A 144,179-nucleotide genomic window follows, 5' to 3' on the forward strand; every position below is an offset into this window, starting at 1 on the left:
GGATGATCAAAGACAATGTGTTTTCAGAACTAATGAGTTGATCTTGTCGATTTTCTACAGCTACTTAGAGCACAAGAAAAGAAATAGGAAACACAATTAGAATGGTAATGTGGTATTGTTGTTCGCTTGTGAAGCTTCTGAACCTAGACCAATTTTTGTGCGTGGAGGATGATCTTCAAAATTTTAAAGCTCCATTCTCTAAAAATTACTTTATAAGTAAAAAAATGACCAGTTTGGTAACTATTTTTTAAAACAATTCTGAAAAATAGTTTTTAAGAATAATTTTTGAAAAATATTGTTTAATATTTTATAAAATAAAGGTTTGTTTGAAAAACTAAAATATTTTTAATCTACTTTTAAATATGTTTTAAAGATAATTTTTATATCTGATGTTTTATTTATAACTATTCTATACGTTGGTATAACAGTCCTTAAAAAAACAAGTAAAAACAATATAAAATAATTAAAAAATGTTTTATTAAAATATCTTATTTCTATTATTAAAAGTAGAAAACAAAAAACAGTTTTTAATTACTAAACATGTTTTCTAGATTTTTTGTTCTAACAAATAAAAAACTGTTTTCTAAAGTAGTTACCAAACAAACCCTAAGCCATGGGAATGGTTTCAAAAATAGTTCTCCACACTAGGTTTTTTATAATGGTCTTAATTATGTTTTGGAAATTCAAATATAACAAATAATTTTTTTTCACTTGTTCTTCGAAAAAAAATTTAAAGTATTTTTCATATTTTGAATTGCTACTCAAAATATTATATAAAAAATAAATGAAAACACTTAAATTTATTTTAAAAAATCGCTTATTTTGAGAATAAATTCACAAAAAAAATGTTTTCAATCAAAATTTTGCTAACATGTTCATGGAGTAAGAAAACTATTTCTGTTCTAAAAAATGGAAAATCATTTTTAAGAACAATCTCTTGAATATCAGGAACATGATAACTACTTAATTTTGTATTGTTTAAAAACAAAAAATAAATTGTAAATTCATGAAGAAGAAACAGAATCACCAGAGAGACAGACTCGGCCGGTGCTTCAGCTTTAAAACTCTGGGTGTTGTGTTCCCTCCTAAGATGTTTCAAGGGTCTCTAAATGGGCCACCATTCCTGTATCTTTTTTCTATTCTATGACCATATTCTGACTTTTCAAAATTTCAAATATCTTAATGGTACTAAAAATGTTGAATTGCAGGCTTCACTTTCCTTCTCAATTTTACTCTTATAATAGGCTTTCCATTGGTTGTAAGGGGTCTATCAATTTATCCTTCTTCTGTTTGGTTACAATTTTCCTGTTAAGTTGTCAAAATTTTCCTGCAAAGTTGTCAATCCTATTAGGATTAAAAAGCTACTTGTTAAACTACCAAACTAGTTATACTTTTATTATAATGAGATCCATTTACTGAAACATCTAACATTTGATCTCATTCATCCCACTAAGTGCTCATACCGTTCAACAAATACTGGTTATGGGCTCATCTCACTCCTATATATATATAGCACTAATGTAACAACTATGTGCTGCAATGGACCAAATAACTTTGCTTTTGCCTTCTTGGTTATGAACAAATGATATTGGCTTGGAATGATCTGATGACTACAAACTTTAGTAAATCTCAATGCTATGCATCATGGCCATCTACAAAACTAAACCCTAGATATATTAGTATATTGCCTATGTTTTAAAGAGATACAATTTAATCTATTATGTATAATTAATATCATAATGTATTGGTTATCTTTTGAATGGCTTTTAGGCATATAATTTTAAGAGATGATGAAAGAGAATCAATGACTCATAAGAAAGCATTCAAAAACATGGAATAGAGGAAGGCCTTGATGGAACAAGAGATCCTGCCATGGAGCTAAAATCAAACTTGGGAATTAATTAGTGCTTCCACCCCAGATCATAAAGCCCATATTATGTGGATGGGTGTGTAAGGTGAAGATCCATCTAGATGGATTAGTAGTAGAAAAAGATACAAAGCTTGATTGGAGGCTTGAGGCTTTTCATTGCAATATGAATTAGTAGGTTATGATGAATTACACATCCGGTCTAATAGTGAGGCTCTTACAATAATAGAGTTATAATCACACTTGCATTTAGTGAGTTGTGGAAGATGATGTGAAGAATGTCTTCCTAAGTCGAGAGATATAGATAAAGATATCTACATGTAGTAGCCAAAGGGATTTGAGAGCAAAGCTGAATCAGGCTATCTTTTCAAGTTAAAGAAAGACTAAACCAAGCATTGAGAGTCTGGCATATTCTATCTATTGTAAAAGGAATGTGATGCTTGAATGCATGCTAGTTTCCGCAATTATGTATGGTAGCTAATTCTAATAAGTTGTAGCTAGGTAGCTTAATGTATATCCTAATATTGCATATATTGAAAAAGCTAAAGAAACCTTACCTTGAAGCAGGATGCATGGTGTCTAGTGCAGCAAGCAGGTCTATGCAAAAGTTGAAGAACCTCATCTTGCAGCAGTATGTTGGCTACTCTGAAATGTGAAACCTACAAGGGGTTTTAGTCTCCTATACAAGAAAAATAAGGCATGCATGGTTAGTGGTTACTATAAAGCTGATTATGATGGTACTGATCATGATACACAAAGGTCAACCATTGGTCATATGTTTCACTTTGATTCAACTACAATCTCAGGCAACATATATACATCATCTTTGTCATAAAAAATGACAGAGTATGGTGCATCAACAATGGTAGCTCATCAAGAAAGTGTGTGATCAGTACACTTACAATGAGGGATCTATACCAACCAGTAGATTGTTCTGCAATAAATTAAATAAATGGCCAGAAATCCCGCTTTGAAAACAAAGCATATTGAAGTGCACTATGACTTTTTAGGAGAAAAAGTTTCTTCATTGAGAGGTAAAGATGCTGACAGTAAAGATGGATGAATAATTAGCAAACTCATTCACGGAAGGCAAGGTAGTGCAAAGCTAAAAAATTCTAACAACTTAGGATGACTTACAAAGCTAGTTAAAAGAAAAGGAAAGTTTTGAGCGGGGGAAAATTGAGATATCAACAGTAACTTTTAGAATAGAGCACGGCTCGAAGATGGCCACTACCACAGCTATTGTCTGTATCGATCATCCCAATAACTGCAAATTAGCGGCCTCACCAACCAAGCCTTCACTGTTCTTCATCAATTGTCTTGAAGACCGAGCAGATGTGTTCGTCCACTGATATTCATCTCCAATATTAATAAAGAAGCTTGGAGCTCACAGAGGCGACAACCCCACTTCCCCTTCACATCTATAAAAAAGGAGCTTTCCTCCCATTCATATCCATCTCTCTCCGATTTCCATGTGAGCTGAAATAGAGGGGCCGATGAGAGGGGGGAGATCGTGAGGGAAGGGAGAAAGGTTTAGGGCTTGAATATCGAGGTCCTGTTTGGTTATGTGTTTTGAGTGGGCTTGTGCTTGTTGTAGCCTATCGGGGTTTTGGGCATGCTTTGTGTTTTATTTTTTGGTGCCTTTTTTACTGCCTTCTTGGTCGTGCATCTCTATCTCTCTCTCTCTCTCTCTCTCTCTCTCTCTCTCTCTCTCTCTCTCTCTTTCTCTCTCTCATTTGATGTATGTAGTTTTCTTGGTCATGGATCTCTGTCTGTCTCTCTCTCTCTTGTATTTGATATATGTGGTTTGCCTGTGGAAAATATTATTTCATTTTACCATTTCTGTGTGAATTGTGGTTGCCTTGATCATATTCTGAGAGTTTTGTTTACAATTTCTCTGTGACTTGTTGGAGTTAAATTGAAAGAATATTCACTACGCATACTGCCTTGTATGTTTGTTTCCAATTGTATAGAATTAGCCTAATTGCCAGCATGCTAAAACTTCCAATTTTAGCTCACTTTCCCTACCTTAATATATAAAGGAAAAAACATGCTTTCATGGTAGTATTCAGCAACCTGTAAATGCAGCAGGAGTTAGATTCTCGATTATACTACCAACTAAAGAAGACCATTTCAATAGAGATTGGTGATGGATCTTTCTTTTTGTTTTTACTGCAGTACTGTCCTCAGCAAAAAAACAAAACCAAAGGAGGTGGAATTGTGCAGGGTCAAGCCAATGAACAAGATTTTAATCAGCATCTTCAAGGGAAGAAGAAGAAGCAGTATTCAGTGACGTCAATAGAGACTTCAGGCTAAATATACCAGCATTGGCATAAAGGAGAAGACCACCACTGAATGGTAAAGAAGAAACCTAACTTTTCTTGTAAAGTAGAGAAGAGAAGGGTATTGAATCCTCATTTCAGGGGGAACAAACGCTCCCTGCGCAGGTAACAAACGCTCCCTGGCGCAGGTACCTTTCTCTCTCTCTCAGATATTATTGTTCTGCAGTCTTAGATATTATTATGCTGTAGAAGTAAATAGTTTCTTGGCAGGCTTGCTAAATTTTGAGGATATTTAGGGTTTACTTTCTATGATGAACATAACATATTTGCATTCTCAGTGCCTCATACATTTGGTGGAGGCAAGCAACATCTTAAGGAAAGTAAAGTGCCTTAAGAGTGCTGCTTTCACCTCTTCCATTTTATTATCTTCTATATTATACTTCCATAAAGCATGCATCTACTTCTTTAAGCTCTTTAACACACATATCAGATCAGATCTTATGATTTTTTCCAACACACAAGGGATGAAGAAAGACAACTAGATATTGAAGTATAAACGAGATCGATATCATTAAACTCTGGTTGATTGATTTTTTGCTGGCCCCACAAAAAGGTTCTTTAACTGCTTGCAGATCAGCTGTTGGCCAATAAAATCATCCTTAAGAAAACTCGGTTGCTTAGAAAATAACATATAGAGAGACTTCTTGTCAAGAGAATAAAAGGAAAAGAAGAGAAAGGAAAAGAAAGGAAAGGAAAGAAAAGCAAGAGATGCAGCCTGGGGGGGGCCATGCAAGAAAAGCAATGAACACTTGACCAGTCCATTGCCAAAATCCAAGTGGTGGGACGTTGAAGTATGATGGAGCTAGCCCAGTATATGTAGCATTATCCTTGAAGGCGTCCTTATCCTTGAAGGCTACCAACAATGGGCCAATCCTTATTATAGGTATGTTGAAACCAACCACATACTCAGACTTCATTGGTTGTATATATTATTTTCATTAACGACAAGTGTCCTATATTTTCAATTTCTTTTAGGTGCAGGACCATGTATAAATATATATATATATATCTTCTTCTTTTCAGATTGATAGCACCCAGCTAGAAAAAGGGCTTTCATGCTGCCAACAATGGGCCAATCCTTATTATAGGTTGAAACCAACTACATACTCAGACTTCATTGGTTGTATATATCTATTATTTTCATTGAGGACAAGTATCCTATATTTTCAATCTCTTTTAGGTACAGGACCATATATATATATATATATATATATATTGATAAAAGCAATTAAATTTAACTCTCTTTAGTTTCCTAATTTAGTTTGTGTCAGTTGTTTTTTTTTTCCTCCCTATTTTCTTTTCATTCTAGCTTGTCTCACATTTTTCCTACGACCCAAACAGAGATACAAGGTTTTTACCTTTTTGATCAATGCCAAAAATTTATACCTAAGGAAGGATAAGGAGTTGGCAGTTAAGTTACAGGGTGAAGCCAAAATAGTCATCATATGTTCTCTCTCCCTAGTAGGGTTATCTACCTTATGGTGAATTCACTGTACTCTAGTCAATTATATGATTATCATCTTATTATCCTTTTTTCCTCTGGTTAAGTGATGGACAGCCTCTAGAACAATTCATTGTTGTATAGCTTTCGGCATTTAATAGCGAAGTAGGATTCCAACCAAATTAATCATTGGATTTAGAGGTAAGAACTTAGTAATTTGATTAAGTACTAATGTGTTTCAAAGAGGGTACCTTGATATGACTCTGCCTCTACTTGACCTTGGTCAGTCTAAGTTAAAAGGAGCTCTGATTAAAGGTTCAAATAAGAAAAACTTTATTCTCAAAGCCCATAGGACAAATGCTATCATGAAAGTAATGATCATAACTCCACATTATGATGTCATTAGGGTAATCCTTAGACAAAAAGTTATTATGGAGGTCATGCATACCAACTATGCTCTCATCCCCAGTCTTCACAGTTATCTTTCTAATATTTGAACTCAATCTTTACAACCATTTGGACACAGGCAAAATTTGTTAGCTGTAAATCCTCTAAGAAATTTCAAGACTTTTAAGTGCTTGTAGAATGAATAGTGTCGAGAATTTATGCTTATAATAGATGAAGAAACATTTTTCTATGATAATTTGTAGATATATTTAGGCTTGCTATACCCGCCATTGGTAAATTTTGAAGCTTAAACTGTGATCCACGAACCTAGCTAGGTCCAGGGTGTAACAGAATGCTATTAGAGATAGGTTATGGCAATGAATCAAGCAGGAGTCCTCACTTGATCAAGCCAAAATTGCTTTATTTTCATTTCATCCAAAGAATGATCCTTGCGGCATAAGACAACTGTAGGGTTTCTTTAATAATAGAAACAAGATATGCTCTTTATTTTCAAAGAATGATCCGAGGAGCAAGTGTTTTAGATAATATTTTGTTGAATTCATAGCTAGTATTAGCTGCTATATCCACCAGTAATAAATGATAAAGCTTAAATCATAATCCATCTAGGGTGTGTTAGAATGGTATTAGAGTCAGGTTGATCAATCAAGTGAAAAGTCCTTATCCTCAATTCATCTAGACGATTATCGATGGGGCATAACACAAAGCAGGATTTCTCCATGATGCAATTTTCATTTTGATTCAGCAGATCAATCAGTGGCAGTGCAGGTTCTTTTTTTATTTTTTTATTTTATTTTATTTTTCAATAATACCAAAAAAATAGATTTTTTTATTCAATTGCAGGAAGAAAAAACATAGAAACAATGTCAAATAACATGGATTCAAAAACTATGAGTCAAGTTCAACCAAACCAAACATATCCTTTAATCTGATCATTTATGAAAATGAGAACACTTTTTAAAAATATAGTTTTATTTATGGCATATTGGTCAGGTATTTGAGCCCCAAGAATCCTGCAACATTTTCTAACATTTGAACTCAATCCTTGCAACCATTTGTACATGGGCAAATTCAATAGCTGCAAATCCTCTTCAAAATCCCTCAACACTGTGAGACAAAGATTTGTCTCCTCCCCTATTTGTGAAAATATAGTTGATAATTAAACTTTCATAAACATTTTTGTATGTTTATTTGCTGGGTTAATAGGTATAAGCTTGCCATATCCACCACTAATAAATGGTGAAGTTCAAATGCTGATCCATGAAACTGGGTCGAGGGTGTGACAGAATGGTATAAGGGTCAGCCTTTGGCAATCACTTAAGCAGGACTGCTCAACCAATCTTGCCAAAATTCCTTATTCTCATCCCAAGGATGATTCTTATGACACAATACAAACTTTAGGGTTCCTTTAATAGAATTAAGACTCTCGTTTTTCATTTTTAAAACTTCCTATTTTAGCTCAATTAATTCCGTACCACAATATATAGGGAAAAGATATGCTTTCACTGGACTACTCATCAATCTTCTTTTACTATGTTTTTTTTTTTTTTTCTTCTTCTGATTCATATTTAGTTAGCTTTGAATATCTAATCTTCCGATTCATCAACCATATATATGCTGAATTTTAGTGTTGGAGTTATTAGGCAGAATATACTTTGATCATCCGGAGAAGCTGTGCCCTTCTGTAAATGTAGCTGGAGTTAGATGCTGGATTTTACCTTTTATCGACCATTTCAATGGAGTTTGATGGTGGACCTTTGCTTTTGTCTTTTCATTTTTCCCTTCTTGAACTATTGGAGACTGCAGTGGGTCCAGCAAAGAAGAAAACCAAAGGAGTGGAGTTGTGCCCTCTGTCAAACCAGTGAACAAGGTTTTAACCAGAATCTTGAAGGGAAGGAGCAGAAGTCAATGACATCGATAGAGACGTGAGGCTTAACATGCCAGCATTGGCATAAAGGAGAGGACCGCCACTGAATGGGAAAGAAGAAACCGAACTTTCCTTGAAAAGTAAAGTGAAGGGTATTGATTAATCTTCCATTTCACCCAGGTACCTCTCTCTCTCTCTCTCTCTCTCTCTCTCTCTCTCTCTCTCTCTCTCTCTCTCTTTCTCTCTTTCTGTGCATCAAGCAAGTCTCAGATATTACTATTCTGCAGTCTTAGATACTATTCTTCTACAGAAGTAAATAGATTTTGGGCAAGCTTGCTATATTTTGAGAGTGTGTAGGGTTTGCTTTCATCAGTGATCATAAACCATTACTCATTTGCGTTCTCAGAGTGCCTCCATCACACATTTGGTGGGGGTAAGTAACATCTCAAGGAAAGTAAAGTGCCTTAAGAGTAGTACTGCAACTTTTCACCTCTTCCATTTCATTATCTTCTATATTATGCTTCCATAAAGCATCCACTTCTTTAAGCTCTTCAACACACATACCAGATCAGATCGTATAAAAGGTTCTTTAACTGCTTGGTTCTATAAAATCATCCTTAAGAAAACTTGGTTGCCTAGAAAATAAGATACAGAAAGAATTCTTGTAACAAAAAACTGAAGAGAATAAAAAGAAAAGAAAAGAAAGGAAAAGAGAGGAAAGAAAAGAAAAGCAAGAAATGCAGCAGCCTGGAGGGGCCATGCAAGAAAAGCATTGAACACTTGACCAGTCCATCGCCAAAATCCAAGTGGTGGGGTGGTAAACCATGATGGAGCTTGAGCAGTGTATGTAGCATTATCCTTGAAGGCGTGCTTACCCAGGTGCTTAAACTGTAAAGAAAGGAACTTTAGTGCTGCCACGAATGGGCCAAACCTGATCGTGGGTATCTTAAAGCCATCTACATGCTAGGACTTGATACTACTTCTATGTATTACATTAAAGTTATAGGGCCAAAGCCACAATAGTCAACAAATTAAATCATCTCTCCAAGGGTGATCCACACTGTGCAACTGACTTCACTCTATTTACTGGCCCTTTCTTGCACCACTATTTGCTATGACTTGACTCCAGTCACTTATGTATATAGTACCATCATCTTATTATGACTTCATTCTAGTCACCAGTAACCTTGTATCCTTTTCCTTTGATTAAGGTAACTAGAAGACGATCAATTTATAATTTGGTCATAACCGTACCTTTAGCCCAAAACCTTACAAAAGGAATTGCAAATTGTGTGGACAACAAGGGCACACGACAAAATGCTATCCAAGCTTTCGTTACATGCCTTAGAATACTCAATCCTCTTTCCAACCCCAATTTGGTCAACCCCCTTGACCAATGTCCAATGCTCCATGTGTTAATTTTGCTGCTCAACCTGATCATGCCTTTTCAAGCAGGCTTCTTAATTTAGGTGCTTCTCACCATGCTACTCCCCTTATGCAGGCTCAGATGTCACCATGATTGGCAATGGCATTGGTTTGTCTATTACCCATACTGGTTCTACTATTATTCCCAAGTCCTCTCAACCTTGTAAATTAACAAATGTTCTTTGTGTTCTTGCTATAAAAACAAATCTTATTTCCATCTCTAAATTCTGTTTATTTAATAATGTATCTATTGAATTTTTGCCTTTTCTTATTTGTTGTGAAGGATCTTCACATGGGCCACATCTTTTGCAAGGACCGATTAAAAATGGTGTCTATGAATGGGCAACTCAAGTCTCATCTTCTCCACCGCTGATTGCCTTTTCTAGTGTCAAAGCTTCCATTTTTGAATGACATAATTGCCTTGGCCATCCCTTTGTCAAAGTTCTTTGGCAGTTAATTTCATCTCGTGATGTGTCTGTGTCCTCCACAACTTCATCTACATTTTCTTATAATGCCTGCAAATGCAATAAAAACGCAAACTTCTTTTCACATAAACTTCTTTTCTCTATATTGGCTATTTCAAGTTCATCATCTCTTGAAGTTATCTATTATAATGTTTGCGGATTACCCATTAAGTTGTGTGATGGATATAAATATTACGTTATATTTGTTGATCATTTCACAAAAAATATTTGGTTATATCCATTAAAATGGAAATCTGAGGTTTATGATGTTTTCGGTTCATCGTAGAAAAATATTTTTATTCTTCTATCATCACATTGTACACTAATAATGATAGGGAATATTAAACCTTAACACTTTTTCTTTTTTATTTCAACATGGTATGTCTCATCGTACTACACCACCACACCCTTGAGCATAATAGATTTTTTAAACATCATCATCGCCATATTATTGAGAATGGTCTTGCACTCCTTAGCCATGCCTCCCTTCCTCTCACATTCTGGTCATATGTTTTTTGTAATGCGACTTGTCTCATAAATCACCTACCCACTCCAAGTCTATTTATGATATCCCCCTTTGAGAAAATATTTTGTTAACATCCCAATTATGCAAAATTACAGGTTTTTGGGTGTCTTTGTTATCCGTGGTTAAAACCCTACAATAAAAATCAATTAGAGCCACTATCAAGACCATGTATTTTTGTAGGGTATTCACTTTCTCAGAGTGCTTATTATTGTTTTGACCCATCCACTCAAACTTTTTGTTTCACGCCATATTGATTTTGTGGAATCCATTTTTCTGTTTGTATCTCTTTTGACCTTTCTTCCTAGACCATGTCCAGATACATTCAATACTTGGGTCCTTGACATGTAGTCACCTCTTCCCATTTATGTCCCCTTTTCCTCTAAACCCCGTGGAAGCTTCGCTCCACATGTCCTTCCCAAGCTCAAGACCCTTTGGTCATCCAAGGTAAGCAGATAATCCGTTTGGAATTAATCCGTTTGAACCAAGATGAGCTCCATCTAGTGCAAGAGGAAAGATAGATTTCCTTCTTCTCCAATGCTAGATAGAATGGACAGACCAAGGCGATTGAGACTTCTAAACCGAAAAACTAACCCAACCGGAAATTCCAAGCATTGGATAGATAATTAATCACACTCAATGCCTGAATGACAATCTAAATGACATTTACACCCAAAAATCAAAGTCAATCAGTTGTTACTCTCAATCAATGATATTGACAAACGTAAAGGCATAATCAACGACATGTCTGATATTCTTGCACTATAGCCAACAAATGGCACCAATTAGCAGCTCTTATTTGATATGATTGCCCAATCCGTGCTAAGATGATGGTGTTGACTACCTTATTAAGGCATAATATCTGCCACAACGACGATCATTAGTGCAAGAAAAACATGAATGCACAATCAAGGTTGTGATGATGATGCCATATGTCCTACAAAAACCCCTCCAAAATCATAAAAAAAGGTATGCGAACACATAGTCATTCAAAACAATTGGATTCATTCTTGTTAGATTCTGACTTAAGCTTTGGAGGGGTGTGCCTAGATCACCTATTCAGACATCCTTTTGTGTAGGGAAGAAGTCTGTGTAACTCCAATGAAGCTAGATGGACCTATATCCAGTTGGTAAGACACCAACATTGGCACTGTCTATGGGAATAACTAAGGATGTCAACACCCTCTATAAACTAATCTTCAATTATGGGTGACGAAGACTATTTTGTTTGCCATGAAAGGATGGAGAGACGTCGACAAGAAAATGAGCGGCGGATGCAGGCTTTGCTTCACCAAACGAAACGACTAAGAAAAGAGAATGAAGAGTTGTAGGCTCAAATGTCAACAGTGGGTCCCTCTCAAAGTTGGCACACTCAAAGCCGACAAACAGCCTCAAGACAAACTATTTAGGCATCTTTCCCCGAGGGCATAGAGTTCTCATTCGGTAGTTACTCAAGATGATCCGAGAAGGAGTCTTCACCAGCTTGTCAAACGTAGCCGAATGAATGCACTAACTCTACCCAAGCATCAAGAAAGATAAGGCATAATAGATGATGGCATTTGTTTGATGCAATACGAGCTCAATTGGGACCTCAAGCACCAAGCATGGAGGGACAACCACGCATGTTAAAGACCCTGAATAACTACATCCAGATGACCCTCTCAACCACCAAGGCAGGAGCAGGTAGAAACACCAGTGATGCGAGCCCCACCTAACTCTATCAGTCAATAGCTGGACGACATGCTCTTCACACTATTTGACCCCTATGTTATTAACTGGGAACTTCCTAAAGGGTTCGTAGTGCCCAATTTCACAATGTACGATGTATCGAGCGACCTGTTTGACCACATCATGCACTTTAGGCAACTCATGACCCTCGATATAGGGAATGATGCACTGATATGCAAGGTATTTTTGGCCATCTTACATGGTCAGGCTCTTTCCTGGTTCTATCGCCTCCTGTAGAATTCCGTGAACATTTTCCAGGATGTCTCAGAAGCCATTGTAGCCACTACCTATGTTCCGCTCACCAAAAATAAAACATAATCACCGTTCAAAACATCAAGTTACAGGAAAATGAGACGCTAAAGGACTCCATGAAGCGGTTCAGGCAAGTAGTGCTTCAAGTTGAATCCTACAATATAGACGTCATCCTACAAATCTTCAAGCGAAGCATCAGCTCGAGCGTGCCATTTTTTGAGTCCCTCGTGAAGAAGCCGCCTACAACGATGGATGACCTATTCAGGTGAGCGAACAAGTATTTAATGCTTGAAGATGATGTCTGAAAAACCTCTCAACAGGCTTGGTCACTAATCATTCGGCCAGAAAGGATAAAATGGGAAGTTCTAAGCTCTCGAACCAATCAAGGTAAAGTAACAAGAGGCGAGATGGTCGGTAGTAATATAAAGTGAGTCTCATCCCCCTAAGCATCTCCTATGAGAGACTCCTCCCACAGATCCGTGACCTCTTAGACTTTAGATGGCTAGAGCTAATCAAGACAAATCCGACTAGACGGAATTGGAATAGAAGGTGCTCCTACCATAAGGATCATAACCACACCACTGAACAATGCAAGAGTTTGCATTACTTGATGGAAAAACTTATCAAGGTTGGGCACCTTAAGTAGTACATTTGTATAACCAATGAACAAATAGAGATGACACTAGAAGCCATTATCCAAGCCCTTGTATCTCTAACAACTCCTAGAGTTGTCATTAACTATATACACAGAGGTCCAATAGATGATAAACACAATTCTAGGTGGCAAAGGCAAAGGTTGCTCCATGCGACTTTTGTAAAAGAACAGATTATTTTCGTTTAACGAACCTTTGCAGAAGAAAGTGTGCATCCAATTGATAACACAATCACCTTTCCTCCAATAAATGTCAATCAGGTGTTGCAACCACATGAAAACTCTCTAATCTTAACATTGAGGATAGGCAGATTTGACATGCGGAGAATCCTAGTGGATCCAGGCAGTTCAATTGACCTCTTCCAAATGTCGGCTTATAGGCAAATGGGCTACTCACCATTTACCCTAGAGAATCCAAGACATCTATTGTCCGAATTCAATGAAGCTACAACAACCTCCCTGGGCGATGTTGTGTTGCTCATCCAAGTCGACCCGATCACACTGAGTGTGTGGGTCTTGGTGGTCGATGATTTATCTCCATACAATGACATTATAGGACGTGTATGGCTTCACAAAATGAAAGTTATTCCTTTTACGTACCATCAAATAGTGAGTTACCTTATAGAAAATGGACAAGTCAATCTCCTTGGCAGCTAGCTAGCCACACGACAATGTTATTAGGTGGAGTTAGAGTCTAGACATCCAGCTAGTAAGGAGGTGCCTCCGGAGCCATCAAACACAAAGGAACAATAATAGTTACTAAGTCCAACGGAGAAAGATCCATCTGTGGTTGATCCGCTCCAACCATTGCCCTTCTCACACGACATGAATCAAATCACTTACACTAATTCCCTACTCGCACAAGACAAATGTGAATTGTTAGGGAGTATGCTTCAATGCAATAAGGACATCTTTGCCTGGACTAACTTGGACATGTCGAGAATTCATTCGGTCGTGGCCTCCCACAAGCTCAATGTCTCACCCACCTTGCAACCTGTTTGGCAAAAGATCCGATGTTTTCATCCTGACAACAAAAAAAATCATCTAAAAATAAATTGACAAACTATTAGCAATTGGATTCATCATAAAATTCAAATATCTAGATTGATTGGCGAACATGGTGGTAGTCCTGAAGAAATATGGAAAGTGGCGGGTCTACGTTGATTACACCAACTTGAATGATGCTTGTCCAAAGGATAGTTTTCCCTTGCCCCAAATAGATCAGATAGTCAATGCCACTATTGGGCATGAGATGCTCTCATTTATAGACATTTGTTCTAAATACCACCAGATCCCTATGTTCTAGCTAGACAAGGAGAAAACAACCTTCATCACACCGCAAGAGCTATACTGTTAAAGTCATGTCGTTTGGACTCAAGAATGCTGACGCTACCTACCAGAGACTCATGACAAAAATCTTCAAGCCCGGATCAGTTAGACTGTGGAAGTTTATATTGACGACATTGTTATAAAGAGTGAAACTCGAGTTGAGCACATCCAGTACTTGGAAGAAGCATTTTGTCTAATGCAGGAAACAACATGAAACTCAATCTGGTTAAGTGTGCCTTTAGCGTCAATGTAAGAATTAAAGTTAATCTGACTCAAGTGAAAGCCATCCTCAAAACACCTACTCTAAACAGCAAAAAGGAATTGCAACGCCTCACAAACCATTTTCTAGCTTTGGGTCATTTCATAGCTCGTTTCATAGATAAGTTAAAACCATTCTTCCTCACACTTAAAGGGGCAAACAGGTTCAACTAGATAGATGAGTGTAAACAGGCATTTGAAGTAGTCAAACGCTACCTCATTGAACCACCCATTCCAAGCAGCCCTAAATCCGACGAAGAACTCTAAATGTATTTGGTTGTATATGACTATGCTATCAGCACTATCCTATTTTGGCATATACGAGATAAGGAGCAAAAACTTATCTATTATGTGAGCAAAGCAATGGTGGATGCTGAGACTCGGTATTCTTTAGTAGAGCAAACTGCTTTAGCATTAAAGAGTGTCGCTCGAAAGCTCAGCCCATACTTCCAAGCTCAACAAGTGATTGTACTTACAGACCAGCCGCTTCGAGTCACCTTGTACTAGCTGAACCTATTCGGACGAATGTTGAAATGAGCAATCGAGTTGAGTGAGTATGGGATCAAGTATTAGCCACGGTTGTCCTTAAAGGGGCAGGTTATAATCGACTTTATAGCCGAACTCCCTTAAAAACATACACATCCATTTGATTGCTCTAGAGAGCAACGGTGGACACTTCATGTAAATAGAGCGTCCAGGGTGTTTGGATTCGGAGTAGGTCTGATCCTACAGTCACCAACTGGGGAACTAATAGAGCAAGTTATCTGTCTAAGCTTCTTTACCTCCAACAATGAGGTAGAATATGAAACTATCCTAGCTGGGCTAAATCTCACCCTAATGTTAGTCACAACTAAGTTGAAAATTAAGAGCGACTCTTAGCTAATTGTTGGGCGAATTCAACGAGAATACGAAGCAAAGGATAAATGTATGACCCGATACATCGTAATAGTGGAAGAACGCCTAAAAAAACTAAACAAGTGGATCATCAGATGGATGCCACAAAAGGAGAACGAAAGGGTCGATGCACTAGCCAGAATAGTTGCCACTCTCCCCATAAATGAGATGATAATGTTGCCCATCCACATCAAAGTTGTGCCTTCAATCACTCCCGAGCTAGTATGCAACACCAGTCAAGCAAACTCATGATGGATGCTCGACATCATAAAATACCTTCAGACAGGGGAAGTACCAGAAGACGGGAAACAAGCACACAAATTCTGCATACAAGCAGCATGTTTCACTTTAATTAATGATCAACTCTATAAATGATCATTTGGAGGCCCACATCTAAAGTGTTTGAGTAAGCCAGAGGCCAAGTATGTCCTAGTTGAACTCCATGAGGGCGTATGCAACAATCACCCAGACGAACGAACTTTAGCACACCACGCCTACACGCAAGGATACTATTAGCCCACCATGAAGTAGGACATAGAAAGTTATGTCAAAAAATGCAATCAATGTCAACAACACACTCCCATTCTCTGTGTACCTTCAAAAACCCTCAACCTGATCACAAGTCCTTGGTTATTTGCACAATAGGGGATGGACATAGTCGACTCCTTACCTATTGGAGTAGCACAAAAAAAAGTTTTTACTCATTGCAACTAACTACTTTAGCAAGTGGGTGGAGGTAGAAGCCTATGTCAATATTAGAGACAAAGATGTCTCCAAGTTCATCTGGAAAAATATCGTATGTTGATTTAGAATTCCATGAGCAATTATTACGGATAATGGGCCCTAATTTGACAACGCCATATTTTGAAATTTTTGCTTAGAGCTAAACATAAAAAATTTGTACTCAACACCCCACTATCCACAAAGCAATGGACAAACGAAGGCAACAAATAAAACCTTATTGAATGCATTAAAGAAAATGTTGGAATGAGCAAAAGGAAAATGGGAAGATGAGTTGCTCGGAGTCTTATGGGCCTATTGGACAAGGTCCAAACAGCTAATAGGAGCCACTCTCTTTGCCCTTGCTTATGGGATGGAAGCCATCATTCCAATTGAAATTGGCATGCCTACTTCCAAAGCAGTCGTGGAAGATCAAAAGGACAACGATGAAAAACTCATAAGACAATTGGATTAAGTAGATGAAAAGCAAGGATATGCAACTATCTAGATAGCAATTGGATCGGTCCCGAAGCAACAGTTATAGCAGAAGTCGACGGTGTTGGCTTGGACGAAGAATCCAGATCGAGTTCTAGACATGCTTTCTTTGAAGGAGAGGGATCAATAACACTGGATTCAAACTAGAGCTTATGATGCCTCTCGTGAAATCTTGCTGTCAAGTTGAGGTCATCTCCTTTTCTTCCCCCTCCTCACAAATAATAAGAGACACCAGCCAGGTCACCCCTGCTTCTACTTCGTCGATGGAAGATGAAGGAGACAAAGAAGATGAAGAGGACGAAGCAGACGATGAAGACGGGATGGCAGGGGGTGGAGTTCTCGCCTTTTGGATGAGACAAGCGACAAACTTCTTCTTCTTCTTCTAGGCAGGAGGATGGACAATGGAGTTGGAAGTCGAACGACTAGCAGTTGGAGCTTGCCTCAATGTTCCCTCCTAGCATTTCTTCTCATGTTCCTCCAAAAGAGCCTAACATGCTTTAGAATCCGCTAAACAAGCAACCTCGTAGAATGACAAATCCTTCAGCACAAAATATTCATCGAGTACTAGAGACGGAGGAACTAGTCGGGAAAATATCGAGATGATAAACGGCTTAGGATTTTCAGTCAGCACCTATAGGTTCTTGTCTGATAAGAGAACGTTGTGAACCCATTTAGTAGCATCTATTTTAAACAACTTATTAAGACGGGCGAATAAAGTCTTATTTTCCCACTTTACATGGCGTCCTCGCCTTTTCTTGACTGCATCAAATGAACATAAAGTTTGTGAGTAGATTAACAAGGAGGAAATAATAGCAAGACGAAATGAAAGTGATAAAAGCATAGTCTGTTCAGAATCTTCAATGAGAGTCGCGAAGAAAAAACTCCATCTGAACTCTTAGACGAACCGCTCCAAGGGTTGGACACCAAAATATGCCCCTTGGACCAACCTTTGCTCGAGTCTGAAAGATTGGTCACCAACTTGAGGGAAGGAATGTGGACAAACAAGCTAAACCTCTCCTTTTGGCTCATCTTGACAGTATAGATGAATAAGACTTCTAGCAAGGAAAGATCTAGTTGGAAGAGCATATCCAACACACCACACCCCATTAATATTAAGATGATGTTTAGTTGAAGAAAGGTTGAAGGGATTTGTGTGAAATGAAGAAATTGTTTAAAGAAAGAAGGAAGATGGAGACGAAGACCTATAGCAAACTACTCCTTAGTAAAGTATATCATATTATTCAGAAGGTCCACGAATGATAGAGCCTCGTTGCCTGTTAGCTGAATTGGGATGGTATCTGAAATACGAAAATGAGTCTGGAATTCTCGCTAGGACAGGATACCAACTGAACGATTCGGTCTAAGGCACCTGAATCTAGTATTTTTTTTTGGTCCACCTAGCTAAGTGGATTTGGGTCGTGTGGAAACCTGCGCTGATCAAAAGAATTATCAAAACCAATCACCCGACCCATCCATCATTCGACATTGCCTCAACAATATATAAATAAATCTAAACGGATTATAATCCAAGTCTAGACAGATTTGGCTGCAAAAACTTGCAGAACAATCTCTTTCACCAACTGCAGACAAAAAATTGTACACATTGCATCACTGTGATAGCAGCGAAAAGTAAGACAACGACACAAATACAATGACGACACATGAACAAGCAGGGAGACCAAAAAACCCTAAATTAGGACATCAATACATCCATCTCCTCCCCAAACAAACAACAAAAGTGAGCAAGGAGACTGAAAAACCCAATATCTAGACATCGATATGTTCATTTTCTCTCTAAACAAACAAGACCAACACAATTTGAGAAACGATAACAAGCACAACAAATGAACAAATGGGCGATGGAAAACTTACCAAAGTCAAGATTGAAACACTCTCTAACGGAGAAGAGATACTCCATTAACAAACCAATCGATGGCAGCGATGAAGGCAAAGGGGAGCAATCGATGGTAAACATAGTGATGGCGAAAAAGCAATGTAGGCAAGAGAATGCTAAGCAGGGAAAGCCAGAAGGTGAACCAAATGGGTGGAACCTAGTTATTTATAGAGAACAAAAACCTAGGTAGCCCAAGAGACACGCTGCCTAACAGCACTTACCAAGATTAGTGAATGGACATGCCACTTGACAGTCAATCTCGATCAATGTGACCCATCATTAAAGCACCAAATGACACACATCATTAGGCACACAAACACTTGAAAAAATTATTAATCCATCCAATCCCAGCCTGTCAACTACCCTACCAGGCAGAGGTAGACGGATTAGGGGGCATTGTGGGAAGCTTCGCTCCACGTATCCTTTCCAAGCTCAAGACCCTTTGGTCGTTCAAGGTAAGTAGATAATTCGTCTAGATCAAGATGAGCTCCGTCTGACGCAAAAGGAAAGTTAGATTTTCTTCTTCCCCAATGCCAAACAGAATGGACAAACCAAGGCGACTGAGACTTTTAGACTGACAAACCAACCATGCCAGAAATTTTAGGCATTGGACAGATGATTAATCACACCCAATGCCTAAGCGACAATCTAGACAACATTTACACCCAAAAATTAATGTCAATCAGTTGTCACTCGCAATCAACGATGTTGATAAACATAAATGCATAGTCAACAACATGGTCTAAGATTCTTGCACGACAACCAACAAATGGCCCCAATTAGCAGCTCTGGTTTGGTATGATTGCCCAATTTGCGCTAAAATGATGGCATTGACTACCTTATTAAGATAGAGTATCAGCCACGACGACAATCATCAGCGTAAGAAAGGCATGAATACACAATCAAGGTTGTGACGATGGCACCATATGTCCTATAAAAACCCCTCCAAAAGCATGAAAAAGGTAGCATGCACATAACTATTCACAACAGTTGGAGTCACTCTTACTAGATTTTGACTTAAGCTTCGAAGGGGCGTGGCAAGACCACCTGTCCGAACATCATTTTGTGTAGGAAAAAAGTCTATTTGACTCTAGTGAAACTAGATGGGCCTGTATGTAGTTAGCACAACACCAGCAAACCCCATTTACATACCGCTAATCAACCATTTTCCTTTCCTATAAAATCCGCTACTCACCTTCCTAATCTTGCATCTCCTCCACCTATCCCCTCTTATTCATCTTCCATTCTTTAATTTCCCACACAATCCTCCCACACCCAAGGCAATCAGTACCCCTAAAAATCCTACCCATGATGAGATTGTGCCTTCTATTTTAGACTCACCATATCAGTCTAATGTAAAAGACAACCAACATGTGCTAAATACCTCTCTTACAATGTCAAAGGCTTCAACCACACCTCCACCGACCTATTCAAATTCCCAATTCCCACTTGACATGTTTAGTCCAATTGTTAAACTAAAAACTATTCGTTTCATCTTAAGTCTTACTTTATCTAAAGAGTGGCCTCTCCAACAACTTGATGTAAACAATGTCTTCTTTCATAGGCATTTATTTGAGGATGTTTACATGGTCCAACCATTGGGGTTTATTGATCAAATTTTCCCAACCATATGTGTCATCTTCGTAAAGTTCTCTATGGTTTTAAGCAAGCTTCACGAGCATGGTACACTGAACTGCAACTCTTTCTTGTGGCTACAAGTTTTGCTAACTCCCACTTAGGCACCTCTTTGTTCGTCTACAATACTAAGGACCTTGTTCTCTATCTCCTTGTATGTGTCGATGATTTCATTCTCATAGGCAATGATTTGGGCTTCATTAACAAGTTTTTTTCTCAACTTGCCACACGATTCTCCATTAAGGACCTTAGCTCAGTGTCTTTCTTCCTTGGAGTTAAGGTGATCCCATCTGAAGATGGTGTTTCTTTCTCAACAGAAGTACATTACTAAGCTCCTCACTCCGACCAACATGATGAATGCTAAAGAAGTTTAAACGCCTCTCTCACCAACACATAATCTCACATTGTTCGATGGCACCTCATTAACTGATCCTATTGAATATCGACAAGTTGTTTGGTGGTCTTCAATATCTCACTTACACACCTGAACATCGCTTTTACAGTCAACAAACTCTATTAATTCATGCATCACCCTACCATTGTTCATTAGATGGTAGTAAAATGCTCACTTTGATATCTTCGTGACACCTTATACCATGGTCTTTTTTTACATCATGGTTTTTCACTTTCTTTGCATACCTTCTCAGATGATGATTGGGCTAGTAATACAAATGATAGAACAAAGTACCAGTGCTTATGTGGTCTTTCTAGGACACGATCCTATTTCTTAGAGCTCTCGCAAACAATGCTCTATGGCTCGCTCATTAACCAAGATTAAGCATCATCCTGTTGCATCTACGACGTCTGAAATTTTATGGTTTCGATCATTACTTCATGAACTTGGTGTTGCACTACCTGAACAATCAATTATTTGTTGTGATAATGTTAGGATTACTTATCTCTGTGTTGATCCAATTTTCCACTTTTGAATGAAACACATTGTTATTGACTTTCACTTTGTTCAGGATAAAGAAAAAAAATTGGTGAGTTAAGAGTATCCCATGTGTCCTCTTTTGATCATCTTGCTAACGCTCTAACTAAATCGTTATCTTGCCTTTGGTTTCATCATCTTTGCTCCAAGATTGATGTCTCCAATGAAACCACCATCTTGTGGGGGCATGTTGGAGACTCTTTAGGATAGTTTATTATTTTGGAATATTTATAAATATTTTGAATATTGTGTAAATATTTGATTTCATCTATTTAAGAATCAGTTTGTTCTTGTAAAGTAGCCACCATAATTATAAGAAGTGATATACCAGAAAGTCAATTATATCTTGTATATACACGTCTTCATATAATTGAAAATTAACAGAGAAATCATTTTCAAACCTTTCCTTCAACAACCCAATCTCCACACCCAAGACACAATATTTCAGTATTCCCATATTTTAAGCCTTGATTGCATTAGCTTTAACATTTGAGTTGGGATTTACCAAGAAATTAACAACTAAATTCACACTAAAAGAACTTACTCTTTACTTAATTTGACATAAATTTAACAATTGATAGAATATCAAAATCAACTTCCAAATCTAATTATGACTATATAAACAATATTCATTCCACTAAATCTTTTATCAAGCAATCTACATTTAACATAAAATAAAAAACTATAGATGACATCCAAGTATAATGTTTGCCATCAACTTCCAAATCAATAACACCTATTTGCCCAATCAACCCAACAACTATAATCATATTCTAAGACTACATAGCACAAAGCAAATGTTTCAAAGCAAAAAAAGGTAAAATAAAATAATATGTATATTGCTATTAAATAATATACAAGGTTGAGCTTCCAATTTTCCAATTCAAACCTGGCCAAATTCATCTAAGCTAAATACATTTTTTTGATCAAGTTGAACTTATGCTATAAATTAAATTCTCCAAACTTTTAAAAAGTTGGAATGAATTTGACTTGAAGTGAGCTGAACTCACTTAAGTTGTAGTGTTACCCTGTTATTAGTTTGAAATAGAAGAATAAGTTATTGGTAAGGTACAAGTGCTAATTTCTCATTTTAAAAATTTTTTTTTTTTTTTTTTTGAAAAATACAATTTTTATAATCCTAAATCTAGAATACTAATTTTGTTTTAATTAGAATGATGTTTGCCCATTTGCACTTATTTATTTATTATTTATTATTTTCAATATTTATTGTTCTTAATTATTATTTTTAGAATTTGATATGTTTTTATTTTATTTAAAAAATAAGTATGCAACAAATTGGGATAAGATGACAATAATGTTGGTTTTTTCATGTACTCACCATGTTTGACCCTTAATGGAAAAGGTTTGGGATAAAGGATAAGCAGATTTGTCCCACCTATCCCGCCCTGAATTATATATAATTTTAAATAAAAAATTATTTTAGTTAATTTTTTTATTCTTCAACTTTTTTTAACATAAATTAAATATTACTTTTCATAAAAATAAATTATAAATATTTATAATATTTTTTATTTATAAATCATATTTATTTATAATAAAATTTGAATTTTACAAATAATTTTTTAAAAAAAATAAAAAAGAATTAAATGAAGATATGAGAATTTTCTATACCCTCTCCATGTTGTTTTGCTTAGTTTAATTTTTTTTTTTTGAACGAAAATAGATATAAATAAATGGGATTGAGATCACTTCTCCCAAACCCGCCCGTTACCCTCTCTAAACTATGGCCTACAATTAATTTGTAACCTTTGTTGATATTTATTTTTGGTATCAGCTTTAGAAACAAGAAATAAACATGACTTTAAGAATTACTTTCAAACTTTTTTTTTTTTTAAATTTGAAATAGGGCAACCAAGCATGCTCTAAGATTCACCGCATAGTGTGAATTAAAAAGCGAACATTACCAAAAACAGAGCAAATTCAAAAAGTTTTCAAGTCTTGCCTTTAGTCAATTGATAATTAGAGTATAAAAAATTGAATATTGATTTTCTTTTAATAAACAAGGGTAGAGGGAGATTCAATGCCTCCAACCCTTCTCTCATTCATCATATTTGTGGATTACATGTCCATTTGTATACCAACTTGGATAGAGTTGGGTTGGTTTCTCTCTAGGAAAGTTGATTTTGTATTTGGGTTTTGTTATGCCAGCGAAAGCTTTGATGCCAACAATGTTAGTTCAAGAACATAAAGATAAAACAAACACACATACGGTACACGATGTTTTAACGTGGTTTGGCCAACCATACCTACGTCCACGGATGAGAGAGAATGATTCCACTATACAATAGAGAATATTACAGAGGACAGAACCAGATACAACTATTGGGTTCCTGAAACATCCCATGTTTCCCCACTCCTTGTATCCATACCTTACTACGAGCCCTCTCACTCCACCGGGTACCTCTCGTTCTTCCTCACATCTCTATCCACCTTTTATAGTCTCTACAGGCCCATCTCCATCTCATAACTTTTTCCCCTCATGACCTAGAATATTTATAGAGATATTTCCAACAACCTTCCTTATTTTATAAGGAAGTCTAATATTACAATAATATATCAACCTAAAAAGTATTCTATATAATATTCTTTACAAAAAAGGAATCTATCCTAATTAGGAATTTGGGACACTTCCTAACAATCTCCGCCTTGGACCAAATTCCATGAAGTTAATCTTCAATCTCTCCATGACATAAACCTTTTTGTATCATATCACCACGAAAGAGCAACCGACTCCACCTTCAGTGAAAATTCCTTTTGTTTTCATCTTTTGTGCTTTGTGATCTTTTACTCTTCCAGAAATCTTCAACCCAAGCTCTGATACCAGTTGTTATGCCAATGAAAGCTTTAATGTCAACAATGTTAGTTCAAGAACACAAAGATAAAACAATCACACATATGGTACACAAGGTTTTAACGTGGTTCGACCAACCATACCTACGTCCACGGATGAGAGAGAATGATTCCACTATACAATAGAGAATATTACAGAGGACAGAACTAGATACAACTATTGGGTTCCCGAAACATCCCATGTTTCCCCACTCCTTGTATCCATACCTTACTACGAGTCCTTTCGCTCCACCGGGTACCTCCCGTTCTTCCTCACATCTCTATCCACCTCGTATAGTCTCTACAGGTCCATCTCCATCTCATAACTTTTTCCCCTCATGACCTAAAATATTTATAAAGATATTTCCAACAACCTTCCTTATTTTATAAGGAAGTCTAATATTACAATAATATATCAACCTAGAAATATTCTATATAATATTCTTTACAAAAAAGAAATCTATACTAATTAGGAATTTGGGATACTTCCTAACAGGTTTATGTTATTATACCAAGTTGAATCGAGTCGAGTCGGTTTCTCTCCAAGAAAGTTGATTTTCTATGTGGGTTAATCTTTTTATACCGAGTTGAATCCAGTTGAGTTGGTTTCTCTCCGAGAAAATTGATTTTGTGTTTGGATTTATTCATTACAGTTGCACTTTGTTTAATCCTACGTTTCTGATTTCAGAAATATCTTCGATTTTCTGAAAAGCAATTCATTGTTTTTCTTCACTTGCGTTTCTTGGAGGAGGAGGAAAACTAGGGACCATATCATTTGTTTTTCCCTGTTTGGTTCTGGTGAAAAAAAATAAAAATGGGAAGAGTCAGAATGATGGAAGCAAGTGAGAATTTATGGAGCCTGAGAGAAAAAGTAGTCTTAATTTGAAGAGGTTCTAAGAATTATTTCTTCAGGCTGTAAATGTACTGGGTTTTGTAAATATTTACTAGTCATGCCAGTGTGAGCATGGAGAAGCAATTCTCCGATTTCTCCCTCTAAGAAAAGTAGAGAAATTTGAGTAAAGCGAAGAGAGAGAAAATTCTTAGGGTTTTGTTCTCTCCTTTAAATAAAATTAAAGAAAGTAGAGGAGAGTGGGAAGGGCAAAAACTTTTAGGGTTTAATTTTCCCTCTTTTTTTGGCCTTTTGGTTTCCTTTTCTTTTCATTTATTTAAGTCAATAAAAGAATGAAAATAAGATATTAATTTTGCCCAGTGAGCAAAAATAGAAAAGGAGCAATGCTTCTGTATACATAAATGGACTCACACACCATCAATTTAAATTAGTTTGGTTTCGGGTTTTGTTGATTTGGATCAGTTTTAGTCATTGTTGCCTATTGTCTATTATCTATAAATGAGTTTGTTTGGTAGGAGGCATGTACTTGGATTCAAGATATGGGTGTTTTACTGTTGTAGTATACAAATATTTCTTGTTCCATAATTCCATCAAACTAATGGTTTGATGGTCAGGGAAATCTTGTTTCTTTTCTTTGCCATTATCTTTCTAGTGATTTGTTAAACTTCTGCAGATTGAATTATTTTGTTCATGAAGCCCATCAGCTGTGGCTCGAAACTGCATTTCAGCTTCTGCAGTTTCTTAATGCAATTGAAAGATGAAACATGGAAAAATGATATCTGATAAATTTAAAGTCATTGGGTTTATGTGGTTGAATAACTTGGATCAGAGTTTATGTGTTCCAAACTACTTAGTAGGTGATGATTAAGCTTGCCTGAATCCATTAATGGTTACTGCAGATGGGTATTATTTATTTATCATCAAAAGTAATGAGTGAGAAAAATATGATATCCCAGTATAGGCATCACATAAGCAAGACCAAATGGCTTTTCTTTCTCTTTTTCTGTTTTAATTCCGGACCTAACATGCATTAAATCTCTTTGTTTCTCTCTGCAGCCTCAATGGATTCCAGGTTTTTGACAAACACTCAGAGCAGGATAACTTATTTTTCACCTTCATCAAGCAATCTATCCTACTTTCAACAGCAAGCATTGCAAGGTTAACCTTATTCTTCTTGTTTTGCTTGAAGAAAATGATTCTTGAAATAATTTGATGATTTTTGAGTTTGGGCTTTGTTTTCTTGATTCATTGTGCTCCAGCTGGAATGAATGGTGTTTATCTTACAAGGAGCGAGTATGTGAGAGGTGGTGTTGGTACAAGCGAAATGATTCAATGTGAGATTGAGAAAGAGCAAATTCGTGAGGAGATAATAGGAGCAGAGATTGCACGGTTGTGCATGTTGGAAGCTGAACGCAGAAGAGAAATACTAATGAATAGAGACTCTGCTCTACAAATGTCACTAGGATTTCTAACGACATATGATGGAACTTCTAATGAAAGGTTAACTTCTTTAGCTCCATCCACAGTTGGGGCCTTCAACAGGATGCATCAATCTAGTGAAAGGTTGTCTCCTTTGGCTCCATCTTCTGTTGGGGTCTTCAACAGGATGCATGAATTTAGTGAAAAGTTGTCTCCTTTGGCTCCATCTGCAGTTGGGGTCTTCAACAGGATGCATGAATTTAGTGAAAAGTTGTCTCCCTTGGCTCCATCTGCAGTTGGGGTTTTCAACAGGATGCATGAATTTGAATTTAGTGAAAAGTTGTCTCCCTTGGCTCCATCTGCAGTTGGGGCCTTCAACAGGATGCACGAATTTAGTGAAAAGTTGTCTCCCTTGGCTCCATCTGCAGTTGGGGTCTTCAACAGGATGCATCGATTTGGTGAAAGATTCTCCTTTGGCTCCATCTGCAGTTGGGGTCTCCAACAGGATGCATCACTTTGGTGGGACGTGTGACAATGAAAGGCTGTCTCCTTTGGCTCCATCTGCAGTTGAAGTCTTTAATAGAATGTCCCTTGAGGGTGACTCGTCATTTCAGGAGGAGCTGGATGGTAACAAAGACGTATTCTTTTTGGGAAACCCAAGATAAAATAAGTTTTGAAAAATATCTATTTTTTGAACAATGACACATTCTAAGGACACTGATTCCTGGGAAATTCAAGACACTTTTCTTGCGAGTCTGTTGACAAATTAAGGCTGGATTTAGATAGTTCAGGGAGGAATAATTACTAGTATAAGAGGATTTTGAGTAGAATTATGAGTTGGGAAATCGACTGTGACACTTCCTCAACAAATTTGTTACTCTGCTTCCTCAAATGAAGCTTAAACTAACATTTGAGTATAACCATAAAACTACTCTTTTAACTCACTTTTCTTTTGTATCAGAATACTTGTTGCAGGCTTGAAAAGGAAAATAACTTCTTCAACTATTGTTGAAACTTGTCATACGTTTATATGGTTTTAGTCAAACTACCAGCTTGGCAAAACTTTCCATTTTAGCTCGTTCTTTCCCCTGTACTCCTAAATGTTCACTTCCATGTTATTAGTACAATTCACCAACTTGTTAGGAAGTTAGTGGTTTGGCAAAGAAACTTGGTCTTCCTGCCATCTATACTTCATTTTTCATTGGCTAGGTTCCAATACTTACAAAAGATGAGTTGTTTCTTCATATTCAGTTGTATGGACTAAGAAATACGTACTGTGGATGTTTGGATTACCTTTTCTATGTGACCGACCAATGATTGTCTATGTAGCAATCCTGATAGTGGAGATATATCCTAAAGTTGTATTTGGTTTCAGTTTAGTCGTAATCTAGAGTTGATGTGCTTACCTTATACTGAATTTTGGAGTGGCTGTTGTCTGGCAGAATATATTTCAATAAAGTGTAATTTCCCAGACTAGAGCCAGGAGATTGTGTTGGTCTCCTCATAAATTTGGATGCAGTTAAACTGGTGGCCTTTTTCCATTACTAAGTTTAGTAACGAGTATTTCAACAGCGATCAATGATGGGATTGTTTTGATTATTGTCTTGCAGTCTACAAATGTTAACTCTAGTATTTACGAGAAAAAGCGGACAGAAGGACAGGCAGCAGAAGGAGATTGTGAGCATCCTGTGGCTATAGTAAACAAAAAATCTGAGTGGAGTTGTGCTCTATGTCAAGTTAGCACCACCAGTGAACAGAGTCTCAATGATCATCTTCAAGTGAAGAAACATAAGTCAAAGGCATCTAAACTCAAGGCTAAAAAGACCAGCATTGGAAGTTCGGTCTCAAAGTCAGGGAAAGGGAAGAAGGAGAAGGCTGCCAAACAAGGGAAGTTGTTGCTACTGCAATAGAGGCTAGTCTTGGACAGTGAAACACGGTGGAACCATAGAACTTGTACAGTGCGATGTGGGAGCGAAAATGACCCACTTCCTTCTAAGTAAATATTGTTGGTTCTTTGCCCAATGGGTCTTCACAGCTTTAAAAGTATCTACATAGTTAAAACAAGCTCAAACATATATATTGTCAGGGTATCACTATCACTCCTATGCAAATATAATATTCTTGTTATATTTCATGGGATTATGAAGTCAAATACATAAACATATATCCCTTGTGGGGCTCGATAGACAAAGATCCACAATGAGGTTGAAACTTTGGTGGTACCTTTCTACAATGACCTACACCTTCCTATATTATATTGTTTTCATCTGGATTTAATGAACCCTCATGACTTCAAAACCCATTTGTATAATTGAAAGAAACTCATATATATATTAGGAACTTCTGTCCCTATCCAATATGAGATATCACACCTTCAAACAGTGTCTTAAGCTGATTTAAGGTTTGATTATAGCAGCCATTGGAAGTTGTTTTCCTGAAAAGTTAATGGTTGGAACTAGATCAAATCTGGCAACATGGCTACTCATCTGCTAATTTGTTTTTGTTTTGGGAAAAGGGATGATCAAAGACAATGTGTTTTCAAAACTAATGAGTTGATCTTGTCGATTTTCTACAGCTTCTTAGAGCACAAGAAAAGAAATAGGAAACACAATTAGAATGGTAATGTGGTATTGTTGTCCACTTGTGAAGCTTCTACTAAACCTAGACCATTTTTTGTGCGTGGAGGATGATCTTCAAAATTTTAAAGCTCTATTCTCTAAAAATTGCTTTATAAGTAAAAAAAAAAAAATGATTAGTTTGGTAATTGTTTTTTAAAACAATTTTGAAAAAAAAAATTTAAGAATAGTTTTTGAAAAATGTTCCTTAATGTTTTATAAAATAAAAGTTTGTTTGAAAACCTAAAATATTTTTAATCTATTTTTAAATATATTTTAAAGATAATTTTTATATCATTCTATATGTTCTTATAACAGTTTTTAAAAAATAAGTAAAAATAATAGAAAATAATTAAAAAATATTTTATGAAAATATCCTATTTTTATTATTAAAAGTAGAAAACAAAAAATAGTTTTTAATTACTAAACATGTTTTCTGGATTTTTTGTTCTAGCAAATAGAAAACTGTTTTTTGAAGCAATTACCAAACAAACCCTAAGCCATTAGGAATGGTTTCAAAAATAGTTCTCCACACTAGGTTTTTGATAACGGTCTTAATTATGTTTTGGAAATTCAAATATAACAAATAATTTTTTTTCACTTGTTCTTAGAAAAAAATTTAAGGTATTTTTCATATTTTGAATTGCTACTCAAAATATTATATAAAAAACAAATGAAAATGCTTAAATTTATTTTAAAAAATCGCTTATTTTGAGAATAAATTCACAAAAAAAAAAAAAAAAATGTTTTCAATCAAAATTTTGCTAACATGTTCATGGGGTAAGAAAACTATTTCTATTCTAAAAAATGGAAAACCATTTTTAAGAACAATTTCTTGAATATCGGAAACATGATAACTACTTAATTTGTATTGTTTAAAAACAAAAAATAAATTGTAAATTCATGATGAAGGAACAGAATCACCAGAGAGACAGACTCGGCCAGTGCTTCAGCTTTAAAACTCTGGGTGTTGTGTTCCCTCCTAAGATGTTTCAAGGGTCTCTAAATGGGCCACCATTCCTGTATCTTTTCTCTGGTTTGTTTTTCCCTTTTTCTATTCTATGACTATATTCTGACTTTTCAAAATTTCAAATTTCTTAATGGTACTAAAAATGTTGAATTGCAGGCTTCACTTTCCTTCTCAATTTTACTCTTATAATAGGCTTTCCATTGGTTGTAAGGGGTCTATCAATTTATCCTTCTCTTTGGTTACAATTTTCCTGCAAAGTTGTCAATCCTATTAGGATTAAAAAGCTATTTGTTAAACTACCAAACTAGTTATACTTTTATTATAATGAGATCCATTTACTGAAACATCTAACATTTGATCTCATTCATCCCACTAAGTGCTCATACCGTTCAACAAATACTGGTTATGGGCTCATCTCACTCCTATATATATATAGCACTAATGTAACAACTATGTGCTGCAATGGACCAAATAACTTTGCTTTTGCCTTCTTGGTTATGAACAAATGATATTGGCTTGGAATGATCTGATGACCACAAACTTTAGTAAATCTCAATGCTATGCATCATGGCCATCTACAAAACTAAACCCTAGATATATTAGTATATTGCCTATGTTTTAAAGAGATACAATTTAATCTATTATGTATAATTAATATCATAATGTATTGGTTATCTTTTGAATGGCTTTTAGGCATATAATTTTAAGAGATGATGAAAGAGAATCAATGACTCATAAGAAAGCATTCAAAAACATGGAATAGAGGAAGGCCTTGATGGAACAAGAGATCCTGCCATGGAGCTAAAATCAAACTTGGGAATTAATTAGTGCTTCCACCCCAGATCATAAAGCCCATATTATGTGGATGGGTCTGTAAGGTGAAGATCCATCTAGATGGATTAGTAGTAGAAAAAGATACAAAGCTTGATTGGAGGCTTGAGGCTTTTCATTGCAATATGAATTAGTAGGTTGTGATGAATCACACATCCGGTCTAATAGTGAGGCTCTTACGCGATAATAGAGTTATAATCACACTTGCATTTGTCAGAATCTGTTTTTAAAAAAAAAAACTAGAACTTGCAGGGAAAAATAAATAATTTGAGAGTTAAGAATTGAAGGAAGGCACACATCTATTTTACAAATGAGAATGTCTATTTATAGGCTTATAACCAAATGGAAATTGCAAAAAAATCTCAACTACTGTCAGATTTTATTGGCACTACTACAAACTGAAAACAAAAAATTATGGAGCAAGAATCTAACAAAGACTAAGGTGGTTGTTTGTTTTTGTAGTATTTTATTTCTATTAAGTATTAAAAAGTAAAAAAAAACCATTGTGTTATTTTTTCTATTTAGAAAAAGCCACATATTTTGGCTTTTTCTATTTAGTAAAAAGTTTATAATAAGTCATGAAAAAGTAAAAAAACAAACAACCTAAATTCTAAAACTAAATGGTTTTCAGCAAAAAGCCAAAAAAACAAACACCACCTAAGTCTAACTAAGTCTTTTTCAAACTTCAGAGAGAAACTCTCATGAGTTCTAACAGCATTTAGTGAGTTGTGGAAGATGATGTGAAGAATGTCTTCCTAAGTCGAGAGATATAGATAAAGATATGTACATATAGTAGCCAAAAGGATTTGAGAGCAAAGCTGAATCAAGCTATTTTTGCAAGTTAAAGAAAGACTAAACCAACCATTGAGAGTCTAGCATATTCTATCTATTACAAAAGGAATGTGATGCTTGAATGCACCCTAGTTTCCGCAATTATGTATGAAAGCCAATTCTAATAAGTTGTAGCTAGGTAGCTTAATGTATATCCTGATATTGCATATATTGAAAAAGCTAAAGAAATCTCACCTTGAAGCAGGATGCATGGTGTCTAGTGCAGCAAGCAGGTCTATGCAAAAGTTGAAGAAACCTCATCTTGCAGCAGTATGTTGGCTACTCTGAAATGTGAAACCTACAAGGGGTTTTAGTCTCCTATACAAGAAAAATAAGGCATGCATGGTTAGTGGTTACTATAAAGCTGATTATGATGGTACTGATCATGATACACAAAGATCAACCATTGGTCATATGTTTCACTTTGATTCAACTACAATCTCAGGCAACATATATACATCATCTTTGTCATAAAAAATGACAGAGTATGGTGCAGCAACAATGGTAGCTCATCAAGAAAGTGTGTGATTAGTACACTTACAATGAGGGATCTATACCGACCAGTAGATTGTTCTGCAATAAATTAAATAAATGGCCAGAAATCCCGCTTTGAAAACAAAGCATATTGAAGTGCACTATGACTTTTTAGGAGAAAAAGTTTCTTCATTGAGAGGTAAAGATGCTGACAGTAAAGATGGATGAATAATTAGCAAACTCATTCACGGAAGGCAAGGTAGTGCAAAGCTCAAAAATTCTAACAACTTAGGATGACTTACAAAGCTAGTTAAAAGAAAAGGAAAGTTTTGAGCGGGGGAAAATTGAGGTATCAACAGTAACTTTTAGAATAGTGCACGGCTCGAAGATGGCCACTACCACAGCTATTGTCTGTATCGATCATCCCAATAACTGCAAATTAGCGGCCTCACCAACCAAGCCTTCACTGTTCTTCATCAATTGTCTTGAAGACCGAGCAGATGTGTTCCTCCACTGCTATTCATCTCCAATATTAATAAAGAAGCTTGGAGCTCACAGAGGTGACAACCCCACTTCCCCTTCACATCTATAAAAAAGGAGCTTTCCTCCCATTCATATCCATCTCTGTCCGATTTGCGTGTGAGCTGAAATAGAGAGGCCGATGAGAGGGGGGAGATCGTGAGAGAAGGGAGCAAGGTTTAGGGCTTGAATATCGAGGTCCTGTTTGGTTATGTGTTTTGAGTGGGCTTGTGGTTGTTGTAGCCTATTGGGGTTTTGGGCATGCTTTGTGTTTTATTTTTTGGTGTCTTTTTTACGGCCTTCTTGGTCGCGCATCTCTCTCTCTCTCTCTTTCTCTCTCTCATTTGATATATGTAGTTTTCTTGGTCATGGATCTGTCTGTCTATCTGTCTGTCTGTCTCTCTCTCTCTCTCTCCGTCTCTCTCTTGTATTTGATATATGTGGTTTGCCTGAGGAAAATATTATTTTATTTTACCATTTCCTGTGTGAATTGTGGTTGCCTTGATCATATCCTGAGAGTTGTGTTTACAATTTCTCTGTGACTTGTTGGAGTTAAATTGAAAGAATATTCACTACGCATACTGCCTTGTATGTTTGTTTCCAATTGTATAGAATTAGCCTAATTGCCAGCATGCTAAAACTTCCAATTTTAGCTCACTTTCCCTACCTTAATATATAAAGGAAAAAACATGCTTTCATGGTAGTATTCAGCAACCTTCTTTGACCAAGTTTCTTTCTTCTTCTGATTCATATTTAGTTAGCTACGAATATCCTCTCTTCCCTGATCAATGCAAGTGCTGGGCATAGACTTTTAATTTTTTTTCCAATCATGTGATAGCAGACTCATGCGGAAAATTTTATATTGGGCTTCAGTACCATGCCTGCGATGACCATATCCTGAAGAATATATATACTTCTATAGTCCGGAAAAGCTGTGCCCTTCTCCTTTAAATGCAGCAGGAGTTAGATTCTCGATTATACTACCAACTAAAGAAGACCATTTCAATAGAGATTGGTGATGGATCTTTCTTTTTGTTTTTACTGCAGTACTGTCCTCAGCAAAAAAACAAAACCAAAGGAGGTGGAATTGTGCAGGGTCAAGCCAATGAACAAGATTTTAATCAGCATCTTCAAGGGAAGAAGAAGAAGCAGTATTCAATGACGTCAATAGAGACTTCAGGCTAAATATACCAGCATTGGCATAAAGGAGAAGACCACCACTGAATGGTAAAGAAGACACCTAACTTTTCTTGTAAAGTAGAGAAGAGAAGGGTATTGAATCCTCATTTCAGGGGGAACAAACGCTCCCTGCGCAGGTAACAAACGCTCCCTGGCGCAGGTACCTTTCTCTCTCTCTCTCTCTCTGTCTCAGATATTATTGTTCTGCAGTCTTAGATATTATTATGCTGTAGAAGTAAATAGTTTCTTGGCAGGCTTGCTAAATTTTGAGGATATTTAGGGTTTGCTTTCTATGATGAACATAACATATTTGCATTCTCAGTGCCTCGTACATTTGGTGGAGGCAAGCAACATCTTAAGGAAAGTAAAGTGCCTTAAGAGTGCTGCTTTCACCTCTTCCATTTTATTATCTTCTATATTATACTTCCATAAAGCATGCATCTACTTCTTTAAGCTCTTTAACACATATATCAGATCAGATCTTATGAGTTTTTCCAACACACAAGGGATGAAGAAAGACAACTAGATATTGAACTATAAACGAGATCGATATCATTAAACTCTAGTTGATTGATTTTTTGCTGGCCCCACAAAAAGGTTCTTTAACTGCTTGCAGATCAGCTGTTGGCCAATAAAATTATCCTTAAGAAAACTCGGTTGCTTAGAAAATAACATATAGAGAGACTTCTTGTCAAGAGAATAAAAGGTAAAGAAGAGAAAGGAAAAGAAAGGAAAGGAAAGAAAAGCAAGAGATGCAGCCTGGGGGGGGCCATGCAAGAAAAGCAATGAACACTTGACCAGTCCATTGCCAAAATCCAAGTGGTGGGACGTTGAAGTATGATGGAGCTAGACCAGTATATGTAGCATTATCCTTGAAGGCGTCCTTACCCAGCTCCTTTTTTCTTGTTTCCTCTTTTCTTCTTCTTTTCAGATTCATAGCACGCAGCGAGAGAAAGTGCTTTCTATGCTACCAACAATGGGCCAATCCTTATTATAGGTATGTTGAAACCAACCACATACTCAGACTTCATTGGTTGAATATATTATTTTCATTAACGACAAAAGTCCTATATTTTCAATTTCTTTTAGGTGCAGGACCATGTATAAATATATATATATCTTCTACTTTTCAGATTCATAGCACACAGCTAGAAAAAGGGCTTTCATGCTGCCAACAATGGGCCAATCCTTATTATAGGTTGAAACCAACTACATACTGAGACTTCATTGGTTGTATATATCTATTATTTTCATTGAGGACAAGTATCCTATATTTTCAATCTCTTTTAGGTACAGGACCATATATATATATATATATTGATAAAAGCAATTAAATTTAACTCTCTTTAGTCTCACATTTTTCCTACCACCCAAACAGAGATACAAGGTTTTTACCTTTTTGATCAATGCCAAAAATTTATGCCTAAGGAAGGACAAGGAGTTGGCAGTTAAGTTACGGGGTGAAGCCAAAATAGTCATCATATGTTCTCTCTCCCTAGCAGGGTTATCTACCTTATGGTGAATTCACTGTACTCTAGTCACTTATATGATTATTATCTTGTTATCCTTTTTTCCTTTGGATAAGTGATGGACAGCCTCTGGAACAATTCATTGTTGTATAGCTTTCGACATTTAATAGTGAAGTAGGCTTCCAACCAAATTAATCATTGGATTTAGAGGTAAGAACTTAGTAATTTGATTAAGTACTAATGTGTTTCAAAGAGGGTTACCTTGATATGACTCTGCCTCTACTTGACCTTGGTCAGTCTAAGTTAAAAGGGGCTCTGATTAAAGGTTTAAATATGAAAAACTTTATTCTCAAAGTCCATAGGACAAATGCTATCATGAAAGTAATGATCATAACTCCACATTATGATGTCATTAGGGTAATCCTTAGACAAAAGAGTTACTATGGAGCTCATGCATACCAACTATGCTCTCATCCCCAGTCTTCACAGTTATCTTTCTAATATTTGAACTCAATCTTTACAACCATTTGGACACATGGAAAGTTTGTTAGCTGTAAATCCTCTAAGAAATTTCAAGACTTTTAAGTGCTTGTAGAATGAATAGTGTCAAGAATTTATGCTTTTAATATACCCGCCATTGGTAAATTTTGAAGCTTAAACTGTGATCCATGAACCTAGCTAGGTCCAGGGTGTAACAGAATGCTATTAGAGCTAGGTTATGGCAATGAATCAAGCAGGAGTCCTCACTTGATCAAGCCAAAATTGCTTTATTTTCATTTCATCCAAAGAATGACCCTTGTGGCATAAGACAACTTTAGGGTTTCTTTAATAATAGAAACAAGATATGCTCTTTATTTTCAAAATCAGACAAAACAAAGATAACTTAGTGAAGATGTCCAAGAAAACTACAACTCAATTGATATTCATGAGCAGCCAAAATCTAGCATATTCTTTATTTCAATCATTTTATAGAAAAATAAAAAAAAATTATTGTTGGCCTACTGGTCATGCATTGGTTACCCAAGAATCCTCCAACATTTTCTAGAACATTCGAACCCACAAAATTCATCAATGGCAAATTATCCTGCTCCAAATATCCCAAAATTTAAGTACTTGCAGCATCAATATTTTTCGAGGAGCAAGTGTTTTAGATAATATTTTGTTGAATTCATAGCTAGTATTAGCTGCTATATCCACCAGTAATAAATGATAAAGCTTAAATCATAATCCATCTAGGGTGTGTTAGAATGGTATTAGAGTCAGGTTTAGGCAATCAATGGAGTAGGAGGCAGCTTGATCAATCAAGTGAAAAGTCCTTATCCTCAATTCATCTAGACGATGATCGATGGGGCATAACACAAAGCAGGATTTCTCCATGATGCAATTTTCATTTTGATTCAGCAGATCAATCAGTGGCTTAACAGTGGAGTTTTTTTTTTTTTTCAGTAATACGAAAAAAATCCATTTTTTTATTCAAATGCAGGAAGAAAAAACATAGAAAAAATGTCAAATAACACGGATTCGAAAACTATTAGTCAAGTTCAACCAAACCAAACATGTCCTTTAATCTGATCATTTATGAAAATTAGAACACTTTTTAAAAATATAGTTTTATTTATGGCATATTGGTCAGGTATTTGAGCCCCAAGAATCCTGCAACATTTTCTGACATTTGAACTCAATCCTTGCAACCATTTGTACAAGGGCAAATTCATTAGCTGCAAATCCTCTTCAAAATCCCTCAACACTTCAAATATACGTGAGACAAAGATTTGTCTCCTCCCCTATTTATGAAAATATAGTTGATAATTTAAACTTTCATAAACATTTTTGTATGTTTATTTTCTGGGTTAATAGGTATAAGCTTGCCATATCCACCACTAATATATGGTGAAGTTCAAATGCTGATCCATGCAACTGGGTCCAGGGTGTGACAGAATGGTATAAGGGTCAGCCTTAGGCAATCACTTAAGCAGGACTGCTGAACCAATCTTGCCAAAATTCCTTATTCTCATCCCAAGGATGATTCTTATGATACAATACAAACTTTAGGGTTCCTTTAATAGAATTAAGACTCTCGTTTTTCATTTTTAAAACTTCCTATTTTAGCTCAATTAATTCCGTACCACAATATATAAGGAAAAGATATGCTTTCAGTGGACTACTCATCAATCTTCTTTTACTATGTTTTTTTTTTTTTTTCTTCTGATTCATATTTAGTTAGCTTTGAATATCTACTCTTCCGATTCATCAACCATATATATGCTGAATTTTAGTGTTGGAGTTATTAGGAAGGATATACTTTGATCATCCGGAGAAGCTGTGCCCTTCTGTAAATGTAGCTGGAGTTAGATGCTGGATTTTACCTTTTATCTACCATTTCAATTGAGTTTGGTGGTGGACCTTTGTTTTTGTCTTTTCATTTTTCCCTTCTTGCACTATTGGAGACTGCAGTGGGTCCAGCAAAGAAGAAAACCAAAGGAGTGGAGTTGTGCCCTCTGTCAAACCAGTGAACAAGGTTTTAACCAGAATCTTGAAGGGAAGGGGCAGAAGTCAATGACATCGATAGAGACGTGAGGCTAAACATGCCAGCATTGATTAATGGGAAAGAAGAAACCGAACTTTCCTTGAAAAGTAAAGTGAAGGGTATTGATTAATCTTCCATTTCACCCAGGTACCTCTCTCTCTCTCTCTCTCTCTCTTTCTCTCTTTCTGTGCATCAAGCAAGTCTCAGATATTACTATTCTGCAGTCTTAGATACTATTCTTCTACAGAAGTAAATAGATTTTGGGCAAGCTTGCTATATTTTGAGAGTGTTTAGGGTTTGCTTTCATCAATGATCATAACCCATTACCCATTTGCGTTCTCAGAGTGCCTCCATCACACATTTGGTGGAGGCAAGTAACATCTCAAGGAAAGTAAAGTGCCTTAAGAGTAGTACTGCAACTTTTCACCTCTTCCATTTCATAATCTTCTATATTATGCTTCCATAAAGCATCCACTTCTTTAAGCTCTTCAACACACATACCAGATCAGCTCGTATAATTTTTTCCAACACAGAAGGGATGAAGAAAGACAACTAGGTATTGATTCTTTGCCCAACAAAAAGGTTCTTTAACTGCTTGGTTCTATAAAATCATCCTTAAGAAAACTTGGTTGCCTAGAAAATAAGATACAGAGAGAATTCTTGTAACAAAAAACTGAAGAGAATAAAAAGAAAAGAAAAGAAAGGAAAAGAGAGGAAAGAAAAGAAAAGCAAGAAATGCAGCAGCCTGGAGGGGCCATGCAAGAAAAGCATTGAACACTTGACCAGTCCATCGCCAAAATCCAAGTGGTGGGGTGGTAAACCATGATGGAGCTTGAGCAGTGTATGTAGCATTATCCTTGAAGGCGTGCTTACCCAGGTGCTTAAACTGTAAAGAAAGGAACTTTAGTGCTGCCACGAATGGGCCAAACCTGATCGTGGGTATCTTAAAGCCATCTACATGCTAGGACTTGATATTACTTCTATGTATTACATTAAAGTTATAGGGCCAAAGCCACAATTGTCAACAAATTAAATCATCTCTCCAAGGGTGATCCACACTGTGCTACTGACTTCACTCTATTCACTGGCCCTTTCTTGCACCACTATTTGCTATGACTTGACTCCAGTCACTTATCTATGTAGTACCATCATCTTACTAAGACTTCATTCCAGTCACCAGTAACCTTGTATCCTTTCCCTTTGATTAAGGTAACTAGAGGACGATCAATTTATAATTTGATAGACATCCTCAAGAACATGAAGATAACCCTCTTTAAAACACTTTAGTAGTTAATCAAATTGCTAATTCTTACCTCTAAATCCAATGATTAACTTGGTTTGCAAGTCAGCAACTTGTATATATATATATATGAAGCCTAGGTCAATCTAAATTAAAGTCCTATGGACAAATGCTGCCATGAAAGTAATGTCCATAACTACACATTATGATATCATTAGGGTAATCCTTAGACAAAGAAAGCTATTTATGAGAATATTTTAAGAATTTATGCTGGTGAAAGATGAGTAAATTAACATATAGGCTTGCTGTATCCAACCCTGGTTAATGATGAAGCTTAAACCATGTTGCATGAACCTAGGTCTAGGATGTAAGTGAATGATATTGGAACCAGGTTCAGGCAATGAATCAAGCAAGAGTGCTCAATTGATCAAGCCAAAGTTCCTTTATTTTCTATTCATCCAAAGAATGATCCTTGTGGCATAATACAACTTTAGGGTTTCTTTAATAAAAGAAATAAGATATATTCTTTATTTTAAAAATCAGAAAAAATAAAAAAATAAATAACATAGTAAAGATGTCCAAGAAAACGGATTTGAAAGCTATGAGCCAATTAATTGCATATTGATCATGAGCAATCAAACCTGAACATATTCTTTATTTCAATCATTTAAGCAAACAAGCTCGAATATTTTTTTAAACTCTAGATTTTTTCCATCTATACAAACATCTTTTGATGGGAGAAATTCATTAGTGGCAAATCCTCTTCAAAATATACCAAAATTTAAGTGCTTGCAGCATCAACACATGTGACACAAGAATGTGACTCTATCTATGAGAATATGTTGGATAATTTATCCTATCGAGGAGAAAGAGCCTTTATATGATAATTTGTGGAATTCATAGATTTTACTAACTTGCTATATCCACCACTAACAGATGGTGAAGCTCAAATCATAATCCATGAACCTGGGTCTTGGGTGCGTTAGATGGTATTAGAATCAGGTTTAGGCAATCAATCAAACGAGAGTGCTTAGCTGATCAAGCCGAAATTCCTTATTCTCAATTCGTCCAGAGGATGATCCATCGGGCATAACATGAACTTTAGGGTTTTTTCCATCTTTTTATATTAAAAATAAAATCCATACTTTGTTTCCAAAGACTAATAAAACAAAAATAGAATAGAAAAGATGTCAAATAACATTGATTCAAAAACTATTAATCATATATCTATGAGCACTTCAAAAATTAAAATCAACCAGAACCAAACATGCTTTTTATTTTGATCATTTAAAAAAAATGAGAATTTTTTTTAAAAATCTAGTTTTATTCATGGTATATAATGGTCAGGTATTTGAGACCCAAGAATCCTGCAACATTTGCTAGCATTTGAAATTAGTCTTTACAATCATTTATACCTTGGTAACAGCAAATCCTCTTCAAAAATATCTCAGAACTTCAATATATCTGAGACAAAGATTTGTTTCCTCTCCTATTTATGAGAATAAAGTCAATAATTTATACTTCTGTGAACATTTTTATATGATAATTTACTGAATTCATTGGTATAACCTTGCTATATCTACCATTAATGAATGGGAAAGTTCAAACCCTAGCTCATCCATAAACTTGATTCTAGGGCATAACAGAATGGTATTAATTAGAGTCAGCTTCAGACAATCATTCGAGTGGGATTGCTCAACCAATCAAGCCAAATTCCTTATTCTCATCCAAAGGATGACTCTTATGGCATAACACAAACTCTAGGGTTCCTCTAAGAGAAGTAAGATGGTGGTTCTTCATTTTCAAAAATTGAAAAAAAAAACAAAAACAAAAATAGCATAGAACTTCCAATAACACATCCCAAAACTATGAATTAAGCTGTAATTTCAGGAGTACTTCAAACTTAAAAGCAAGCAGAACTTATAATTAAGATGTAATCTCTGGCATATTGGTCGGGTATGTGAATCAAAGAATCCTCATCATCTAAGAGGCTGTGCCACACGACATGCAGCCAGCACATGGATATCTGGCTCTCGCCAAATGTTGTTAAATGTACTGTCAGATACTGAGCACAATCAGATTTTTAATTGTTTGTGAAAGAAGAAAAGTAGGTATCCTATTCGCTTACAACTTTGTTCAGCAAGCACTGAATTGATTACTCATGTGGAGTCTAAGCATTAAGTATTTGAGATAACAAATTCAGCTTTGTCGAATCCTTTATTCTACCACCCACCCACTAGAAGAATGGCTATGAAGCTTCCACTATTCATATGGGGGCTAAACCACTTTATCTTCTGCTTAATTTGGGACCAGCAACAAGGGAAAGATAGATGCTTTTCTGCTCTCCAAATCATTATCTAAAATAACTTAATTCTACAAGCGTGGAATGCATCAAAGAAAACTATATCTCACTTAAGTGGTTGGACTGTTCCTCGACAGATAACCCTTTCAGTTATTGAGAATGTAGTTTTAACATCACATTAAAATATTAGGGTTGATGTGAAGTTCAATCTCTTGGTGATTGAATTGACACGTTTTTTTAAATCTTTATTGATAATATAAACTTACTTTTGAATAAAAGTAATAGATTGACTAATAACCTTTTACAGATTTTGCTCCTCTTTAACACTACCATGTTCATACTTCTTAGTCCCTTCTACACATCTTTACATAACTACCACTGATGAGCCACCCACTAATCTTGATGCTTCGGAGAATCGTTTTGTTCTCATATTCTTTCCTTTTTTTCCAGTGAAAATCATATATAGAACCCTCTTACCTATCAATACGGTCGTGCCAATTCCTTCCTCCAGAAAACCTAAGCAAGAAAAGCCAAACCCTAGGCAAGCAAAAATGAAGTCAATTTTTTTTGGTTTGTTCTTCTTCATCTTATGTGCTCAAGCCCTTTTGAGCTCAGGTTCTGAAAGCTCATTCAAGTTAAAGAACCAGGATTTCAATCTCTCGAATCGTCTTGTCCAAGGACTGGATGTTCAAGGTATGAATTCTTTAGGGTTTTACGTGAGAAAAGCTGATTTAATCTTGGGTGTTTGAAAGAACCACTAGGGTTCTGATAATTTTGATACTGTATGAAATATATATATGCAGGTGTGAACCAGACTTTTACTGGGCAGTTAGGCGAGAGTGATGATGTAACAAGATATGAGAAGAATGAAAACTTGGTGTATTCAATGAAGGCGAAAGGGAAGGGAGCTTTTGGTGGTGCAAATGTTGTTCATCGCCCACGAGAGTCTCGCAACACAGCCTTAAGATCAGTAAATCCCTCTCTCTTTGTTACAGCCATTACTGCATGTGTTACCCTTGGTTGGTTCCTGGGTTGGTCCCTTGCTTCCCCCTTCTGAGTACTCTTGAGTCTGAGGTCATCATTTGGTTAATTACTCAAACGAGTTCAACAAACTATGATCGATGAGGCTCAAAAGAAGGAATGGTTGGTTCTAATCTCTATCTTTTCCATCAGACAAAGACTAATATTCTAAATGTTTAATTAGGACTATGGTATTGACTATGTGATTTTATCAAATCATCTATCTGAGCAGCACCCTTAGTAGTACTGAGACTCTTCATGGTGATTAGGGTTTTCATCTATAAAAAAGTTTTGGAAGTGTATAAAATAAGAAGCTATGGTATTTGATTATGTCATAGTTTTTGTCCCTTTGTGCAAAACCTTCCCTCTTTATGGGAAGTTTGGAAGACCTAATTCTGCTTGGATTGTAGCATCCAATAATGTAATTTATCAGACATCTAATGTGCAATATGCTTTTGTACTCTAATTTATAATCATCTCTTTTGCATTCTACTTCCTTTTCTTTACTTTTCTCCCAACTTTAGCAATTGTAGGGACATTTTCTAATATTGTATGTATAGTTTCAACCTTTTATGATTTTCATTTAGTGCTATTACAGATCTTTAGTGATATGATGTCAAAGAGATCTTTTTAAAAGCGAATAATAATCTCTTAAACTATGTATCTTAATATAATGTAAAGTATATTATTATTAATTTGTTATCTAACAACTTAATTTTTTTAAGATAAATTAGTAATTTAATAGAGTAGTGGATTAATTAGAATCCTATGAAAAAGAAATGGCATTAATTAAATTACTCGAAATCTCGAGAGAATGAAGTGTTAATGCAATATATATCATAATTGATTAATTCCTTGAACGGCTTAAACTTTTGACATGATGAATTATGTAACATAGCTTGTCCGCGCATGCATTGATGCCACTTGGAAGCATCTAAGAGAGCATTTAAAAGGGTATTTAATAAAATTTAATGATTTAAGTTGAATTTAAGTTACATTATTTTTAATTAAGTCAAAAATTTGATTTATTTAAATTATTTTTAATTTTAAGTTAAAATATTAAGTTATTTTATTAAACATACATGCCTAATAATTTAAATTAAGTCATTAGATTATATTAAGTTACTAACCTAGTTTCTCATTTTAGAGATGATTTAAGTTGAGTTTAAGTTATATTATTTTTAAGTCATTAAATCACCTTACTAAATAAGTTGATTTATTTAAATTATTTTATTTTTTAATTCAAAACAGTAAGTTATTTTATTGAATATATTTAATTTACTTAATAATTTAAATTAAGTCACTAAATTATATTAAGTTGCTAAGCTAATTTTTCAAAAATTAAAATGAGAATATGGCTTTGAAGCTTTTGAAACCCTAACTCTAATATGCACTTTAATAGACCTGCCTTATTTTTTTAAGGAATTAACTAATTATTGAAATCTATTGAAGAATAGTATTTAAGACTTGTTTGGGATGATGTTTAACTTCTGCATTTAGTAATAGAAATAATAAAATTGATTAGTGACATTTATTCTTTGGAAACTTTATTTTAAAAATATTTCTATTAAAATTAGGAATAATTTTGATATTTTTAACAATTTTAATAAAATAAAAAATATGCTTTTTGTATCATATTGAAGGAAAAATATGAATCTTTTTAATTGTTCAAAACATCCATAAATTGAAAGGGGAAAAGTGTATTTTGGTATAATGATTTGAAAATAAATAGAAAATAGAAACCCAATTAATAAAAATTAAATTTATCTTGCAAATTTAAAAATACATTTTGATTTTAATTACCAAAATGCCTTCTTCACATAGATGACAACAATTGTTCAATAGGCTGCATGTGAAATTTCTCTTTCTCTCTCAATCTCATTCTCCAAATGATTCAAAAATTAAAGGAGAAAAAAAAGGCTTTATCTTCAAAATGCCCCTCCTATCAATTCACCATTTTGAAATGGGAGAGAAATTCAACCCAAATTTGAGAGAAAAAAAATTGGGAAAGTAGTAAGGTGCAGGAGAAATTCAACATAAATTTTAGAAAAAGAAGTTAAAAAAGGGGATGAGACATTATGAAAACAAGGGGTCTACTTAGATAAAGAGGAAGTGAGAGTGAGAGAAGTTGGGATCCACTCCAATGCATAGGGGTTGGAAATCTCCTATTCTCCTTATAAAATTATATGTGAAATTTAGGATTTGAATTTTTTATCTTTAACTATTTTTATAAAGACGTCTGTTTAATTAACTATATGAATATTATCTGTTTTAAGTCTAAAAGGCCCTTACCATTTTAAAACGGTGTTTACAAAATTAAGATGATAAAGTTTATACATATATAACATCAAAAACTTTTTCCCCTATCTGATGTGGGATATCATAACTTGTAATTAGTCTAAAAAATAATAATTTTGAATTTAGTGTAATTGTAAATATTATTTTATGTAAATTGAATAAGCACTTTGAATTTTATCTTAAATATTAATTTATGTTAATTTTTTTTTTAAATATGAAATTAAATATTTTTCTACTTTTTTTTCCTTACAATAAGAGACTTTTTTTAAATCAATAAATAAAAAGATTGAATTTTAACATAAAGAGTAGATATTTTTTATTTTAAAGTTTATTTGAAAATATTAATTTACAAAATTCAAAGAAAAAAAATAAGCTTTTATTATAAAGTTTCTTTGATGGATACTTCTATACATTCAATTTTTTTTTTTAATCATTTTTTAATATGACAGAAATGAAAGTAAAAGATTTAATTAAAATAAAATCCATAATGGATTCAATTTTTAAAATTCAAAATTTTAATTAAAAAAATTATTAAATTGTACATTTGAAAATTTAAAATGTTTTGTCACCTTTTTAAGAAGCTAGAAGCCATATCCTCTAATGCACGGATGAAGTTTACTTGAAAAAGTTGTTGCCACCTAACACAAAAAGGACATTATGGAAAAATCATATTGAAAATCTCTTTTTCATATTTTTCAATGTGAGGGGATGACCCACCTTTCCCAATTTTATTCAAACATTTTAAAAGTTATATTTGTTCTTTATCAAATATTGCTTTAATCATTTGGGAAGCACTTCCAAATAGGATTTTTTTTGTTCTTTTTGTAGACCCATATCCTAATAGATTTGGTCATGTTGGTTGACTATTGTTAAAAATAATTTTTTATCCTATTTTCTATTTTTAAAAACATAAAATAGAGGAGTTTGTCTAGTCTAACTGATTTTAAAACACTTTTCTATTTTTAAAAACAAAAAAAAAAATTGTTTTTAAAAATTCATAACATTGTTTCGTCTTTATTTTTTTAAAACAAAGTGAGTTAAATAGATAACGATTTTTAGAGAATAAGTAGAAGTTATTTTCACTCATTTTTAAAAATAAGAGGAAAAAATAGAAAATTTTAAAAAAATAAATTGAATATGATACCATTTTCTTTCTCTTTTCACAATCTAATACCGATATTAAAAATTTTAAAATATGATATTCCTTTAAGTTACTCACATATTTTTCTAATTTCCTTTTAATTTCTTTAAAATTTTTCATTAAGTAAATAAATTTCAAATCAAATTATAGTCAATATATAAAATTTATTAATTATTAATTTTAAAAATAATTTTAAATTTTAAAACTAATTTAACTAATACTAAAAAGTTATAAAACTTGATAACATTAGTAAGTTATAAACCAAAATTTATTTTAAATATATTGATTAGTTTCATCTTTTTATAATTTTTTTTATTAGCCAAATAAACTCAAAATTAAATAAGACTTAATGTATTATATTAATTAATGAGTTTACTAATTTTTAAAAATACTTTAAACCTCAAATAATGAATTAATTAATATCATAAATTTATGGATAAAAATTGGTTTAGAATGACATTTTTTTTTTTTTACACAGAATCATCATTATTTTTTTAGTTTTTTTACTAGGCAAATGAATTCTAAATTAAATAAGACTTAATTTGCTGGATTCATTATGGAGTCTAGTAATTTGTAAAAATAATTTAAAATTCAAATAGTGAACCAATTAATACAAAGAATATATGGATAATACAAAAAAATTATGGATAAAAATGGATATAGAACGACTTTATTGTTTCTTTTTTTCACTAAGCTAGCATATGAACTTTAAATTAAATAAGACTTAATGTGTTGGATACATTAACGAGTTTAATAATTTTTAAAAATAATGTCAAACTCAAACAAAAAAAAGAAGTCAATTAATACCATAAATTTATGGACAAAAAATTGGTTTAAACTGACTTTATTGTTTCTCTTTTACATAAAATTATTATTTTTCAATTTTTTTTTTACTAGGAAAATGAACTCCAAACTAAACAAGGCTTAATGTGTTTGATTCATTAATAAGCCTAATAATTTTTTAAAATAACTTAAAACTCAACTTCAAATTAAATAAGATTTAATGTGTTGAATTCATAAACAAATTTAGTACTTTTTAAAAATAATTTGAAACTCAAATATAAAACTCATTAATACCATAAATTAATGGATAAAAATTAGTTAATTTAAAAACAATTTATCCAAATAAGTTTTTTATTTTTTATTTTTTATTTTTAAAAATAATTTGCCAAATACCCTTATTTTTATAAAATAGTAGAAAATTATTTTTTGTTCTTTTAACTTAAAAACAATTTTTAAAAACAAGTTTAAAAAACATGACCATACAGGCTCTAGTATTTTTTAAGAATATATTTTAATTGTTTTCACTTGTGTCTTGTTTAAAAATAATGTAACAAATATAAAAAATTATTGAAAATAAAATACTACATATAAATAAATTTTTGAAAAATATTTATAAACATAGAAAATAAGTTCAAAACATTTCAAACTTTTCAAATAGTCTTTGCCAATTTGAGAACTGTTTTCAAAACCTAATTTCTTACAATAATTTTCAAGAACTTTAGCAGACAGACCCTTTACCTTTTTAAAAGTACAGGACTTTGGATTCTTTTTGTAGGCTCCTTCAAAAGAATTGGCAGCTGAACATGGTGGCAGGGCCATGGTTACTTGAGTTGAAGCCTCTTCCACTATTTATTTCTTTCCTGATGCATATGGAGTCAAATGTGAGGGGGATAGCCTCCCTGTTATAAATTATGAGCCGAAGTAGTAGCATTTGAGCAGGCAAGCCTAGAATAAGGTCTTAACCATAAAGGGCAACCCATCTTTCAGCTTCCACTTTTACATACTGGATCAAAGCAACCTCTCTACAAAAATTCAGACCAAAACCTAGCTGGGTTTCAACCGGCTCGGTTCACATATTCACCATGTTGCATCTTTATAATTCTCAAGCATTATTTCTCTATTTCTTGCTATTAACATTAAAAATAAAAATACTGCAATGTAGAAGCATCCCAGCATTATTATTTGTTCTACTTCAATTTCCAACCATATAAAGAGATAAGAGTATCTCAGACTGTTTGCCCAGAAATGTACAAACTGTTTATCAACAAACTGATGGCAAAGTTCTAGCTGCCTCGGTAAGTAGAGAATGAAAATGGAGAAAGCAGCAGAGGAACGTGAAAATGCTCCCATTTCTGTGACTCCTTGATCTCAAACAGGATGGAGACATAGGGAAAGAACCCAGATGGGCAGTACTTGCCAGTGTTGAAACTTATTTTGTATATGCCAGGGTTCAGGGCATCAATCATGCTCATCAGTTGACCACTTCGCCCATCTTTATCTGTAATGGAGGACCCTTCAAGGACCCAACCACCCTCATCTTCCTGGCCAAACAATGGACGGGGCTGATTGCCTTTCCACATTTCTAGACGCACCTCAATGCCAGCAGCTGGAGATCCACGTGCAACGTCCAAAACATGGGTTGTGATTGGTGGACGAGTGCGAGGTGAAATTTGGGGTGTTTTTCCAGCGGAAGCCTCAGAAGTAGCAGTCAGATGTGCTCCAATTATGCTCACACGATCTTCTATCATTTAAGCAAGAACAGCATTGAACATCTTTTGAAATAAGATTATTACAATCAGGAGAAAACAAGTGATCTATGTGGGTGATAGAACTACAAACTCAGGCAGAAAGACGAATTAATGGGCATGAGAAATATTAGAAGCTCAGAACAAAACTGGATGCTGGGAAAAATATCATGAAAACTTTGGGAGGTTAGTGCCCAGCAAGGATCTCAAAAATAGTTAAAAAAGAAAAAGAAAGAACTCAAATATCAAATTTGAGAGAGACAAAGCAGCTGCTACTGATAGAAAAATAAATCAATCACAAATGACCACTGCATAAATATCAAGGATAAACCAAGAATCTTGCAGTAATCCCTATGCTTGCAATATGGATAAATAACTCATGAACAACGACTTCATGTTACAAACAGTAGTAAACAAAATGCATATAATTTAGGATTTGGTCAGAAATTGGGAATGTTGTGACAAAACCAGATGGTGTTAGAATATGCATCAACAAATCATACTCTCTCATAGCATCTGCTTGTAAAGTAGGGTATGCTATACCTTTCAGACTTCAAATCCAGGGAATAAAGTAGGGTATAACATGCATTAGAATCTTCAACTTCAAGGTGTTTGAATAATTATACTGTTCACTAAAATAAACCTCCAAAGTGTGAAAAGGATCAAAATTTATAAACTTTGAGGCAGGTCAAACCAGTCAGGATTCTAGGAGACATTCTGATGGGGGTGCGAGCATTTAGATGGTACTGATTTTGGGTAAAAGCATGAAATTAATCAACCAAATTTCATCTAAACTGGAAAAGCAGTTCCAAAACAAAAGTACCTCCAGCTTTTTTTGCAGCAGTTTCGGGGTTTTGAGTGCTGATTGAAGCAGCTTTCACTTGAGTTGAAAAAAGCTTGGCAAGACGCAGTTCAGTAACTTTCATTTGTTCCTGGGCTGCAATCTCAAACTCAACTATGGGCCTGTTTGGGTACCGTCTCTGTAAGACAGCATAATTTAGCATTAACATCAAATTATCAACCTCAAACTCAACTTTGGGCCTGTATATTAGGGTACATTTACAAGATCAAAGAAATTAAATTAGATTTAAGGATAAAGTAACATCAGATGATTTTTATTCATAAAAAGAAAAAAAGAATGCAGAGTTTGCCAAGCATATCTCATGTGCTTCAAAAAATAGCAGTTTGCTCACATTCCAGGGATGTTTTATTACCAATATTAGCAAAAAGGCCAATTCTCCATTATATTTCACAGCGGCTTTTAAGACAAAATTGCAAAATGAATACCAATCAATCCCAATCCTGATCATAACATTCTTCATGGCATTTCCAAGTTTCATTGTTGCGCGATACTGCAATTTTTTGATAGTGGATTTCAGATCTAGTGTCTTGCATACACAAATATAGGTAAATCACACAACCTCCACTGAGGTATAGGGTAATTGCACAGACCTTCCCTCCTTTTTGAAAAATTACACTGGCCTTCCTTGAGATTTTGGTCAACTCACGTGTGTCATGACATCATTAACGAGCTCATGTAATATAATACCAATATTGCCAATATACAAAAACTAACATTTTTGTTCTTAAATCTAAATATCACATTCTTCCCCAACATTTAAAATTAAGAATAAAAAAATCTTCAGTTAATCTGAAATTAGTCTATACTAATCACTATTAATTATAACTAATCTTGAATTAGCCAATTCCAATTAGAATTAACTCCAATATATCAATTGTCTACTCCATTGCACTAAACCTTGATTCACAATCTTTTCTGTCCAATATTTCAAGTTTTCAACCCAAAAATCCAAATATGAAAACCTAACTTTTTCTCATTTTCTTTCTGCGGCTTCCCTTTTTTCTCCTTTATTGGTTTTCTTTTTGAAAAAAGAAAGTGAAGCAACCATAGGTGGGAGAATTCATTGTTGTGCCCCCGTGGACAAGTTGAGATGCCTCAGTCATTCCTAGTCACCCCCTTTCCCCTTTTTCTTATCCCATTCTTCAATGAAGAAAAACAAAACAAAAAACAAAGATTGCCATAAAAGCAGTCATGGTGATCGCCATGGGAAGCAGCCATGGCTTTGCCTTCATGGTTCTAATTTGCACCCTCTTTCTTTTCCCTTCTCATTATCCTGTTCTTCAAGCAAAAAAAAAGAATGAAAGAAAAAATAAATAAATAAAGAATCAGCAGTTGGTGTGGGAGCAATCGTGGTTGTGCCATGGGAGACCATACTTTGCACCTTTCCCCTCTTTCTCCTTTAAAAACCCTCAAAGATAAAAGCACATGAGAAAATAAACAGGATAAAACCCTCAATCCCCTTCCTCCTTTTTTTTCTCACTTTCTGAAAAAGGAAATAAAAAATTTTAAAAAAAGACCCTCAAAATAAAGCAAAAATAAATATGAATAGGATAGAACCCTTTATCACCTTCTTCTTCCTCCTTTCTTGGATTTTATATATATATATAACCCCTCAAAGTTAAAGCTCGGAGAAGAATATGAATGTGGATAAAACCAATGATGTTGTTTTGTAAAAAATATACTTTAACTTTTCAAATTTTCTTTAATGGTGTTAGGGGAACAAACACTATCAAGGAAGGTCAACGTAGTATTTAAAGAAAGAGGGCCCAAGGAGGTCGGAATAATTTACCTACATATATCATGGAATATGATATAGCTATATTACTGTTAGATTGGTCATGGATAAATAATGGGGTGAAAAGTATACTTGATCCTCGTGTCTAGAATTTTAAGAAAAGGAAAAACATATTTCATCCCAATATTTGGTATTTACAAAAAACATAAAAAATCTCTCCTCTTAAGCATCATTTGGAGATCACTCCATAATCTATTTTCTAAATGATGACTTTTTATTTCTTTATAAATAATATTAACAATTAAAATTTTTTAAAATTTATAAATAAGTATTATATTGTAGTATTATATAATAGACACTAAATTATATGTTAATATTTTATTTAATTATAAGATACATATTTAGTATAATTTAGTGTATTTTATTTATTAATATAATATAATACTTATTTACAATTTATATATTCTTTAATTCTTTCTTTGTATCAAATTGAATTTTTCAGATCAAAATATTTTGTATCATAAATTGATCAACAGGGAAAAGAAAGGTCTTGAAAAAATCATGTGGAGTGAAGGAAATAGAACGGGTTTATAATCCACAAAATGTGTATATCCCATCCACAATTTTTATGTCCTACCCCATGATCTTATCATGCATATCAAATATGATCTCAAAGGATTGACTAAGAACTCTTATAAACCTATGATAGTTAAGGCGGTTTAGTTGCAAACTTGCAACAAATATTGGAATAGTTAACACAAATTATCATGTAATTATACAACACATCAGTTTGTAATTCTATTTTCCACAAACCACTCTAGCATTGTGCATCTCATTCAGAGTGAATAGTTCATACTAAGACAAATTCAGCTTGAAAAACCAAAATCTATTTCAGATTTTACCTTTAATTCAGCAAGTATTTCGGAAGCAGTCCTCCCAGATGCACATATAAGGAAAACAAATCCAAATTTTTTCCAATACCGAGCATTCCAGTCAGATAGTTCCTGCAAAACAAGGTGGATAACTGTCTTAACATTTTCAAAGTCAAACAACCATAAGTATATCTTTTATGGGTAAAAAATGACATAAACATCAATTGAAATGTAAATTGTTTCTATCCGTAAACTTGATCAAGAAGGGCCCAGAATCCAGGATTTAACGGAAAGGAGTTGCATGAAAAATTTTGTCAGCTCATACTTCAGTTTGAGTCTGTTTCTTTTCTAATTTGGTTTTACCAACATAACAACTCAGCACAGGTGGACTTCAGGAATATTGATTAGAAATGGAAACCACATTGCTATTTGATTTGTAAAATTGCATACAAACCAAATTGAAGCATACAAACCTGTAAGCTAGAATCAGTGGCCGTTTGCAACGCAGTTGATTGCTCTCCCTTGCTCCACCTACAAAAAACTTCTTCATTAGTTGTTTGCAAATGAAGGTCTATTAGCATATAAATTAAGCTCAGTAAACTAGTCCTGGAAGTGGGAGAAAACTAGCATACGTGCAACATCCTACTAACAACATAAAGTAGAAAAGAAAATGCTTCTCATAAAGTTTTGAGAAGTTTCATGAGCAAGTTAGTACTGTTAGTTGTCATCTATTATGATGACGTTTTGGTGTAGTCGAGACCAAGTTCAGCACTAAGAGCATTGAATAATGAATTTAAATTGCTATATGATAACCAGCTCTACATCAATTTTAAGAATTTCTCGACTGAAAAGGTTGTGTCTTTAGGCTATGTTGTAACTGCAAGGGGCTTACAGATGGATGAAGCTAAGGTGGATACTATTCTAAATTGGCCTACGCCTAAAAACTTCATCTCTGTTTGAAATTTACATGGTTTAGCTTCGTTTTGTTGTCATTTTATCCAGAACTTCAGTAGCATAGTGGCCCCTATGTTGGATGTCATGGAAAGGAGTTCAAGTGGGCAGAAGCTACAGAAAGAAGCTTTCAGCTCTTGAAATCTAAGTTGGTTGAAGCCTCAGTTTTAGCCCTTCCACATTTAGCCCTTCGTTTTATTGTCGTTTTTTCCAGAACTTTGGTGGCATAGTGGCCCCTATGTTGGATGTCTTGGAAAGAAAGGAGTTCAAGTGGACAGGAGCTATAGAAAGAAGCTTTCAGATGCAAGAGGGAGACCAATTGCTTATCTTAGTGAGAAGTTGAATGAAAGCAAATTGAAGTATTCAACCCATGAGAAGGACTTATATGCAGTAATCCATGCTTTGCAACATTGGGAGGATTATCTTGTTGGGTGGAATTTGTTCTTTATTAAGGCACAAAAGAAGTTGAGCTCTTGTCATGCAGGGTGGGTTGCTTACATGGAAAAATTCAGTTTTGTTTTGAATCAGAAATTTGGGATTTCTAATAAACTTGCCGATGCTTTAAGTTGGAAACATAGCTTGTTCAGTACTCTTTCATATGACATTCTTGGGTTTGATCTTTTACCAGAAAACTATACCACTGATTTCTCTTTTCAAGGATTTTTTGCAAGAGTTGCTGGAGATAGAACTGATTATGTGCTTATAAATGATTACCCTTTTAAGGGAAATCAACTATGTCTTCCAGAGGGTTCAATACGGAAATTTTTCATCAACAAATTACATGGAGGCAGACTTGGTGGGCATTTTGGAAGGATAAGACTGAAGCCCTACTTAAGGAACAATTCTTTTGGCCTACCACGAAGCACAATGTTTCTCATTTGTGCAGAGATGCCATAATTGTCAAAAAGCCATGGGAACAGTCCAAAATACGTGTTTGTACCAGACTTTGCCTATCCCAAGTGCTCCCTAGGAAGATATTTTAATGGACTTTGTTATTTGACAGCCAAAAACACAGCCTGGACATTTGTATATTAGTTGTGGTTGATCATTTCTAAAAGATGATTTTATACCTTTCAAGAGCTGTCTTGATGCATCACATGTTGCTACTCTGCTCTTCAAGGAAGTTGTCGCTTGCATGGAGTTCCAAAGTCCATTACTTCAGATTGTGATATTAGATTTGTTAGCATTTTCATTCAGTTCTATAAGCACTTGTGAGAATACTTTCTGCTCTATTTATGGCATAGGAATACATATGAATATGTACAGGATCAATGTCTAAAAATAGCCTAGGAAATAAATGTCTATAGTTATGCTATCAAAGACAAATAAAACAAGTGAAGAATGCTAGGAAATGAAAGAATCCTGGGAAATTCTATATACAACTGTACAATTGCTACAGCTCTATGAGCTGAAAAAATTCTTCAATAATCTGCCACACAAATTGGCAGATTTTCCAACTGAGGTTTTCAATGGTTAGCCATTTTTGGAGGACATTGTGGAAACTTTTGCAGTCGCATTTGCACTATTCTAGTGCCCATGATCCACAATTGGATGACCAGACAGAGCTGGTGAATAGGCCATTTGGGAATTTACTACAAAGTTTGGTTGGAGAACATCCTAAAAGATGGGAATTTGCTATTCCTCAAGCTGAACAACAGCTCCTTTAATCGCTCCACCAAGAAACCCCCATTTGAGATTGTACATGGGCAGAATCCGCATAAGGTTTTGGATTGGTTATCATTTCAAAGTCAAGCTAAAATGAGTATGGAAGCAGAAGAGCTTACTGCCACATTAAAGTCACTCATGCTCAAGTTTGTGAAAACTTGAAACAATCCACACAACTTTACAAGTCTAATACTGATGCCCAGAGGAGAAAAAGTGAGTTTGAAGAGGAAGACTTGGTCATGGTTTATCTAAGAAAAGAAAGGTCTCCTACTGGACCTTACAACAAGCTTAAACAAAAGAAGTTTGAGTCTTGTCGTATTATAAAAATGGTGGGACCAAATGCCCATCCATTCGAGTTGCCAGATGGATTCTCTATCAGTGCAGTTTTCAATGTGAGTGCTTATTATGGCAGTACAGACAAAATCTCTTAGGACCCAAATGAATTTTTAGTTAAGACAACAAATTCTTCTCGACCAATGATTGATGCTTTGTATGTGCGTAATAGCTGAACAAGGTGTGGGACTTATACTCAATACTTGGTTCATTGGGTTGGAAAGTGCCAATCAGAATATTCATGGATTTCAGCTCAAGATCTTAAAAAGATAGAGGACAACTGTGAGAGGCATTGACTATGAACTCCAGGCAGAGTTCTTTTCAAGGGGAGGAGAATGATGCAGCATAGTGGTGCCCAATGGAAACCAAAGGGCTCAAATGTTAATGCCTGTCTTGAAAATGAGACGATTTTATAATAAGTCATAGTTATTTTAGGTTGTAATTTTACATTAAGAACTTTGATTGACTTTCTGTTTTACTAGCTATATAAGTATGAAAAGAATGAAAAGAAGGTAGCTTTTGATATTCCAAAATAATTTTTTCTTGAGTTTCCTTGCTAGAACAAGTGGCCTCTGCAAATTAAGCATTATGACTTGGTCGCATTGAGTGACATCCTTGATTAGTAGCGTTGAGTGCCATCCCAAGAGTTATTATTCAGATTTTGTAGGACTGGGGTCTGGTTCCCAATCATCCCTGAAGGAGGACGGCTTGCATCAAGAGGGAGGTCTTTGTAACCCTCACTTTTCTAGGAATCCGAATGATTGGGTGATGGAAAGGGTTGAGGCCTTTCTCTCAAGGCTTCAAGGGAAGACTCTAAGAAGGGATGAGGAAAATAAAATGGAATGGACCTCAGTGGCAGCAAAAATTGAGAGATTGCAAAGAGATTTTTTATGGTCAGGGGTTAGGGAAGGTAAAAGAGATCATCTTGTTAGCTGGAATGTAGTGTGTAATCTGAAAGCAAAAGGCGGATTGGGATTTGGGAAGATTTCTATAAGGAATTTCGCTCTCTTAGGGAAGTGGTTGTGGAGGTACCCTAGGAAGGGTTCAGCTCTGTGGCATCAGGTTATTTTAAGCATTTATGAATCACACTCCAATGGTTGGGATGCCAACACTATAGTCAAATGGTCACATCGTTGTCCTTGGAAGGCTATTGCACAAGTCTCCTAGGAGTTTTCCAAGTTTACTCAGTTTGTGGTAGGAGATGGGGAAAGAATTCACTTCTGAGAAGACTTGTGGTGGGGAGACCAACCTTTGGGAGTCCAATATCCAAGACGATTTAGAGTAGTCACGGATAAGAATATTCCTATTTCAATTCTCGACTTTATTCGTCCCTTCTCTTGGAACTTTAATTTTCGTTGTAACGTTTTTGATTCTGAGATAGATGATTTAGAAGGTCTCATGCAGTCTCTTGATCGTCTGCATTTATCACCTTCGGTTTCAGATATGAGATCCTGATCCTTATCTTCTTCAGAACTTTTTACAGTCAAATCTTTCTTTCTTGCCTTATCCCAATTTTCTGGTTTTCCTCTAATTTTCCCTTTTAAGTTTGTTTGGAATTCTCAAATCTCTTTCAAAGTCAAGTCCTTTTTCTAGTTAGTGGCACACAAGAAGGTAAATACTAATGACTTGCTACAGTTGAGAAGACCCTATAAAGCGCTTAGTCCTGATATTTGTAAGTTGTGCATGAAGCATGAAGAATCAGTAGATCATCTTTTTCTACATTGCTCTTTGACAATGGGGTTGTGGCACAGATTATTTAAGTTAGCCAAGACGAATTGGGTCCCCCCGAGGAGGATCTCCGACATGCTGTCCACCAATTTTAACGGTTTTAGTTTTTCTAAGAGAGGGATTGTTTTATGGCAAGCTGCGTGCATCGCTTTACTTTGGGTATTCAGAGAATCTCTGGGATTCTATTCATTTCCTTACTTCTCTTTGGGTTTTTTGTTCCAAGGTTTTTAAAGGGACTCCCCTTAACATGTTACAACTTGATTGGTTAGCGGTGTGTAATTCCATTGGGTTGGTCCAATCTAGAAAGTTTGCTTGTTTTTACTTTGTATTTCTTGTATTTGCTTCCCTGTAGTTTTGTTTTTCTTTGGTGGGAGGATTCCTCATCCTTCTCTTGTAATTCTTTTTTATTAATATATCCCTTTGTCGTTTCCTATCAAAAAATAAAATAAAAAAAATAAAAATAAAATAAAATGGAATGGATGGATGCAAGGAAGGATAAATTTTCAATCAAATCCTTCTTCATTCCTTTGGAATAGGAAAGAGGGAAAGCCTTCCTTATGAGAGCTATTTGGAATTTTTTGGTTCCAAGTAAAGTAGGTTTTTTGCATGAGGAAAAGTTTTGACTCTGGATCAGTTGCAAATTAGTGAATTGATGTTTTATTTATAAGGAAGATGAAGAGTCACTAGATGACATCCTTCTGCATTGTGTCAGACCTAAGGTGTTATGAAATTTAGTGTTTTCTTTTTTGGGGTTATGTGGATAATGGCAAGTTCAATAATAGAAACCCTTTTAGGGTGACATGATTCTTTTGTGAACAGAAAATGAAAGGTCTGAAGGATTGTTCCACTGTGTATTTTGGACATTATGGAAGGAGAAGAACCAGAAATCACTTGAAAACAACTAAATGTCCAATAAAGTGCTAAAACTCACATTTAGTTGTAACCTTTTGTTGTAGGCTAGGTTGTATATAGATAGGAGGATCCCTAACTATGTTCAATTTTATAGATTGGTTGGGATCTTTATGGAGGGCCTTTTGTTTTTGTTGCCCTTTCTTTTATGTTTTGTTTTTAGGCACCCTTTGTATACAACCTGTATACTTTGCTATGCTTTTGCTTGGCATCATTAATATATTTATTTTATTTGTCTATAAGAGAAAAAAAAAAAAAAAAAAAAGCAAGCATTCATATCAACTACAGTATTAGTTTGCATGAAATCTTCACAACAAAGAGGGCCAGTCAATTCAAACTAATTTGCAAATAGTTCAATCTATCTCAACCTTATGCTAGCTAAAAATTCAACCCAATTCACCATAACCTGGTTTGATTACATGAATCTTGTTCAACAGCATATCTCCATCATATATTTGTGCTTCAAAGCATGTTCGTCCACCCCATTCCTGTCCTGATGCCGACTCCCACTGAAAATTGAGTACCAACCTCCTAACCATTTTAGACAATGTTTCTCACGTAATCCTTAGTCAACCCACCCGCTCTTCTATGCTTTAACCTTCATAGAGTATTGTCACTCTTTCACCTTAACATTCTTATTTCCACTACACTGAGAAATGCTGTTTCTTAATATCCAAACATTCAGGACCATAAGGCCTAGCCAGTTGTCCTCTATTTCATCCAATCCTCTGCTTCAATTATATCAAATGCAGACTTTAGTACCCTCTTCATTACCAATGACATTTAAGAAAGAATGTGTACTTATGGGTATTTTTCATTCCTAGTTTCACAAAAATCACATTCCCCCAACTTGGTATCTCTAGATCATTAAATTCAAACCATCAACACAAGCGCATCATAATTTCCAAACATTAAGATAAAGATAGAATGAACTAAACCGTACACTGGTATCAATTGGGTGTTTAGGAGATGAGGTTTGGCCCAATCCTGCTCCAAATCCTGTCAACCCAAACTTTAGTTCCCTGTCTTTGGCAGAGAAAGTTATGAAAAATGATCACTGGTAGGCGTATTTCCACTTCTAGTTTGAAAAATCGCATTCCACCGACTTGATATCTCTAAGTATCCAATTCAAACACATCAACACAATTAAATCACTATCTCCAAACATAAATTTATATAGAGAGAATTAAGTCAACTGCAAAAGGGTATCAAGTGGATGTCTAGACGATGGGTTTGGCTGAATCCAGCCTCAAGTTTTACAAACAGCGATTTCAATCGCCTATTTTCCAACTGGGCATCTCTAAACTATGCAATTCAGACCCATCACCACAAGTAAATCACCATTTTCCAAACATAAATTCCTTCTATATGATAAACTCAAGTATGCACTGGTACACACAGATGTTTAGTAGACGGGGTTTGATTCAACCCTGCTTCAAATTCTATCAACCTCCACTTCAATCCCCCATTTAACATTCATATTTAATAAAAATAATCACTTCTGTCTTCTCTACACTCACTAGTTCAAGAAAAAAACACATCCCCAAATGGGCATCTTTAAATTATCCAATTCAAATCCATCAACAACTACGAAACATAGATTTACATGGAGAAATATGTAGATAAAGAGAGAGGGAACTCAACTGTGCACTGGTATCACTTGGGTGTTTAGCAGATGGGTTTTGGCCGATCTGGGGATGAGCAGCGAACGCTTCAAGCCAACCATTCACATCGACCTGCAACATTAATTTAAACCCAATTCAACCCACCAAAATTCTATTAAAAAGAAGAAAGAAAAATGAAAATAGTGAGAGAGAAAGAGACCTTGTTGAACCATATGTCTCTCGCTGCATCAATAGCTTGATCCAAGTTGGCAAAGGGGCCAGATGAGGTCATTTCTTCTGCAAATTTCTTGCTGCCACAGCATGCTAGAAAATCTTTCTCCTCCATTTTTGAATCCATTGTCTCTCTCCGTTCTCTAAAGGAGAACAGAATTCAATGTGCAAATTAAAATATGTTTGGAAGACCTACTTCTGCTTTGGATTGTAATTTTAAATTTATAGTAATTTTTACTAATTAGAAAAAAAAAATCGTTTTTTCAAAAAAAAAAAAATTATGGGCAAAATTTGTCTATTTCTTAAAAAAAAAAAAAAAAAAAAAAAAGAAAAAATCATCTCTTTCAAAAAATTTAGTTGCCTCTTGAAGAGAAGATATATATATATATATATATATATATAATTATTGGGATATTTATCAACAATAATATTTATAAAAATATAAATTATGTTTAACATATCAAAAAATATTATTTAATATTAAGTTAGATATTGATTTAAAAAATATTTTAGTATCTATTTTTAATTTTATCTTTAAATTAATTCAATTAATTATAACTATAAATTTAAACTAATTTAGTTTTATATTGTTTTTTATTTATAAGATAAATTATCTATTACTTTTTGTTTCTTTCACTTTCAAATTAAAAAAAAAAAAACTATTATCATTTTATATGAAATTTGAGTTTATAAAAAACAAATTTATTATTAATTTATTTTTTTATGTATTAAATAATTATTTAAAAAATGAATAATTTTGTTTTTTGTAATTTTATTAGATAAGCTTTAAAATAAATAAAAAATTATTCTTTAATTTAAAATTTAATTGTAAAATGAATAAAATATAGAAAAATAAATTAACTTATTATTCAATAAATTAATTTTGAATAAAAATTTCAGCATTAAGAGATATAATTTTTTTTAGTATTAATCAATTTAAAAAGAAATAGTAATCATTTGTATATTAAAATATTTTATTTAGTGGTTATAAATGATAAAGAATTAAAGTAATTTGAAAAAATAATAAAATATTTCTTGGAAAATAATTTAATACATTTAAAATTAGAAATAATTAATCATTTTTTATTAAGAAAAAAAGTTTTTTAAATTAAGAAAAAATTGGGGAAAATAAAATCATCTCTTGGAGACAATTTTTGCCTATAATTTTTTATTTTTTATTTTGAAAAGGAAATAAATCATTTTTTGAATAGATGACTTTTACTTTTCTCTTTCCCTTTGGCAAAAATTGATGGTTATTTATGAACTCTATTTACTCATCTTTAAGATGCGTAATGGGAGTTCATATGGTGAAACCTATAAAAGGTTTCTTACACCCCATGTAAGTAGCATCCAAAGAAAAAAAGCTTTCACTCTTCCTCTCATTCTCTCTCTTATTCTCTATTTCTTTCATTCTCTCAACACTTCTCTTCTTTGATTTCTTTTTCTCATTTATATATACTATTAAAGTAATATATAGTCATCTTTACTTTTATTTGAGTCACATTTATTCTCATTTTATAACACGTTATCAATACGAATTGCTTTGAAGGTAATTCTCATATCTTAAACTTGAAATTATTTATATAAAATAAAATTTTACATATTTATATTATTGTTGATTTGTTTTGTTAAAAGTTATAAACAAATTTTTTTATTCTGTTTATAATCAAAGTTATACCAATGCTATCAATTTATTGTAATTGATTCTAATAATATTATTTTGTCATATATATGAAGTTATTTGACAATGTCGAATCTCACAAAACTTGAATTTGTGGCACTTGACATTTCAGGAAAGAACTATCTATCTTGGATCATTGATGCTGAAATACATCTTGATGTAATGAACCTTGGAGCTACGATCAAAGAAGGAAATCAAGCATCCTTGCAGGATCGTGCAAAAACACTTATTTTGCTTCACCATCACCTCCATGAAGGTTTAAAAAATGAGTATCTTACGGTAAAGGACCCTTTTACTCTATGGAGTAATTTGAAAGAAAGATATGACCACCAGAAAACTATGATTCTCCCAAAAACTCGATATGATTGGATGCACCTGAGGTTGTAGGATTTTAAAACTGTTAGTGAATATAACTTCGCACTTTTCAAAATCAATTCTCAATTAAAGTTGTGTGGAGAAAAAATCATAGAAGAAGACATGTTAGAGAAAACTTTTACAACATTTCATGCCTCGAATGTGCTTCTGCAACAACAATATCGAGAGCGTAGATTTACAAAATATTCTAAATTAATATCATGTCTTCTTATTGCTAAACAAAATAATGAGCTTTTGATGAGAAATCACCAGTCTCATCCAACTAGATCTGAATCATTCCCTAAAGTGAATGCAATATCATCCCAAACTCGTGGACGTGGATGATGAGGACGTGGTCGTGGTCGTGGAAGAAATCCTCGATACCATGGTTCTTGTAGTAATAATTCATCTAATTCTCAAAAAAGGAAAGCCTTATTGCACCACCAGAAGTGGAACAATACTGAGGCAAAACAAGAAAATGGGAAGTGTTTACAAGATAAACCTCCTAAGAACCGTGAGAATAATTGTTATAGATGTGGTATGAAGGGGCATTGGTCACATACCTGTCGTACACCCAAACATTTGGTCGATCTTTACCAAGCATCAATAAAAGCAAAAAGAAAAGAAATAGAGATGAACTTACCAATGGTGATGGATTGGACCTAACCTACTATGACATTGATTTCTTTGGAGGTCCCAGTGAAAAAACAGACCATTTAATAAATGGTGAAAAGATTAACATTGATTAATGTTACTTTATATATCAAAAAAATATTATTATGTCTTATATTTACATCCGATTTTCTTTTGTTATTTACATTATGCCTTTTTTTTAGTTATATCTTAAATTCATGTGTTATCTGGTCACAAGATGAATAAGGATGATGTATGTCTCGTAGATTGTGCAACCACGCACACAATTCTTTGAGGTAAAAGATATTTCCTCGAATTGACATTAATCAAAGCTAATGTAAGTACCATATTTGGTACTACAAACTTAGTTGAAGGCTCTGGAAGAGCAAACATAACGCTACCAAATGGAACAAGATTCCATATAAATGACGTTTTATATTCTAGAAAATCCAGAAGAAATTTGCTCATTTTTAAAGATATCCACAGAAATGGATATCATATTGAAACTATGAACGAAGATAATATAAAATATCTTTACATTACTTCCATTATATCTGGCCAGAAGCTTATAATGGAAAAATTCTCGGCTTTCTCCTCTGGGTTGTATCATGCAACTATAAAGCCTATTGAATCGTATGTTGTCGTGAACCAGAAGTTCAACAACCTAAAAGTTTTTGTCCTTTGGCATGACAGGCTAGGTCACCTAGGGTCTTCAATGATGCGTTGAATAATCGAACACTCACATGGGCATCCACTAAAGAACCAAAAGATTCTTTCACCCAATGAATACTCATGTGTTGCCTGCTCACAAGGTAAATTGATAGTCAAACCATCTTTTACTAAAGTCATATCTGAGTCACCAATCTTTTTAGAAAGAATACATGGGGATATATGTGGGCCTATCCATCCACCATGTGGACCATTCCGTTATTTTATGATCTTAATAGGTGCTTCTACTAGGTGGTTACATGTTTGTCTCATTTCTACACATAACGTTACCTTTGCTAGACTCCTTGCACAAATAATTAGATTACGAGCACAATTTTCAAATTATCTAATTAAGACAATACATCTTGATAATGTTAGCGAATTTACTTCTCAAACATTCATTGACTATTACTTTTCAAATGTCAGTAGGGATAAATATTGAGCATCCTGTTGCTCATACTCATACCCAAAATGGTTTAGCAAAATCCTTTATCAAACGTCTCCAATTAATAGCTCGATCATCACTAAAGAAAACCAAATTACTTACTTTCGCCTGGGGACATGTTATTATGCATGCTGCAACTTTAGTCCATATTCGACCTATAACTTACCATGAATACTCCACTTCACAACTTGTGCTTGGAAAACAACCAAATATCTCTCACTTACGAATCTTTGGTTGTGCAGTATATGTACCAATTACACCTACACAATGCACTAAAATGGGTTCCCAATGAAGACTTGAGATTTATGTAAGTTTTGATTCTCCATTTATCATAAGATATCTTGAACCTTTGACAGACGATATTTTTACAGTCTGCTTTGCAAATTGTCATTTTAATGAGAGTTTTTTCCCATCATTAGGGGGAGAAAAGTCAATTCCTAAAGAACAACGAGAAATTAGTTGGAAGACATCTATTATATCCCATCTTGATCCTTGTACAAATCAATGTGAACTAGAAGTTCAAAGGATCATTCATTTGCAAAATCTTGCAAATCAACTACCAGATGCATTCATTGATACAAAGAAAGTGACAAAGTCACATATCCCGACTGCAAATACTCCAGCACGGATTGATGTCCCTGTAAGACAGTTAACAAATGAATCTAAGATATGCCTGAAGTGTGGTAGACCTGTCGGCTCAAAGGATGTAACTCTCTGGAAGAAAAGAACCCGAGAAAAACTTGGCACTCTAGAAGAGACCATCAAATGACTTATCAGTTTAAATTGATAAATTTATAGTCCCAGAAGAGGCATATATTGAATAAGAAGCCCTTTGAGAGGCACATATTGAACGAGAAGCCCTTGAGATGCACAAGTACCTGAAAATTGTGAAATCTCAATAAGTTATGTACACACGGGAGAAAAATGGGATTGACATAATATTGTTATTAACAATATTTTTGCTTTCCAAAGTAGCCTCCAATATCATAAGAAATGATGAAGATCCCGAACCACGAAATGTGGAAGAATGCCGACATAGAAATGATTGGCCAAAATGGAAAGAAGCTATACATGCAGAGTTAAACTCATTAACAAAACGAGAAGTTTTTGGACTTGTAGTCCAAACACCTGAAGATGTAAAGCCTGTTGGGTACAAATGGGTATTTGTACAAAAACGCAATGAGAATAATGAGATCATAAGATATAAAGCGTGAATAGTAGCACAAGGTTTTTTGTAGAGACCTGGTATTGACTATGAGCAAACATATTCTCCCATCATGGACGCAATCACATTTCGTTTCTTAATTAGTTTGACAATCTCAGAAGGACTGGATATGCGTCTAATGGATGTTATTACAACATATTTATACGGATCCATGAATAATGACATATACATAAAAATCCCTGAAGGATTTAAATTGCTTGAAGCAAATAGTACAAAGCCTTGTAGCATGTACTCAATTAAGTTACAACGATCCTTGTATGGATTAAAGCAATTTGAACGCATGTGGTACAATCGCCTTAGTGAATACTTGCTAAAAGAAGGGTATGTGAATAACCTTATATGCTCATACATCTTCATTAAGAAATCAGAAACCGAATTTGCAATTATTGCAGTGTATGTTGATGACTTAAATCTTGTTGGAACTCTTGAAGAGCTCACAAGAACAAAAAATTACTTGAAAAATGAATTTGAGATGAAAAATATTGGAAAAACAAAATTTTGTCTCAGCCTACAGATCGAGCATTTTCCAAATGGAGATTTAGTACATCAATCAACATACATTAAGAAAGTTTTGAAGCATTTTTATATGGATAAAGCGCATCCTTTAAGTTCTCCAATGATTGCCTGATCACTTAATGTGAAAAAAGATCTATTTCGTCCTTGTGAAAAAAATGAAGAATTACTTGGTCTTGAAGTACCATACTTAGTTCTATTGGTGCATTTATGTATCTTGCCAATTGTACACGTGCAGACATTACTTTTTTTGTCAATTTATTAGCAAGATACAGTTCCGCTCCAACTCGCATACATTGGAATGGTATCAAACATATATTGCGTTATCTTCATGGAACTACTGATATGTGTCTATTTTACTCAAGGAAATCAAAGCAACAATTGCTTGGATATGCAGATGCAAGATATCTTTCAGATCCACATAAAGGTAGGTCACAAATAGGGTATGTGTTTAATTGCAATGGTACTACTATTTCATGGAGATCTGTCAAACAAACAATGGTGGCCACATCATCAAATCATTTAGAAATACTAATAGTTCATGAAGCAAGCCGTGAATGTATATGGCTAAGATCTATGATCCAGGATATTCGGGAATCATATAGACTCTCCTCTATCAAAGGTGACCCGACAATATTATTTGAAGATAATGTTGCATGCATTGCACAAATAATAGGAGGTTATATTAAAAGAGATAGAACTAAACACATTTCACCAAAATTCTTTTATACACATGAACTCCAGAAGAGTGGTGAAATTGATGTGCAACAAATATGCTCAAGTGATAATCTAGCAGATTTATTGACAAAATCATGCCAACCTCAACATTCAAGAAGTTAATACACAGGATTGGAATGAGTCAACTCAAGGATATTGACATGAGAGAGAGTATGCTTATAAAAGCGTGTTAGTTTACTATACTTTTTTTTTTTTCATTCGTCCAGGTTTTGTCCTACTAGGTTTTACTGACAAGGTTTTTAATGAGGCAATCCTAACATACCAAAAAAAGAATATTGTACTATTTTTCCTTTACTACGTTTTTCCTATAGGGATTTTACTAGCAAGGTTTTAATGAAGTATATTCTTTTAATATGGTGGTCATCCAATCGGAAGTGTTGTAAATGAAGTGGTTGATGACCATATTGATGGTTCTTTATGAACTCCATTTACTCATCTTTAAGATGAGTAATAGGAGTTCATAAGGTGAAGCCTATAAAAGGCTTCTTACACCCCATGTAAGTAGCATCCAGAGAAAAAAAGCTTTCACTCTTCCTCTTATTCTTTCTCTTATTCTCTCTTTCTTCATTCTCTCAACACTTCTCTTCTTTAATTTCTTTCTCTCCTTTATATATACTATTAAAGTAATATATAGTCATCTTTACTTTTATTTGAGTCACATTTATTCTTGTTTTACAATAGGAATTATTTTTTTTATTATGACAATTTAGGAATTATTTTCTTAAACTACCTTACTCCTATAAAAAACAATTAGACCTAATTCTGACCTTTTGTGATTTTTTTTTTTTAGTGCTATTACAATTCATCTTTATTGATATGGTGTCAAGCATATCTTTTTAAAGCAAATAATAATCTCTTATACTATGATTCTTAAACTAGTGTCAAGTACATTATTATTAGTTTGTTATTTCACAACTTAAGCTTTTAAGATAAATTAGTAATTTAATATTGTAATGGATTAATTAGAATCTTATGAAAAAGAAATGATATTAATTCAATTACTCAAAATCTCGAGAGAATGAAGTGTTGGTGCAATATATATCATAATTAATTCATTCTTAAATAACGTAAACTTTTATGATAATGAATTATGGAGTATAGTTTATTGGCATGTTCGTTTATGCTACTTGAAAGCACATTTAATAAAACTTAATATTGATTACCTAATGATTTAAGTTGAGTTTAAGTTGTATTATTTTTAAGTCATTAAATCATATTACTTATTAGGTTGATTTATTTAAATTATTTTAAATTTTGAGTTAAAATATTAAGTTATTTTATTAAATATACTTAATATGTTTATTAATTTAAATTAAGTCATTAGATTATATTAAGTTACTAAGCTAATTTTTCGAAAACCTTCTTAATTGAGGTTAAAATGAGAATATGGTTTTTAAGCTTTTGAAACCCTAACTCAAATAAGCATTTTAGTAGACATGTATTATTTTTTTTAAGGAATTAACTAATTACTAAAATCTATAGAAGATTAATATTTAAGACTTGTTTGGGATGATGCTTAACTTTTGCATTTAGCAATAGAAATAGTAAAATTGATTAGTGACATTAATTCTTTGGAAACTTTATTTTAAAAATATTTCTATTAAAATTAAGAATAATTTTGATATTTTCAAATTTTTTAATAAAATAAATAATATGCTAGTTTCTTGTATCATATTTAAGGAAAAATATAAATCTCCTTGTTCAAAGCATTACTAAACTGAAAGGGGAAAATTGTATTTTGGTACAATGATTTGAAAATAAACAGAAACTTGAAACCCGATTAATAAAAATTAAATTTATCTTACAAATATAAAAATATTTAAAAATTTATGCATTTTGATACTAATTACCAGTATGCGCTCTAAATTGCCTTTTTCAAGTAGATGACAACAATTGTTCAATAGGCTTTATGTGAAATTTCCTTCTCTCAATCTCATTCTCCAAATGTCTCAAAAATTAAAGAAAAAAAAAGTTTTATCTTCAAAATGCTCCTCCTATCAATTCACCATTTTGAAAAATGGGAGAGAAATTCAACCCAAATTTGAGAGAAAGAAATTAGAAAAGTACTAAGGTGTAGGAGAAATTCAACATAAATTTTAGAAAAAAAAGAGTTAAAAAGAGAATGAGACATTATGAAAACAAGGTGTCTACTTCGAGACTGAGAAGAAAGTTAGAGTGAGAGAAGTTGGGATCCACTTAGATGGATAGTGTTAGAACTAATAATGTATTATCTAGTGGGGATTAGTTATAGGATATTCTCACATGTCACCTATATAAATGTTTGAGCTTCTTTTTGTCTTGTACTGCTAGATATATTTCTCTTTATACTACCCCTATGATGCGATTAAGAAAATACAGAGAAAAAAATCCCTTTCTACAACTTCTTATTTTTCTTTATTTTTTCTTTCTAAAATTTATCTTGGTATTAGGGTTTCTTTTATTCAATTCAAATGGCCAACACCAAAAATGCATGTGAGAATACTTCCTTTGTTAATCTTACAAATATTCCCACTACTCAAATCCCCCAAAATAAAAGTTCAAGCATATTCCCAAAATCAACTCATTAGATCTCAAGTTTTTCATCTTGTTCAAACCTCTTTTCCATATCCAAATCAACCACTTACTATTAATTTTAACAGAGAAAACTATTTGATATGAAAAAAAAATCAGCTACTCAATGTTGTGTTGCAAATGTGTTAGAAGGTTTTCTTGACAACACCCACACTTGTCCTCCAAAGTTTCTTAATCTACAGTAGCTCATTATCAATCCAAAATACTATCTATGGAAAAGGTACAATAGGCTTATCATGAGTTGGTTCTATGCATCTTATTTGAGAATGTCATGACTTAAATAGTAGGATATAACACTACCAGTGAAATATGGTTAGCATTGGGTTAAATCTATGTCTCAACTTCAATGGCTAGACTTATTAAGATGTGTACCCAACTTTAGTCTTTAAAGAAAGGAGGTATGTCTACATTGGATTATATTCAAAAGATTAGGCAACTCTGTAATGGCCTAATTTCTTGAAGAACTAGTTTGTAGAAAGGATCAGTTGATTTACATGTTTAACGGTCTTGACTTTGAGTATAATGCCTTTGTCACCTTTGTGAATAATCGATTTGACCTACCCATCTTGGAAGCGATACATAGTTTGTCTTTGAGTTATAGAGTTTCGAGTTGAGCAACAACATACAGTTATGCAAGCCAACAATGTTCATATTCCAGCTCATACTACCCAAACTTAGAGAACTGCCTCTTATCACAATAAAAGTACTTCAAACACCCATCCCACTTCTTAAATTCAAAACCTCATTTCTTTGTTCCTCTTACTCTTGCTATGAATTCCTTTGACCTAAGTATCTTAGGTAAACATCAAGGAAATCCTCTTGTTCACAATTAGCCATCGAAACCTGTTAATTCTCTGAATGGTCCAAAACCACAGTGTCAAATCTATGGCAAATTTGGCTATCTGCTCTTGTTTACTACCATAGAGCAAACCTTTATTCTCAACCTTCATCTCTAAATAATTTTAATACTACATTCACTTTTAATTCCCTACTTCCAACATCCTCTCTTGTGCCTAGTTCTTTTGCTGCATTTTCTCTTATAAGGGATCCCTCCTAGTTCATGGATTCTAGAGCCACACATCATTTTACTCCAGATATCTCCATGGTACAAAATCTAGCTCATTTTATTGGCAATGAACAAGTTATGGTTGGCAATGGTAAGAAAATTCTCATTTATCATTATGGAAATTCTCTTTTGTCCTTCTCTTTTTCTCCTCTTAAATTGAATAACATTTTGTATGCTTCTACTCTTTCAAGCAATCTTTTAAGTGTATCTAGACTTTGTGCTAATAACGTTATATTTGTGGAATTCTATCCTAACTTCTTTCTAGTGAAAAATCAAGTCTCAAAGAAGGTTCTTCTACAAGGTCAACTTGTTAATGGTCTTTATCATGTTTCTTTAGCTTCAAAGTCTCATCCTACATCCAGTCTCTCCAAAGTCTTCCTATCCAGCACTCAAGAAGCAAACCTATGACACCATCATTTAAGACATTCCAATTCTAAGATTGTCAAAAGAGTTTAAATCTTTTCAATTCTAGTATCACACATTTTGATGTCGATTTTTGTAATTCTTATAAGTTTGCTAAAAGCCACATGCTTCATTTGTAAACTCTAATTTTAGAGCTAAATTTTCTTTGAAGTTAATACATTATAATATTTAGGATCCTTCCCTCATTCATTCTGTGAGTGGTGTTAGATACTTTTTGCTATTTATTAATGACTACTCTCATTTTAGTTGGTTGTACCTACCTAAAACTAAAGATGAGACGTTGTCCACTTTTCTTCAGTTCAAAAACCTTGTGGAAAACCAATTTGATCCTTAGATCAAAACATTATGAACAAATTAAGGAGGAAAGTATATATTTGTCTTCACTTTCGTAGTTTCTCATGGTATCTCTCATTGAGTCTTTTATCCTTATACTCCCCAACAAAATGGGTGGGTTGAGAGAAAAAAATCATGTTGTTGAAATGGGATTAACTATGTTGGTTCATTCTAGAGTAGCTGTCATATTGGCCATTTGTGTTTCAGTTTGCTGTTCAAGTCATCAATAGGCTTCCTACATCTATTCTCAACTTCAAACCCCCTTTGAGATATTTTTTTCAAAAAATTCCTAATTACAATTCCTTCCAAATTTTTGGTTTTGCATGTTTTCCTTGCCTTGGATCGTACAACTCTCATAAGCTACAACCATGATAAACTAAGTATGATTTTTGGGTAACCGTTCCCAATATAAGGATTTCTTGTGTCTTGATGTTTCTACAAGTCGCATTTATGTTTCAAGACAGGTTTTATTTCATGAATTGGTTTTTCTTTTCAAAAAGCTTCAATCCATATCTTCCCCTTCTATTATCTCTCATCCTATATCTATTCAATTTTTTTTTTCTGCTTATTTTTTTTTCTACTTGAAGTCCACAATCCTTATCTACATCCTTCCAATGTGGACCATTTTCTCTTATTACTCATTTTTTTTGTTTCCTCATCCAACTTACCCAATAACCATCATTTCTAACCTACGTTCCATTACCATATCTTCTTCTTCATCTTCCACCAGTATCAACGTCCTTTATAATTTTGATTCTTCTATCCCTTTTTCTCATTCTTCTTATTTCTCTTCTTTTGTTGTATCACCTTTGTGTCATTTTGATATGTCCATTTCTCCACAATGTCCCATCATTCATCGGTTTCTTACTTCCTCTAACAATCATCTCATGGTCACTAGATCTAAACATGGTATTCTTAAGCCCAAATTATATAACCTCTCAACTTTAATTACCTCAAATTTCATTTTGATTGAGCCTACCACTTACTAATAGGCTTCTCAACATCCTATGTGGCAATAAGCAATGCAAGCTGAGTTTAATGCCTTGTATGCTAATGACACTTGGTCTCTTGTACCTACCCCACTTATTGCAAATTCACTGGTTGTAAATGGGTATACAAGGTTAAGCTCAAACTAGATGACATTCTTGAGAGACATAAGGCTCGTTTGGTTGCTAAGAGTTTTTCCCAAATCGTTGAATTAGATTATTTTGAAACCTTTAGTCCAATGGTAAAGCTTACCACAATTCAAATTATTCTTACTTTGACCACGTCTAAGAATTGGCTTGTTAAGAAATTGAATGTACATAAGGCTTTCCTATATGGTGAATTAGGAGAAGATGTGTTTATGGTGCAAACTCTTGGCTTTGTTGGCTCAAATAATTCATTCTTATGTGTATAAGTTGCAAAAGGCTCTTAATGGTCTTAAGCAAGCACCATGAGCTTGGTATACTAAACTCAGTTCCTCATTAACTAGTTGGGGTTCCAAGAGTTTTAACAAAAAATAAGACTTTAAAAAAAATTCCATAAAGCAAACAATCCAAACTAATGTTCAATCTAGTGCATTTGAGCCACATAAGCCTCCATATCATAAAACCGTAGTTGCTGACTGTAGACTCTCTATTTTGTCCTACCAGCACATGTTCTATTACATGTTCGTTTGATACTTTACAATAATTCTTTGATGACCCATTGGGCACCACCTTAGGCCCCACTTTTGCACCCTAGGCCCATTTAGATACACCTGGCCCGGTAGGTACACTCCTAAGTCACTTAACACGTTTTTTTTTATCACTTGGACACCTCCTTGGTTTAGTTTCCACCTAATTCACCTGGGCACTTTCTACTTAGGTCACTCAGGTCACTTAGATTTTTTTTTTTTTTTTATTTATTATTATTATTATTATTATTATTTGTAAGCTTAATTCTCTAAGATTAGTTTCTTGATTGATGAATTTTTGAGACTAGGTGAGTATTTAGCTTGATAATTCTTTATTATTTTATTTGGATTGCCTAAGATGAGTTTTCGATGTTTAATTGTATCAGCTTGATGTTCTATTTTTATTTTCATTTTATCTTATTTTTTTCATTTGTGTTTTAGTTTAATATTTAGATTATTGTTATGTGCGTGTGGTATATATTTATTTTTCATGCTTTATTTGTTCATTGATCCACTTATTTATTTTCAGAAAATTGCAAGTGACTAGGGATCTTATATTATTATTATTAGTACTAGTATTATTAGTTGTTTTTATTATTATCAATATTATTATTATTATTGTTATTATCCTTATTATTATTATAATCATTATTATTTTTTTATCATTACCTTTGTTATTCTTAGTACCATTATTATTTAGTTATATTATGCTTTTACTGTGTCATTTTATTTTCATTTTTTATTGTATTATGTTTTTTTATTGCCTTATTTACTTTGTTTTTATTATATATATAAAAAATAAATAATAGAAAAGGAGAGTCGGTGGACTACATAAGAAGAAGAAGAAAAAAAAAAAAAGATATTTTATGGAAAAAATTAAAAGTCAAAATTGATACTTAGGAAGCCAGCAAGAAGCATGGGGATTAAAAGTTGTTATTTTTAAAACAAAGAAAGGAAGAATAGAAAAAGGATTTCTTGGAGAGAAAGGAAAAGGGGGGGGGGGGGGGGGGGGGGGTGTTTCCCGAAGAGGCTGTGGGAAATTGGAGCTACATGGGAAGCTGTAAGGGAAGTCTTAAGGGGAAAGTCTGGAAAGGGAGAGGAAGGGGTTTTGAACAAAAGCATTCAGATTTAAAGAAGGAAAAAGCAGAGAAAAAAAAAAGAGGAGATTGGAGGAGGAGAAAATAGAGGGACGAGAGTGGGAGAAAGGCAAAGAAAGACAGCACAGGAAGGAAGAAATAACTGACATGGGGAAGATATTTTCTGATCTTTTTGGGTAGAAAGAAAGGTTCCGATAAAGTGGGTTTTGAGAAGTAAAACAAGGAAGAAGCAAAATAGAGGAGGAGTAGAATCAAAGGAGCACCTTAAGGTATGACTATTGCAGATATCTTATTCATTTTATTTATTACCCTATTCCTCATTCATTACATGCTGTTCTTGGATGTTTATTTGTCAATTCAAGGTATGAGTAGCAGATGGTCTTATGTCGTTTATTAATGTCTGATACATTTGCAAGTTGGTTGCCATTTTTTTCCAATTGCTACTTCTTTGTTCATGTTGGATAAATAATATAGATTTGGTCTAGTTTCGTTGTGTGCTGTGTAAATATCATCTTTTTATTATTATCATTTATTTTTTCTTAAGATTTATGGTCTTTCTCACCTGGCCTATAAGCTCACTAATATTCCATGAGATGAAGCTTCATTTAATGGCTTAATGATTCGTGTTTATAATCTATTTCTTTTGTTGCTATATTATTGTTGTTTGTTTTGGTGTCCATCCCAGAGTGTGCATCAGGTGGTTTACCACCATGCGTTTTTTCTGGATACAATGCCTCGGGTATGAGTGTGTTTGGATGATTTTGGTGGAAATACTTTCTGTTAATGAAGGAATGATTTTTTGGAAAGTGGCAGCCGCATGTTCTCGTGTTTGAATGCGATAGAGAAATAGAATGATTCAACAGTGTTGATTTACTAGAAACCATGCATGTAGGTTAGTAGATTTTTTTATTTTTTTATGGCTGAAATTGGTGGCACGTTGAGTTAATATTTTAATGGAGGATGCAATTGTTTTCATGTGGAGATCTAAAAGAGAATACAACCACTTTCATGTGAACCCGCTTTGCTGCGCTAATGGAGAAAATAAATACAAGTGAAATTGGTTATTATGTGGCTGAAATTCATGTCGTGTTGGTGTTTGAGTGGAGATCATGCTAGTGGCTTTGATATTTAATGTTTTTTAAAAGTGAAACAATGGGGATATGGTGGTCATGTATAGAGTGTTCTTCTCACAACAGAATTATGGAACATTGTGGTTGTTAGTTTTGTGGTGGTGAATGGAGTATTTTTATGAGAATCCATAAAGAATTCATGAATGTGTAGTGGTTTTAGTTATTACATTTTTTTATGGTGAATGCATGAAGGATTCATGGATGCGTAGAGATTATTTCTGTTAAATCTCCATGGCTGAATTTTTGTGGAGAATCACACATATAATGGTCGTGTGTTAGTGAATAAATTCTGTGGAGAAACAAGTTGCAGACGTGCTGCTCCATTTGCCACATTGGTGTGGTTTTGATGCTTGATTTTTGGAGGAATTTCAGCCACTTTAGTGCATGTTTTCATGACTGTGTTGAGGTTAGCAAAGCTTTGATGTTATTTGTTTTTTTTTTTTTTCCTTTTTAAATCGATGAAATGGATTGAAAATATATGTCGGTTGTGAGATGATGTAATGCTTGCTTTGAATTTTAAAAATCAATAGATGAATTGGAGGTAGTGTACAACTAGTTAATGGAGTTGTTAGTGCTTTGATGTTTTAGGTTTTTAAATTTTGAATAAATCAAAGGAATATAAATGTGAATTAGTGCTTTGATGTTTTAGGTTTTTAAATTTTGAATAAATCAAAGAAATATAAATGTGTGGCTGTGTGCATGAGTTACTGCTTTGATGTTTTAGGTTTTTAAATCTTAAATAAATCAAAGGAATATGATTGTTTGGCCGTGTGCATGAGTTGTAGTTCATTGATGTTTTCTATTTTTTTTTAAATTGATAAATCAAGGAGAATACAATATATGGCTGGCCATGAGATGTTTCAAGTATGTTAGTGGTTTGTTTCATTTAATTAAAAATCAAAGTGGAAGTAGTCGGTCATGGTGTTTTGGTTTGTATTGTTTTAAATTTCAAATGAAACAAATGAAAACTAATATCCATGTAGCTTTATAATATTCATGAAATGTTGTTTGTTTATTTTTATTTTTTTTATTTTATTTCAATATTATTATTATTATTATTATTAATATTTTTTTTTCATTTTCATGAAATCATTTGTTGTTAATTTTTAAATGTCTACGTTAATTTATAATGCTCCTTAAATTTTTATTCTTATTTTTTATCGATCCGGGTTAATTTGCATTGTCATTAAAATTATTAGTTATTATTTTTGGTTGATCCATGTTAATTCTTTGTAGTCCTTTGAATTTTTTAGTTTTTAATTTGATGGCCTATGATAATTTGTATATACCTAGGAGTTTTTAATTGTTGATTTTAATAACTCATGTTAGTATATATTGCTTCTTGAATTTTTGGTTTGGGTTGATCCATGTTGATACATATTGCTCTTTGAATTATTAATCGATATTTCAGTTGATCCATTGTTGGTCAATAATTTTCTTTAAATCTTAAGGTTTTAGTTTTTATTTGCTTCTTATTAGTTTGGGATTTGAATATCCTTAGATGTTAGTTTTTATTATTTTCCAATTATTCATTCTAATTGAACCAAAATTATTTCATGTTTTTATTATCTCTAGCATTAGTTTGGTTGTTCCTCATTAATTTAGGTTTTTAATATCCCTAGTTGTCAATTTATTTTAATGCCTCATGTTAGTATATATTCTTAATAATTTTAGGGTTAGTTTCCCTTAATTAATTTTCTTATGTTCTAATATTCCAGTTGTCAGTTTTCAATACTTCATGTGTAAATAGTGTTAAAGTATGTAAGGTTGAGATCGATCTATTATTATTATTATTATTATTATTATTATTATCATTATTATGTTATAAGATGTTCCATCCCAGGCCTACACTTTGCGTGACCACCATTGGCATGCGAATCCCACCGACTACGCATTTTTTTTTTTTTTTAAAATTTTTTTTATTCTTGTGCGTCAAAATATAATTTTCAAAACTCCGATCTTCACGTTTCGATTTTCAAAAAATAATTTTCCAAAATTCCAATTTTCCAAAACTTTCTCTTTTCAAAATAATCTTCCAAATTTTCATTTTTTTTAAGTTTTATTTTTTGAAATTCTATTCTCGAAATCCCAATTTTCCAAATTTCCAATTTTTAAATTTAATTTTCCGAAATTTCATTTTTCAAAAATAATCCTTCCAAATTTTCAATTTTTTAATTTAATTTTTCAAAGTTCCATTCTCGAAATTCCTATTTTCCAAAATTCAAAATTTATTTATTTATTCATTTTTTATTTTATTTTATTTTTAATTAATTAATTATTTATTTATTTTGAAATACCATTCTCAAAGAGATTTCCAAAATTTTCAAACTTATTTTTTTTTATTATTTTTTTAAAAAATAAAATAAAATTCCACACTTCCGAAATTTCAAATTTAATTTTCAAAATTCATCTTTTCAAATTTTTTTATATAAAAATGGATAAGTTTTCATAATTCCAAAATGATGGAATTTATTAGAATTAATTCATTGCAAAAATTAATTGGGCTTTAGTGGGGGCCCGACATTCATAACATTTTTTTCGAAAATAATTCAAGTAAGTTGTGTTCTCCATTTTGTTTGATTTTGATTTGGTTTTGTATGAGATTTTTTTTACACTTGTCATTGTACACTAACCTTATTTTCATGACAACGCTTTATTACCTACTACTAAGGTACACTCTCACTCTCACTTCGTTTATCATTTTGTCATCATGACTTATTTTTTAACTATGATCATTTTGGTATCCATTGATCTTCTAGCTAATTGCCATGTCTGGTTCACCTTATTTAGTAGAGACCCATTTTTTTTAGGGGCTTAGAGGGGTGCTACGGTCTTTATTGTACCTTCCCAATAAGTAACCTGATCCTCGAACCCAGACTCAGGTTTTTCGCAGACAACTTTTCCAAAAAAATCAAGAGTCCATTTAGGGGTTTTATTCTTACTTGTTTTCCCCTTTAAAAATAAATAAAAGTAAGTGGCGACTCCAAGTCTTTTCTAAAAATCATATTTTTCACCCAAATAAACGAAAAGTGAGTCTCGCCGATCGAGTGGGAACGCATAAAAAAAAATACGGGGTCCACAAATTGGCGACTCCACTGGGGATCGAACCCAGAATCTCTGGTTTCATAGAAGATCAAGCTTGAACTTAAGTTGAGGCAAATATGGTGTTTAATTAGTCGATTGATGGATACCTTCTCTTTGTGTTTTTCTATGATCGAGTGTGCATAGCACACTGAGAGTTTGATGTGATGATTTCCTATGCTTGACTGTCATATTCATTTGAGACATTAACATGCTGATGACATTGATTGTTTATCTTGTCTATCTTAGCATAATGACTTTGATCTTGCCATGATTGTTTTGCTCACCTCACATGTATGGACTCATTGTTGTATATATTTTGACTGGATGTGTTGATTCTCTCACTTGTATATTATCTTGATCATCTTTGAGCATGTTGTCTTTGTCGTTATTCGTCTTGATTTTCATATTCTCGTTTAGCTTGTGTGTAGACATGGATGATGTATCTGCGCTTTGCTTGACTGCCTGTTGCATGACTGCTCTTCTCCTGTGTGATTGCATGTTGCTTGTCTGTGTGGGTCGCACATATATTCCCTTACCTCCAATCCTCTGGTTTCAGTCATTTCCTTCCTTTCGGTTCTTACATTTGCAAGTGTGAGACCTTGTGTGTGTTTGTTTCTCTAACCGAGCTAGTGGTTAGGAGTAGGGTCTAGCGACGGGCTATATTGATGTTTGAGAGCATTTTGGAGAAAGCCAACACACTGATACTGATTGAAGTCCGATCTTTGAAGACATATATAGCCCAGAGCTAGGTTTTATGGATATTTGTGTGACCAGTGTGTTTTTTTTTTTTTTTCTATTTTAGATTCATAGGATTTTGGGATGCACCCACACCACTCACTGTGCACTTTAGTTGATTACTAAGTGCTAAGAATTGTGAGAGCTTTCGCCATAGGAAACCCCCTGGGATGTCGAGGTAGTACATGTGTGGAGGTGATGACCACCTTGCATGGAAGCGCTCCGTCTCTTCGGAGGCGTGCAGAGGGTTGTGTACCGCTGGAGGGTATGATCGCTTCTGCTAGGGATCCTTTAACCCATCTTGTTATTTTTAGAGCCACCTTGTCCTTTTAGGTTATGCTTAAGCCCTATTATGATTCCCTTCCTACACGTGGGTGCATTTGTGGTCCTTCAGAGCCGGGTTAGTAGTAATAGGTTTAGTTACCTTCGTAGTAGTCTCTTCTATATTCACTTAGAATTGGATATTAGTCTGAGTACTTCCAGGTTACCTTTCTGTATAGTTGATAGACATTCATTGTAGAGTTTTCTTTACACCGTATCTTATCTAGTATTTCCACTATTGTAGGAGTATTAATATGTTCGATCTGGGTTCAGCTTCTTGGATCAGAGTTAGAGGGAGATTGATTAGAGTGCCAGACCAATCAGATCATACATATATGGATTCGCAAGTAGTTACAGTTGATCAGTTTGCTGCTACTATGGCTTCGATCCAGGAGGCCATAACTAGCCTTGGTCAGAGGATGGATGGGCAGCAGGCCCAACAGGTTCCAGTTCAGGAGAGTGTGCAGTATGATCCCACTATTTCGCCCCCTCTCCCGCTTAGTCAGATAGCTCCACAGGACACTCAAATGCCACCACCTCCTCCACTTGGTCAGATAGTTCCACAGCCTACACCATTTACTTTACAGAGTCAGATTGAGGTTGCCCCACCGCCTGCCATGGTGGTTGTTCCGACCTCGGAGGATACCCATGCACGCATGGACAGGCTTGAGCAGAAGATGAGATAGATGAGAGTATCAGATGGAGGTGTGGGATGGGATGATTTTGATGGACTACCAGTGGCCAGTCTGTCGGCCAAGTTTAGGCTGCCAGAAATCAAACGATACACAGGGATTGGATGTCCGCTCATTCATTTGAGACTATATAGTACTGTTATGAGGGACCACGGCTTAGATGAGGCTCAGATGATTATGCTATTCCTCATGTCCTTGAGTGGGGCGGCCCAACGTTGGTTTGCTTCTTTAGATGTATCACGTCGTCGTACATGGGATGATTTAGCCCAGGAGTTTCTGCGACAGTTTGCATTTAACACTGTCATAGATGTCTCACGGAGGGAGTTAGAGGCCTTGAGGCAGAGGCCCGATGAGACAGTCACATCATTCATTTCTCGTTGGAGGGAGAAGATTGCCCAGATCATTGATAGGCCATTTGAGAGAGATCAAATCAGCATGATTATGAAGAGCTTGCAGCCTCGATTTGCTAGACATTTGATGGGGTTCCCACACGTGGACTTTGAATCTTTGGTGCAGGCATTATATGGTATTGAGGAGGGTATTGCTAGAGGATTGTGGCCTGATTCTTCCCTTTCAGACTCGAAAAGGAAGAAACCCACTATTGGACAGAGACCAGGGGACGTCAGCGCCGTCAGACCGAGGCCCCCCAGATATTATCAGACAGTTGGACAAACTTCTGGAGTTTATTATCCGCCAACACCCCATGTGCAGTATAAGTCACCTGTTCCTTTTAGACCTATGTCTCCCACATATCTACACTCAGCTCCACAGCCAGTTTATGCTACTCAGACCACACAGAGGCCACCTGCTCATTATCCTCAGCCTAGGGCTCCACCTGCACCGAGACCGATGCGGCAGTTTTCCCAGTTGGGAATGCCTTTGAGTAGAGCTTTCCAGAAGCTCATAGAGGGGGGATTGTTGACTGCACTAGCACAGAGACCACCACTTCAGCCTTTGCCACCTCAGTTCAGGATGGACCTTCACTGTGCTTACCATCAGGGTCCAGGACATGACACCGACCGCTGCTCTACTCTGAGACATGCTATTCAGGACTTGATAGATCAAGGTCTGGTTAACTTGGGACAGCCAAGTGTGACCAAGAACCCTTTACCTGCTCACACCACACATTCGGTGCCTCCGCCTACTGGTGGTATTCATCACATGGATTTTGTTCAGGACGATGTCATACACATGCTGAGTTGGGATGATGGATTGCCTGAGATGATTGTTCCAGACGATGGCTATGAGATTGTAGGAGCTACATCAGACTCTTCGATCCCTGCACAATTCAGTTTGATCCCGGATAGAGCACCGTTACAGTTGATTCCTTTTACACCATCATATGTCGGGCATAGGGACATGTTTGCTCCGTTTATTCTATGGCCTGAGGATGTTGATGTACAGGTTATGACCCGTAGTGGGAGGATAACCCAGGCTACACCTCCAGTTACCAGACCATTTGGTGGTACAGACTCTCGTGAGGAGGTCAGGAGGGAGGATGATGAGATATTGAGACAATTGCAGAGCACCCAGGCTCGGATATCCATTTGGAGTTTGTTGGTTACTTCTAGCATCCATAGAGATGCACTTATTCGAGCTTTGAGTCAGATACGTGTTGAGACCTCTACTACTCCAGATGGATTGATTCATATGATGACAGCTGATAGGGCCATTTGCATTGTGTTTTCTGCTGATGACCTACCACTGGAGGGTTCTGACCATACTCGCCCTCTCTATATTACAGTTGTTTGTTCAGGCCATAGAGTCTCATCCGTCTTGTTGGACAATGGCTCTGCCCTGAATGTTTGCCCATTAGCCACTGCTATAGCCCTCGGCTTTACACCCTCAGATTTTGGTCCCTCCACGCAGACAATGAGGGCTTATGATAGCACTCAGAGGGAGGTCATGGGCACCTTGACTATAGATTTGCTCATCGGCCCGACCACATTCTCTATATTATTCCAGGTTTTGAGGATTCCTGCGTCCTTTAACCTGCTTTTGGGTCGACCTTGGATTCACCAGGCTGGAACTATTCCATCTTCCCTTCATCAGAAGGTGAAGTTTATCCATGAAGGACAGGTTATTACAGTGCAGTCTACTAGAGACATGATTTCATCATCTGAGCCAGTATTGCAAATCAGTCATAGTGATGATGATTTTTTTCTGACGGGATTCACATTTGATTAGGTACAGACCCTTGAGATTCAGGATTTTTGTAGAGATTTCGTGGCCATATCATTTGACCAGCATAGTAGTACCCTTGTTCTTGATATGATGAGAGGCATGTCATTTCTACCTGGTTTTGGGTTAGGACGACGCCAACATGGATCTAGTGAGTTTGTGACTTCTATTGATCATGAAACTCCTTATGGACTTGGATTCACCCCTTCAGAGGATGATGTTTGTTATATGGCACGACTACATAGAGATAAGGTGAGGGCTCGTTTGTCTGGCATCCCATTTGATTATCCTGTTCGCCCGTACACTTTTAGTTTGGTCGATTACTTTGTTAAGGGATCAGAGGTTCAACCTCGTGTTGAGGAGATAGGCGTTGATGATAGTACATTGGGTGAGCTTCAACATATGTTTCATCAAATGCAGCTGGGTGATGAGACCCCTGACATGTCAACTTCTGTGATGATCCTTCCACCATCTCCGGATCGAGCCAGCTTATTCTCCTTGTGTTTCCCGGATGAGACTATTGATTATAGGGTAATCATTGAGCCTGAAGATATGACTGATGGAGTAGTTCCTCATGATGAGTATCATGATGAGATGGACATGTTGGGTATCAGTCAGTTCCTTGATATAGTTCAGCGTGAGCCTTTCTCGTCATTGAAGCTTTTTGGAGTATCTGTCATCGAGATTGCTGAGGAGGATCAGACTGTTCCTGCTCCTGAGCTTTCTGCTTTTGTTATTCCTACTATTGATATGTATGAGGGCATTGTTGGCCCAATTGAGGGAGCGTCCGACTCTGTGGACCCACATCTTTCATTTGACATTCTATCGGGATTTGTCACCCGCTTTGACTGTGTTTCTGATGATTCAGTTATGGATTTGAGCATTTATGAGTATTTGTCTATCTCTTGTGATGATGTTTCGTTATTTGCACCTTATTCACTCACTTCACAGATATTTGATATAAATGATGAAATTGCATAGCCCGATTCAAGTAGAGACTCTTTTGATCACGACTCTGATCTCATAGATGAGAGAGTTTCACCTGCTATAGGGGATGTTGAGATTGTTGATTTTGGCATAGATGATTAGCCTAGAGAACTGAAGATTGGTTTACCCCTATCCACAGATGAAAGGAATAGACTTATTCATTTACTCAGGTCATACTTGGAAGTCTTTGCGTGGTCATATGAGGACATGCCAGGCCTTGATCCCTCTATAGTTCAGCATCATCTGCCCATCCTACCACATGCCAGACTAGTTAAGCAGAAATTGAGGCGATTACACCCACGTTGGAGTCTGCAGGTGAAAGAGGAGATTAAAAAACAACTCAGTGTTGGATTTATATCAGTGGTTGAGTATCCAGAGTGGTTGTCTAACATTGTCCTTGTTCCAAAAAAGGACGGCAAAGTCAAGGTTTGTGTTGATTTCAAAGACCTTAATAAAGCCAGCCCTAAAGATGACTTTTCTCTCCCACACATTGATCTGTTGGTCGATGGCACTATAGGCCATTCGATGTTGTTCTTCATGGATGGATTTTCAGGGTATAATAAGATTTTGATGGCTTCAGAGGATATGGAAAAGACAACCTTTATTACTGAGTGGGGTACTTACTGTTACAGGGTTATGCCATTTGGGTTGAAGAATGTCGGAGCCACTTATTAGCGAGCCGCCACTACTTTATTTCATGACATGATGCATAGCGATGTTGAGGTGTATGTCGATGATATGATTGTGAAATCCCGAGGCAGAGTAGATTACCTAGCGGCTCTAGAGAGATTTTTTGAGAGGATTCAAAAATTCAGATTGAGGCTAAATCCCAAGAAGTGCACTTTTGGATTAACTTCTGGGAAATTGTTAGGGCATATGGTCAGTGAGCGATGCATAGAGGTTGACTCAGATAAGATCAAAGCCATACTTGACATGCATGTGCCAAGGACTGAGAAAGAGATCATGGGTTTTCTGGGTAGGTTACAGTACATCAGTCGATTCATAGCCAGATTGACAGACATATGTGAGCCCATTTTTCGTCTATTGAGAAAGAACCAGCCTACAGTTTGGAATGATGATTGTCAACTTGCGTTTGAGAGGATTAAGGAGTATTTGCTTTCTCCTCCTGTTTTAGTGCCTCCCATGCCAGGGCGTCCACTTCTTTTATATCTGTCAGTTTCATACATGGCCTTAGGGTGTATGCTAGCTCAGTTGGATGACTCAGGAAAGGAACGAGCTATCTACTATCTGAGTAAGAGGATGCTAGAATATGAGATGAGATATGTTATGATTGAGCGTTTTTGCTTAGCGCTAGTATGGGCTACTAGGAGGTTGAGGCATTACATGACAGAGTATTCAGTGCACTTGATTTCCCATCTTGATCCATTGAGATACTTGTTTAATAGACGCAGCTGGTAGACTGATGAGATGGTTAGTGCTTCTTACAGAATTTGATATTCATTACGTCTCTCAGAAATCCATTAAGGGAAGCGTTGTTGCGGATCATTTAGCGTCCTTACCAACAATCGAGAGTAGGCCAATTGATAATGATTTTCCAGATGAGGAGTTTGTCGCTATGACTAGGTTATCAGGATGGCGCATGTACTTCGATGGAGCAGCTAATCATTCAGGCTATGGGATAGGTGTTTTGTTGGTATCTCCCTAGGGTGATCACATCCCGAGATCTGTTCGTTTAACATTTCCTGATTACCATCCCACCACAAATAATATTGTTGAGTACGAGGCATGTATCCTCGGTTTAGAGACTGCATTAGAGCTTGGCATCACACATATGGATGTACTTGGTGATTCCAATCTAGTGCTCAGACAAGTTCGGGGTGACTGGAAGATTAGAGACGCGAAGTTGAAGCCATACCATGCCTACTTGGAGTTATTGATTGAGAAATTTGAAGAGTTGAAATACATTCATCTCCCTAGAGCACATAATCAGTTTGCTGATGCTTTGGCTACCCTAGCTTCTACAGTTGATATTCCAACTAATGTGGTAGTTCATCCTTTGTTGATTGAGACTAGATCTGCGCCCGAATATTGTCATTTGATTGATGAGACAGAGATCCAAGATGACCTACCATGGTTTCATGGCATTCGTCAGTTTCTTAGATTTAGCACATACCTTGAAGCTGCGACAACCAAGGATCGGAGAGCATTGAGGCAGTTAGCCACTAGATTTGTGATATGTGGAGAGACCTTATACAGACGATCAGTTGATGGGATATTACTATTATGTTTGGATTGAGCCTCTTCAGATCGAGTGATGAGAGAGGTTCATGCAGGAGTTTGTGGTCCTCATATGGGTGGACACATGTTAACCCATAAGATCATGAGGGCTGGCTATTTCTGGTTGACCATGGAGATAGATTGTTGCCAGTTTGTTCAGAGATGCCCAGAGTGTCAGATGCATGTGGATCTTATTCATGTACCACTCTTAGAGTTACATGTTTTGACATCACCATGACCATTCTCAGTATGGGGTATTGATATCATAGAAAAGATCTCGCCGAAATCTTCCAATGGCCATGAGTTCATCTTAGTAGCCATTGATTATTTTACCAAGTGGGTGGAAGCTGCATCATATGCGAAGTTGACATCTACTAGAGTTGCCAGTTTCATTAGGTCACATATCATTTGTCACTACGGAGTTCCACATGAGTTGATTTCAGATAGGGGTGCACACTTTAGAGTTGAAGTCGAAACTTTGTTACAGAAGTATGGCATCCAACACCACAGATTGTCTGCATACAAGCCACAAACTAATGGAACTATAAAGGCTGCAAATAAGAACATTAAGAGAATTCTGAGAAAGATGGTCGAGACTTCTCGAGATTGGTCAGAGAAGCTTTCTTTTGCCTTATGGGCATATCGTACTTCTTTTTGCACTCCTACAAAAGCTACACCTTACTCCTTGGTGTATGGTATGGAGGTTGTTTTGCCAATCGAGACAGAGATGGGTTCTTTAAGAGTGGCTCTCGAGCAGCAGATTTCAGAGACAGAGTGGGCCCAGGCTCGATTTGATTAGCTTAACCTTTTAGATGAGAGGAGATTGAGAGCAACGGATCATGTTTAGGCCTATTAGAGAAAAATGGCTCGTGCCTTCAAGAAAATGGTCAAGCCTAGACCATTATATAATGGGGATTTGGTTTTGAGGATGCTCAGAGGTTTGATTGGAGACCCTAGGGGGAAGTTCAGACCTAATTGGAGTGGACCTTATGTTATTCGAGAGTTGACTCCAGAAGGAGCTGCATGGTTGACTAACCTAGATGGAAACCAATTTTTGGAGCCAACCAATGTGGATCAACTGAAGAAGTATTACATTTAAGATCATGGTCAAAGGATGGGTGGCCATCATTTCGATTAGCCTTATACCTTATCGCACCATTTCACATACATCCCGTTGCTAGCCCCTTGAGCCCCACGAGTACATTAAAGCATTTCATTCTTATAGCTCTGCTTACCTTTCATCACCTGGGTAAGGGCCCTTCGTTGTGTATGAATGCTTTACTTGGATAGTATCATGAGTTTCAACTCTTTGATCTATTTTCATTTTTCTTGTCATCATTCTTTACTATTCTACTTCTATTATGTCTCATTATTGTTCATTTTCCATCTACTTTCGTGTTTTGTCTTTCCTTGCTTCGTCTCATTCTCTTTATTTTCTCTAGTTGATGACTTTTCACATTTTTGGTGCATCAAGGTAGTCATGTCACACCCTTCATTCCATCTGTTGACTTTGATCTAGATACCTTAGCTTGAGAGGTGACCTTAGGGTGGGGGCTTTATATACATGTCAGTGATTGGGGTCGACATACTTTTGGGGGTTTGTGTATGATTCATATTTTCATTGGGGATTGGATAGAGTTTATTCATTTCTATTCTTTGCTCAGTGGGGTTTCGGTTTATTGATACTAGTGTTCACAAAAAGCAAAAAAAAAAAAAAAAAAAAAAAAAAGTTGTGACAATAAGTTTGTTTATGGTAGCATATTCCACTGGGCATTCATTGATGTTTGAGGGTTGTTCATTGAGTTATCTATCATTGAGCTCGTATGTGAGCCTTTTCAAGAGCATCACGTTCCTTGCATTACTCATGTTTTCTAAGTAACAATAGTTTGATGAGAGTTTTATGAGATCCTTCGCTTCATGGATTAGGATTGGTATACATTGGGTGTGAGGATTTGGTAACCTATCACTCGGATTTCCGGATCACTGTCTTCACTACCATTCCATCTTTGGTGGTATGATTTTCCTTGGCTGCACTAATATGCGTTAGTCATCATCCTTGTATCTTCTCGCTTCTCTCATTCACTTTCGATCATTTCTTTTCATGGTGATTATTCTATATTTATTCTTTTCTTACATTGATACTTGTCTTTGTTTTAGTAGCCTCTTCATATCCATTACATAGCGTTGAAGACCTGACTACTTTCCTTTTCTCTTATAGTTCGTCATTGACACTTCCATTGTTCACTATCGAGTTAGTTGGCTCACGAGATTACCTTGCACATCACATCTTACACACGAGGGTATTGGGTTTGATCATTGGATACTTGAGCCTAGTTTCCTTTCATTTCTTTTACCTTATTACCCTAAGCCTACATTACGGTCCGTGTCGTAAGACCACCTTGAGGCCATGAGATTAAACGTTATCTTTGACAGTCTCCAGTTGGGCAGGTCTTAACAATTGGTTGAAATATGGGTGTTGCTATGCTTTCCCTTATGGAAGATGCTTCGAGTGACATTTGGTTCCTCTTATGCTTAGTCTGATGATGTTTGGCAGAACCTAAGTATGAAGATAGTATTTAGCTGACGATATCAGTCCCATTTCTTTGACACACCAGATGCCTATACTGGGGTATATTACCCTCATCATGGGTTTTTCCTAGTTGTGATTGGTTTGTACGACTCCCACATCCATGATTTGTAGAGATGCTTGACTGGTAATGATAGACCCTTGTCATACGCTGCGCATCTACTCTGGTACACCTTGGCCCAGTACCTTGGGTTATCATCATATGAGCGTGTTATTTTTCTCTTGGGATGCTAAGATTTGTTTGAATGTTGGGTGCATAAGGGGGATAATCAATGTTGTTCGATTATCTTGAGACTTGATCATCAGATGCCATACTGGGGCATATCCCTCTCTTGTTGAGGTGAACTGATCGAAGTAGTAATGCATGGGCGGATGGTCTGTATTAATTACTTACTTCACGTGAGGATCATCTGTTACATTGGAACATATTTCTCGCTTTGATGAGATGGACGGCTTTGTGCTTTGTATTTATGATTCTCTATTCTACACGGGGAATTGATGTCTCTATGATCAGTTTTTGCTTTCGTAGCCAGTTTATCTCCTTATATGAGCACATTCTTCAGTTTTATAATTTGTGATATTGTGATTGGCTACATACGACATTGCTTGAGACTGAGATGGACCCCATCAGATTTCACCCAGAAAGTATCGATGGACTCCCTTGTCAAGAGTTTATGAGATGATTTGTTTTCGCCATAGTCGTTCTTTTGTCAAATTATGATGTGCATTTGTTGAGCTTTATCTTTGAGATCAATTGACAAGTAATTTATTTGAAATATGAAGAAATTTATGTTTATACTTCTTGAGGCCTTTGTCATGAGGTGTTGCTTCTTTCTCATTATGATGTTTGCAGCTGCTTGTTTCATTGGACCTTTTAACAGCTTAATGCAACCGTGATACTGGGGCATACCCCCTTCTTTGAGATTATCAAGCTTAGGTTTTGATTTTTTATAGGTCGTCATACTGGGGCATATCCCTTGTGTAGAAGTTATCCAATTTTCTTCACCACCTTCATAGGCGTTCAGAGCCACAATTATTTACATAGGCGTTCAGAGCCACCACTTTCATAGGCGTTCAGAGCCACCACCACTTTCATAGGCATTCAGAGCCACCATTTTCATAGGTGTTCAGAGCCACCACTATTTTCATAGGCGTTCAGAGCCACCACTTTCATAGGCGTTAAGAGCCACCATTATTTACATAGGCATTTAGAGACACCATTTTCATAGGCGTTCAGAGCCACAATTATTTACATAGGCGTTCAGAGCCACCACTTTCATAGGCATTCAGAGCCACCACCACTTTCATAGGCGTTCAGAGCCACCATTTTCATAGGCGTTCAGAGCCACCAAGTTCGTAGGCGTTCAGAGCCACCACCATTTTCATAGGCATTCAGAGCCACCACTTTCATAGGCGTTCAAAGCCACCATTATTTACATAGGCTTTCAGAGCCACCATTTTCTATAAACCTCTTACTCAGGGTATTTCTTTCCTTGCATATGGTTTATCTTGGGATTTATTGCATCATGTGCTAAGACAAAATTTCTGGTCTTTCTTAGTTCTTCGGTATATTTTATTTCGTTCCACTCATTACTCGTGTTTCCCCTCATATTCCTTACACTCATGATCTCTACCGAAGAGGGGCATATTTGTAGACACTCTATTTTGTCCTACTAACACATGTTCTATTACGTGTCCGTTTGATACTTTATAATAATTCTCTGATGACCCATTGGGCACCACCTTAGGCCCCACTTTTGCACCCTAGGCCCATTTAGATACATCTGGCCTGGTAGGTACACTCCTAAGTCACTTAGCACATTTTTTTATCACTTGGACACCTCCTTGGTTTAGTTTCCACCTAATTCGCCTGGACACTTTCCACTTAGGTCACCCAGGTCACTTAGATTTTTTATTTTTTTTATTATTATTATTTTTATTATTATTATTATTATTATTATTATTATTATTATTATTTGTAAGCTTAATTCTCTAAGATTAGTTTCTTGATTGATGAATTTTTGAGACTAGGTGAGTATTTAGCTTGATAATTCTTTATTATTTTATTTGGATTGCTTAAGATGAGTTTTCGATGTTTAATTGTATCAGCTTGATGTTCTATTTTTATTTTCATTTTATCTTATTTTTTTCATTTGTGTTTTAGTTTAATATTTAGATTATTGTTATGTGCGTGTGGTATTTATTTATTTTTCCTGCTTTATTTGTTCATTGATCCACTTATTTATTTTCAGAAAATTGCAAGTGACTAGGGATCTTATATTATTATTATTAGTACCAGTATTATTAGTTGTTTTTATTATTATCAATATTATTATTATTATTGTTATTATCCTTATTATTATTATAATCATTATTATTTTTTTATCATTACCTTTGTTATTCTTAGTACCATTATTATTTAGTTATATTATGCTTTTACTGTGTCATTTTATTTTCATTTTTTATTATTGTATTATGTTTTTTTATTGCCTTATTTACTTTGTTTTTATTATATAAAAAAATAAATAAATAATAGAAAAGGAGAGTCGGTGAACTACATAAGAAGAAAAAAAAAAAAAGATATTTTATGGAAAAAATTAAAAGTCAAAATTGATACTTAGGAAGCCAGCAAGAAGCATGAGGATTAAAAGTTGTTATTTTTAAGACAAAGAAAGGAAGAATAGAAAAAAGGATTTCTTGGAGAAAAAGAGGGAAGGAGGGGGGGAGGGGGGAGGAGGAGTGTTTCTCGAAGAGGTTGTAGGAAATTGGAGCTACATGGGAAGCTGTAAGGGAAGTCTTAAGGGGAAAGTCTTGAAAGGGAGAGGAAGGGGTTTTGAACAAAAGCATTCAGATTTAAAGAAGGAAAAAGCAGAGAAAAAAAAAAAAGAGGAGATTGGAGGAGGAGAAAATAGAGAGACGAGAGTGGGAGAAAGGCAAAGAGAGACATCACAGGAAGGAAGAAATGACTGACATGGGGAAGAGATTTTCTGATCTTTTTGGGTAGAAAGAGAGGTTCTGGTAAAGTGGGTTTTGAGAAGTAAAACAAGGAAGAAGCAAAACAGAGGAGGGGTAGAATCAAAGGAGCACCTTGAGGTATGACTATTGCAGATATCTTATTCATTTCAGTTATTACCCTATTCCTCATTCATTGCATGCTGCTCTTGGATGTTTATTTGTCAATTCAAGGTATGAGTAGCAGATGGTCTTATGTCGTTTATTAATGTCTGATACATTTGCAAGTTGGTTGCCATTTTTTTCCAATTGCTACTTCTTTGTTCATGTTGGATAAATAATATAGATTTGGTCTAGTTTCGTTGTGTGCTGTGTAAAGATCATCTTTTTATTATTATCATTTATTTTTTCTTAAGATTTATGGTCTTTCTCACCTGGCCTATAAGCTCACTAATATTCCATGAGATGAAGCTTCATTTAATGGCTTAATGATTCGTGTTTATAATCTATTTCTTTTGTTGTTATATTATTGTTGTTTGTTTTGGTGTCCATCCCAGAGTGTGCATCAGGTGGTTTACCACCATGCATTTTTTCTGGATACAATGCCTCGGGTATGAGTGTGTTTGGATGATTTTGGTGGAAATACTTTCTGTTAATGAAGGAATGATTTTTTGGAAAGTGGCAGCCGCGTGTTCTCGTGTTTGAATGCGACAGAGAAATAGAATGATTCAACAGTGTTGATTTACTAGAAACCATGCATGTAGGTTAGTAGATTTTTTTATTTTTTTATGGCTGAAATTGGTGGCACGTTGAGTTAATATTTTAATGGAGGATGCAATTGTTTTCATGTGGAGATCTAAAAGAGAATACAACCACTTTCATGTGAACCCGCTTTGCTGCGCTAATGGAGAAACTAAATACAAGTGAAATTGGTTATTATGTGGCTGAAATTCATGTCGTGTTGGTGTTTGAGTAGAGATCATGCTAGTGGCTTTGATATTTAATGCTTTTTAAAAATGAAATAATGGGGATATGGTGGTCATGTATAGAGTGTTCTTCTCACAACAGAATTATGGAACATTGTGGTTGTTAGTTTTGTGGTGGTAAATGGAGTATTTTTATGAGAATCCATAAAGAATTCATGAATGTGTAGTGGTTTTGGTTATTACATTTTTTTATGGTGAATGCATGAAGGATTCATGGATGCGTAGAGATTCTTTTTGTTAAATCTCCATGGCTGAATTTTTATGGAGAATCACACATATAATGGTCGTGTGTTAGTGAATAAATTCTGTGGAGAAACAAGTTGCAGACGTGCTACTCCATTTTGCCACATTGGTGTGGTTTTGATGCTTAATTTTTGGAGGAATTTCAGCCACTTTAGTGCATGTTTTCATGACTGTGTTGAGGTTAGCAAAGCTTTGATGTTATTTGTTTGTTTTTTTTTTCCTTTTTAAATCGATGAAATGGATTGAAAATATATGTCGGTTGTGAGATGATGTAATGCTTGCTTTGAATTTTACAAATCAATAGATAAATTGGAGGTAGTGTACAACCAGTTAATGGAGTTGTTAGTGCTTTGATGTTTTAGGTTTTTAAATTTTGAATAAATCAAAGGAATATAAATGTGTGGCTGCATGCATGAGTTAGTGCTTCGATGTTTTAGGTTTTTAAATTTTGAATAAATCAAAGAAATATAAATGTGTGGCTGTGTGCATGAGTTATTGCTTTGATGTTTTAGGTTTTTAAATCTTAAATAAATCAAAGGAATATGATTGTTTGACCATGTGCATGAGTTGTAGTGCATTGATGTTTTCTATTTTTTTTTTTAAATTGATAAATCAAGGAGAATACAATATATGGCCGACCATGAGATGTTTCAAGTATGTTAGTGTTTGTTTCATTTAATTAAAAATCAAAGTGGAAGTGGTCGATCATGGTGTTTTGGTTTGTATTGTTTTAAATTTATAATGAAACAAATGAAAACTAATATCCATGTAGCTTTATAATATTCGTGAAATGTTGTTTGTTTATTTTTATTTTATTTTATTTTATTTCAATATTATTATTATTATTATTAGTATTTTTTTTTTCATTTTCATAAAATCATTTGTTGTTAATTTTTAAATATCTACGTGAATTTATAATGCTCCTTAAATTTTTATTCTTATTTTTTATCGATCCGGGTTAATTTGCATTGTCATTAAAATTATTATTTATTATTTTTGGTTGATCCATGTTAATTCTTTGTAGTCCTTTGAATTTTTTAGTTTTTAATTTGATGGCCTATGATAATTTGTATATACCTAGGAGTTTTTAATTGTTGATTTTAATAACTCATGTTAGTATATATTGCTTCTTGAATTTTTGGTTTGGGTTAATCCATGTTGATACATATTGCTCTTTGAATTATTAATCGATATTTCAGTTGATCCATTGTTGGTCAATAATTTTCTTTAAATCTTAAGGTTTTAGTTTTTATTTGCTTCTTATTAGTTTGGGATTTGAATATCCTTAGATGTTAGTTTTTATTATTTTCCAATTATTCATTCTAATTGAACCAAAATTATTTCATGTTTTTATTATCTCTAGCATTAGTTTGGTTGTTCCTCATTAATTTAGGTTTTTAATATCCCTAGTTGTCAATTTATTTTAATGTCTCATGTTAGTATATATTCTTAATAATTTTAGGGTTAGTTTCCCTTAATTAATTTTCTTATGTTCTAATATTCCAGTTGTCAGTTTTCAATACTTCATGTGTAAATAGTATTAAAGTATGTAAGGTTGAGATCGATCTATTATTATTATTATTATTATTATTATTATCATTATTATGTTATAAGATGTTCCATCCCAGGCCTACACTTTGCGTGACCACCATTGGCATGTGAATCCCACCGACTACGTACTATCCTTTTTTTAAAATTTTTTTTTAAATTTTTTTTTATTCTTGCGCGTCAAAATATAATTTTCAAAACTCCGATCTTTACGTTTCGATTTTCAAAAAATAATTTTCCAAAATTCCAATTTTCCAAAAATTTCTCTTTTCAAAATAATCTTCCAAAATTTCATTTTTTTAAGTTTTATTTTTCGAAATTCTATTCTCGAAATCCCAATTTTCCAATTTTCCAATTTTTAAATTTAATTTTCTGAAATTTCATTTTTCAAAAATAATCCTTCCAAATTTTCAAATTTTTAATTTAATTTTTCAAAATTCCATTCTCGAAATTCCCATTTTCCAAAATTCAAAATTTATTTATTTATTCATTTTTTATTTTATTTTATTTTTAATTATTTTTTTATTTTGAAATACCATTCTCAAAGAGATTTCCAAAATTTTCAAACTCATTTTTTTTAAAATAAAATAAAATTCCACACTTCCGAAATTTCAAATTTAATTTTCAAAATTCCTCTTTTCAAATTTTTTTTATATAAAAATGAATAAGTTTTCATAATTATAATTTTAAACATTTTGAACAATGTGATTATCTATATTAACTTATGTTATGCATTGTCACATATGAGGAAATAAAAGCTAAATATGAAGTGAAAAATAGACTGTTGTGTATTAAATTATCAATTAGCCTCATTTGTTTTATTAGAATTATCAATATTTGAATTTATTCATATTATATTATTTTCAAGAAGTAAAACCTTAGTATTATTTTCATTGATTATGAAACCATTTGATACTGTATTTTTTGTAGGTAAATCATGTCTAAATCTATTATTCATATAATATGCTTTTGTAATGGAAAAATGATGAGGATAGAAACATATGTAAAGTATGTTGAGGATAAAGTTGTAATCGTGTCATTGGATGTTCCAGTTAGTTCTACATTGGAACACTTTCAATTAGTCATCAACTGTAGGTATCCTTTAAAAAGGGAAAATAGGTTCCAACCTTATGCAATATAGGATGATAATAGTTTATCCCAAATATTAAAATTGGTTAAAATATTTTAAATAAATGAAATTGAATTGTATATTGAACAAGTGTCGGTAAAGCCACGAGTGAGAAGGCAATTCTTGGGTAACTTCACACATTTATTAGTTGGAGAAAATGACAATGTTGAGGAATTGGACTATGGTTGTGGGCCTAATAGTGCCCCAATTGCAATGACTTATAGGTGTAAAGCAAATGAAGATAATAAAGAATGTGGATCACAAGAAGATGATGATCAAAGTGAGAGAGTTGAAGATGTTCAACATGATGGGCATGAGGTATTTGAATTTATGGATGAGGAAGAAAATAATATTAATATTGTTTCATCTTTCTTAGCTCTTCATGGAGCAATGAAAAGTGAACAAGGAAGATAGGTCTCTATGGATAGGGAAGGTTGTGATGTGTTAAATAACTTAGACCCTAAGGACCCAGTGGAGTTTTCTCCTATTCAGTATCACTTAGCACCATCTTTTCAATTTGAAAATACAGAAAACATTGATAATTTTGTTTTAAGTGCTTGGACTCCATGGGGAAACACTAATATTGGAAACTCGGGTGGAGAGTTCATAGTTGACCAAGTTTTTAATTCCAAAGAGGATTTACAACATCCTCCAAAGTTGTACTCTATTAGTGCATAACAAGAGTACATTGTTGTTTCATTGACTAAAAAGTTGTTAGTCTTTAGATGCAAGAAGGTTAAGTAGTCTCAATGTCCATGGAAACTCTGTGCTATGGTTGTGAAAAGTACTTCTATTTTGACAACATGCTAGAAATTCTGTATATTGTTTAACTTATATTTTAACCTAGTATTGTTTGGCATATCTTGACTTATGTTTGGCTTTTATTCTCTAATTTAGACATAATGAGGATGTTTTTTTTTTTCATGACAAAATAATGTTTTAAGATATTTGTTTAAGATTTTTTAAGTGAATGCAACTATTCTGCCCTTTTATTGCATGTTTTTGCCTTAGTTACTAACTTTGCTTAAATTTAACAATGAGTTCGTATGCGTGTCCTATGTGATAGTTGTTGTTTCTTTAGACTCATGCCATTTCATTTGAGTTGTATATGTAACATGTATGTTAGGGTTTATTGTCATAGTTATTGGTTATTACTTGTGAGCTAACTATCTATCTACATGTAAGCACATTATAAGTTATGCATGCTATCCATGTATGTTCCATACACCATTTCTCTTTTTAATTCTATAAATATGTAAACTTTATTTGTGAATACTCTTGTGTTTGATGTTGCCTTGATTGCTTTGATTTATTGCTTGATTATTTGAATGGATTGAGTGCATGAGATATGTTGTATTATATTGTCAAACTAACTTTGATGTCTTGTTATAATGCCTAAGAAGTAATTCAAGCACAGACCCTAACTCTTCTTTATGATTGTGATTGGCTTTCTTATTTGGCATGTTAATTTTGAAATCACCTTGGCTTATCTAGGTATCCGTAATTAATTTATTAATTGTCATATTTCCCTTTACTTAATCGATAGAGACATTTTTATGGCTTAAAGGGGTGCTATCTCTTTGAGGTACCTTCCCAATAGTTAACCTGATCCCTAGACTTAGACTCGGGCTTTTCGAAGATATTTTTTTCCAAAACAATGGAGTCACATTTTTTTTAGGATTTTTCTTTTTTTGTTTTATTTTTCCTTTTAAAAGAAATTAAAAAAAGTGGAAACTCTGATTTTACTAAAACTATTTTTTTTCACCATTAAAAAGCAAGTCTCGTGGACGAGTGAGGGTACAAGCGAAAAATACAGGTCCACAATACATCTTTATTTGCAATCAACAAATACAATGGTCTACACAAATGTGTCAATCCTTAATTTAATTAGGACAATCAACAATTAGACTCCAACTTAATTGTTGCTCATATCTAGGGAATGGTTAAGGCACAATTCACAGTATTAGTGGCTACTATTTAAGCAAGTATTGTGGAGAAATTTGGATACCAAATATCATATAAGAAGACATCTAAAGTGAAGCTTAAAACACTTACTAACTTATTTGGTGATTTTTATAAGTCATACACAAAACTGCCACATTTTTTCATTAATTAGAGTAGACAAATCCAGGATGTGTTGTAACTTCATAAGCATTTCCTAGTAATATGTGGAATACAAAGATATTTCAGTGAGTTTTTTGGGCATTTAATCCATCTATTGAAGATTTCAAGCAATGTCGCCCCACACTTAGTATTGATGGTACACATTTGTATGGGAAGTATAAAGGCACTTTAATGATTGCTATGATTGCGATGAAAATAATCAGTTATTCCTATTGACTTTTGCCCTAATAGGTGGTGAGAATATTGATAATTGGGGATTATTTTTTGCATGTATTAGAACTAAAGTAACTTAAAGAAGGGGACTTTGTATTATATCATATTGACATCGAAGCATTATGGCTGCAATAAGCGATGTTGATCTTGGTTGGTCTAAGTCATATGCATATCATAAGGTTTGTAAGCGTCATTTTGCCAACAATTTTATAACCCGATTTAAAGATAAAATATTGAAAAATTTGGTGTGTAGAGTAGCCTTAACAACCAAGATAAAAAAATTCAATAAACATATGGACACAATTTGGAGGATTAATGTAGAAGCACAACAATGGTTTGAGGCAATATCTTTTGAGAAATGGGCATTTTCTCATGACAGAGGTCGAATATATGGCATCATGACTACAAACATGTCAAAGATGTTCAATAGCATGCTTAAAAGGGGCTCATAGCTTACCTGTAACTGCCTTAGTTTAGTTGACATTTTTTTTTTGGGTAAATAGTTGCTTTGTTGTGAGAAATGAACAAAGTGCTAATTGACTAGCTTCGGGTGAGGAATATACTCCATATGTTGATGCTAAGATCAAGGAAAATGTGGTTAAGACAGGATCTCATGAGATTGTTTTATATGATCACATCCAAGGACAATTCCATGTGAAGTCTAGTAGGGGTACTAAGAATAGCTCAAGTGGTGGTCAAACATATCAAGTCAACTTACATGAGCATGCAAGCACATGTGGTAAAACACTTTATATATGGGTTCCCATGCAACCATATTCTAGCAGCATGTCATTTTCGTTCAGTTGATTTTAGATCACTTGTTCAACACTACTATAGTACACAATCATACTATAATACTTAGGCACCCTTGTTCCATCTTGTCTTTAATGTATATGAGTGGTCTCTTTATGATAGTTTGATTATCATGTCTTCTGAGTCGATGAAACGTGTGCCAAGTGAACAACCTAAATCAAGTCGTTTGATTAATGAAATTGACATTAGAGTGGTCAAGACTTCTATTACCTATGGGTTATGCAAACAAAATGGCCATAATCGTCACTCTTGCCAAAATAGGAATAGAGTTGATTAGACCATGTGATGTATGTATGTAATCTTCTTTAATATTGTAATGTAAACTATTATGATACAATCTTTATGCAATTAATGGGTTTGGTTTTTGATGGTTTGATTATAAATATTAATGTTATTTGCATAATCAAGTTATTTATATTTAGGATAATTTCTATAATATAGGGAAAACTCTGTCTAAAGTTTGAAATTTTTTATTAGAAATGTTAACAATATGGTCCATTGAATTTGTATATCTAATTTTAATTTAGACTAGTGTAAGTTGTTTATTAGTCATAAATGAATTGATCTACTTAAATTAATCAAATTGATATATTCTTAATCATGTTATTCGTATTTTAAATAATGTCCATAATATAGGGGAAACTCTATAAAAATTTTAAACTTTTCTATTATAAATATTTGTATTTAAAAACAAGAATTATTGTTTATTTATCTTCATAATTTACTATAGATATGAAACATAGAGGACATAGTTCTGATCCAAATCCATTAAATAGGTCTATTTTGGTTCTATAGGATAGACACAAGTCTCATTTTGTTTACTCTAGCTAGGTATGTACATGGAAGTACATAATATCTCTTTACAAAATAACAAAAATTAAAGTTTATTATCTAATTGATTTATTTGTATTTTTGCAGCTTACTTCAGTCTTGACTTGTCAATAACATATATCTAAGTTTATAAGAGAGTGTTAGATGGATCCTCGCATTTTCCTTTATGTTATTCTATTTGGATTTACGGTGCATACTGTATTGGGCACATTACACTAGATTGAGGACTAATCACTAGTCTTGTTAAGAGATGACATCCTAACACACACACACATTTCACCTACCTATTGGGAAGATGACCATTACTTTACAAGATGTTTTTGTCATTTTAAGACTTCGCATTCATGGGCCTCCCATCACTGGCACATGTGACATAGATTGGTCATTGCTATGTTATGAGCTTTTAGTTGTGACCCCCTCTACATTTGAGATTAGAGGGTCAGTGATATTGACACAATGGCTATGCCATTAGTTTTCTTATCCACCGATAGATTAAGACGATGCCACATTAGAATGGGACGCACGAAATTTCATATTAGCACCATTAGGTTTAATGTTATTTACAGACAAGAATGGTACACACGTCTATATATGTTACCTCTCACTACTTAAAGACTTGACTCAAACATCTATGTATAGTTAGGGTAGTGCAATCCTAGCATACCTAAATAGGGAGTGTGTGTTGGGTGAGTTTGGATGGTGCCACTAATATTGCTGGATGTGTCACACAATTGCAAGTATAATAAATTTTTAACATTAGATTAAAATTTCTAGTTGCTTCAAGTTTATAATTTAAGTAACATTATTAATGTTATATTTTATCCAATTGTGGTCTTGGAAGAGACTCCACATGGGTCAACTTGATTTTGGTCAACCACTAGTCTTTCCAATAGCTCAACATTTGGATCATGATGAAGTTGATAATTTATTAGTTGAGGGTCCTATTGGGGTATACCAGGGATTATTGGATGAGGACCAAGGATTACAGGATGAGACATTATTAGATGAGGCTTTGTCAGCTGATCTGTTGGGATGTAGGTGGAGATTACCTTCATCATGGGCTTATAACCCATCATGTTTGTTGACATTTTGTCGAGACCAATTAGATACACAAACCCATGATCAGGTACATATAAAATGTAATATGTTATTGTTAACCATATAAGAATTAACATTATTGATGTTAAATGTCGATATTTACAGGTTTTATAAAAGCCTTACATGAGAGAATCAATTGTTCTTCTAACAACATCTCTAGCAAACTAGGAGATTTGGTAGAGGATGTCACCTCTTATTTGCTTTGACATTGTCCAGTGGCATCGGCTTGAGCGAGTGTTGCAACAATTTGACCTCCAACAAAGAATACCCTCATCTTGTTCAATAGAGCAAGACCTACTTTTCATGGTAGGTGAGGACGACATAAGTATGATTGAGGGGCATTCCATGCATAATATATTACCCTATGTGCTAGTCATATAGAACATATTGTGATGGCACCACCTAAGATGGGTACAATGGAGTTTCATGATCCATACATAGAGTTTCATTTTTTTTTCTTATATCATTGGTATAGTTAATATTGCTAGTCAATTTGTTGGGGCTACTTCAGGTGCATTAGGCAACATCTATTGGATTGACATTGATATTTTGCAAGTTATTGGAAAGGAACATCATATATGTTTAATGCATGAGTCGCCTACAACATTAGGCCCATTCATGAGACCACTTATGTTAACTACTACAATTAGGATGAAGCCTATTCGAGGAAGAGAGAGATGTGGTAGGCGAGATGGTAGGTGAGTTGGTTGACAACCTCAATGATCTATGCATCCACCTAAAGCCATGTTAGCAACATCCACATCATCTACCCTATTTGCACCAGAGGCTTCCATACTTCCCCTTTCACCCCCACCATCACCTTCACCTAGACCTTAGGCTACCTAAGTGTTCTCGCACCATATAAAACCTCACAAGAATTACAAATTGATGAGAATAAAATCCTAGTTTACAAAGGTGCTCAATGGATGATATAACTCAAATTAGGATCGAAAAGTGCATCCAAGAAAAGGCTCTTAGTGAGAATAAGCCTTATTGAGTGCAAGTTTTGAAATAAGATGCACTCAGTAACTCTTCATTAAGAAGCTTAAATAATTTTCAATGATAACTTGGAACTCTCCCTCATATAGGAGTTGAAGACCTATATAGCTATTAAATGCAATTTGAAGTCAATCAACCAACCTTTCAATTGAACAAACTGCATTTGAGTGATTGTTACCCAATCAAGTGAAGACTGGTTGAAACACTAATTTTCCAACTTGAGTCATTTTTTTGCCCCTCAATTGGTGGATCTTAACTAATCAACAACTTCACTTAAAGTTTGAGAAATATGCAATTTTAAGGCCAAAAATCTTATGAAAATTCTGGCTATTAACTCCATAATCATTAAGAAACCTTTTTGAATGATTTTGACTCTTTTAAACTTACTCATTCTTCAAATTAATTTTTTTATCCAATTTATAACAGAACTAAAACTAATTCAGCACTTAGATAAACTTGAGAGAATTTGGTATATAAATGAAAATTGTAATACATTATAATCCTAGTTTACCAACAACTTTATAAAAAGATTTCAAGAAAAATATGATATTGAGATACCATTTTTTTGAAGTCTTCTCCTTTTCTTGATTTTTTTTTTTTACTCAAGGTTTTTTTATTGCCTCTATAAAATTCTTTTTTGTCTAATTATATTTGAAATATAATCATCACTTCCAAACCTTCTTTCATAAATCATCAAAACTAAGATTAAATATACTTTATCTAACAGTTTCTCTATTTTTTATGACAATAAAACTAAAGTTGCTAAAATGCTCTCCTTCAGTATATACTTCTTTGATTTCAGAAAATATTTAATTTTTAAGAACTTTAAGGATTTAAGTAATGATGAAAATATCGATAATTACGAATATATTGGTACTTGGATTTTACGGATATATCAGAGATATATCGGCGGATATTTTGACACAAAATATCGATAGACAAAAAATTTATCAAAACTTATGAAAATGTAAGAAAAAAAAAACTCTTAAAAATGAAATTAGAAGTATAATAAACATTTTAAAGTTATTTTGTTGAAAAAATTAATATATGTATAATATGATTTGCGATATTAAATTTAATTATATAGTGTTGGCTAATAAGAAATGTGAATTTTGCAAGTGTAGACTCATTATGAAGTTAAATTATTACAAATATACTAATTATGTGATTTAAATATATTACTATGTTAAGTTAATTTACTTATCTCTATTGAAAATATATTAGTTAATTGTAAAAATGTACTAATTTAAAAATGTATTAAGTTAATTTATTCTCAATATACTATTATTACACTTGAATATCAAAATAAAATAAAATTATTAATTTAAAACTAAATTATTGCAAATGTACTAATTACATTATTTAAATATATTTATGATTTTTATTTAAAAATATTTGTACATTTTGATACAAAATATTTTTATTTAAAAATATTGATAATTTTATTTATGATTTTATATTTGTTTTATATTTAATTAGTATAGAAAATAAATTATAAGATAATTAAAATTAACTTATTTATAATAATTTAAATTTTGATCGATTTTTCACCTATATATCTCTGATATATCCAATATATCTTTGAAATTTCAACAATTTTTTCCCATTTAGGGCCGATATTTTGCTTGTATCACCGATATATCTGTGATTACCGATATATCGCCGATATTTACCGATATTTTCGTCAAACGATATATCTTACCTATATATCGTATCTACCTTTTCCAATAAATGATATATCGCTGATATATTTCGATATTTTCGTCATTGGATTTAAGTACTCTAAAAAATAATATAATCAATATAAATAATACAATAAACAATAAGCAATTAATAAGATAAGGTTATTAGATAAGATGCATATATATATATATATATATAGTGCTAACAAGCTATGTGACTTTCCCCTTCTTGTTATTAATAAAAGGGAAAAATGAGTTTTGATTCATTAATTTGAAAAATATATAGAAAAATGAACTTTAACTTTTCATAAATCAATTTAATATTCATCAGTTTAAAAATATTTTAATATACATATACTTTTCATAAATCAGATAATTATTTCCTAAAATATTATTTTTCTTGATAATAGTAAATAAAATACTTTATTTGAAAACATTTTCTAAATTAAAATTTCCTCAATCTTAAAATACTTTCCAATTTAAAGCATGAGCCAGAAAAAAAATTTATAGGAAGACAGAGAACATATATACTTAAATATATATATATGCTTAAAGTAATATTGTTAAAAACACAACGTATAACGTAACATAGATGACTTTCAATTCAAAGTTTTCATAAATAATATCTTCTTCTTTATCCAATCTTTGAGCCCACAACTATGTCAATTTCATCGAGCATTGATTTGGCAATTTCTATGCATGGTTATAAATAAATAAATAAAACATTATCAATTTTGCTTTATTCATACGTGACACCACGTACCAGTGACATGCCTTACTTTCATCCTATGGGTAATACTTCTCTTTGATCTTCATAGTAGGAATGTATAAGACTTGGGCTTGTTTGTAGGCTTTGGGTCGTTGGGCTATGTTTATGGACTTTGGATTGGATTGGGATAACACGATTTGGATTGATGTTAATTTTTGGATAATTTCTTTGGGCTTGATTTTTAATTTCATATGGGCTTTGAATAAATACATAGGCTTTAGGCTTGAGTTTTACTTTTATATGGGTTTTGGATATAATGCTTGGTTATGAGTGGAGGTTTATTTAAATTCAGTGCTTGGGCTTTAATGATTCATTTCGATAAATTTGGACAATGGCTTTGGGCTTGGGCTTTGGTTTGATTAAATTAATTATTTTGGGCTTTGAATATGGGTGTCAGATATTGGCTTAATTAATTTGGGCTATTTCATGTGGATGATTGGAAGGAGATGGGCCTTTCATATTATTAATTTGGATATTGGGTTTTAATATTTTGACTTTGATCTTAGGTTTTAATATTTTAATTTTGAGCTTGGGCCACTGATATTAATTGGATTGGATATTGGCTTTAATTATTTAATTTGGGCTTGGATCATTGATTGGATTTGGGATATTGATATTAATTGATTTTGGGTTGGAATTTTTTTAAGTTAATTTAATTGATGGATATTGTGTCTTTTGATTAAATTCTAATATGGGTTTTGGGGCCATTGGCTAGTTATGATATGGGTTTATTGATTTGGGTTTGGTTATAGTAGACATAGGACTTTGGTTCTTTAAATTTGGGAATTGGATTTTGGGCTTCAGCAATTTCATTTGGGCTTAGGCCTGGTTTTGAATTTAATTGTGGGCTTGGTTAAGGGTGGTTTGGACTAATTCTTTGATGTGGGTTTGTTTTATTCTGGGCCTTAATTTTGATTTGGGTTTGTTATGTTGTTTTAATTTCTATTTTTGGATTTGGCCCTAGTTATTGGTTTTGGGCTTAGGCCTAGTTGACTTGTGATTTGGATTTATTATGGATTTGTGCCTAATTTATTTTTTGGGCCAGTTTATTGAGTTATAATTGGTCAGAAAAATCTTTAAAAAAATATTTTGAAAAATATAACAAAAACTCCCATTGCTGATTTTGAGATTCATTCATGTAATTTAATTTATGCAATTTATATGTTGTTCTACTTATTAATTCACCATGCCATTCCGTATTTTGTACTTCATTTCCACCTATTAATTGATTGTATTCATTAATTAATTGATTAAATATTACCATTTCCTCAACTCATTTTGTAGAGACCAAATCTAATTTGAACTTGGAGTCTGTTTGGTAGTAATTTTAAAAAATGTTTCTAATTTTTCTAATACTTGAAAGATAAAAATTTTCATGTGTTGAAAATACTAAAAACACTTCTTATCATCACTATCAAACGCACTCTTAGGAAGGTATTTCAAATATTTTCAACAAATAACTTGATACAATTTTTTTATGATGATTGTGATATTTCACATCAAATACGAGAAAAAGTTTCCGATACTATATAACTTAACCTTATAAATATATTTTAAAGCCGTGAAAGTCTCTTTAATAATATCTACTATATGACATTTTTAAAAGGATTAATTTATTAAAAGAGACAAAAAATTTCAAATTTGTAAAACTAACCTCTCCCATTTTTGAATTTGAAGAGTAACCAATTTTTTACATAAATACCCTTTAATATTTTCATTATTTACATGTGTTTTAAAAGAAAATATTGTTTTTATAAGAAAAAAGTAAGGATATTTTTATCCAAAATGGGAATTTTTTGTCAAAAAAAAAAGCGAGAGGTTAAATTTACAATTTCATGTTTCTTTTATTCCTTTTAATCAATTATCCCTTTTAAAACCGTTTCTTTCAAAAATGATTTTAGTGTAACAAGTTACCATTAACATTAAGAAAAAACCGAATATTTTAATTTTTTTATTTAATTAAAATTTTAAAAATAAGTAATAAATTAACAAAAATTTTAAAAAATAAAAAATAAATTATCTAAAATATGAACGTAAGCTGATTGTTATGGGCTAGAGTTCTAACGTAGCAGTATGATTCTATCAAAAACTTAAAAGCAGATGGAAAAGCTTAAAATTTTGATTTTTAAAATTATATTTTAGTGTGAGTCTGTGACTACAATTTTGAGAAAAAAAAAAAAGAAAAGAAAAATTAAAAAAACATGTTTTCAACGCCGTCCTCCCAACCAAACGTGCCAACAACCCACAGACAAGTAGGAGTGAACAACCTCCTGACATAGGGTTTCCTTCTTTAAAGGCAATTGAAGTATCCAACTAACGGATCCACCGAAAACATCCATTGACGTCCTCCAACTCCCCTTGCTTAAAATTGAAATTAATTGAGGAAGAAAAAAATGGTTGAAATCTAGGCAGAGTATTGAAAGAAACTTTAAAAATAATTCAGAAAGTATTTTTTTTAAATTTTTTTATTAAAAGTAATTTACTTTCATATTTAAATGGTTTGTTTTTCTATTTTTTGATTTATTAAAAATTTTAGAATAAACAAAAAAAAAATCAAAATATTTAGAAAGAAAGATAGAATTAGTAAATAATTTATGAACTGCTTGATGTTTAATGAAGAATAAATATTTTATTTTTTGAAATTTCCAAATTACTTAAAAAAAAAAAAAAGGATTTGTGATACTAAATAACACTAAAACAAATATATATATATATATATATATATATATATATATATATATATATATATATATATATATATAGAGAGAGAGAGAGAATTGTGCTTTACACCGACTTGAAAATTGACTCAAGATCCTCATATTTCTTGTATTTAAGCCCAGGACCTAATGGATAAGTGAAAATTGAGTTGAAAAGTTGAAAGGACGTTACCTTTCAAAAATTCTTGAAATGCCCTTAGTTATAAAAAAAAAAAAAAACTGGTTTTCTCTCATTCTCTGTTCCTTTTTCTCCCTCTCTTTGTTGAACTTACCTTTCTCTCACATATTAGTTGGTGGGACCATCTCATTATCTCTTTCCCTTTCTTTCATTCTCTTTGTCTCTTATATTTCTTTCACATATTAATTGGTGGGATCATGTAAATTAATTCCTCTAGGTGTCACTATTTCCACAAATTATTTTCTCCCAAAACCATGTCTAATAAATTGAATATTGGAAATCAATGGTTAAAAATGATTATTATTACATTTTTTAAACACCTCATGAAATATATTTTTTAAAACTTACAAAATATATAATAAATATTTTTTAAATACCTTAAAAAAATATTAATATTCTTTTTTATCTAATATATATATATAAAAGCTATTTTTATATAAATATATTTAAGTTTATAGACAATTATTTGAATATTTTCTCTATTTTATGAACAATATATAAACATTGTTTTAATATATTATTTTGTAACATGACCATCTTTTAATAATTTGAAAAATATTAAAATACCCTTTTAAATCTGAAATAGATGTGGACTTGACATAGTTTAAATTATTATAACACGATGCCATCAAGTTAAGTAAATGTATCATATATTAAGAGATATGCATGTAATTATATCATAATTTTCTCTTCTTGTTTTTCCTCATATATGATATCTTTTGTATAAAATACGTTTTATTGATGAAAAATAAAAAAAAATCTTTTGTTATGCAAAGAGGTATAAAAACACATTAAAATAAAAAAAAAAGAATATAATGGAGCACAAATTAGATGAAAATCAACTTAAATAGGGATATAATAGAAAACATGAAAATGTGAGAAGAAATGAGTTTAGATGAAATTTAAGATAAAGAATCCAAGAAAATAAATTAAAAATAATAATATAAAAATCATAGAATCTTCAAAACTATAATTACAACAATTTTTTATTTTCATTTTAAACTAGATTTGATGAGATTGAATGATTGCATTGTGTGAATCATTGGAAGATAATTTAAGATGAATTGAATATATGATTTGAATTGATCTCCTGATTAAATGACTTAATTTGAAGAGAAATTAGATCTAGATCTAAAGCTAAATAAAAAATTGGTTTAGATGAAAATTTAGGTTTTCAATCTAACTTGATGAAAATTAGATCTCAACATCTATTCACCATGGCAATTGTTTTCTAGAAAATCCAAACTCTGATAATTTCATTTTCTATTAATTTTCTTTTATTTCACATTTCATTTTTCTTCTCAATTTGAGACCATAGTTAAATTGATTTTCCATCATGAGTTTTCAAATCAATTTCACTTGATCACAATCATTTATTCTTTTCTCATTCAAGCCTTAATTACTAATAATAATCCATCCTGGTGGACGACACCTAAAAACCACTATACTACAGTAGTTTGTACTAAAACCACTTTTTGATTGGGTACAAACTGCTCTAGAATAGTGAATTAGGTTATAAATTTTGTTTTGATCCAATAAACAACGAAAAAACAAGCAATAAAAAATGGCGCCATTGCCGGGGATGGTGCCAAGGTGATTGAGGCATTTATTTTTGGTGAGGATTAACCCTTGTGATCCACATCACAAGATTGGTGAATTTCTCTTTACTGATTCTCTATTTTTTTTAAAAAATTTAATTCCATTTTTATATTTTATTTATTTATTTTTTTTGTAGGCTACAAGTGTGATAAAAACTCACTTGGTACCACTTCTACCTCAATTCCATGGAATGGGAAATGAAAATCCATACATTCACATCAAGGAATTTGAAGAAATTTTTAATACTTTTCAAGAAGGGACTGCATTCATAGAGCTTATGAGATTGAAGCTTTTTCCATTCACATTGAAGGATAACGCTAAGTTGTGGTTCAACTCATTAAGGCCCCAAAACATAAGGTCATGGTTGGAACTACAAACAACTTTCTTGAAGAAATTTTTTCCCATACATTGCACAAGTGGCTTGAAAAGGCAAATTACCAACTTTGTGGCATTGGACAATGAAAAATTTTATGCTTGTTGGGAAAGATATATGGAAGTAGTCAATGCTTGTCCTCATCATGGTTTTGACACATGGATGTTGGTGAGTTGTTTCTATGAGGGCATGTCGCCAACTATGAAACAATTGCTAGAAACCATACGTGGAGGTGACTTTATGAGCAAAAGTCCTGATGAAGCCTTTGAATTGTTGAATTATGTGGCTGAAATATCAAGGTCATGGGATGAACCACATGAAAGGGATTTACACAAGTCCAAGTCTCAAAGCAATTCAAAAGAAGGAATGTATATGTTGAATGAAGATATTGATCTACAAGCTAAAATAATAGCTTTGAAAAAAAGGCTAGAGGAACTTAAAGCTAAGGGATTTCATGAAGTGAATGCAATATATGATAATCCAATTTACATGGAGCAATGTTCTAGTTGTCAATATATAGAACATAAAGTAAGTGATTGTCTTACAATATCAGCTATGGCGAAAAAGACTTGTTGAGAATCATTAGAACATGTCATGGAATTGTGGATAAGAACAATTTTCTTCAAGCCAATACTCACAAAGCCAACAATTCATGGAAGACTCTCCACAACAAGTTTCTTTGGTTGAGCAAGCTATTGTAAACTTGAGTAAAATTTTGGGAGATTTTATTGGTAATCAAAAGAATATCAATATCCAAGTAAACCAAAGGATAGATCATGTGGAGACATCTTTCAATAAGAAATTTGATAGCTTGCAAACCAATCTCACATAAAAAATTGATAATATGCACCTTGCTATTTCTAAACTCACAAGCATGCATATGGTGTAAGAAAAAGGAAAATTATCTTCATAACCCCAACAAAATCCAAGTGGAGTCCATGAAATTGAAGAGACAAGTGAAAATTCTACTAAAGATGATGAAGTCAAAACAACCATTACCTTAAGAGTTGGTAAGCAAGTTGATCAACCTATGCCAAAACCAAAACAAAAAGAAGAGAAAAATGAAGATGATGAAAAGAGTAAAAGAACAAAAGATGAAAGTTTTGAAAGAGAAAAGAATGAGGAGAAGAGTGAAACTAAAATGAACAAGGATATGCTCTTAGCTTCACCTTTTCCCATGGCTCTTCAATCTAGGAAAGTGATAAATAATGCTCTAGAAAATTTTGAAGTTTTGAAGCAAGTAAAAGTTAATATACCACTTCTTGACATGATAAGACAAGTTCCAACATATGCCAAGCTTCTTAAGGATTTGTGTACCATAAAGAGAGGAATGCATTTGAAAAAGAAAGCTTTCTTGATTGAACAAGTTAGTGCAATCATCTAATGCAAGACTCCAATCAAGTATAAGGATCTGGGATGTCCAACTATCTCAATGAATATTGGGCAACACTTTTGTGAAAAGAGCACTTTTAGACTCGGGGGTAACTGTGAATCTTCTTCCTTACTTGGTATATATGAAATTAGAGCTTGGAGAACTAAAGTCTACTTCCATCACACTTTCATTGGCGGATAGATCGGTTAAGCTTTCAAGAGGAATTACTGAAGATGTGTTGATCCAAATTGATAACTTCTATTATCCAGTTGATTTTGTGGTGCTTGATATAGAATAAGGAACTAGTGGACTCAACCATGTTCCTATTATACTTGGTTGACCTTTCCTTTCCATAGAAAATGCATTGATTAATTGTCGAAGTGGGGTGATGCAACTTACCTTTGGTAAGATGACAATTGAGTTGAACATTTTCCATTCATGTAAGAAGCATGGTACCAAAGAGGAGGATGAACTTATGAAGGATTATTTGATTGAATTGCATATGGAAAAGCTAGTGAAAGAATGTTGAAGATCATTTTTCAAAACTTGGTGAAGCAATTTCCAATGAATGGATTGAAGTTTGGAGGATCAAAGAAGAAATTCAATCTTTGAAGTTAATGAAATGGTCTTTCGGCATGAAGAAAGTGAAAACCAGGAAGCATGGTATGCACAATAATCCAAAGACCATGAAAAAGAAGCTTAAGGAATGACTTGACCAACTTATTTAAAAGAACAAGTTCAAAGAAGGTTATTTCGAGCCACATATTTTTTTGAGAAAGCTTAAGTACCAAGGAGTTGGTTTATTCATTGTTTCCAAGTCATATCCAAATCGAGTATTGATGCAAAGGTTAATGGGCTTAGTCATGTCAATGGCTAGCTAGTCCAATGGTTTCTCATCTATTTACTTTCCTTTGAATTTTTATTTTTTTATTTTTCTTTTAGTTTCCATTAAATAAATCCATCTCAACTATTTGATTTGTGTTTTGAAGGACTTTCCGGATGGATGGAATGCATGAAGCAAGAAAAAAAAGGAGTTTTAATGGCCCATCACCAGTTTGCATACTCATGCCAAAAATAGAGGAATTCGTGCCAAAAATAGGGGAGTTTTCATAGCTTTGAAAATGCGAAAAATGAGTCTCTGTCCCAATTTGCATGATCATGTGAAATTTTCGCATGATTGTGCGAAACTGATAAGGATAGCTGTAGAATTTTTATGCTTCTGGACCATTTCGCATGACTATGTGAAAATCATTAAGGATTGTAGTAAAATGAGTCCTCTAAACCCTTTCGCACACTTATGCAAAAATTTCATATGTTTGTGCCAATTTTTTATTTTTTATTTTTTTTAAAAAGACGAATCTACAGAAAATATAAGCCTCTGTTTCATTTCGCACCATTAAGTGAAAACAAGCCTTTATGCCAAAACTCTTCGTCTTTGTCAGACACGAGAAACTGAAGAAGTAGAAGACCATCGATCATTTTCCCTTTTCATCCACACTCTCTCATATCTCTTCCTTGCCCTAAACCACGATCAAACATTGGGAACTCTCATTATTTTTGTTTTTGAATTCCGAAGATTTACTTAAGCACTCTCAGTATTTCATGCATTTTAGGTATTTGGATTTCAAGATGAATCTGGATTGAAAAGTTTGAATTACTTTGGGAGGTTGCTGCAATTTTTTACGAATTTTGGACAAATTGATATCCTCTATTCCAGCTATCATTCAATTCATCAAATTGTCTGTTGTAATTTTTGGTTCTTTCTTGTTATAGATAGGGAATCAAAAACGAAAATCAATGGAAATTGAGGAAGAGTTCGTGGTGATTAATGACGGAAATGACGAAGACGTTGGTCTCGAATTCCCTCTGGGATTCTCCTTTTTTGAATTTCTCATTTCTAGATATCCAAACCAGAGGGATGTCACAAGATCTTCATTGGACAAAGGCAAATAAATCAAATATGGTTGTTCCTGAAAAATTACCGGTGAAAAGAACACGAAGCATCAGTGTTCAAAATCCTTCATCTTTTCTAACATCCCCTACTACTCTTTCAGTTCAGCATGTTGTAGTTCAGTCACCCGTTGTTGAAGCCCCTGCTCCTACACCGGTTACAAAATTTGTACCTCCACCAAGCCGACCAATACAACGGAAATCTTTTTCCAAGAAACCAACTAGTGTTCATGATGCTACTCATCTATCCATCCCAACTATACAAGAGACTAATTTTTCAGAGAAGGAGTCCACAGTGCCTACCACTATTATGACACATTTAGAGATCATCTCATCTCTTCCATCTCATGATTGAGGATATGGAGTGTCCTTCTACTTTTCTCTTTGACTGTCACTTTATCATTGCATATACTCTTTGACTCCCTTTGTGTGCGTGTGTGTGTGTTTTTTTTTTTTTGTTATGATGATAATGTCACTTTTTGTTTCCTCCTTTCCTACCACACTTGTACTTTTATATTGTTTTGTTTCAGTTATAGGAGTTGAAAAGCAATGCTTTGCAGATACATTTCCCTTCATTTCTTTGCATTTTCTTGGTTAACATTGAGGACAATGTTTAGTTTGGTTGGGGGGAGAATAGGAAAGGAAGAGAAAGAGCTTTCTTGTTGATTTAGAATTGTTAGATTTTTTTTTTCTTTTGTTAGTTTTGATTGTGATAATTTTTATTAGCTAGATTTTTTTTTAAAACTTAATTGGTAATTTTTTGAGAAGAACATAGAACTTATGTTTGATTAATGAGCATACCTAGCTTGAAAGAAGTTGATTTAGAATACCAACTCATTTGCTTGATCTTAGAAAACTTGTTATGTTGATTGAATTTGATTTAACTTTGAAGTTTTCATTTTCCCAAGGGTCTTTTCTAATTGAGTCTTGACACACATTGTACACTTTAGACCCTTGATATAAGATGAAAGACTAGTTTAACCCTAAGACTTGGACCCAATTGTCTTAGTAACTTGAATCACTTTTAAATTGAGTTGAGACACCTTAAAAAAAAAGGCCAATGAGCCCATCTTAAAAAAAATGATGAATAAAAAGGTTGAGTTATGCTTACCTTGAAACCTGAGCAAGGTTTGAGGGGTATATGACCCAAAGGTCTTTAAATTCTGGTGCCCTAATCCATTATAGTTGGGACTCATCGATCTCAATGCTTGCTACATGGGTGAATGGGTGGAGTATGAGCTCAATTATAGGTGTTAAGGTATTGGATCCTAAATTGTGGAGTCCGGGGTGAAGTTTGAGGAGTTAGTGGCTGAATTAGTTCTATAAAATTGGTGCCCTATACCTTATGGTTGGGAGTCATCGATGAATCCCTATTACTTGGACCATATACTTGGAGATACCTTTAGCATTGCATTCCTACAATTAGACCTTTGAATATATATATATATATATATATATATATAAAGAAATAAAGATAGGTGCGTTCTTGACATATGAGAAAGTGTTTTTTGTTTCTTAAGATAAATTGGGCATGGTTGGGGGGAAGATTAGTTTTGAATAGTATATCAGGGGGCTAGTTTAATTTCACTCAAGACTTGTTTGGAAATATCATTTTGGGGGTTGAAAATGGATATGTCTTTGATACTTTGATTTGCATGATATATTTTCTATTAGAGATAGTAAATGAGTTTGAGATTTTAATGACACCTATGGATGATGAGGTGTGTTTCATTATTGACCATTTGTGCTATGGGATTTTCAAAAACATTTTCCAAATGAGTTTAACAATTTCTTTTTGAGTATTTTTTTTCTTTCTTTTTGTTATACCATTGCTAAGGAACTAGCAATGTGTTGGTTGGGAGGAATGATTACTACTAAAAAACAACACATTTTAAATAATAATTCTCATGAATTTCATACCTTTTGAGTAGTAATTATGCCTAATATGCCCAAGTAATACATTGTTGGCCTTGCAAGAGATACTAATGGTTTTTGTGAAGTTTTGGAGATATTTCAAGGTGATTTTTGAAGCATTGAGTGACAAAAGAGAAATGGAATTGAGGAGGGCAAACAATGTAGATGATGAGAAAGAAGCAATGCACTTTGACCAAGATTTGAAGCTGATTTGGAGGTGGTTGAAGTGGATTCAAAAGAAAGAAATGGAAAAAAATGACAAAAAGGAGTTGAAAAATTAAATATTTCCATTTCACATGATAATGAGAAAATCTTGCATGACTATACGAAATGGACCAGAAGTATTTGTGTTGCAAACCAAAGGGGAACCTTAAAGCTAATTTCGCATGATCATGCGAAAATTTCACACAGTCATGTGAAATGCTCTAGGAAGGTGTAAATTGCTACTATTACATTTTTATTTCACACAATCATGCGAAATGACCATTTTATTACTAAACTCCAGATTTCTTGGTGAAAAAGCCTCCGAAAGACCTCTTAGATGATGCCAAGTGTCCATTTGACATTGGCCTATAAATAGAAACTTGATTTTCTCATTTAGGAAGCTTTTTAGACATTTATAATTGTAGAATTTTCTAGATTTCCTCTCTCTAGAGAATTCTATACTTTCCTTCATTTTCTCTCATTTTCTCACTAGCCAAACATGTCTTGTGAGACCAAATCTCCGAGCATGAGTGGCTAAATCTCATTTTTTCTCAGAGGAAAGGGGATCTAGAAGCAAGATCTATGGTGAATTAGAGAAATGAGCTTGAATTACAAAGGTAATTTGATCCAATTGATTGATTAATTGAATTTTGAGGATTTTTTCCTCTTCAAATTGTATTGGATGATTTCTACAATGCAAACTAGGTAGATTCATTAAATTCTTAAAGCTAGATTTGATGAGATTGAATAGCTGCATTGTGTGAATCATTGGAAGATAATTTAAGATGAATTGAATATATGATTTGAATTGATCTCTTGGATTAGATGACCTAATTTGAAGAGAAATTAGATCCATGGAAGAAAATGTCACGATATGTTAGCGATATATCATTGATATATCGTGTATCGGAGGGTATCGATATGATATATCATGAAGAAATAGCGATTCGGAGAAATTTCGGGAGAAATCCCCAAAAATCGGCGATTTGGCGATAAATCGCCGATTTTTCCTGATATATCATATGGTCAACGCGGGTCAACGACAGTCAAACACGCTATAGTGCCCGCTACAGTATTAGGTATAGTGCCTCAAAAATGCCCTTTTGCTATTGAGGGGATTCAAACCCCAAACCTTAGCTCACTTACCATTAGGGCAAGTTTGCCCCTTGTTAAATATTATGAACTAAACATATATATATTTAAACTCATTATATAAAGAAAATATTAAAAGAATATTTTAAAGAGCAAATTAATTATAATTATTTTATAATTAAAAGCAAAAATTTCTTTTAATTGATTACCAAAAATGTAAAAATTATCATGATAATTTTCTTCATAGTGTTTTTAATATCATTAATAATTAATTAAATATTAAAAAATTGTACATATATCACAATTTATTTTATATTATTCAATACAATTGAATTAAATGGATCATAATTTTAATATTATTACAATTGTACATATTACATTGTAATGACCCTTTAGTACCAAAATGATGATCAATGTGGTTCAATGGAATGGGTAGATGAAGGAATTTTATCTTATTGTTGTAGACAATATTGGTACCAACTCATTAAGCCTCGATAATATTGATTAAAAACTAGAATATGTCATGCATAGATCTCTTGAGTCCTACCCACTGTCTTTGCAATGATGGGATACTTAGGGTTCACCCATGTGTTAAATCATTCTTGCATTTGGTATGGAAAGTGGTATGACATTTGTGTATAAAGCTAGACATACCATACTCTTTATCGATTGAACTTGAGCCCATCGCATAATTTTGAGAAGATTGACCATAACTCATCATATAAAGAGGATAAACGTTAGCCTTATTCAATGAGTCACTAAATTAAATCCTTATACTCATAAATTCAAAATTGATTGAAAATGACTCCTCTCTAAATGGTGTCATCTTCCATTCTTTTCCTTCCTACAATTTCCCATATGCTTGGACCAGCCCTTTTAGAGCCATGGACTTCATCTTATGTGCAATGCATGAAATCATCTTTACAAGTAAATGAGCTTATTGGATATTGATTGTGTTGTTGTTACCCAAAGTTTCCTCTATCATTTCCTGCATTATTATCGTTTCCATCATCAGTTCCATCTCTTAAACCGTTGTAACCAGAAGTCGAAGTACTAGCAGCGGTACATCTACTACTTTGCCCAACATTTGTGGAGTCAATCAAAGTTTGGGTATTTAATGTCTCTTGAAATGAATCCTCATTGTCTTTACTAAAACTCTCACTATGAACTTCAAACAACACTTGTTTAATATAAACACCAAATTCTTGAGCATGAGTGGCAATTCATGGATCAAGATTTTCAACATCATCATCCAAGTGTAGAGGCTTGACCCATTGGAATAATTGATTATCCTCTTATTTATTCACCTCCACTAAAATGTCAAGGAGATTAAGGTAATTTTTCTCAGCAACTTTATCATTTCCTGCTTCTATATCATGTAGCTTTAGTTTCATGTTATAATAACAAAAAACTAATTATTATAGTCAGAGGTAAGCCAGATGATTTTATTGCTTCGTGTGGATGAAAGTGAATGTGTTCAAATTTCTCTCATAGGAAGAAGATGATGTAGTTTGTGATAGAACTTTGATGGACAACTTCTTCAATGTAGGAGTATGGTTTCCATACATGAACCACCATTCAGCTGCAACCAAATTCATAATTATGTAAAAACTTATGTTGTAAATTTACAATAATGATAATCCTTTTAGTTTTCTATTAACAAATAGTACTCATTAGGGACAATGGTTAATCTTGTTGGAACCACCGCTCGATCACTGAATCCTCTCTTCACATCTCAAAAGAGTACAAACTATGTATTCAATATTCAATATATCAATATCATATTTTTAGTAAATGTTGAGATAAATTGATGAATGAAATTATTGTTTGATTAGATTAGGTAATATAACAATTTTTAGTTTAACTCATTTCCAAATTAATCAAGTGCTTTAGCTGTTGGGTTTAATTTGGAGTAAACCTCATGGACTATATTTGAAGTAGCTTGGGATCACTACTAACTCCACACTTGTATTCAAACCTTGGATTTAAGAAGTGTGCTACAACAAAATTAAGTAAAGTTAGTATTTTGTAAGAGAAAATTATATTAATCAAGACTAATAACTTATGAAGATAATAATACTTAATTACTTGTTGCATAAAGTGGATGTTTGAGTGTTTTCTCCCAATGACCTTTGATTATTTGAAACATCCATTCTCTAGCATGTAGATGAATAAGGTTCTCTTTCATCACTTGCATAAGCTTGTACACAAAGGCCATTATGGGAACAACTTCTAAATTCACAAGTCGAAGCACCACATACAGTAGCTCATATAATGAAACTAATTTTGTCACTTTGTCCCAATAAGGATGGTCGAACATTAGTTTCTCCACTTTTTATCCTATTTTTGTTTGACTTAACTTGTGTTATCTCCATTCATTACTTATAAACAATTTCTTCAAATCAACCCATTTTTTCTAGAAAGTTGTTAAGAGTAATATAATTGGTGGCAAATTTTGTAGCTCTAGGTTGAATAATGTCTCCACCAAGACTTTTTTCTTTTGTTCAAGTAACCAACCATGGTTGTAAATGAAGTTGGATATTTTGTGAGCATTTCTTATCATCTTTACAACACTTAGACTTTTGTCAATGTCTTTAGACATTAAGTCGATGCAGTTTGCCTCACACGAAGTCCAATATATGTCATACTTTTTTATCAACAACTTGCTTGCTTTCATGAACTCCGACTCATTATCTGTGACAAGTTAGACCACGTTCTCTTATTCAACATCTAACTCTAATAATAGTCTTCAACAACTCATATATATATATATATTTGTGGTCTTTGATATTGTTGGATGCATCGACTGATTTAAGACTATGGTCCATTTTGACTAAGCCATCAAATTAATTACACTTAATTTTGTGGGCCCTGTCCATCCATTGAACATTATTGTGCACTCATATGTCTTTCATTTTTCTTTTTGTTGGTTTACATAAGCTTCCATTTCGTTGTACTCCATTTCTAAGTACTTATTATTTATTTCATATGGAGATGAAGGTTTGATTCTCATTCTTGCAATTCATATGTAAGAAATATTTAAAACATGTCACAAAATTCTACACCTACTCAAATAATATAAAAATAGAATAATCAGTAATTACCTACTTCTTGTGCATTGATATTCATATTCTTGAAGTGGTGAGAGCTTGCTTTATGTGGGGTGATGCTCTCATAAATGAAGAATTTGCTTATTAAGTGTTCAATCATTTCTTTAATGGAACCTCATTTGAATAGATTTTTTATATTTCTTTATCTTGCTTAAAAAGAATAGCAAGAGAGCAATTAGTGGTGATGGTTTTGAATATCGTACATTGTGTGATTTCCGCATCGATCTTAGTGTCTCACTAGGACGTGACGACTCACTTGTTTTACGTTTGTTTCCCACAAATGTTTCATGTTGTTATTAATCCCATTATGTCATTTTCGAGGTGTGAAATACAGCTCGATATGCATCCTGTTCATCAAGGTGCATATTTATTGGGTATATGTACACATTTTCATCATCATCATCACTATCCTTGCTTATGACATGTCTTTGGCTGTCTCCCATTATGCCACGTAATTGAGTACAAATTTCTTCGATATCTGCAACTTAGTGCTCAAGTTTGTGGATTAACTTCAAACTAAGGTTGTTCAATTATCGTAAGGTATATTTGTTTTAAATTTAAATTATTTTTATATTCAATTTAAATTATTTAATCAATAGAATTTAAGTTATTTCTTTAATTTTAGTAATTGTTTAATATCAAATTTCAATACATTTTTAATAGATGTAAGTAAATTAGCTTAACATAGTTATACATAAGTTAGTTTTAAATTAATGATTTAATTTAATTTTGATATTCAAGTTTAATAATAGCCCATTGAGAATAAATTAACTTAGTACATTTTTAAATTAGTATAACATTGAATTTAAATTAGTACATATTTACAATTAATTAGTATATTTTCAATAGATTTAAGTAAATTAACTGAGTATAGTCATACATTTAAATCACATAATTAGTACATTTGCAATAATTTAATTTAATTTTGATATTCAAGTGTAATAATAGCCTATTGAGAATAATTTAACTTAGTATATTTTTAAATTAGTATAGCATTGCACTTAAATTAGTACATTTTTACAATTAATTAGTATATTTTCAATAGATTTAAGTAAATTAACTTAGCATGGCTCTATATTTGAATCACATAATTAGTAAGTTTTCAGTAAGTGAATGAAATTAATGATTTAATTTTAGTATTTTGCATCATTAATAACATTCGACTTAAACTACTTCAATTTAATGTTATGCATAGTTCACTTTCAATTGCAATTGAATTTAATATTAGTTTTATATTCAAGTTAAATTACAATCTATTGTATACCTAATTTCTTTTATTATTAAATTGCATAATTAGTTCATTTAAGTTAATTAAATTAACGGTTTAATGTTTCAACTTGAAGAGAATGGCTAGTGGAAGTGCAGGTAGGAGTGGCATACCAAGACGAGATCCAACTTGGAAGCATTGTATACTAGTGGATGGGAACAAAAATTGGATAATTTGTAACTATTGTGGATTATTGATGAAGAGTGGAGACATCGCTCAATTCAAGTTCCATTTATCGCATATACTCCAACACGAAAAAGTGTCATAGAGTGTTTCACGAAGTAAAAGAAGATGTATGAGAGCTTTTGCATCAAAAAATCAAAAGCTTAAAATAATAGAGTCGTTATGTCCTAGTAATACATCGAGGCTAATGCAGAAATCACACAATGTATCACATTCAAAATCATCACTGCCTACTATCCCCTGCTATACAAGTCTTCTATACCAAGACAAAGAAATATCAAAGATCTATTCAAGGGTAATTCCATTAAAGAAACAATGAGACACTTAATAAGAAAATTCTTTATTTATGAGAGCATCGAGCCCTATAAAGCAAGCTCTCACCCCTTCAAGAATATGATTATTGATGCAGAACAAGAAGGTAATTACTAATTACTCTATTTTTATATTGTTTGAGCAAGTGTATTATTTTGTGACATGTTTTAAATATTTCTTACATATGAAATGCAGGAATGGGAATCGAGTCTCCACCTCCATATGGAGTAAAGAACAACTACTTGAAAGTGTAGTACAACAAAATGGAAACTTATGTGAACCAACAAACAGAAAAATGGAAGGCATGGGTGCACAAGAATGTCCGATAGATGTATAGGGCCAACAAAATTAAGTATAATTAATTTAATGACTTATTCAAAAGGGACTACAGTCTTCCTTAAATTAGTCGACACATCCAATAAAATTAAAGACCACTATATATATATATGGTTCAACCTGAAGAGTTGAAGAGAGTTATCAAAGATGTCGGGGAAGAAAATATGGACCAACTTGTCATAAGTAAGGGGTTAGCATTTGTGAAAGTAGGGAACCTATTGATGAAGAAGTTTAACATATATTGGACTCCATGTATGGTGCACTGCATTGACTTAATGTTTGAAGACATCGGTAAAAGGCAAAGTATTGCAAAGGTGATAAACAAGGCCTGCAACATAACCAACTTTATTTATAACCATGGTTGGTTACTTGCATAAATGAGAAAGTTCTATGGTGGAGACATTGTTTGACTTGGAGCTACAAGGTTTACCATCAATTATATTATTCTTGACAACTTTTTTAAAAAAGAGATTGATTTGAAGAAATTGTTTATGAGTGATGAATGAACACAACACAAACTAAATTGGATAAGAAATGGAGAAATTAAAGTTTGACCATCCATATTGGGATAAAATGGCCAGAGTAGTTTCATTATATGAGCTACTATATGTGGTGCTTCGACTCGTGGATTCAAAAGTTATTCCCACAATCCTCTTTGTGTACAAGCTTATGCAAGTAATGAAAGAGAACCTTATTCTTCTACATTTTAGAAAATGGATGTTCCAAATAATCAAAGGTCGTTGGGAGAAAACACTTAGACATCCACTTTATGCAATAGATAATTAAGAACTATCTATCTTCATAAGTTATTGGTCTTGATTTATATAATTTTCTCTTAAAAAATACTAATTTTACTTAATTTTGTTGTAGCATATTTCTTAAATCCAAAGTTTCAATACAAGCATTGAGTTGATAACAATTCTGAGCTACTTCAAGCGGTCCATAAGGTTTTTGCTAAATTGAACCTAACAGTTGAAGCGCTTGGTCAATTTGGAAATGAGGTAAATTAAAAACTTTTGTATTACTAATCTAATAAAAAAATAATTTCATTCATCAATTTATCTCAACATTTACTAAAAATATGATATTGATATATCAAATGAATACATAACTTCTACTCTTTCAAGACACGAAGAGATGATTTGGTGATTGAGCGACAATTGCAGCAGGGTCAACTATGGTCCCTGATGAGTAATATTTCTTAATAGAAGACTAAATTGATCATTATTATTCTAAATTTACAACATAAGTATTTATATAATTATGAATTTGCTTACAACTGAATAGTGTTTCATGTATGAAAACCATACGCTTATGTTAAGGAAGTTAACCATCATAGTTCTTTCACAAACTATATCATCTTCTATCTGTGAGAGAAATTATAGTACATTCACTCATATCCACATGAAGCAACAAAATCGTCTAGCTTACTCCCAACTGCAACAATTGGTTTTCTGTTATTATAACATTAAATTAAAGCTACATAATATGGAGGTAGAAAATGATGAAGTTGCTAAAAAAAATTACCTTGATCTCTTTGACATTTCATCTAAGGTGGGTGAAGAAGAGGATACTCAATTGTTCCAATGGGTTAGACCTCTACACTTGGATAATGACTGATCAAAAGATTTTTTGTCATTTATTTCATCAAAACACAATTTATAACCTAATTCAACTATGCTAAGGTAACTCTTGCTTGATCAAAAAGGGTTTTTAGCCAAAGGTACGATAGTATAGCAGTTTTAGGTGTTGTCCACTAGAATGAATTATTTTCTCTAATTAAGACTTGAATAGAGGGAAAAGAACTAATTATGATAAAGTGAAATTGGTTTAACAATTTATGATGAAAAATCAAAATAACAAGGATTTGAAATTGGGAAAAACAATAAAATGTAAAATAAGAGAAAATTAATAAGGAAAATAAATTCTTAAAGTTACAATTTTCTAGAAAACAGTCTCTATGGTGAATAGGTGTTGAGATCTATTTTTCTCTAAGTTAGATTGAAAATTTAAATTCTCATCTAAACCGATTTTTTATTTAACTTTAGGTCTAGATAAAATTTCTTTTCAAATTAGGTTATTTATATTCAATTTATCTTTAATTATTTTCTAATGATTCACACAATGCAACTATTCAATCTCATGAAGTCTAACTTTAAGAATTTAATGAATCTACTTAGTTTGCATCGTAGTAGTTATTCAAGATAATTTGAAGAGAAAAATCCTCAAATTTCAATTAATCAATCAATTGGATCAAATTACCCTGACAATTAAAACTCAATTCTCTAATTCACCGTAGATCTTGCTTCTAGATCTTCCTTCCTCTAAGAAAAACAAGATTTAGCCACTCATACTTGGAGATTTAGTCTCACAAGACATGTTTGGCTAGTGAGAAAATGAGGAAAAATGAAAGAAAATAAAGAATTCTATTGAGAGAAAGTTTCTAGAAAATTCTACAATCAAAGTGTTAAAAGCCTTTCTTATGAGATATTCAAGTTCATATTTATATGCCAAGGTCAAGTAGACACTTGACATCATCTAAGAGGTCTTCTAGAACCTTCTTGATTGAAAAATCTAGAGCTTAGTAGCAAAAACATGATTTCACCTGAAGACCATCATTTTCGCGCGATTATGCGAAATTCAGTTAAGTAGCAATAGCAGCAAAAGACTTTTTGAACCATTTCGCATGGTTATGTGAAATTTTGCATGTTCATGTAAAATCAATTCAACTATCCTTCTTGGCCTGTAGTAACATTTTTCTTCTCTTGTTCAATTTGCATAGTCATGGGAAATTTTTCATGATCATGTGAAATTTCCGCATGATTTGCAACATATGGTTTTGGAGCTCCTTTTTGTCATTTCTTCCATTTTCTTCGTGTAACTCCAAGTTAACTTCCTCTAATCAACCCCAAATCCTAATCCATACTAATTTCATTACTTATTCTATTATGCATTTGGATCATCGTCAATATTATTTACCTTCTTCAAGTCGATTCATTTCTTTTGTCATCCAATTCATCAAAATAACACCTTGAAATGACTCCAAACCTCACAAAACTTTTAGTAACTCTTGTAAGGGCAACAACATATTAATTGAGTATTTTAGGCATAATTACTACTCAAAAGATATGAAACTCATGACAAATTGTTATTTATAATATGCTTTTTTTGAATAATAATCATTCCTCCCAACCAACACATTGCTAGTCCCTTAGCAATGGCATGACAACAAGAAAGAAAGAGAATACTAAAAAAGAAATCATAAGTCACATAAGCAAATAATTTGAAAAATAACTTTAAAATTTCCATAGCATAAATGGTTGATAAACAAGCACACCCTATTATTCATAAGTATCAACAAAATCGCAACTTATTTGTTGTCTCTAATATAAAAAATATCATGTAAATTAAAGTATCAAAGACGTATCAATTTACAACTCCCAAAGAATCTTTCCAAACAAGTCTTGAGTGTAATTAAGTTAGCCCTTGAATATAGTACTCAAAACTAATCCTTCTCCCAACCTGACTCAATTCATCTAAAGTAACAAAAACCACTCTCTAAAAAAAACGCACCTATCTTTATTTTATTTTATTTTTTCAAATGACTTATTATATGAGAGCAATGTTAAAGGTATCTCCAAATATATGGTCTATTTAGCAGGGATCCATCAATGATTCCCAACCATAAGGCATAGGATACCAAGGTTATAGGATTATTTAACTAGCCACTGACTCCTCAGACTTCACCCCGAACTCCTCAAATTAGGATCCAATATCTTAACACCTACAATTGAGTTCATACTCCACCCATCCACCCATGTAGCGAGCATTAAGGTCGATGACTCCCAACCAAAATGACTTAGGGCATTGGGCTTCAAAGACTTTTAGGCCATATACCTCTCGAACCTTACTCAAGCTTTAAAGTAATCATAACACAACCTTTTTACTCATCAAATTTATTTTTTTTCATTTTTTTTTCAAAATTGGGTACATTAACCTCTTTTCAAGGTGTCTCAACTCAATTCAAAATTAATTCAATTTACTAAGACAATTGAGTCCAAGTCTCAAGGTTAGACTAGTTTTTTTATCTTATATTTGAGGTCTAAAGGGTCTAGTTTATGTCAAGATTCAAATGGAAGTGATCTTTTGAAAAATGAAACTTTCAAAGTCAAATCAACTTCAATTCATATAACAAGTCTTCTAAGATCAAACAAATAAGATAATATTCTAAATCAACTTCTTTCAAGTTAGGCATGTTCATTCATCAATCACAAATGTTATAGTCTCTGTAAAAAAATTTGTCCAAATAAGTCACAAATATGATTTATGAAAAAAAAAATCCTATTAGGAAAACTAGTAAAACTAACAATATATTTCCTTCTCTTCCTTTCTAACCTTTCTCCCAACTTAACTTGTACTTTGTCCTCAATGTGTAATGAAAATATACAAATAAAATAAGAGAAAATACCTCAATATCTCATTAATTTCAATTTTAATGCTGAAACAAAAACAAGATCAAATATAAGCATTGTCGAACACGAATGATATAAGAGAAGAAAATATGAAAAAAAAAAAAATGCAAAGCAAAAACTATGTTAGAGACACCATATGGAGCAAAATCAAGGTATAACTGATGACAATCTCCAAAGAAAACATGGTTTCAATGATGAGACAATGATTCGCATGTGTTTTAAAGTTTCACACAAGTCTGTGAACTAAACAAGAAGGTGAAGTGTATTGCAACTACTCTCTTCTTTTTAAAAAAAATTTGGCACAATCATGCAAAAATTCGCATGTGCATGTGAATGAGTCCTGAGAGCTCTTTCTTATTGCAGTCTTCAACATAATTTTTGCACAGTTATGTGAAAATTCACATGATCATGCAAATTAATCCAGAGACTTAAAATTTCTGTAGTGATCCACAGTAGTTTTGCATAGTCATGCAAAATGAGACAAAAGTTTAAAACTTCTGAATTTTTAATGATGTGAGCACTCCCCTATTTTGGCACGACTTCTCTTATTTTTGCATGGTTGTGCGAAATGGTGATAAGCCATTAAAACTTATTTTTTCATGGCTTCTTGTATTCCATCCTTTTGGCATGTCATTCAAAACACAAATCAAAGAGTTGAGATGGATTTCTTCAATGGAAACTAAAAAAAATCAAACAAAAAAAAAAATCAAGATTCAAAGGAAAATAGAGAAACGAGAAACCATTAGTCTAACTAGCCATTGACATGGCTAAGCTCATCAACCCTTGCATCAATACTTGATTTGGATATGGCTTGCAAACAATGAATGGTCCAACTCCTCGGTACTTAAGCTTTCTTGGAAAAAGATATGGATTGTAATAGTCTTCTTTGAATTTATCATTTTGAATAAGTTGCTCATGTCATTCTTCAAGCTTCTTTTTCATGATCTTTATATTATTGTGCATACCATACTTCATGGTTTGTAACTTCTTGAAATCGAAAGACCATTTCATTAACTTCAAGGGTTTAATTTTTTCATTGATTCTCTGAAATTCAATCCACTTATTGGAAATTACTTCACCAAGTTTTGCAAAATTTTCTTTAAAATTTCCTTTCATTAGCTCTTCCATAGGCAATTCAATCAAACAAGCCTCCATAAGTTCCTTCTCCTCTTTAGTACCATGCTTCTTACATGAGTACAAAATGTTTAGCTCAATTGTCATGTTACCAAAGGTAAGTTGCATCACCCCACTTCGACAATTAATCAATTCATTTGTTGTAGCAAGGAAAGGTTGGCCAAGTATAATAGGAACATGGTTGAGTCCATTAGTTCCTTGTTTCGTATCAAGCACCACAAAATTAATCGAATTATAGAATTTATCTATTTGGGTCAATGCATCTTCTAATTCCTCTTGGAAACTTAACTGATCTATCAACCAATGAAAAGGTGATGGAAGTAAACTTTAGATCTCCAAGCCCTAATTGGTTATATACCGAGTATGGAAGAAGATTCACGCTTGTTCCCAAGTCTAAAAATGTTATTTTCTTAAAGTGTTACCAATATTCATCGAGATAGTTGGACATCCTAGATTCTTATACTTGATTAAAGTCTTGCATTGAATGATTGCACTAACTTGTTTAGTAAAAAAAAAATTCTTTTTCAAATGCATCCATTTCTTTACGATACACAAATCCTTAAGAAACTTGATATAGGTCAAAACTTGTCTAATCACGTTAATGAGTGGTATGTTGACTTTTACTTTCTTCAAAACTTCAAAATTTTCTAGACCATTGTTTAATACCTTCCTTGATTGAAGAGCTGTGGGAAAAGGTAGAGTTAAGAGCATATCCTTGTTCTTTTTAGCATCACTTTTCTCCTCCTTTTCTTCTTCAAAACTTTCAGCTTTTGTTCTTTCTATTTTCTTATCTTCATTTTTCAATTTTTTTTTTCTTGTTCTCTCTTCTTATTTCTCCTTTCATTTGATTTTGGTTGCTCCAATTCCTTTCCACTTCTCAAGGTGATAGTTGCTTTGACTTCATCCTTCTTAGTAGAACTTCCATAAGCTTCATTACATTCATGTTTTCCCTTTGTGGTAGGTTGAGGTTGAGATGGTTATGTCTCTTTATCTTGGAATGAGTCTATGTTGGAAAGCTTTGAAATTTCTAACTGACTATTGTCAAATTTTTAGTTGATGTTGGCTTACATACTATCAAACTTTTGATTCAAATATGTTTCAATGTAGTCCATCCTTTGATTAACTTGAATGTTGATATTCTTTTGATCACCAATGAAATCTCCCAAAATTTTACTCAACTTTACAATAATTTAACCAAAGAAACTTGTTGTGGAGAGTCTTGCATGAATTTTTGGCCTTGTGGGCTTTAACTTGAAGAAAATTGCTCTTGTCCACATTTCCATGACATGTTTGGATGATTTTCAACAAGCCTTTCGCTCATAACTAGTAGTATAGGACAATCACTCACTTCATGTTCCATAGATTGACAACTAGAACATTGCTCCATGTGAATTGGATTATCATATATTTCATTCACTTCATGAAATCTCTTAGCTTCAATCTTCTCTAGCCTTTTTGTTAAAGCTCTCTATTTAGCTTATAAATCAACATCTTCATTCACCATATACATTCCTCCATTTGAATTACTTTGAGACTTGGACTTATGTAAATCCCTTCCATGTGGCTCATCCCATGACCTTGATATTTCGGCCACATAATTCAAGAATTCAAAGGCTTCATTGGGATTTTTGCTCATAAAGTCACATTCACACATGGTTTCTAGCAATTGCTTCATAGTAGGTGACATGCCGTCATAAAGTAGCTCACCAACATCCATGTGTCAAAACCATGGTGAGGACAAACATTGATTACTTTCATATATCTTTCCTAACAAGCATGGAAATTTTCATTGTCCAATGCCACAAAGTTGGTAGTTTCCCTTTTCAAGCCACTTGTGCAGTGTGTGGGAAACAATTTCTTCAAGAAAATTATTTTTAGTTTCGACCACGACCTTATGCTTTGGGGCCTCAATGAGTTGAACCATAACTTAGCCTTATCCTTCAATGTGAATTGAAAAAACTTCAATCTCATAAGCTTTATGAATGTATTTCCCTCATGAAATGTATGCCACACCTCTTCAAAATCCTTAATGTGAATGTATGGATTTTCATTTTCCATTCAATGAAATTGAGGTAGAAGTAGCACCAAGTGAGTTTTTATTACAATAGGCTCATTAGGAAGTATTATACACGATCTCATGTGTATCCTTTAAGGATGCATATATTATCTCATTGATCTAGACATGCAAGAATTGTCATTGTTTGGTCCATGTTGACTTTGTTGGTCTTCCCTTTGATTTTCCATTTCATCAACAATTGGATCACAAATAAAAAATGATTAGTAATATAAGTCCTTTGCAATCTCTCCCTCAAATTTTTTTTCTCAATGTAGTTTATAATGGAGAGCCTACAAAACAAGCTAAGAAAAAACAAAACATGCCAAGAAGAACAAAAGGAGAAATAAAAGACAAAAATGGAATTAAAAAAATAAGAAGAAAAATGGATAATCGGTAAAGAGAACTTCACCAATCTTGTGATGCGGATCATAAGGGCTAATCCTTACCAAAAAAAATTTGTCTCAATCACCTTAGTACCATCCCTAACAATGGTGTCATTTTTTATTGATTGATTTTTCATCGTTTATCACATCAAAAACCTAATTCAACTATGCTAAGGTAACTCTTGCCTATCAAAAAGGGTTTTTAGCAAAAACTACGATAGTATAACGGTTTTAGGTGTTGTCCATTGGGATGGATTATTTCTAGTAATTAAGGTTTGAATAGGGGGGAAATAAATTATTGTGATCAAGTGAAATTGGTTTGACAATTCATAATGAAAAATCAAAATAACAAGGATTTCAAATTGGGAAGAATAATAAAATGTAAAATAAAATAAAATATTAATAAGGAAAAGAAATTTTCAAAGTTAGAATTTTATAGAAAACAATTTCTATGATGAATAGGTGTTGAGATCTATTTTTCATCAAGTTAGATTGAAAATCTAAATTCTCATATAAACTGATTTTTTATTTAGCTTTAAGTCTAGATCTAATTTATCTTCAAATTAGGTTATTTAATTCAAAAGATCAATTTAAACCATATATTCAATTCATCTTAAATCATCATCCAATGATTCACACAATGCAACTATTCAATCTCATTAAATCTAGCTTTAAGAATTTAATGAATCTACCTAGTTTGCATTGTAATAGTCATTAAAGACAATTACAACAGAAAAATCCCCAAAATTCAATTAATCAATCAATTGGATCAAATTACCTTGGCAATTAAAGCTCAATTCTCTAATTGACCATAGATCTTGCTTCTAGATCCTCATTCCTTCGAGAAAAATGAGATTTAGTCTCATAAAACATGTTTGGCTAGTGAGAAAATGAGGGAAAATGAAATAAACTAAAGAATTATTTTGAGAGAAAAAGTTTCTAGAAAATTCTACAATCAAAGTGTCAAAAACCTTTCTTATGAGAGATTCAAGTTCCTATTTATATGTCAAGGTCAAGTAGACACTTGGCATCATCTAAGAGGTCTTTTGGAACCTTCTTAATTCAAAATCTAGAGTTTAGTAGCAAAAACATGATTTCATGTGAAGACCATCATTTTCACATAGTCGTGCGAAATTCAATCAAATAACAATAGCAACAAAACGCTTTCTGGATCATTTTGTATGACTGAGTGAAATTTCGCATGTTCATGCGAAATCAATTCAACCATCATTCTTAGCCTACAACAACATTTTTCTCCTTTGGTTCAATTCATATAGTCATGCGAAATTTTCTCATGATCATGTGAATTTGCAACATATGGTTTTTAAGCTCATTTTTGTCATTTCTTCCATTTTCTTCTTTTGACTTCAAGTTAACTACCTTTAATCAACCCCAAATCCTGATCCAAACTAATTCTATTGCTTCTTCCTTTATGCATTAGAATCATTATCAATTTGGTTTGCCTTCTTCAAGCCGATTCATCTCTTTTGTCATCCAATTCATCAAGATCACATCTTGAAATGACTCCAAACCTCACAAAACTTGTTGGTAACTCTTGTAAGTGCAACAACATATTAATTGAGTGTTTCAGGCATAATTACTACTCAAAAAATGTGAAACTCGTGACAATTGGTATCTATAATATGCTCTTTTTGAGTAGTAATCAATGACGACGAAAATCCTGATCCATGAATTGCCGCTCATGCTCGAGAATTTGGTGTTAATCTTGAACAAGTATTATCTGAAGAAGTTCATAGTTAGAGTTTCAACAAAGACACTAAGGATTCATTTGAGGTGGCATTGAATTCCTAACCTTCAGTTGACTTCACAAGTGCTAGGCAAATTAGTAGACCTAACGCTATTGGTACTTCTGCTTCTGGTTACAATGATTCAAGAGGTGGAACTAATGATGGAGGTAATAACATTGGAAATAATGGTGGAGATGTTGGGCAACAACAACAAAGTCAATATCCAATGAGCTCATTCACTTGTGAAGATGATTTCACGTATTGCACATAATATGAAGACTATGGCTCTAGAAGAGCTAGTTTAGGCACAAGAGCTATTAGGAAGTCGTACAGAGGAAGAGAACGGATGTTGACACCATTTAACAAGGAGTTATTTTCAACCAGTTTTGAGTCTATGAGTATAGGGACTCAATTTAGTGACTCATCGAATGAGGCTAATGATTATTCTTCTTATGTGATGGGTTATGCTCAACCTTCTCAAATTATATGATAGACTCAAGTTCAATTAATTTAGAGTATGGTACGTCTAGCTATTCTCCTTTTGCACAAATGTCATACCATGTTCCATATAAGGTGCAAAAAGGATTTGACATGAGCACATGGGTGAACTCCAAGTATCCTATCCATGTAGAGGCAATGGGCAGGACTTCAAAGATATCTACATGTCATATTCAAATTTTTAATCAATACTATTAAGGCTCAGTAAGTTGGTACCAATATTGTCTCCAACAATAGGACAAGATTCCTTTATCTACCAATTCCATTGAACCACATTGGTTAAAATATTTTGTGTCAAAATATCTGTCAATATATCCGTAAAATCCAAGTACCAATATATATATGTTTACCGATATTTTCATCCTTGGTCTCTATCGAGAATATCTATTGCTATTGACTTCTATCAACAGTGACCTAATCAATAAAAATTATATGATCACTTTAGAATCTCACTTGTAGGTTAAAACCACTGTTAACTTTACCACAAACTCATTATTCTCTTAAGGTTGAAAAACAATACAATATAGCAGTTTATTGAAGTCATGATTATCCAATAACCTTATGTCATGACTCATCGTAGGTCATTTCCATTGTGTAACCATACAAACTAGTGCACTCATACTAGGAACCTTATCCAAATGACCAAGGCAAGTCATCCTTCCAATATAGAGGTAGTGCACCACAACCGCAAATGGATTGCCCAAGTCCATGAATCTATTGTGAACAAAACATCAACTTGTAAGGAACCCATAACTTGGATTTTTCGTGTAATTCTTAATGCACTCAAGTGAAGTATAATATAAGACATTCATGCCATAATGCTTATAAAAAATAATGCATGGATAAGGGATAGATAAAAGTACAACTAAAATGTTATTAAATAGATAATAAACTTCAAATTTATTGTATCATGTCATGCTTTGAAGGGTTCTATTATAATAACAATTGCATTACTAAAGGTAAATATAAAATAGGTGTAGAACAATGAGAATCCTTATAAGATCATCATTTAAATCTACAAATTTTCAGTGTCAAATTTTAGCCGATGTGTATTTCTATTAGTCCAACATCCGTTAACTCAAATTACAATCAAGTATTGTGTATTTATTTCATAATATTGTTCCTATCCACCATACTTAACCATTTGGTAATTAAGAATCCGTTAGCTGTGGCTACATTCCCAAACTTGCTAACAAGTTCCAAAAGGTTGTTTGCCTTATAAACTTTGACAAAAGCACAACGTTTATCCCCAAACCACCGCCTTCCCCCCCAAACACAACTAAGACATTGACATTGAGAAATATCCAAAAAGGCATTTTGATCTTCTCCCCCACCCAACACACGTTGTGTGAATAGCTAAGACATTGACATTGGGAAATATCCAAAAAGGCATTTCGGGAATTGGTTTTAGAATCGTACATGAAATTTTCACTTCATACAACTTCTCATTCAATTCTTTTGAAGTCATTGGATCCTCTTCCTTGTTTGAGACACCTAGAGATGAGGAAGGGCGTAGTAAGCGACAAAATGCTTCGAGGAGTTGAAGTAAGTATAGATCCAGAGATTTATTTATTTGTAAGTTCTAGTATTTACCTTTACAAATATGAGAACATAGGATTGAATTTCTTGCCTCATAAATTTTTAATATTTCAATTTTTTTAAATAATTTTAAAAATCATCATCATTTAAAATAGTTTTTGAAAAGAATAATGTTGTTATCTGTTTTAGAAATTGAAATGTTCTTAATGTGTATTTTGTGTTTATAAATATTTTTTAACACAAATTTTATCTATAATATTTTTTTAAATTATTTTTTATATTTATACAATTATTTTTTAAAAATAATATTAAAAAGGAATAATATTTTTTTAAAGCAAGTTTTCAAAAATTAATTTTTATCAAAAAAATTACCAAATGTGTTTTAATATTTAGAAAATAGTTCAGAACAAGTTCTTTATTTTTATTTTTTTATTTTTAAAAACATAAAACAAAATATAACCCCACAACCACAAAATAAATTAATATAATAATTTCTCTTCTTAAAATTAAAATTAATCAAACGCAACTATATTGGTTTCTGGTACCAACCATGCATGCAATCCGAAGATCGGACAGAAGGCAGATGTAAGCAAAACTTCGGCCACAACCTGATATTAGTGGTCCACGTGTCATCAAATAGATGACGTCATCCATATATCATACCTTACCAACCCCGGAATAGGAACGGCAACGGGAAAGAGCCGGTTAGGGTTGTGAAGGTTCGGTGGGCCCAGCAAAGGGATAAGGGTTGGTAGGCGAAACCAAGAAAGAGGTGGTCGTGTCGCCAGCTTTGTTAAAAACCCACTGAACCGGTCAATGGCGACTGGTAACCGGTAGGTGTCAGTAGGCGGGAGTAGGTGGGTGACCGAAGTCGCACTCTTTAAAGGTCTCACCGTGCCTTCTGACACCATCGGGCACCAACTCCAAACACGAAACGAAACAAAACCTCACTACTCCATCTTCGACATCTCCCGCCTCACTCCTTTGGTTTTTTCCTTCTAGGTACCATTTTCTTTCATTTTCCCTCACTCCAAATTTCTTGCTGAGTGAAGATTTTTTTTTTTTTTTTTTTTTTTTAATTTTGAAAGTTTTTATTAAAAGATTGATGGTTAAAATTGCAGCTGGATTTTCTTCGGCCCACGTTAGCAGTGCGGCGCAGGTTTTTCTGCTGGAACTTGACTTCTTTTTCAGGTGATTTTCCACTTTGAATGCATCTGTAAATCTCATCCATTAGTGCTTTGAAAAAGAGGCAGATAGAAAGAAAAAAATGAATTGCTTTAAAAACAATAAATAAAAATAAGTAGATCATAGAAATGCTATTATTTTGGGGGAATCTGGTTTTTTTTTTTCTGTAAAATCTTTTCCAGAAATTGCAGTTCAGTTGTTAAAAAATATGCACTATCGGCGCAAGTTAGCAAAGATTTTGGACGAGTCTAATTGGCTTTGATATTATTGATAATTGAGTGCGCACATCATAAATGCTACTAAATTGAAGAACATCGACTTCTTTCCTTTGAATCTCGCTGAAAATTTGCTTCCAAAAATTGCAGTTCGTTTTGGAACATCGGTCCTCCGGTGCGCACTTCCCGTGCCGGTGCAAGCTAGCAGCAGCAGCAGCAGCAGCAGCAGCAGAAGAAGATGATTATAAACGTGAGGGAGTCGACGATGGTGCGGCCGGCGGAGGAGACGCCGCGGCGGAGCCTGTGGAACTCGAATGTCGATCTGGTGGTACCGCGGATGCACACGCCAAGCGTCTACTTTTACCGCCCTTCCGGTGCTGCCAACTTCTTCGACCCTCAGGTCATGAAAGAGGCACTGAGCAAGGTTTTGGTGCCATTCTACCCCATGGCCGGGCGGCTCCGGCGAGACGAGGACGGCCGTATCGAGATCGACTGCAACGCTGAGGGCGTCCTCTTCGTCGAGGCGGATACCGGCTCTGTCATCGACGATTTCGGTGATTTCGCCCCTACTCTGGAGCTCCGGCAACTCATTCCGACGGTGGATTACTCCGGCGACATTGGATCCTATTCTCTCCTCATACTGCAGGTACTCCTCTCTTTCTAATTTATTTATTTATGTTTTTAATATAAGTTAATTTATCATATAAATAGTCGGATATTAGGAAATATTTCGTTAAAGCTCTATCAATCCTTACATATTCTTAAAAATTATAAAAATAATTGAAAGGGTTTCAAAATTAGGTAAATCTTAATCTATGTAAATTGAGATGCCTTTAATCTTCTCCATCCCTTTTATTTTAATTTTTAATTTTTTTTTAAAACAGAAAATTTTCAAAATTTTAGTCAGATACACTTTGACCCAAAAAGAAAAAGAAAAAAAAGTTGATGAATGGTGAGTAAGGATTTGTGTTTGTCGTGTTCATGGGCATTCCTGTAGAAGTTCCAATTCCAGACCCGTCATTGGTCGTGTTAAATGCCACAACCTGTTTCCATACGTACAAGGAATATGGCCGTATCCACCACCTAATTTAAGTTGGGAGGTGGTTGGCCCGTCTCGGGAATAGCTTTTACCATCCAAAAAGCAATTAAGAAATATTTTTTTCCATTTGAACATAGACAATGAAGGCCGGATCCGATCCAAATGAAATATGATATTATAATTGCTAATTAATACCCTTGCTTTATTAGATTATTTTTATTTTTTGCAATGGAATTGGTTGTTTTGATGTGTGTCTGAAGTAACATTGAAATTAACATTCTACACGTGACACCGACTTTTGAGACAAAACGTAGTGATGTGGGAAACTGGTAGAAAAACATTTTCCTTGTCAATGTGTGGGTGAAACTTTGTCATGCCAAACATTACCTAAACAAGTAACTTAGTCTGTTGTGTTGACGATCATGCGACCAACTACCTACCTACTATGAAAATGGTGGTGTGGAAAGCACTCACACGTCTCAATTATTTTTTTATTTTTTGTGATTTTTATGAACTCTTGACAATACAAACGTGAATTCACTCAGATTCGTACCAATGATTTTACAGTGCGGTCCCTTCTGTCTGTTGGAAATTTGGAAGCTTCCCAATTTGATTGAACATTTTAGAAGGCCTTATTAATTCTTGGTTTTAAATTCACTTGGGATAGGTAACACATTTCAAATGTGGTGGAGTGTCGTTAGGCGTGGGTATGCAGCACCACGTAGCGGACGGTGCGTCTGGGCTGCACTTCATAAACACGTGGTCAGACATGGCGCGTGGTTTGGACATCACCATCCCTCCCTTCATCGACCGCACCCTCCTACGGGCCCGCGACCCACCCCAGCCTGCTTTCCACCACATTGAGTACCAACCCCCTCCCCAGCTCAAAACCCCACTACCCAACACTCAGAACACCAATGTTTGCATCTTCAGGATCACCCGGGACCAGCTCAACACCCTCAAGAACAAATCAAAAGAAGATGGCAACACAATCAGTTATAGCTCCTACGTCATGCTTGCCGGCCACGTCTGGCGCTGCGCCTGCAAGGCACGGTCCCTACCCGCCGACCAAGACAGCAAGATGTATATCGCCACCGACGGTCGCTCACGCCTCCGCCCCGCCTTGCCCCCTGGATACTTCGGAAACGTCATATTCACGACGACGCCGGTGGCCGTCGCTGGAGAATTGATGTCCAAACCGCTGTGGTACGCCGCCAGCAAGATCCACAACGCACTGGCGAGGATGGATGACGAGTATTTAAGGTCAGCCTTGGACTACCTGGAGTTACAGCCAGATCTAACGGCTCTGGTGCGCGGTGCCCACACCTTTCGGTGCCCAAATATCGGGATAACGAGTTGGACCAGGTTACCGATCTACGACGCGGACTTCGGGTGGGGTCGGCCCATTTTCATGGGCCCGGGTGGGATCGCATTGGAGGGCCTGGCCTTTGCGCTGCCCAGCCCAACCAACGATGGGAGCTTGTCCATCGCCATTTCGCTGCAGGAGGATCATATGAAACTCTTCCAGAAGTACCTATACGAGATTTAATCAAAATTTTAAACCGGTTGGGTTTCGATTTATCCACCTTTTTTTCCAGTTCCATTTTTCTTTTGGTTTAATGATAAAGTTGAACTCTGGGATTTGAATGTGGCCATGCCCTATTTTGAAGGGCATCCGTTTTACGAAATGGACCCGCACAAACCATTGTATTACTAAATTGACATTTCTTATGTTACATGGTATTAATTTTGCTTTATATTCTATTCTATTTTTCAGGTAGGGGTTAATCAAGTAATTTCCTAAATTAATTTTGATTTATTAAGTGTCACAATTTCTTCAAGCATTGAAACACATCATTTTTGTCAAAATTTTCGACCTTCTAGGTTCTCTTATAAAGGTATTACGACTTGTTCATCCTAATATTTTTCCTTAGGGAACAAAGTCTCCATCATCTAGATGCCTGCTTATTAAGTGGTTGGTAACAACCGTGGACTTGTTTCCATGTCCACTAGAAATGTAAGATGTTAAGTAGCCACAGCTCTAACATCCAGAAAGACGGGCAATTCAACGCTCGCCTACTTTCCTTTACTTTTCAACTTCCAATGTAGCCTCTCTCGTTTTTTTCGTTAACTTTCCAACTTTCTATGTCCACACAAATTTGCACCAATTCGAAAGCAAGCAGCCCTTGTAAAGATAAGCTGAATAAAAAAAAGAAAAAAACCCATTGTGTAGGTTACCAACCGGACGTGGTGTGGTTGCAAAGGAAATCATCCTATGCAACTCAAAAAGAGATTATCTTTACAACAACCAATAATATCATTTTAGAAATTATTTTATAAAAGTGGAAAAATATTTAATATTTTGTAAAAATAAAATTTTTATAAAAATATATTTAAACAAATTAAAATAAATATATATTGTTAAAATTAAAAATGTTGATGTCGTAATTATAAATTGAAATTTGTATTATTATTTATTTTTATTGTAATTTCAATTTATTTGTGGAAAGATGGGATGAAATGTTGAAAGTATTAAAAACAATATAATTGGTATTTGAAGTGAAAAAAGAAATAACATTATTTTCATCTATTGTGAGTGTAATTAGTCTTTTTAAATAATATCAAAATAAATTTGAATAAATTAAAATAAGTACTTGTTAAAAATTAAAATGATTATGTACTAATTAATTGTTAATTGAAAATTGTATTAATAGTTTTTATTTATTTATTTTTATTATAACTTAAACTCATTTGTGGAAAAGATTGAATGAAATCCTGAGTATGAAAAACAATATAATTGGTATTTGAAATGGAAAAAGAAATTGCATCATTTTCATTAATTTTAAGTGTAATTAGTCTTTTTAAACCGTAGCAAAGATATACGAAGTGATTTTTTTTTTTTTTTAAATTCAAGGAAGTTAGGATTTAGGAGGGTACAAAGAATGTAAGGAATGTTATAAATAATGTGAGAAATTATCATATTCTTTGTATTTTTTTCTCGCATTCTTCATACCATTTTTTACATTCTTCATACCCTTTTAGTGTTTTAAATTCTTAAAATTTAAAAAAAAAAATGAAAAATTTTAGGGTATGGAGAATGCGAGGAATGATACAAAGAATGTGAGGATTTCTCACATTCTTTGTACTCTCTACATTTTTTTAGTGTTTTAATTTCTTAATTTTTTTTGTGGATAATTCTCATTATTTTTAAGCTTAATTGGTATGGATAAACAATATTATTGCATTTACAAGAGGAAAATAAAATTCAAGAAATTGTAAAATTTCTAGGGTAAGAAGAATATGAGGAAGGATACAAAAAATGTGAGGATTTCTCATATTCTTTGTACCCTTTGTCATATTCTTCGTACTCTCTACAATTTTTTAGTGTTTTAATTTCTTCATTTTTTTGTGGATAATTTTAATAATTTCTAAGCTTAATTAGTATTAATAAGCAACATTATTGCATTTACAAGTGGAAAAAAATTGTTAAACTTCAAGAAATTGTAATATTTCGAGGGTACGAGAATGTGAGGATAAGAATATGAGAAATCCTCACATTCTTTATACTGTTTACAATTTTTTAGTGTTTTGATTTCTTAACTTTTTTAGGACAATTTTCATCATTTCTAACCTTAATTAGTATAGATAACTAATATTATTGCATTTCCAAGTGAAAAATAAAATTATTTAAATTAAAAATAATTAAAAAGAATACTTCGCATGGCCTTTAGGGGATCTTGTTGCATATTTGGTAATTAAAAATTGATTAAATCCAAATTACCAAAGTAGCCCCCCAACCAAATACTAGGGTTAGTAAAATTGAAAATCCTTAAAAGACCCAATTACCAACAAAAAAATAGCCCAAGAAAAGGCACAAAAAAATGAGCCCAAACAACCAAAAACAATCGGACCTATATGCGATCCCGTAATAGTATGCTCTTTACACAACATTGCTTCAATTGACCATATCTCCCTCATTTCAACTTCAAATATCCATTTAAAGCATTTGATTCCTAACTTCCTAAGTTTCAAAATCATATGTGATTTGCCATAAGAAACTGGCTGGAGGTAGCCCCAATTTTGACTCAAAATTGACATCACTATGTTGCCATGCACTTTGCATAACCTTGCTTCAATCAACCATATTTTCCATGTTTCAACTTCGAATTGTGATTCGTTTGAATTGTTTGATTCCTTACTTCCTAAGCTTCAAAACCATACATGGATTTCTTAAAGAAACTCACTAAAAGTAGCCCTGATTTGGTTCAAATTTGACATCACTGTGCTATTATGGATCTCAAAACAAGAACTTCTAAGAAACTTTCATTTTCTCTTGGGTTATCATAGAATTTGAAAAGATAAACTTCAAGATTCCTTCTTTTCTCTTGGGCCACCATAGATGAATATAAAAAACTAAAAATTTTATAATACTAAAAATTCTTATGCTCCTATAATGGAGCTTACAACCTATCTATTGAAAAAAAAAAATTACAACCAAATAAAAATTCTATGCTCTTATAAGGTGTATAACCCAATTTAGAGAATCAAAAGACATAAAACACACCCATTCAGATTTATTCAATCAATTGAATCAATAAAAACATTTCATTCATTCATCCCTAAGGGCCATGGGTTGAATAAAATACCCTGCAAAATAGAGTTAGCACACCCTAGAACATCTAACATGCTAGAACCTACCCTAGGGCTCTGATACCAGTTGTTGGGAACCTTGGATTGCTTTATCCCTTATCTTTGAATCTCGTACGGTGCATGTAAACTATTATAGGCTTCTCTAAATCTATCGCAACGAAAACAAATGGCTATAAAAACCATATTAGGATAAAGATCTAGAGATGTGAACCTCATACTGGATCTAGATGTTCCTAAATCAATTCATTGGGAGAAGAGCATGCTTGAAGGGTCAGGAAGTCTTTTACACCTAAGATCTTCTGCTCGATGACTCGAACCACGTTCTTGACATTCCAAAATGTGGGTTTTGGAAGAATGGAAATCTTGACTCTCTCTTTTTCTCTCTAGAGGTGGAATATGACTAACTAAAGTCATTAGGAAACTCTAACCCTTTAAAGGTGTATTTATAGGGTTGCCCATTCGATTTAAATGACTTGAACCCATTAAGTCTTGAGTCACTTAATCTAGATCAAAATGGGTCTTAATTGATTAATTAACCACATAGGGTTATCTAATTAATCAATTGTCATTATTTGCTATGCAACCTTGCATATTTACCAAAATGCCTTTATGCATAAGAATGAACTTAGAGCTAATCCAACTATCATAAACTGTGTCATCATGGTGTATGAGCTTATAGTAGGGACCCCTTGGACCCATAGAGGTATTGGCTTTATTAGAATTTATTTCTAAAGTTGATTCAACATTCCACTAAAGAGAATCAATTGAACTCTAGTACCTTATGTAAATAACAACGAGATGAAACTCGAGTTCATGACCTACCATTCATTACATGCAGACTCTTCATGAACTGGTGTCCGTAATCTAACAAGGTAGTGATATCACCTATCAAGATTGCCTATCAAATCCTTGAGTTACAAATCTAACCTATTATGTGATCAACTGACATCTTCTAACTCGAAGGAGCATATGTCAAATTCCACTAAAGGAATTACTATGACCACAAATTCATTGTCACATGTCCTTTGGATCATCCAATGGGACACATTGTCTCAATCCCATGAGATATCATAGTGCCTACATTGAGAATGTTTGTTGCCACCAGTTTTCATCAATAGTGGCCTAATCCATAGGGATATATAACCACTTTAGGGTTTCACCAATGAGTCAAAGACTTTTGTTGATTTTAGTATAAACTTAATATCCTTTCAAGGTTGAAAGTCCATGCAGTATAGTATCTTGGTAAATCATGACAATTGATAGCCTTGTGTCATGATTCACCTTAGGTTCTATATAGTGTGCATCACATACACTAGTGTACTCACCATGGCAAACCCATTCTGACGATCAAGAAAAGTCATCCATCCAATTAGGATATAGTGCACTATAATTTTCACTAAATTGCCCAAATCTATGAATTGACTATGAACAACTTATCTACTTACAAAGAACCTATGACTTATATTTTCTATGTAACTCCTAATACACACACATCATATACAATGTAAAAGATATGGGTTGAATGCTCAAATCAATGTCAATACACTAAAGGGATAGCAATTAGACAATTAAGCCTAACTTTGTTACATTATGTCTTGTTTTTAGGGGCTCAATCCCAATAAGATCAACTTATGTACTTTTGAAAAGATAAATGGCATTCCTATCAGGCAATTAACCAATGCTCACATCATAAGTCAATCCTCACCATGCAAGATCAACCTTAGGCTTGAACTCCTCACACTCTATCTAGTTGGATTAGAGAGGGGATGTGTAAAGCTAAGACACATAAGAGATGGGAAGGTCATGTAATAATGTCAAATGACGATGCTACGTAACACTCATAATAGATGGTGCATAAGGTCGAGGTGTAAAAGTGGATAGAAGACTACTCTGATCATAAGATAAATGGGCCACTATCCCAAGCCCCTAAGTTGAGTCTTTGTTCCTAGGCTAATAAGCCCAATATCTTCCATGATGGGTCAGGTCTCAAGATTACAATGTGCATGTGAATAAATGTCTTAAGAGACAATACATTATACTATAAAACACAAGCATATACTCATAAAGGAAAATGAATCCTATAACAGGATTGATGAGTACATCATATATATATAACAAAGACAGTATTAAAAAATCGAGCTATATACTCTACATGCCAAAAGTAAAACAAGATTAAAAAATAGTGATTGGTCCCAACATCACATCCTTATCAATAAAAGAGAACAAAATCTAAGTGTCATCGCACCAAGGTAAGCTAATCATGAGTTAATCACCCAAGTCAATAAGATTAAGGACTAGTGGTAAAGAGGTATCTGCAGGTGTGGCCTAAGTTGAGGTAGGAATATAAATCACATCTAACTAAGAAGGACCACAGGTGTGGCCTAAGTTGAGGTAGGAATATAAATCACATCTAACTAAGAAGGACCAAACACCCTAAAATCAACAATGTCCTGTATGGCATGTTGTAAGGTAGTACAATGATTAGTGTGATGCCTTATTGACTTATAGTATGCACAATATAAATCAAGTCAAAACTATGAAAACATAGGATCTAGAAATGGCCAAGAAACCAAATGAGCTAAAAATCTCATGGCCTAGAATGTCTCAAAAACTTTACTCAAGGGTATGCCTAAGTTTGAAAAGTGTCCTTGACATCATTGACAAGGGTGAAGCCATTCCCGGGGGATTGTAGCAATTGGAGAATCTTGAAGCTAGAATGAAGGTCATGTTAATGTAGCTAGTGTAATAGGTAAAGAATGTTGTTGAAGCACTGAATTAGGCAAAGTCATGGATGTGAGGCACCTTAGGTAACAAATGCTAGTGAAGTTAGATGTGACAATGAAGACATCACTACTCTTGAAGCTCCTCTCAACGGTGATGGATACTCTGAAAAAATGAGCTCAATCTGTCATGTTAAATCCATCATCATTTAAGAAAAAGTAATCAAAGTAACCAGTATAATCTCGTTTAATAGGATGACCAACAGTTGAAGAAGTTTGATCTCATTATACTCTATGTCATAACCAACATGCGATCAATCTTTGCTCTAGAAGCAATCACAATACTCAAACTGACTAAGACTTTAAATCAAACACATGTAAAAGACAGGTCAAAGTAACACATAATGTGATTTAAGATAACAACCAAAAAATGCATGATATGAAACAATCACAAGATAAAACACAAATACATACTTCAAAAAAAAAAAAACAATATCACTAAGTGAGATGAACATACATCATGCGAAGTATAGGAAAATATACTCAAAACAAGGAGTAATAAAACTCTAATTATTAATTATAAAATAAGACTCAAAGACAAAATAAAACAAAACAAAAGCTTGAATGACCAATTAAAATTGTAGTCCCAAAATACATCAATATGATTTGCAACATCAAAGTGTCTCATGATCATCGATGCCTTGGGTGTCTAAAACATGATGATATAAGCCTGAAAGATGAGGAACTGCATATGTGGAATAGGCTGGAAGGGAATCAACAGTCATGTCTAGATCAACATCAACATCTGTGTTCAATGTAGGAAAACTAAGCACACCACTATCAATAAGAGCTTGTATGGAATGGCATAGTGAAACACAACAATCAGTACGGTGGCCTACCATATGGGAAAATGCATAGAACTCATGAACATGAAAACACATAGGCAAGGTACTTGGGAGCGGCTTAAGGGTCAATGGTACTAAAAAACTAGCACCTCTAAGTAGCTCAAAAGTACTATCCAATTATGGTGGTAGTGTGAATATTCATAGAATAATAGTGCTAAATTGACCGAGGAGATAATACTATGAGTATGGGAAGCCATTCCTAGGTATCTGTGACGATCTAGCATAGGGATGATAGTTAAGTTGTCGATCTAACAACTCTTTTCTCTTTAGCATTTAGGAAATGAGTAAGGTATGACCATAATCCTCTAAATATGCCATTTTCTACATTTAAAAAAAAAAAACCTCAAACCAATGATCTAAAGCTTGTGAAAGGGACCTCTATTAGACGTCGGGTGATCTTATGCTATAGAATCCTCACAACCATGTCTATTTCATCTCTCTTTATGGGTCGCTTAATCACTTCCGCACTCTTTTCCCTTCAATAGGAGATAAAAGAAGAAACAAACTCATTTGATCTCTATCTGGTGGACTCAAGCTCTCTATGAGTGACGTCCATATCACTACTGAATGAATATTTTCTTAGAAACTCCCTTGTCAAGTCCCCCTAATCTTTTCCTACAGAATGACTCTAATGAAGCACACCATCTTTATGTTGTGCCTATAAATGATAATGGAAACAATGTAGTCAACTGTGTCTCATCTAAACCAAGAACCCTCAAAACTGTGTTGTAAAGTTGAGATGGATACGAGGACATCCAATATCCATATATCTTTTTATCTTAGGCATCTTGAAATTAGTCAACAAAATGGCTACTAGCATACTATAGTCCCAAGGAAAAATACTATTAGGCCTTCTAATTAGTCTAATCCTTTACTCAAGTTTGTCCATGAGAAAGTGAGGATCCTCAATAACAGTAACTAATGTGACAATGGGTGGAATGACAATGACTTAATCCTGTGAAATAGGATGTAAAGTCTATGTAGTTGGCATCTGAACGGGTAAAGGTGGCATTGAATTAAATGGTGTGTCATCAAGCACTACATGCCTATTCTATTGAGTATCCATTCTCTGGCTCAAACTAGGTAATGCCTCTTGAATCAAAGCCATAATAGTGGTAAACTGATCAATCGAAACCGATTGTGAATCCGTTTATAATAGCTCTGTGATATGTATCAACCTCTCTCCAACTCAACCCAGGGCACTGGACTAAGGCTAGGACTATAGATAGACTTCTATAAAAGAATAAAAAATGACTCAAACACGACTCATGCAACGATGCAAGATGTGACAAGCAATGACCAATCATGATATGACACAACTTAACACATGGCAAGGTGTGACACATGGTCCTATGATAGTAATCACAATTTGGATGTATGATAGAAACTTTAGAATCTCAAAAGTGTCCACTGTGAGATGATTAAAAATGTGACTAAAGAATTTTTATCAATAATCCCAAATGATTGAGGTGAAAAGAAAGATACAATCATGAGATCAATATTCCATCTCTAAATGGGTATCCCTTGGCTCTACTTCCAACCTGAGCTCCGCGTAAGGAAATGATAAGGGTGATAAAGGCGAATCCTTAAAAAAAAGGTGCGAATGTGAAAACGTGTCTTTCACATTTTCGTAATGAAACTATTAGGTTAAAAATATAGTTAAGCAAATAAGTCAAACAAAAAGGCATTAAGCCTATGATAAGTGAATGGTGTAAAAGGGTGAGCATGATCGATGAACATATCCCAAAACGTCAAGCACAATGACAATCAACTAAAATAATGTTAACTCAAGAAATAAGGATTGTTTAAAACCCTAGGAAGAAAGTGTGCTAGACTTAACGAGCGACAAGAAGAAACCAACACTTATAGAAAGGGATGGTCCAATTAATACTCAAACTCACACTAATCTTTGAGCACTCTCAACTGAAAACTAAAAGAGTACTAGATTCAAAGCATATTCAAAACAACCTCGAAAGGCTCTTAGATGCATCCACGTGTAAGAAGGGAATCCTAATTGAAGAATCTAAGGCTCAATCTACAAAGTCAAGGTGGCTCTAAAAAGAAAGGGTAGACTTAAAAGGGTATTTTTTTCAAAATGTGCTATTTCATAGCTTGTAATTAACTCTTTTAAACACTTTTGAGTAGTAGTTATTGCCTTTTAACCCAATTAACATATTAAGGACCTTTGCAAGCACTTCTAATTAATATGTGTTAAGTTTTGGTGTTTTGATAGCCTTTTTTATCACCAAAGCAATCCGAGATTGAGGAGAGTTTTGTGGAATCTTTGGAAAAGCAATTTGAAGCTCAGAAACATGAAAAACTAAAGCTTTGAAGTCCTTTGCTGCCATGAGTAAATCCGGAATGTAAGGAGGAGAAGCAAAGAGAAATCTGCCATGAAGCATTCTTGATGACAGTCATGTCAACCACTTTTGGAGCACTTCCTGAAGTTCAATTTATGCATGCTATATGTCGTTTCAAAGCCCAGGAAGTCAAAAATCCAATGCTTCAAACGGTGCGCAATTTGGAGTTGAAATGAAGGAGTTACAACCATTGCAAGCCGATCACTCCAAGCTGAAGGAAGAATTTTGCACAGCGCTACGAAATCACCCTTTTGTTGCGAGATGATTTCGCAGCCTTTTTGTACAGTGCTGTGTTTCCCCCCTGAAGTTTCCCTTCACGATGGACGCCGAATACCACAAGATGAAAGTTCACTTCGCAGCGTTGCGAAATTAGCTGGTTGTTGCGAAGTGATTTCGCAGCCATTTTTGTGCCTCTACGAAATCTCGCAGACATCATTTTCACTTGCGAAATGATCCTTAGTGCGTCCCGATATTTGCTACCGACATTGGGAGATATTTTTCATCAGGTTTTTGTTGTCTAAATCCCAAAATTCTCCTTGAAAGCCACCAATTAGAAGATTCCTTAGTTTTTAAGTTAGTAAAAAGAGTAAAAATCCATGTAATAATTAATATTTGTTTTTGTTGATATAAATAGCTCTCGAGAGCCTATTCTCAGAGAGGAACCCTTTTGTAAAAGTTTGAAAGCAAGTAAAATTCAGGACCTTTGTTTTTCCTTACCTTCTCACTTTGTATCATTTATTTTTTCTAAGTTATGCACTCTCTGAGAAAGTTTCCCCAAAGAATGAGTAACTAAACCTTTAATTCCTT

At 33.7% G+C, this 144,179-nt stretch overlaps 4 protein-coding genes and 1 long non-coding RNA gene across 11 annotated transcripts; 4 read left to right on the plus strand and 1 right to left on the minus strand.

Annotated features, from left to right (window-relative positions):
- Nucleotides 1-2,990: 2,990 nt before the first annotated feature.
- On the plus strand, nucleotides 2,991-28,498 carry LOC104880380 (uncharacterized). 5 transcript variants are annotated; one of them, XR_009466612.1, is made up of 6 exons: nucleotides 2,991-3,419; nucleotides 4,046-5,092; nucleotides 7,699-8,102; nucleotides 25,879-25,980; nucleotides 26,082-26,879; nucleotides 27,852-28,498. XR_009466612.1 is itself a non-coding variant. In XM_019221939.2 (5 exons), exons 3-4 carry the CDS (start codon nucleotides 25,884-25,886, stop codon nucleotides 26,771-26,773), a joined length of 789 nt encoding a protein of 262 aa, XP_019077484.1. In that variant the 5' UTR covers nucleotides 5,103-5,297; nucleotides 7,699-8,102; nucleotides 25,879-25,883; the 3' UTR covers nucleotides 26,774-26,879; nucleotides 27,852-28,491. The 5 variants fall into 5 exon arrangements, 3 of the variants coding, with proteins under 3 accessions (XP_019077484.1, XP_019077485.1, XP_019077483.1); XR_009466611.1 differs by having other exon boundaries at nucleotides 2,991-5,092; nucleotides 27,852-28,493; XM_019221939.2 differs by lacking the exons at nucleotides 2,991-3,419; nucleotides 4,046-5,092 and adding an exon at nucleotides 5,103-5,297 and having other exon boundaries at nucleotides 27,852-28,491.
- A 3,752-nt stretch (nucleotides 28,499-32,250) lies between these two features.
- Nucleotides 32,251-37,934, plus strand: LOC100260295 (uncharacterized). 2 transcript variants are annotated; one of them, XR_002030748.2, is made up of 3 exons: nucleotides 32,251-34,657; nucleotides 34,794-34,858; nucleotides 37,584-37,934. It is a non-coding gene; the product is annotated as an uncharacterized LOC100260295 (long non-coding RNA). The 2 variants fall into 2 exon arrangements; XR_009466613.1 differs by lacking the exon at nucleotides 34,794-34,858.
- A 3,572-nt stretch (nucleotides 37,935-41,506) lies between these two features.
- LOC132252517 (uncharacterized) lies at nucleotides 41,507-42,710 on the plus strand. The gene is made up of 2 exons (XM_002268670.4): nucleotides 41,507-41,891; nucleotides 42,002-42,710. The coding sequence occupies exons 1-2, from the start codon at nucleotides 41,750-41,752 to the stop codon at nucleotides 42,253-42,255; spliced, it is 396 nt and encodes a 131-aa protein (XP_002268706.1). The 5' UTR covers nucleotides 41,507-41,749; the 3' UTR covers nucleotides 42,256-42,710.
- A 4,889-nt stretch (nucleotides 42,711-47,599) lies between these two features.
- Nucleotides 47,600-59,272, minus strand: LOC100243214 (uric acid degradation bifunctional protein TTL). 2 transcript variants are annotated; one of them, XM_010656822.3, is made up of 6 exons: nucleotides 59,065-59,272; nucleotides 58,885-58,976; nucleotides 52,128-52,185; nucleotides 51,685-51,786; nucleotides 49,009-49,165; nucleotides 47,600-48,178 (listed from the first exon to the last, which is right to left on the minus strand). In XM_010656822.3, exons 1-6 carry the CDS (start codon nucleotides 59,200-59,202, stop codon nucleotides 47,724-47,726), a joined length of 1,002 nt encoding a protein of 333 aa, XP_010655124.1. In that variant the 5' UTR covers nucleotides 59,203-59,272; the 3' UTR covers nucleotides 47,600-47,723. The 2 variants fall into 2 exon arrangements, with proteins under 2 accessions (XP_010655124.1, XP_003632908.1); XM_003632860.4 differs by having other exon boundaries at nucleotides 47,600-48,181; nucleotides 59,065-59,271.
- Nucleotides 59,273-131,188: 71,916 nt separating this feature from the next.
- LOC100265530 (shikimate O-hydroxycinnamoyltransferase) lies at nucleotides 131,189-134,494 on the plus strand. Its single transcript, XM_002268952.4, has 4 exons — nucleotides 131,189-131,300; nucleotides 131,420-131,489; nucleotides 131,849-132,344; nucleotides 133,405-134,494. The coding sequence occupies exons 3-4, from the start codon at nucleotides 131,937-131,939 to the stop codon at nucleotides 134,284-134,286; spliced, it is 1,290 nt and encodes a 429-aa protein (XP_002268988.1). The 5' UTR covers nucleotides 131,189-131,300; nucleotides 131,420-131,489; nucleotides 131,849-131,936; the 3' UTR covers nucleotides 134,287-134,494.
- The last annotated feature ends 9,685 nt before the right edge of the window (nucleotides 134,495-144,179 follow it).

This window comes from Vitis vinifera, chromosome 9 (assembly GCF_030704535.1).
Source record: "Vitis vinifera cultivar Pinot Noir 40024 chromosome 9, ASM3070453v1".
NCBI classification, from domain to species: domain Eukaryota; kingdom Viridiplantae; phylum Streptophyta; class Magnoliopsida; order Vitales; family Vitaceae; genus Vitis; species Vitis vinifera.

What these genes read in the sequence shown, in the direction of transcription:
- LOC104880380 (XM_019221939.2), top strand. Translation starts at nt 25,884, where the DNA reads ATGGATTCCAGGTTTTTGACAAACACTCAGAGCAGGATAACTTATTTT. An exon ending in TCAACAGCAAGCATTGCAAG is followed by an intron (nt 25,981 to 26,081) that starts GTTAACCTTATT and finishes ATTGTGCTCCAG; the next exon opens with CTGGAATGAATGGTGTTTAT.
- LOC132252517 (XM_002268670.4), top strand. Translation starts at nt 41,750, where the DNA reads ATGAAGTCAATTTTTTTTGGTTTGTTCTTCTTCATCTTATGTGCTCAA. An exon ending in CCAAGGACTGGATGTTCAAG is followed by an intron (nt 41,892 to 42,001) that starts GTATGAATTCTT and finishes ATATATATGCAG; the next exon opens with GTGTGAACCAGACTTTTACT.
- LOC100243214 (XM_003632860.4), bottom strand. Translation starts at nt 59,202, where the DNA reads ATGGATTCAAAAATGGAGGAGAAAGATTTTCTAGCATGCTGTGGCAGC. An exon ending in CCAAGTGATACCAGTGCACA is followed by an intron (nt 52,186 to 58,884) that starts GTTGAGTTCCCT and finishes AGTTTTTTGTAG; the next exon opens with GTGGAGCAAGGGAGAGCAAT. An exon ending in AAATACTTGCTGAATTAAAG is followed by an intron (nt 49,166 to 51,684) that starts GTAAAATCTGAA and finishes GCTGTCTTACAG; the next exon opens with AGACGGTACCCAAACAGGCC.
- LOC100265530 (XM_002268952.4), top strand. Translation starts at nt 131,937, where the DNA reads ATGATTATAAACGTGAGGGAGTCGACGATGGTGCGGCCGGCGGAGGAG. An exon ending in ATTCTCTCCTCATACTGCAG is followed by an intron (nt 132,345 to 133,404) that starts GTACTCCTCTCT and finishes CACTTGGGATAG; the next exon opens with GTAACACATTTCAAATGTGG.